Source organism: Daucus carota, chromosome 2 (genome assembly GCF_001625215.2).
Source record: "Daucus carota subsp. sativus chromosome 2, DH1 v3.0, whole genome shotgun sequence".
Classification (NCBI taxonomy): domain Eukaryota; kingdom Viridiplantae; phylum Streptophyta; class Magnoliopsida; order Apiales; family Apiaceae; genus Daucus; species Daucus carota.
Genome location: NC_030382.2, coordinates 36873035 through 37014381, shown reverse-complemented (window position 1 = coordinate 37014381; position 141347 = coordinate 36873035). Strand labels below are relative to the sequence as shown.

The window sequence follows — 141347 nt, the reverse complement described above, 5'->3', positions numbered from 1 at the left end:
TATATCAGAACAATCTGAGCATCCGAAATTTAAAATGCAGTTTATCAAGTGGTTGACAGTGTGTATATTAAAAACTAACGGAACATGATATATTTGTCCAAGCAACAGCTCTTTACGTACATTGCAAAGCTATTCTAAACATACCAGGAGCAGTAATTCCAAGGAGATTGAAATCCCCCATCAGTTTCCACAAATTCACCTCCTGCCAACATACGAAAATGTGATCAAATAGCTTCTGTCAAATCAACTTTTTCCGGAAATAAGTACTTATCGTAAAAATGTACCTCTGGGAAACTATCCGTTCTGTCAATTTTGGCTGCGTAAGGCGCTATATTTTCCTGAGCAAATTGCGCAACGCTCTCCTTGAACTGTACATATAACAAATTATCCACTTAACTATGATCATGTGTAAACACGTATGCTTGCGACGAAGAAAGAAAGAGATCGATAAATATTTAATAAACCTGAATTTGTGTTTCATCGAAAAGCATGGAGGTTGCGAAAGTAGCGCGACGCTGCAATGCATAGTTTGAGGATGTTAATAATCTCTTCACTCCGGCCAGCCTCTGCATTTTTGTAGATCAACTCCGGTGGGCTAGTACACGATATCTTCAACGCGGAGTTAATCTACAACACAGATATATATATAAAATGGTAGCTGCTAGCTGGCCAGCTGATGTTCTGAATTACTGATGATATATTTTACTTATTTAATGTTCATGTTCCCTTTACACATGTCCAATCATCGGAATCGACTTATTTTAAAATTTTTAGATGAACTGATTATTTTTATACAAGGTATTATGCACATTAAATATTGTTAATTTTTTTTTGATAATACGAATTTCCAATAATCCGAGAAAATATATGATTAACTAATTTAATATGAAGTTTAACCTCCCTTCCCACTAGTAGTCTGCAGAGCAGGGGAGGCTACAAGTTCAAAAAGGAGCAACTCACAGAAGATAAAAGTGATCCCTTTCACTAATAGTATAATTCTCACCAATGCATAATTGTACTTTTGTGTGTTTTCCATACTTTCCACATTTCTCACACAAGTAAGAATGTCCATTATGCATGGTTTTCAAGCAGTTCGTGTATTTGCATCATTTAGAAAACTTGAACACATGCATTCGTGGAAATTCGTATACTACTAATTTTAACTTTAGCGGATGTTTAGAAATTTGTCGGCTAACACATTTTGTTCGTTTGTGGAGAATGAAATGAAATGAAATAAAATAAATAAAAATAAATAAAATATCAAAAATAGAAATGAAATTGAATTTTGACGAGGCTTAAGATAAAATAGAGTATAAAAGAGAATGAAATAATTTTTGTTTTTTTACATAATAAAGCGGTTTGTGGCTTAAAACCTAAGAAATCAAATATCAGAAGGAAAGAATGATATCTATGAAGGGTTTGTGTGTGGGCACATGCTAAGCGCGGAATTTGATATGCTGCGAGATTTTGATTGATGTGGTTATTGTATTTGCAGGAGGTCCCCTATTATTAAAATATGAGAGCCAATCGAAATCTCTCAAATTTATAAAATTTCGCGCTTAGCATGTGCACACACTAGAAAAACCGATTTATGAATAATCATCTTCGATATAGTATAACTTCCATTTTATTTCTTTACTCCAAATCTCAGATCAAACATGATCATAGTATTCATACAACCAAAATCTGGTCGATGAAATAGTATCTTTAAACTTAGCGCTTTTAATTGATAGATTAATTAAGTGATGAATACAGAGGTATGGTCGTTATATGAGTAGTAATTTTTTTTTTTTTTTGTCATAATCGTTATATGATAGTTTAATTAAATCCTTTCCCAGTATTTTTCCAGCTGGACCTTTTTGGGCTGAACTAAGAAACCAGAGACCAGCCTTATTTAGTTATTTTCTTGTATGGAGCACCCTAAATTTCAAAACAAAGCATAAGGGCAAAATCATTTATTGAGTACACAATGATGTTTGGTATTTTCAAGTTCAGAATCGGTATAGTTTAAGCCTATCCTAACAGCTAAATCACAAATCCGAGAAAATCACCTAATCTACCAATCTCTCTCAAATTTATTACTACTAAAATAATAACAGGGGAACAAATATAGGGAGTGTTATTGGAGTAATTGATACTAAAAATACATTATCTAAATCACTAAAACTCGCTAACATTCATTATTTTATATTACTAGCCTTTAACCCGTACGAAGCACGGGCGGGTATATAGTTCGTAACTTATTATTTATAATTTAAATTTTAACATTATTTTATTAGTATTATAGTATTAATAAATTGAATTTTAATTAATTATATTATTCAACTGACTATATTTTCTCCCGATTACTTAAAAATGGACAAACCCTAATACACACACACACACACACACACACATTTAATCCGAATTTAGTACACGCAGATTTAAAATAAAAAAATAGCCGATCGTGTAATACCTTTGAAAGATTCAGTAATCTAATCAATCGAATTTCAACGTAATTTTGTAATCTTGGTCTTTTGGCAACAATAACTTTTAAGATTAGAGTTAGAAAGGGTTATGTATAATGGTTATATTGAATTAGAACATGTTAAAGTTAAAAAAAGTTATATGAAGGTTCTTGTTAAAAAAAGATATTCAAAATTGTATATTTATAATTTTATTTATAACATCATTAAAATTTTTTAATGAAATATTATATGATAATGTATTGTTATGAGTGATTTTAGTATTTGAAACTGTTTGTAATACTAATCGACTCCACATTTGTAGATTTGTAATACCAAAAGAAGAGTACCAAACCAAAAAATATAACTAAAATCTTGAACTACAAATTATACTCATGTTGGCTTATTATAGTATAACTAGCCTTTAACCCGTGCGAAGCACGGGCGGGTATATAGTTCGTAATTTATTATTTATAATTTATATTTTAACATCATTTTATCAGTATTTTAGCATTAATGAATTGAATTTTAATTAAATTATATTATTCAACTGACTATATTTTCTCCCGTTTACTTGAAAATGGACAAACCCGAATAAATATATATATATAAATTAGGATTTTAGTACATTTAATTCGAATTTAGTACACGTAGATTTAAAAACAAAAAATTCAAATCTTTTCCAAACATAGCCGATCGTGTAATATCTTTGAAAGATTCACTAATCTAATCAATCGAATTTTAACGTAATTTTGTAATCTTGGTTTTTTTGACAACAGTAACTTTTAAGTTTAGAGTTGAAAAGAGTTATGTAATGGTTCGTGTTTATATTGAAATAGAACACGTTAAAGTTAAAAAAGTTATATGAAGGTTCTTGTTAAAAAAGATATTCAAAATTGTATATTTATAACATCATTATAATTTTTTTTAATGAAATATTATATGATAATGTATTGTTATGAGTATTTTTAGTATTTGAAACTGTTTAATAATGTAAGATTAATAGACTCCACATTTGTAGACTTGTAGCACCAGAAGAAGAGTACCAAACCAAAAAATATAACTAAAACCTTGGACTACAAATTATACCCATGTTGACTTATTATAGTATAGTATAGATATAGATTAATAGGTAATGAGACAAGAGCAAGTCCAAAAAATTACCTATCTCACCTTCAAAACGTGATACATTACCGATTGAATTGGTGGCGGTAAGTGGTCTGGTGAACAACAAGAAACACAGGTAGTAAATTATTTTATATTATTAAACGCCGCTCTGTCACTATCTTCTCAAGAAGGTAGGTAGTGATATTGAGAATTAGAGCTCCCAGTGGACCACAAAGCAAGAGTGGGAGGAACACACAAAGCAAAAATTCACCTGAAAAAACCTATGTTAAAAACAAGGTGGGGAATTGTCAAAGGGGCACAAGTCAAAGTCACAGATTTTGTGCTTAAGCCAATCTTTCTACCTCAAAAATGACTAGATTGTGTTAAAAACAAGGTGTTGACTCCAGCGAATGTATAAACTAATCTTTCTACCTCAAAAATGACTAGATTAGACGTCGAAATTACATTTTTACGAGTTTAACCGTAGTTGTGCTATCAGTGAGACATGTCTTATTGCAATTCTTTGATAAATCTTGATTCCTTCAAATTTGTTAGAGTGCCCATGATGTTGGAAAATTTTACCTTTTTATGGTATGTAGAGGGAACAACCTTCAAGTCATGTGTATCCAATATGTTGACAAGCAATCAAATACAAGAAATTTTCGTAACAAATTTTGTGCATAGGTTGGCAAATATATCTCTTCTGCCGTTTTCGTTGTTTCACTTCTTCTTCCGTTTTCGTTGTTTCACTACGGTTAAAGGTGGCAAAATGTGGTTTTGATTTGGTTTTGATTCTTATAAAATGAATTTAATTTAGAGAAATGAACCAAAACCATTTTCAAACTATATATTAATAAATGTGGTTATAGTTTTAGTTTAAATTATGGGCAACTAGTTTAGTAAGTAAAAATAAGTATTATATAATGAACAAAAATTGATACACTCAAGCGACAATATAATGAATACTAAATATAATAAAAGTGTGTGTGAGTGTATGAGTTGATGTAGTGGTTCAACCTCTTGGCTTCTCCAAGTAAGGTCATGAGTTTGAATCTTGAGATGTGCATGTCTGCTAACTAGCAAAAAGAGAGAAAGAAAAGAAAAAGAACATAATAGTGTGTGGGGAGAGTTATAAAAAATCTTAAAAGTGAGACCAAATGTGGTTAGATCCATATTTTGTGAGAAATGTGAAACTAGAAACCAAACCAAATCCATTTTTCTAAATGTGATTTTAAATGGATCCAAATCCACAATTTTGGTTTGGTTTGGACTGGTTTAGGGGTCGTTTGGTTGGAGATGAGGTATGAGGTTGGAATGAGGAATCGGGTTAAGCTGATATGGGTTTGAGATATCATTTCTCTTCTCACCAATTTCTCTTCGCCAATTTTTTTAGGTGCACTTCTCACCAATATCAATTTTTGATGCACATCTCATCAAAAACCACTATGGAGCACTTCTCTCCACAACCTTAGCGGCCAAGGCTTCAGCTTCTTTCTCTAATTTTAACTTCTTCTGAGCAGTGCAAACAGAATAGAATAGTAACCCCATATGCATCCCATACTGCACATGATGATACTCCCACTTGTCCACACTGCATCACATCTTTCTCGGAAGCCCCTCTACTGCAACCACCTTCTCAGCTGGAACTGCTTCTTGAAAAACATATTATTATGTCACAAAGAAACCTCGCTCTGATACCAAGTTGCAGCATCTACGTACTATTTCAAGATGTGATTGAAGTAGTTGTTTCAGCTCTATTTGGGGTATTTACAAGGATCGCACATTGCTCAAGTCAAAGTCACAGATTTTGTGCTTCAGCCTTCGCAAAGTCATCTTGGTGGTGACTCCAGTGAATGTATAAACCAATCTTTCTACCTCAAAAATTTCTAGATTAGACGGCGAAATTACATTTTTACGAGTTTAAGGCCTCATTTGTTAAATTTGGATCAAATATCTGAATGAGTAAAATTTCTGAACAAGTAAAATTTTTGGACGAATAAACTTTCTGAACAGTAAATTTATGTACAAATAGAATTTCTGAACGACTAAAATTTCTCTACATAGAAATGATATATTGAAAATATTTTTTAAGCATGTAAAATATGGACTATAAACAATATTTATATAAGTAAAAATATAAATTAAAAATTTTTAAATTAATAAAAATTAGCACAGACGTTTCACAAATTTATTATTAATTAATCTTCATAAATAATATAAACTTTTGATTCATTTTTATATTTTTTATGCTAATTATATATTGCACATAAATTTATATATAATAAAAATATTTAATTTAAAAATATATTATATAATTCAAAATAAATATATGTGTCAGGATTAAAAAAGGTATTAAAAACTATGCACACTTTTTGAACCATCCAGCAGACACAATCTGGAGGTTGGGTCGTTTGAATGCTGCATGATTTTCGTTCAGTTAATACAAGCTCGACAGCTCGTTGAATGGTTAACAAATGACCCCTAAGGGGTCATTTGTTAACCCCTGAACCATCCCAAATGAACTGGACCAGAAGGAAAAGTTTCGTTCAGATTGTTTGATGAATCTGAAGAATTTGAAAGTGCGCTGGACGACCCTGAAATTTAGCTGGACGACTCGTGTTGAAAAATGAAGCTGAACTGTTCAGATAAACCCCTCTGATATTTAGCATAATATAATACATGCAATTGTCACTTATTTCTAAACACGTATGCTTACGTTGTATATTTTAATACCAATTAATAATTTTTATTAGTAAGTCAAACCATATTTCACCGGAACAGTATCGAATATCAAAGTACCGAAATTTGATTAGGGTCATATAATTTTTTTTAAATAATCATAATTATTATTAGACAATTATGCAAAGAAGTTTATAATTATTATACTATTATGAAAAGACTTCCATATTAATTAAGATTTTTAATTAAAGACTTTAATATTGGTTAGGATTTCATAATTGATTAAAATTCTATAATTATCATTATTATACTATTATACTATTAATAAAGACTTACATATTAATTAGGATTTTATAGTTAGTAAAAAACTATTACGTTTATTAATTTGTCAAAATAACTATTAATATTAAAAATATTATACTTCTAGTAAATAAAAAAACTTATATAAAATCCCGTACTTGGCTACGGTTATAAGCTAATAAAATATTAAAGCATAATATAAATATCTCGTATATCATCCAGAAATTTCAAATTTTATTTTATCAAACAGCATTACCCATTCAGCATTCAGATTATCTCTCGTCCAGGAATTCCAATCATCCAGAAATTATGATTCAGAAATAACAAATGACCCCTAAGTGTAGTTGTGCTATCAATGAGAGACATGTCTTATAGCAATTCTTTAATAAATCTTGATTCCTTTCAGATAATTTGTTAGAGTACCCATGATATTGGAATTTGACCTTTCTATGGTATGTAGGGGGAACAACCTTCCAAGTCATTTGTATCCAAATATGTTGACAAGCAATCAATCACAAGAAATTTTTGTAACAAATTAACTCCTAATTATGCATATGTAACAGGTTGGCAAAGATATCTGTTACCTTACCAAAACGCGGACTCCTTTACCATGTTGTCTTCTTTGAAGCCCATTTGTTTTAACCTACGATTCATCTGGTATCATTATGTTCACCGCATCCTAATTGTATACTAAAACCATTTCACGAGACGATTCCTCAGTGTCATTGATATCATCAAGCTATCGTGCTGTGGTTTCATCTTGTAATCTCTGTCAGACTTGTTAGATTCAACTATGTACATCAACTTTGAATTCTACATTCATATTTTCGCTTTAATATTTTTATTGATAAAATTTGGGTTAAGTATAAATACTCTAAGAGCTTCTTTTTAGATTTAATATGATAATGTAAATTTTAATCTAGTTTCGTGTATATGATTTGACCCGTTAGTATATGTGCATAGTTCCGGTACTACCAATCTGGTGCGTACATGCTCAGCCATGACACCATATTGATTTTTATTTTTTAGTATTTACATACTTGTAGATAAGTTGTATCATAGATACAATAAAAGTGATTCTTTTCATCCAAGAAAGTTTATCATCTAAACGAAAGATACGTAAGTATCTCCAGACGTTTAGATAATAAGACTTTAAAGTCTGAATAAGAAATCCATAAAATCTCATTCCATGATCCTGAAAAACAAAACAAGCAAAGAGAAACATAAGAATGATAATTTAATTAAGTAGAAAATGTATATAGTAGGGAAAAAAATAAGAGTGATTGACACTTTGCACCCCTTATATTTAGGCGCTTTTTCGATTTGGTTTCAAACAATTTTTTTTGGCAGTATGCACCCTAAAGTTTGAAAAGTGCTTCGCTTTGCACCTCTTTGACCACTCTCCGTTTAATTGACCGTTAAAGTTAACAGATGTAGGGTTTTCATTTTGCACCCCACAATTTTAATTTTTTTTCATGAGTACTTTAAAATATTTTTGTTATTATATTAATATTTTTGCTAGTGTAATTTTTAAGAATGTATAATTATTGACTAGTTGTCGTATTAGGATTTGGTAACTTGTTGCTTTATGCATAAATCTGATGTTATATGCATTTTGTATGGGTAATTTTTTGTTAAAATTAAAAGCACAGTTAGTGCAATCCCAGAACAAAAGCGTATTATATGGGATAACCACTACATGCATTACTTATAGTGTATTATTATATAAGTTGTATTTCCACACCTGAATATATGCAGAGTTGCTATTGAGGCTTATTCAATGGAGTTAAAGAGCCTGGCCATGAAAATTTTGAACGTAATGGTAAAAGCTCTCAGAATGAAGCCCGAAGAAATGGAACTGCTATTTAATGAAGGCATGCAATCAATGAGGATGAACTACTATCCTCCATGCCCTCAACCAGATCAGGTTATCGTACTCACGCCTCATAGTGATGCTACTAGCTTCACCATTCTTTTTCAACAAACCGAAACCGAAGGCCTCCAGGTTAGGAAGGACGGCTTCTGGATTCCAGTTAAACCGTTTGCCTTCTGCTTTTGTTATAAACATTGGAGATATTTTGGAGGTACGTCTACTCCTCTACACTATCAATCTTGTTATATATATAATGCTTCTAAAGTTTTACGGTATTTAGACTTTGTTGGCTTGATCAATTGCTGCTCTGAATTTTTAGATTGTGACTAATGGAGCATACCCTAGCATTGAACATAGAGGCGTTGTTAACTCTGTGAAGGAAAGATTGTCCCTTTGCTACTTTTCTATCCCCTAACCTCTTAATGGAAAATTCGGTCCTGCGCATGGCCTTCTCTCATCCGAAACTCCTCCAAAGTTTCGAAGCACTGCTACTGACGATTTTTTGAAGGGATTTTTTGCTCGGAAACCTAATGGGAAATCTTTTTCAGACACTCTAAGAATATAAACATACTGTCCAGGGTACAAAATTTTTAAAGGCCATCAATCCGAGAGTGTTGCTATATTTGAAAATGTCTAGGGTACATTAGAAAGATCTAGTTAATATAAAAAATTTAATATTAATATAACAAAATTATATTAATATAACAGTAACAAAATTATATTAATGGCTCATGACAAAATATTAATATAATAAAAGAAATATGTCAACATACTCATGAAAAAAATTAAAGGGGTGCAAAATGAAAAACCCACATCTGTTAACAGTCAATTAAACGAAGAGTGGTCAAAGGGTGCAAAGCGAAGCGCTTTTCAAACTTTAGGATGCATACTGCCAAAAAAATTATTTGAAACCAAATTGAAAAAGCGCCTAAACATAAGTGATTCGAAGCGTCAATCACTCAAAAAATAAATGTACAATTATAACATATAAATCTTGACAAAAACATAACATATTATTTAACAAAATAATTTTGAACTTATCAAAAAAAGAGATAATTATAAAAAAAATTAAATGTCTAACCAAAGCGAGAACTTTGTTTAGACACACAAGTACTAAAATATTCATAAATCATCTAAGATTTTCTTGTGAGAACAATAATAACATAAACTAAAATTTTATATTTTTGTCAGGAATAAATTAATCATTCTTGTTCGGATAAAAAATTATAATATAAATATATATTACTAATATTTAACCTCTAAATTGCAAAATACTGACATTAAATTATAAATATATTACAAATATTCCATAAGTAATAGATATAAGCTCACTAGTAATGTATATATATGAAAGTATTTGATATTTAGATTTATATATACACAAAAATTAAGATAGAGCTAACAAACGATAAGTCCAATTTATTACAATGAATAATACTCTAAATAATTATCAAAAAAATAATATATTAATATATATATATACTAGTCATCAAATTTGACCCCAAAATACCTCTTAAAAGAACAATCATGCCATCAGTTATGGCCCCCAAAATTAATCTTACTGAAAATTTAGCCAAAAAACAAATTAATTTTTTTCCTGTACATTATCAAAGTTCAGAGGATCCTGAAAGCTACACTCATTATATGCTTGTATATGATAAGCGTAAAAGTGATAATTTGGTCGCAGTCTTCTGAAGCATATCATCTGTTGGATCATATACACAACAAATAAGTACCGTTAGATTAAAAAAAAAATATAATTGATATTTATTTATATATTTATGATTTCTTTTCCTAATCCAAAACAAATTCCATTTTTTACATGTTTATAATTTTTTTTTTAATCCAAATCAAGTATTACCAACCAATTTTAATTCTAGAAGTATATAAATCACACAATTACAAATTAAGTTTATCTAATATATTTTCTTAAAAAACATATTAAACAAATATAATATTATTCAAAATATTAAAATTAATAACGCGAACTTAATACTCACGTAATAAGTGGGAAAAAAATGTTTTAAAAGGAATTATTAATACAGGAAAAAGTTTAACTTGACTACATTAAAAAAAATAGAAAGATATGGGCCAAGAAAAAACTCCACAAAAGAAGAATATGTTCATAAGTGATTATAGATGGAAGTCCAGACCTAATAAATGTGGCGCCGGATGTTTTGTCTTTTGCTTGCATGTTTATTACTCCCTCCGTTTCAAATTAGATGTCCACTTTAAAAAATTCACACAGTTTAAGAAAAGTGGATGTTTACACATTCATTGCATTAAATGATCAAAATATGTGGAGTGAGGTTGATCTAGGAAATATAAATAAGAGATATGTGGAGTAGAATTGACTTTGGAAATATAATTTTACATTGAAAGTTGAAGTGGACAAGTAATTTGAAACAAAAAAATTTCTTGAAAGTGGACATGTAAATTGAAACGGAGGGAGTATCATTTTTCTTAATCCAAAATAAATTATAACTATAATTCTAGAACCATATAAATTTTTAGAAAAACAAACAAATTATATTAAATATCATTGTTCTAATATAAAACACATTTATAAATACAATATAATTGAAGTCTGTGTCACATATATAAAATCATGTCATACGGATATATATATTGAAAAAAAAATTAAGAGAAAGACGTAAAGAATAAAAGTAGATATTACATATAAACTCTCGTATACAAATATAAATCAACCTAAAATATCACACAGACCAGGATTTTCAACTTCCGCTACAACACCAAAATCTTCCAAATGTAAATGTGGTCAAGATTCTGAACATAAACGTAAATGTTACGATTTCATGAACAATATATCAACAAATGCACAAGAAGAACAAATAACTGACTGTTACGAACGTTATCACGAACAATACAACAATACTACTAAACAAAAAAAGTCAAAGTCCAAAAATAAGACGTGATCAAAGAACTAAACAAGAGTTTATTAGATCACCAGCATGCAGTTCTGACTTAAAATAAATATACTTTCATATTTTATTTTTATTTAATTAAAAATTATGAGTTATAATTGATAAATAATTTCTTTCAACATTTCAAATATATTAAAAATAAAAATTATTAAAAAATTACCGTGCATTGCACGGGTTATAAGCGAGTTATAAAAGATACCAGAGCAAGTTACATATCTCCCCTTTGTCAACAAGGTTAGGTTGGACTTGGAACATCAGTAATTAAATATGCAAGATTTGTTTACAGAATTGTTTTTTGTGATGTTCAGAGCCGTTGTGAATGTATAATTAAGGCTCCTGCCTATAACTATTTAACAGGTTAGATGGGATGAAAATTATTCCAGTAATCATCAAGATCGGGTTTCACCTTGGGAAATTGATCATTCTGGTTTACCATCAAGTTTGAGCATTCAGTCCTCTCCGAGGCTGAAGAAACCGCGGACAATTCTACAGGCGACTCAAACTGAGAACCCTATTAATGGTGCTAAACAATTTTAGTGAACTTATAATATTTCTAGCATTCTCCCCCTCTACTTTTGATATGGAAAAAGAAGCGAATCTCCTGAACATCTTCAAACTTATTGTGGCAGCAAGGGCTGGGTTCCTGGACTTTGAGGAGTCTGTAAGATCCTCCAAGGTCTTGCAAGGTCAAGAAAATGTAGGTTTAGCTAGCATCAGTTCTTAATGGATATGATACGAGAAACTGCTCGCACAAATTGTTGAGATGCCGTCAATAGTGAATCACAAATCAGAAGTGATGGGAAAAAACAATTTTACTGAATTTACAAGGACTAAGCCATTCACTACTTACACGGGCTTTTTGGAATCCAATAGGTTTCCAAGGGTCTTGCAAGGAAGTTTACAGTAGATAATGCATACTATGATTTTGTCAATCTGTGACTAATGTTAGATGTGTTGGTTGAAGGTTCACAAGAAAGGAAATCTAGTGGGCAGGGCTATAGATCTCGCCAAACTGCATGGTTATGATGATCTACTACTTGAGCTAGAGAGGCTCTTCAGTATGGAAAGCCTCCTCAGAGATCCTGTCAAAGGATGGCGTGTTTTGTTTACTGATGATGAAAATGATATGATGGTTGTTGGTGATGATCCTTGGAAGTAAGTGACTCTTGATTTTTGTTCTTTTTTGCTATATGACTTTAAATACCTTTTTTGTCTTTCTTAATTCTTCACGTTCTCCATCTTTTTAATCAGCACCAATAGTTATGGATGCTTCAAAATCTCCATCTGTTGGACAGGCAGGTCAGTCGTTGGCCATCAGTGTTTGAACCTCAAGACTACTTTGCTCATAGTATGTTGTATAAGTGTTGCTATTTTAAAATTTAGACATGATAATCTATATCGTGTGTGCTTCCTAATCTCTATGTAACCTTTACCATTACAGTGGAAAATAATGCCTTAATTGTGTGTTCATTTATATGAATATCTGATCCTATTATAAGCATGTCAATCCTAGTTGCCAGTATAATCTAATAAACAATTTCCAGAACAAATGTAAATGACACTAGAAAAATTTATAGTGCTCTGATGTTTTTAACATGCAATCTCTTTTGTACGTCAATGCTAGTTTTTATTCTAAACTTTAGGAAAAATAGTAGGACTTGGTCTTGTAGCATAGTTAGCACCAAGGGTCGGGGGTGTTCATATTTTTGATGGAAATAGCAGTAGAATTGGAATGAGGAAGCGTACGAATGAAACAGGACATGTAAGAATAATAAATTTTTCTTCCAAACAACAAGAAGAAAACTGATCTTTAAACCAGTAATTTGAAACTAAAAACAACTCCCAAGAGTAAATATTTACGGCAAGGTGGTCTAAGAAGAATCAATTGAAACGTAACATTATAATATATACTATATATATAACTGGGAATCTATTAACTTCATTCTGATTTATTATTACAAAACAAAATCACAGCTTTATTGGTGAAAAGTATTAGGTTAATAGATAATTATTTTGCAACAGATTTAGCTTGATTGCGCAACTTAACCTAACTAATATCTTTAAACAGTTCACGACCGATGATCATTCTTCTGATCTCACTAGTCCCTGCAGCAATCTCATAGAGTTTTGCATCTCTGAGAAGACGACCGGTGTCATACTCATTTATATATCCGTTACCGCCTAAACATTGAATTGCCTGTATTTTTTTTTTTTTTTACATAAATACAACTATTTTAGGATACCTATGTGTATATATAAATGCATACGGTTTGGATCAAATGAGAAGGATACCTGCAATGCAACCTGAGTTGCACTCTCAGCTGCTAAAAGTAATACACCAGCACAATCCTACAAACATATCAGTTCATATAATCTTATTTAGTTACAAATTTATACTTTTAGATCAATTCTAAGACTTCAGTAACAAAATACTCAAAGAAATAAGTTGTGCGTGCATATATAACCTTCGTATCAATTTTTCCATTATCACAGTCCTTTGCAACTGAATACACATACGCTCTGAAATCATTATGAAACAATTAATGTTATGACAATTTAATAGAAGTATTCAATCCTTACTGCCAATAAACAATATACATTTACTAATTTCTAAATAAGAATTAATCAAATCAGATCAGACTCACCTTGAAGACTGAAGTGCAGTATACATGTCTGCAATTTTCCCCTGAATTCAAGCGTATAATTGCCGGAACAAATGAGAAACATATACTCCCTCCGTCCCCCTGAGTTATATACATTGGGGGACGGGGACGCGGCACGGACTTTAATGCTCCTGTAAAGTATAGTTTCGTAACTTATTTTTAAGATTTTCTTTTTCCGAATAAAAACTTGAATGTTATATTTTTATTCAGAAAAAGAAAATTTTAAAAATAAGTTATAGAACTATATTTTATAGGAGCATTAAAGTACGTGTCGAGTAGTGAAAAAGAAACGTATAAAATTAAATGGGACAGAGCGAGTATATAATTACTTCCTTTTAATTTGATATGATTAGAAATGAATGCTGCACCGTTTACTGAGAAATCAGTCTTGTGTTGAATGCAAATTCGGTATGTTTTCCTTATTAGTGCGAATAGAAGAAAGAATCGAACCTGTATTAGTTGGAATTGACCAATTGGAGTGCCAAATTGTTCGCGTTGTCGAACATAAGGAATAGCTATATCAATACATGCTTGCATTATTCCAACAGGCGCCCCAGCAAGCACAACTCTCTCGAGATCTAGACCCGCCATTAAAACATAAACTCCTGAAAAGAGTTAACATTTACTACTGTTAGTCAGTAGTCTCTGTAATACAGATTACCAGTTTATAGTTTATAGTTATGGTATTGTTTTTGTAAGGTGTTAATGTATATAACTGTAGGTATACCTTTCCCTTCTTGTCCAAGAATATTTTCTTCAGGGACAAAACAGTTGTTGAATACAAGCTCGCACCTGCAAATTTTTAAAATTTTAAATACATATCACCGAAGAGGACACTAGACCTGCAAATTTTGCACAACAAATGCACAAAATGCAGATTTTGTGAATTGTGAATTAGATTGTCATTATTAGCGGTGTAACATACGTAGGACTTCCTCGCATTCCAAGTTTGTCCAACTTCTGCGCGGTGGAGAATCTGCATTATATTTGCAGGGAATTAACAAAACTGCTTATTTGGACCAAAAGTACATGTGTAGTATATGCCGCAATGTCTAGTTAAAATATTTCTTTGGTATGCTTGGAACTTGTTTTTCAGCCTGTTTTTCTCATTATTTATGTTAGTAATTATCAGATCTTATTGTGTAGCTTGTTTTTCCTATACGCGTACATATGAAAAACTAGGCATACCCAGGCATTCCTTTTTCGACGATGAAAGCAGTGATCCCTTTGGAGCGGGCAGCCATATCTGTTTTTGCGTATACAATCTTATAGATTATAGTTCCGCAGAGACATGAACTATATCAGACTTCATTCAGCTAAAAGCTGGGACCGCTTCATAGCAGCTGAGGTCTGCGACAATATATGAAATATATTACCAGTGTCTGAGCGATAGGGCCGTTAGTGATCCACATCTTGTTTCCGTTGAGGACGTAGCCTCCCTCGACTCGATCGGCTTTGCATTTCATACCCACGACATCGGAACCAGCTGTATGTTTGGCAACAAGGTATCAAAATTTTATCTCATTCAGATGTTCAGAAGCTCTGCTCTGAACTCTGTAACGTTTCCTTTGAACAAGTTATCAGTAATGTATAGCTAGCTAGTAGCAAGTCTTTATACTCCAAGGAGAAGGGATAATTAGTTACCGTTTGGTTCACTCATTGCCAGAGCTCCAACGTGCTCGCCGCTGATTAGCTTTAACAAGCCAAATGAGGATTCAATTTTTACACATAAATTGTCAATAGAATCATTTCAGCAATAGTATAAAATAATATCATTCGGAGTTGTCACTCAGGGAATTGTGATCGGAAGTCATTTGATTAAGTACGTTCATATATATATATATGAAAATTTTCTCAGCAGACGAGTGACGAATTTTAATTGTGTTTATGGAGGTATCATTATTATAATATAAATAGAACCGATCAAAAATTGTTAATTTAATTTTGTATTTTCTTTTGAGATTCTAATATTTCTCTTATGAAAATCTGTTATGATACTGAAACAGAACATCTCCTTAAAAAGAAAAATATTGGATATAGAACCCTCTTAAAGCCTCTGAACAATTTATATTTCACTAGTGACTTTGAAAAGGAAACCTATGTTACATACCTTTGGCAAGTACTTTTTCTTCTGGACAGGATTTCCAAACTTCACCTACATAGATAACAATGCCACGTATTAAATAACCCTCACCTTCCTGAATCCTGCTTACTCTTTTTTAAAATTTTTCATGGCTCGACATGCACTTTCATTCTTTTATAAAATATAATAATTCTATAATTTTCTTTTAAAATTTTTATTTTTTAAGTAAAATTTTTATTTTGTGTGTCGTATCCCCGTCCCTGGGTTCGTGCAAAGGTAATTTTAAATGATTTTTTCATGTAATTTTTAGTTATTATATTTTATATTTTTGAATAATTAAAAAATAAAGAGAATAATTACCAGGATTTTATATTTAGTTATATATTTTGAAATGTATAAAAATTAAAATTTAAATATATTATTCTGGGGAATGAATTTAAACATTTATATACATTTTCGATCATATCTAACAGTTTGCATGTCGAATATGATTTGAAGTGAGATGAGACGAGTATATCATACCAAAATACATATTATATTTATGCTCGATTTTTAAATTTTAGTACATATTAATTTATATTTTTGAAGAAAGAAACGAAATCAATCATCAATATACTTATATAAAGGAGAAGCGAGGGGCGTGTAGGTGGCGCCTCTCACATCGCTCCGTTCTATTTTTCTAATTTTCTGGAATTTTTGGATGAAAAATATCAAGGGGCGTGTAGGTGGCGCCTCTCACATCGCTCCGTTCTATTTTTCTAATTTTCTGGAATTTTTGGATGAAAAATATCAAAAATTAGAACTACCCTTTTTGGTTTTGGATATATTAGAAGTAAGTTTCAGAATCTGATTTTGTTTCATATTATTTATAGAATATAGCAGCTTGAAAGTTTTAATATGATTTTGTTTTAGATTATTTATCGAATATAGCAGCTTGAAAGTTTTAATCTGATTTTGTTCTATTTTTTTGGATGAAAAATATCAAAAATTAGAACTACTTTTTTTAATTTCGGATATATTAGAAGTAAGTTTCAGAATCTGATTTTGTTTCATATTATTTATGGAATATAGCAGCTTGAAAGTTTTAATCTGATTTTGTTTCAAATTATTTATGGAATATAGCAGTTTGAAAGTTTTAATCTGATTTTGTTTCAGATTAATTATGGGAAATAGTAGCACACAAGTCTCTCTGCACCTATAAATAGCCCTGTAAGTTGTAAGGTTTTGGATTATCTAAACACAACCTTCTCTCTCAATACCACAACCCTAAATCTCTCTGGTGATAGTTTTCTTACTCGATTTCTAACTCGGTGGTGCCGTTCTTATGCAATGATAAGTGAAGGCTGTTTATACCGTATTAAAAGAAAAATAAAAGTTGTTGCAAGCAAAGGTGGTTATAGACCGCTATGTGAGAGTCGACAAATCCAAACACGGGGGAGAAGAATATACTCTTGACATGATATTGATAGATGATATTAATAAATAAACTATTAGTGATATATGTTTGTAAGTTATTCTTTTATAATATTTGTTTTGTTCATCGGACATGTTTGTTGTTGTTAATCTTTATATGATTTACTTTGAACACAGGAAAAAATTATTCATGCATTATTTGTTTGCTCCGTTCAAGCAACTTTTAAGTGAAGACTATTCATACAGTATTAAAAAATAAAGGTTGTTACAAGTAAGGGTAGTTATGCACCGCTATCTCACGGATTTAAGTTAGATGTTCTTGTGCACAATCAATCTTAAAAAATTGGAAGAAGGTGACAATGTAAGAACATGATTACTTTTCAATAAAAAAACACAAATAAAATTAAGATTCATCGTGTTTTAAATTGTTAATTATGGGTAGAAATTTATTTTTATTTTTTCAATATGAATTATAGTCCAGTTTTGCAATTTTATATATAAGTATTGGTATATTACATCAAGATATTTATAATATATAATTTATTTTATCCTACAAATATTAATTTTTAATCATTAATATACTTTTTATAGACAGCCACTAAATTATTACATTCTACAAATATTAATATTGAATCATTAATATAATTTTTATAGGCCGCCGCAACGCGCGGTTTCTCAACTAGTATACTTATATAAAGGAGAAGCGAGGGGCGTGTAGGTGGCGCCTCTCACATCGCTTCGTTATATTTTTCTAATTTTCTGGAATTTTTCAATGAAAAATATTAAAAATTAGAATTACCTTTTTTAGTTTCGGATATATTGGAAGCAAGTTTTAGAATTTGATTTTGTTTCAAATTATTTATGGTATATAGTAGCCTGAAAGTTTTAATCTGATTTTGTTTCGCATTATTTAATCATGGGAAAGAGTAGCACACAAGTCTCTCTGCACCTATAAATAACCCTATAAGTTGTAAGATTTTGGATCATCTAAACACAACCTACTCTCTCTTAATACAACAACCCTACCTCTCTCTGCTGATAGTTTTTTTGCTCGATTTCTAACTCGGTGGTGCCATTCTTCTGCAATGATAAGTGAAGGCTGTTTATACGGTACTAAAAAAAATAAAGGTTGTTGCAAGTAAAGGTAGTTATAGACCACTATGTGGGAGTCGACAAATCCAAACAAGGGAGAAGAATATAGTCTTGACATGATATGGATGGATGATATCAATAAATTAACTATTAGTGATGTATGTTTGTTAGTTTTCTTTTATAATATTTGTTTTGTTCATCGGACATGTTTGCCGTTGTTAATTTTTATATGATTTATTTTGTATACAGGCAAATAGTATTCATTGTTTGCTCCGTTCAAGCAACTTTTAAGTGAAAGTTGTTTATACAGTATTAAAAAATAAAGGTTGTTACACGCGGGGGTAGTTATAGACCGCTATCTCACGGATTTAAGTTAGATGTTTTAATGCATAATCAATCCAAAAATATGGAGGAAGGTGACAATGTAAGAACATGATTACTTTTTAAAAAAACACAGATAAAATTAAGATTCGTCGTGCTTTGAATTGTTAATTACGTGTAGAAATTTATTTTTATTTTTTCACCATGAATTATGGTCCAATTTTGCAATTTTATATATTAGTATTGGTATTACATTTAGATTTTTATAATATAAAATTTATTTATCCTACAAATATTAATTTTTAAGCATTAATATACTTTTTATAGACAGACACAAAATTATTATACTCTATAAATATTAATATTAAATTATTAATATAATTTTTATAAGCCGCCGCAACGCGCGGCTTCTCAACTAGTTTATCTAATAAAGTCAATTTACTCTCGTTGTCTTCTTTTTGCGTTCTATCATAATAATATGGGCTCAACAACTTATTTTTACTCGCCTTTAACCCGTGCGAAGCACGGGCGGGTATATAGTTCGTAATTTATTATTTATAATCTAAATTTTGACATCATTTTATTAGTATATTAGTATTAACGGATTGAATTTGAATTAAATTATATTATTCAACTGATTATATTTTCACCCTATTACTTGCAAATGGACAAATCCTGATACACACACACACGATTTTAGTACATTTAATCCGAATTTAGTAATGTAGATTTAAAAATCAGAAAATTCAAATATTTTCCAAACATAACCGATCATGTAATACTTTTGAAAGATTTAGTAAATCAATCGAATTTTAACATAATTTTGGTTTTTTGGTTTTTTGACAAAAATAACTTTTAAGATTAGAGTTGGAAAGGGTTATATAATGGTTCGTGTTTATATTGAGATAGAACACGTTAAAGTTAAAAAGAGTTATATGAATGTTCTTGTTAAAAGAAGATATTCAAAATTGTATATTTATAATTTTATTTATAATATAATTATAATTTTTTTAATGAAATATTATATGATAAATGGATTGTTACGAGTGTTTTTAGGATTTGAAACTGTTTAATAATATAATACTAATAGACTCCACATTTGTAGACTTGTAGTACCAAAAGGAGAATATCAAATTAAAAAATATAACTAAAACCTTGGATTACAAATTATACCCATGTTACCTTATTATATTATAGTATAGATATAAAGCGCGTTTTACGTAAAACATATATAAATTGAGAACGTGAAGAAATACAAAATTATTAGTATGCTGATTCCAAATAAATAAAATTATTAGTATACTAAGTGTTGCTATTAATCTCGATTTCATCATCATCACATACACGTAAATATTACTAATGACTGTCAACGAAACACCAAACGACGCGATCTAACTGGCTATGTCCAGAAAGAATCACGCCACTCTGCTACTGAATCAAGACTCAAAGGAAAAGAAAAACTGGTGTGATCTTTTCAAAATATAAAACTACATAATTATGTGATTTTTCATTGATTTATTGTATATATGATTGTGACTTGATTCATATTTCATTTTTCATGATTCGGTATAATTGTGGGCTTAAATCTATTTTTGTATGGATTGGTTTGTATCCTACTTTATCTTTTCATCCGTTTTAGTCCGATTTTGAGGAGTTTTGGATATGTGTTCTTAATCTTGTATTATATGATCAGTTAATTTTATGTGTTCTATATTTTTTTGATTCTTTGTTTCGCTAGTGTTCATGATAAATGTTTGTCGTTCTTGGATGGTGGTGGCGGAGATGGCGACTTAATTAGTGGGCGTGATGTAATTAGATTAACTAATTTTATTGCTTGTTTTTAGTTTTAGTTTTGTAATTTTGAATATTGTTTGGTTTTAATAGATCATAATTTTAGTTATTTTTTGAATGGTAAGTTGACTTATTTAAATTCATTTATATGTGGAATTTGACTTTTCTATTAATAATATGATTTGAATTTTTGTTTCCTCGTTAAAGATTAATTGATAGCCTTTATGGTTAATTATTGTACCTGAATTTCATTATTCATGATGACCATAAAAGATGGTTTTATCTTGCCTTAATGAGGTATTATTGCGCCATTAATGGTTGTTTGTTTTATTGGTGTATACCAAATATATATTGTGCTGATAATGATTTTGAGCTAAAATCGTGTTTCATGACAAGATTTTGTCATTTATTTGAATAGATATATCTTAGCTATGTTTTAATTCAGTTTTATTTTTATTTATATTTTAAATATTAATTGTTATATCCATCAATTATTTTCTGATGGGATTTATATTTTAGATTATATTATTTTCTTAGGTATCTAACCAAAGAGATTTCATTGTCTCTTTGGTGGAGATTTTTGTTTTGTTTTACATATATTTTCATTTTATTTTTCCCTATTCTTTAAAGTTATATTATTTTCATATCCTTTTCTAAATTATGAGTTTGTTTATTTATGTATGAACTTATTATGTTCTTTTATTTTGTTGTAATTTTTCAGGTTATGCGAGTGGAAGAAAGGATGGTAGCGGAACCTTTATGAGGTGTTTTCTTATCGAACATTAAAGTTTTATTGTCTAAGTGTCCCCGATCATCTTTGCATGTTCGAGAGTTAGATGGTAAACTTTTTTGAACGAAAGGAACTCCTGCAGCTCTTGTATTCTGATACAATTCGTTATACGAGAAAGTATCTTGTGACAAAAAAAAAAAAGTGTTGCTATTAAAATACTAACCAGTTGATTAAGGCAGACATTAGAATGTACGCCGTAAGAAACGCCAACGGCGCCAGAAGCCCGACTTATTTCCTCCAAGGCGATGGTGTGATATAAATAACCTAAATTCATTCCCCCGTATTCCTCTGCAATATCGCTTCATTTCATTATTCAGACTATAACAATGACTCGATTTTCGATTTTCTGAGTTTGATTCTCCGTCATCCCGAAAATTATCTCAAAACATATACTGTAACTTCTATCCAAAAAATAGAAATAGAAAATACTCCCCAGATCCTTGATATACGGGCTATATCAGAACTATCTGAGCATCCGAAATTTAAAATACAATATTAAAAACTAACGGAACATGTTATATTTGTACAAGCAACAGCTCTTTACGAACATTGTTAAGCTGTTTTAAACATACCAGGAGCAGTAATTCCGAGGAGATTGAAATTCCCCATCAGTTTCCACAAATTCACCTCCTGCCAACATATGAAAAAATGTGATCAAGTAACTTTTTCCGGAAAATAAGTACTTGTCGAAAAAATGTACCTCTGGGAAACTATCAGTTCTGTCAATTTTGGCTGCATAAGGCGCTATATTTTCCTGAGCAAATTGCGCAACGCTCTCCTTGAACTACACATATAACACAGACACGTTAATCGTTATCCACCTAACTATGATCATGTGTAAACACGTATGCTTGCGAAAAAAGAGCGAGATCGATAGATATTTAATAAACCTGAATTTGGGTTTCATCGAAAAGCATGGAGGTTGCGAAAGTAGCGCGACGCTGCAATGCATAGTTTGAGGATGTTAATAATCTCTTCACTCCGGCCAGCCTCTGCATTTTTGTTGATCAACTCCGGTGGGATAGTACACGATATCTTCAACGCGGAGTTAATCTACAACACAGATATATAAAATGGTACGTAGCTGCTAGCTGGCCAGCTGATTTTCTCAATGATATATAGTACTCCCATCATAATGGAGCCGTTTGGCCAACCTTAAAAAAAGTGACGTTTGATGTAAAATGGAAAGAAGTGAAGTAGAAGTTAGAAGTAAATAAGTTAATAAAGTGTTTGGAAAAGAAGCAGAAACTGTGAAAGAGAAACTAGCATCTCAGTTTCTTAAAAGTGCTTCTACTTTTTTACACAAATGGATCAAGAAAAGCAAAAGTTGCTTCTGGTTCCCAAACAGGCCTAATATATTCTACTTATTTAATGTTCACGTTCCCTTCGCACATGTCCAATCATCATAACCAACTTATTTTTAAAATTTTAGATAAACTGGTTATTTATATACAAGGTATTATATATGCGCATTCGATATTGTTAATTTTTTTAAAAAATAATACACTTTTTCGATGATCCTCGAAGTATATGATTAACTAATTTAATATGAATTTTAACCTCCCTTCTCACTAGTAGTCTGCAGAGCAGAGTAGGCTATAAGTTCAGAAAGGAGCAACTTATAGAAGATAAAAGTTATATCCCTTTCACTAATAATTCTCACCAATGCATAATTGTACTTTTGTGTGTTTTCCATACTTTCCCCATTTCTCACACAAGTAGGAATGTCCATTATGCATGGTTTTCAAGCAGTTCGTGTATTTGCATCATTTAGAAAACTTGAACACATGCATTCGTGGAAATTCGTATACTACTAATTTTAACTTTAGCGGATGTTTAGAAATTTGTCGGCTAACACGTTTTGTTCGTTTGTGGACAATGAAATGAAATGAAATAATATAAATAAAAATAAATAAAATATCAAAAATAGAAATGGAATTGAATTTTGACGAGGTTCAAGATAAAATTGAGTACAAAAGATAATGAAATAATTTTATTTTTTTTTACAAAATAAAGCGGTTTGTGGCTTAAAACCTAAGAAATCAAATATCGGAAAGAATGATATTACCTCCGTCCTTTTTTACTTGTCACTTTGACTTTTTGCACGTAACTTAAGGTGATTAAAAAACATAATTTTGCTCATTTTTTAAATTTTTTTTTATGAATAAAAATATAAACTATAAACTTTAATTCAGAAAAAGAAAATTTTAAAAATAATAAGTAGAAGTATGTTTTTTAATCATCTTAAATAATGTGCAAAAAGTCAAAGTGACAAGTAAAAAAAGACGGAGGTATTATCTATGAAGGGTTTGTCCAGTGTGTGGGCATAGGCTAAGCGCGGAATTTGATATGCTGGGAGATTTTGATTGATATGGTTATTGTATTTGCAGGGGGTCCACCAGATATGAGAGCCAATCAAAATCTTCCAAATTTTTAAAATTTCGCGTTTAGTATATGCACACAAGAAAACCGATTTATGAATAATCATCTTCGATATAGTTCAACTTCCATTTTATTTCTTTACTCCAACTTACAAGAACCTTCGACTTGAGGGAACCAAAACTTATAGATGGTACGATTGCAGCATCCACGTACTATTTCTGGATGTGATTAATGAAGTATTTGTTCCAGCTCTAGCTATTTGGGGTACCTACAGATCGAATACATTATGAGTAATAAAAAATACAAACAAGTTTAACAATGAAAAGAAAAACTTCATCATTAAAATAACACAGATCAATATACCCATCAATGTTTTAGAAGTTGCCTATGCATTATCAATATAACCTTTATAATATCGTTCTCAACCTGCTACTTCTTTACCTTCAACTTTCAAGTGCATCGATGGGGGCTGAAGTTATTGTCCCAAAGCCCCCTATCCTAACAGCTAAATCACAAATCCGAGAAAATCACCTCATCTGCCTGTCCCTCTCTCAAATCCAAATCTCTCTCTCAAATTTATTATTATAAATAATAATAGGGGAACAAATATAGAGAGTGCTATTGGAGTAGTTGATACTAAAAATACATTATCTAAATCATTAATACTCACTAACATTCATTATTAAATATTATTAATAGGTAATGAGATAAGAGCAAGTCCAAAAAATACCTATCTCACCTTCTAAACGTGATACATTACCGATTGAATTGGTGGCGGTAAGTGGTCTGGTGAACAACAAGAAACATAGGTAGTAAATTATTTTATATTATTAAACGCCGCTCTGTCACTATCTTCTCAAGAAGGTAGGTAGTGATATTGAGAATTAGAGCTCCCAGTGGACCACAAAGCAAGAGTGGGAGGAACACACAAGGCAAAAATTCATCTGAAAAAACCTATGTTAAAACAAGGTGGGGTTTAGGGCTGTTTAACGAACCGAGCTGTTCGCGAACAAGCTCGAGCTCGGCTCGTTAAGAGCTCGTTCGGCTCGGCTCGTTAAGTTAACGAGCTCGAGCTCGAACACAAAAAATTGTTCGTTAAGTAAACGAGCTCGAGCCGAGCTTTTAGTATGTTCGGCTCGAGCTCGGCTCGAGCTCGGCTCGTTAAAGCTCGAAAAAATGTAATATTTTCGGGGGTTTTTTATAATTTATATATGTTATTGGACTCAGAATTCAACATAATATATATATATATATATATATATTAGTGATGTAAACAAAATTTTAGGAAATAATAATTTTATTTGGTTTTTAACAGGCAAGTAGAAGTTTGACTAGTACCGCTAACTAGTGTTTAATCTACCGATCCAACTGTATGGATGTTAACATATATACATTTTAGTGATATAAACAAAGTTTCAAAAAAAATTGAAATTATTAGGTTAGCTATTTTAAGAGTCAACTAGCGGTTTGTCCTTATTTTTTTCTGGCTCGGCTCGACTCGACTCGACTCGGCTCGGCTCGTATTTGTTCGCGAACAAGCTCGTGTTCGGCTCGTTAGTTAACGAGCCGAGCTTGAACACAATTTTTGTTCGATTAAAAAGCTCGGCTCGGCTCGGCTCGTCAGAAAAAAAATTAAAGCTCGGCTCGGCTCGGTTCGTGAACAGCTCTAGTGGGGTTTGTCAAAGGGGCACAAGTCAAAGTCACAGATTTAGTGCTTAAGCGGCCTTCACAAAGTCATATATCTTGGTGTTGACTCCAGCGAATGTATAAACCAATCTTGCGTAACAAATTTTGTGCATAGGTTGGCAGATACAGTATATCTCTTCTGCCGTTTTTGTTGTTTCACCACTGTTAGACCAGGGAGAATAACTATGTTGGGTTAAGAGGGGTTTAATATTCGTTATCTGATAGAAAATATAAAGATTTATTTCAAAAAAAACAAAATTTTATTTAACTTTTTCAGAAATAAGGTTTCAAAAATAAATTCTTATATCTAAAACTTAAATTTACACAAGCAACCCCTGTATACTGGATCCCACTCTGTGTAAGCCTGAACATGAAGAGACCCTTCATGTGGGGTGGGGCTTTCATATGCTATTTAGAGCAAGTCCAACAATGTCCTAAATCAGTGTCTTAAATTAAAATTTAAAGTATTTGGATTAAATGTGTGTTCCAACATTATTGTCTTAGTGGTGCCTGTCAGTTTTGTATATGCATACTCATGAGATGGAGAAGAAGATGTAGCAGAATGTAAAATTGTATTAACTTGTCTTTGACACACTACATTACTGATATATATACACAGAGCTTGACTTGCTCAGTAAGCTAAAGCTATGCCAGGCTGTCCACTATGCCAGCCTGTCTATGTAACTAACTAGTAACTAATTTGTCCACTTGCACCACTTGCATCACGAGGACCATGCTGCTCACACCCATGTTGTTCACACTGTTGGTCCTCCAGTTCATCAATAGTAGCAGTAGCTGTAACATCCCCCCTCAAGTTAGGTGGTTTGAATAGATTGCAAACACCTAACTTGGACAAGAACTCATGAATCTGTGCAGAAGATAATGCTTTAGTAAGTAAGTCAGCTGGTTGAAGCAGAGTAGATATATGAGTAGGAGCTATCATGCCAAGTTGCAGCTTCTCACGAACGATGTGGCAATCTAACTCAATGTGTTTTGTACGTTCATGAAACACAGAGTTGGAAGCAATATAAATTGCAGACTTATTGTCACAGTAAAGGGTAATGGGAGTTAAGTGATAAATGCCAAACGCCTTGAACAGATTAAGTAGCCAAGTAAGTTCACAGCAGGTATCAGCCATGCTGCGATACTCTGCTTCAGCAGAAGAACGGGAAATAGTGTGTTGTTTCTTGCACTTCCAAGAAATTAGAGAAGAGCCAAACTTTACACAGTAACCAGTGAGGGAGTGCCTTGTTTCTTTGTCCCCAGCCCAATCAGAGTCACAATAGGCAGTTAAAGTAAGAGCGGAAGATGAAGACATCAGTAGTCCTTGACCTGTGGATCCCTTTAAGTATCTAAGTACTTTGTGAGCTGCCTGTAGATGATCACTACGAGGAGTGGCCAAGAACTGAGACAACACTTGTACAGAGTAGGCTATATCAGGTCGTGTCACTGTCAAATACAGTAAACGGCCAACAATCCTCCTGTAGGTGGAGGCAGTATCAACAGGTAACAAGGGACTGGAATTGTCCGGTAGGTTATGGTTTTGTTCCATTGGTATCTTAGATGGTTTTGCACCTAGAAGACCTGTGTCTGTGAGAATATCCACCGTGTACTTCTTTTGATGCATGTATATGCCTTTATCTGACCTGGCAACCTCAATTCCCAGAAAATACTTGAGGGAACCTAAATCTTTGACTTTAAATCGTGTTGCTAGAAACTGAATGACTGTTTGTATGAGCTGTTTATCTGAGCCAGTTACCAAAATGTCATCCACATAGACAAGCACAGCCACAAATTTTGAGTCAGATGTAAAAGTAAACAGACTATTGTCTGAATGAGATTGTAGAAATCCATACTCCTTAAGTGCAGTAGAAAACTTGGTAAACCAGCATCTTGGTGCTTGCTTAAGTCCATATATAGACTTGACCAGTCTGTAGACATATTCAGCACTGTTTGATATATCAGCAACACTGAAACATGTTGTCAGGTGCAAATAACCAGGTGGTAACTTCATGTATACTGTCTCAGGTAAATCTCCATGCAAAAATGCATTTGTGATGTCTAACTGAGTGATAGGCCAATCTTGAGCAGCTGCTATAGCAATTAAAAGTCTTACAGTGGTCATCTTGGCTACAGGAGCATAGGTTTCAAAATAATCCAATCCATAGGTTTGTGTGAACCCTTTTGCTACCAATCTAGTCTTATGCCTTTCAATACTTCCATCTGGCTTGTATTTTATTTTGAATATCCACTTGCAATCCACAATGTGCTGTCCAGGAGGTTTAGGAACTATGTCCCATGTGTGATTGGATTCCAAAGCATTCAGTTCAAGTTTCATGGCTTGCAACCAGTTGGAATCAGTTGCAGCTTGACTATAGGTATAGGGAATGAAAGTCTGAGCAGTATTACTGAGATATGTAGTATATCCAGTAGAAAAGGCATTGTAGGCCATATACTTGTGCAATGGATATAAGGATGAAGAAGGGATACCTGCAATCAGACTCTGTCCATGTACAGTATTGGTATTCAGATGAGAAGGCAGACCAGTGTAGTCTTTTAATCTGGCAGGCAAATTTTTCTGTCTAAGAGGTCTGGTCAGAATTTGAGGCTGACTTCCAGTAGTTTGAGTATTATCTGTAGTGTCATCAGCAGCAGTACTGTGTGGAATACTGTCTACAGGACTAGTTATCTGAACATCAGGTGCATCTGCATATTCATGTAGAGGAGACTCTGGAAACATGACAGAGGAATCAGTAGCAAGAAATGGAGTTGTAGTTGTGGAGTGAAATGGATATTTGTCCTCCATAAACTCAACATCTCTGGAAACATAGCATTTCTTTGTGGCTAGGTCAATCACCCTGTACCCTTTTGTGTTGAAGGGATATCCAACAAATACACACTTAATGGCCTTTGGTGCAAATTTGTCACCATTGGTGTGTGTGTTGGATATATAGCATAAACAACCAAAATTCCTCAAATATGCATATTTTGCTGGTTTATTGAATAGTATCTCATAAGGTGACTTATGATTGAGGTTTGGTGATGGCAAGATGTTAATTAGATGTGTGGCAGTCAACACACAGTCTCCCCATAATCTGATGGGAAGCTTGGACTGAAACAGTAGAGATCTGGCTACATTGAGCAGATGTCTGTGCTTTCGTTCAGCTACACCATTCTGCTGTGGTGTGTATGGACAACTAGTTTGATGTAAAATTCCCAATTCACGTAGATATGTGGCAAGATTAGAGTTGATGAACTCTGTGCCATTATCAGACCTGAGTGTTTTAATTGTTTTGTGAAACTGAGTCTGAACATATGCTATAAAATTCTTGATAAGTTGTGGAACATGAGACTTATCAGCAAACAGGTAAATCCATGTGCATTTAGAATAGTCATCTACAATGGTAAGAAAGGCATTACACTTGCCATGTGTGACAAATCTATATGGTCCCCAAATGTCACAATGCACAAGCTGAAAACACTCAGTAGTATATGACTCCCTATCTGGAAAAGAAAGTCTAGCCTGCTTAGAGAAATGACACACATCACAGTCTTTAGTAAATTTATCAGAATGGAGAGAAACAACTTTGATATCTTTCATCACAGATGGAGATGGATGACCAAGTCTTGTATGCCAATGCTGAGCTGATATGACAGAGCAAGAAATTGAACTAGTATGTTGTAATTGCAGTTTGTACAGTCCTTCATTCAGTTCACCAATCTCTATCTTCCTCTGAGTGACTTGGTCCTGCAGATAACATTTAGTGGCAGAAAATATAGCAGCACAACAATTATCTGTGGTTAGCTGAGGTATAGACAGTAAATTACATTGAAAATTAGGTACATAAAGTACATGTTTTAATGTAATTTCAGTTGTCAGTGGAATGTTGCCCACATGAGTGACTGCCGTTTGCTGACCATTAGGTAATAGCAACTCAGATTGAGTTTCTTGAATATTCTCCAACAAATGAGCATGTGGTGTAATATGATGAGCAGCTCCAGAGTCAATTATCCAAGTATGTAGAGAATCAGCAATTGACACATTATTTACAATAGGATAGTTGCTAATCATACCTGCACATTGTGCACTGTTGTAGACACTTGCAAAGTTGATCCAAGCAGCATTAGAACTTGCTGTATGAGTGTTGTTGCCCTGATTTTGTTGCAACAGACTCATCAGCTGCTGGTATTGATTCTCAGATAGCACATGAGGAGGATCTTTGTATACAGAAGCCTCTCTGCTTTCAGTCTCAGTATGTATCATCACATTTGCACCAGCACCAGAGTTAGCACCAGAATTGATTTTTCTGGCATTTCTAGGTTTTGGTTTAGGCTGTCCATACAACCTGTGCCACTCAGGATATCCATGTAGTGCAAAGCACTTATCCTTTGTATGACCAGCAAGTTGACAGTAATCACAAGTCACATTTGAATCTGTGGATTTCTTAACACTCTTATTCTTAGAGTTGTTGTTTACCTTGACATTCATAGCTATATTCTTAGATGTGACTGAATTTTGACAAGAAAACTCTCTTTGACTCTCTTCCTGAAGTAACATAGAGTAGGCATGAGTGATATCTGGAAGAGGATTCATGAGCAGAATCTGTCCTCTCACAGTAGTGAATTGATCATTCAGTCACATAAGGAACTGACTCAACTTGTCTATCTTTTCATATCTCTCAAGTTTCTGACTATTACCACAAGCACAGTTGCTATTCAAGCATATACACTTTGGAATCGGATTCAAGTTATCAAGTTCATCAAACAGGCTTCGAAACATAGTGAAATATGTAGTGATGGATTTTGTACCTTGAGTTAGGGATACTAGATCCGTTTTCAGTTGAAACAGACGAGGCACATTATTCTGTTGAAATCGCTTCTCCAGATCATCCCACATCTTCTTTGCAGTGCTCATATAGACTATACTTGTGCGAATTTCTGCTGATACCGAGTTGAGGATCCAAGAGATGACTAAATCGTTGCTTCTCATCCATAGAGGCAGTAGAGGAGAGTTTTCTGCAGGTTTCACTTGTGTTCCGTCTATGAACCCTAACTTGAGCTTAGTAGAGAGTGCGATTTTTATCGATCGACTCCATTGATGATAATTCTGGTTTGTGAGAGTTTCTGAGACTAATGCGAGTCCAGGATGATCTGCAGAGCTCAAGTAGTAGGGATGATTGATGTCGATTACTGTATTATTCGCCATTGCTGATGAATTGTTTGTACGATCTTTGTTGTGTGGATTTGTATTTTCCAGTATTGATGAGTATGATCTCATGAGCAAGCTTTAACAAACTATGTATATATGTATCAAGAGAAACCTCGCTCTGATACCATGTCAGTTTTGTATATGCATACTCATGAGATGGAGAAGAAGATGTAGTAGAATGTAAAATTGTATTAACTTGTCTTTGCACACTACATTACTGATATATATATACTACATTACTGATATATATACATAGAGCTTGACTTGCTCAGTAAGCTAAAGCTATGCCAGGCTGTCCACTATGCCAGCATGTCTATGTAACTAACTAGTAACTGATTTGTCCACTTGCACCACTTGCATCACGAGGACCATGCTGCTCACACCCATGCTGTTCACACTGTTGGTCCTCCAGTTCATCAATAGTAGTAGTAGCTGTAACAGTGCCTTAAACCACTAGGACATCCAACGAGTGACTCATTTTTGAAGCACTACTAAACATATCCTAAACCAATTTTCACAATAAAATATTAACTTCCCACCATTTCAACGAATCTCTCTCCTCTTACTTTTTCACTTCCCTCCAATACTAATTCTAATAAATTATTGGTCTAATAATAAAGCACAATTATAGGGCATATTGTTGGAGTTCATGTATCAAAAATATGTCCTAAAGAGTTCACGTGCTTGGCTCGTGTTCTTCTTCCTGAGCTTTGTGGAGATGGGCTTTTAGCCACTTGGGTTGGAGGCCCAACAACCACTAAACCCCGACCAAAATCGCAGACTCCTTTACCATCTTGTCTTCTATGAAGCCCACTTGCTTTAATTCATCTGGTATCATTATGTTCACTGCATTCCCATCGTAAACTAAAGCCATTTCAGAGACGATTCCTCAGTGTCACTGATATCCTCAAGCTATCGTGCTGTGGTTTCATCTTGTAATCTCTGTCGGACTTGTTAGATTCAACTATGTACATCAACTTTTGCTATATTAGGATGACTGGATGAGTTAGTTTAAATTTTACATAATATTTTCGCTTTATTTTTATTGATTAAATTTGGGTTAAGTGTAAATATTCTAAGATCTTTTTTCAGATTTAATATGAAACCGTAAATTTTAATCCAGTTTTGTGTATGATTTGATCCGTTAGTATCCAACTATCCATGCATAGTTCCGTACTACTTATCGGGTGCGTACATGCTCAGTCAGGACACCATATTGATTTATCTGGAATCCATTCCCGCAGTGCCCACCTTCAGAGTTCAGTTTCCCAATATGCCCACCTTCTTGTTCATCTTCCCATTCTACCCACCTTTTTCATTCTCTCACCTTATTCCATTCTCTTTCTTACTTTTTTCTCTCTCCACCCTTTCTATCACTTCTTTTCTCTTTTTAATTAAACCAATTTATATTTACTTATTTTAACTTTCACCTTGAGTAAAATAAATGATCATCTTCCCATTTTACTTATTAAAATGAGTAAATATAAATTAGTTTAGTTAAAAAGAGAAAAGAAGTGATAGAATAGGTGTGGAGAGAGAGAGAAAAGAATGGAATAAGGTGAGAGAGTTAAAAGGTGGGTAGATTGGGAAGTTAAACGGAATGTTGGGTAATCTGGGAAAGTAAACAGCAACGTTGGGCACTACAGGAAACGATTCGATTTATCCGGTCCGTAATTTGAGATGTGGATTTGAAGGATTTAGACTTGTCCAACTTCTCTTATGTCGCTCGCAAGGGTTGGTTCAGCTGGTTAAAAGAGGGGACATTTATCCTTTTGATTACGGGTTTGACTCCCGAGTGATTATGCCTCCTGGATCAGAATCTGTCGCTTAAGTGCGGTTTACCTTGGGTTCCTACGTTAAAAGTTAATAAAAAAAAATTCTCTTATGTCTATCATATTTGTTTATTTTTGAAAATTCTGATTTATTAAATGGCTCCTCATCTTAATAAATTTTATTTGGGATTATGATTAGAAAAACGTTTAGCAAAGGTTATTATCATATAAAGTTCAGCAACTCATTATTCAATTTTTCAGGATCTTGAGGTTCATAAGAGTTGTTGATTTGTTATTCATTTGACGTCGCGTTTTTAGTTTTGTACTCCCTCTGTCTTAGTCTTAGTATACACCGGGGACGGGGGCGCGGATTTTAATGCTTCAATATCCTCTTTCTGTTTTCAAATATTTGACGTTTGATTTTTTGGAACACGATTCTTAGAGTTTTGACTACATACTTAAAATTATTATTTTTTAAATTTTCTTTTTCTGAATAAAAATATTAATCTTATACTTTAATTCACAAAAAGAAAATTTTAAAAATATTAATTTTAGCTATGTGGTCAATGCACCTAAAGATGTGTGCACAGAAGTCAAACGTCAAATATTTGTAAACAGAGGGAATAGTATAGTTTTGTAAATTATTTTAAAATTTTCTTTTTCTGTATAAAAGTATAACATTTATACTTTTATAAAAAAAAGAAAATTTTAAAAATAAGTTGTAGAACTATATTTTATAAGTGCCTTAAAAAGCGTGTCGAGCAGTGAAAAAGAAAATATACAATTGACTGGGACTGAGGTATAGGAAATTTGTCATATTCAAGTACGTTATGTTTTTGTGACAAAAAAAAAAAAAAAGCACGTTATGTTTTGGTGAGTTTTCCATTTTACATTTACGTTTTATTTAAATAATTTGAGAGTCGTGTCTCTATTGTTTGAACCTCTTTTTATTTTGAATTTTGAAAATAGAAAAGTTAATGTTATGAAACATAAATAATTAAATAAGGAATCGAAGTATCTATATTCTTAAAATATAAATAATAAAATGCTAGAATTATACATTACATGAGATATCTAATTAACCAAATTTTAATAATTAATTTCCGCTTGGTAAATATAAAAATATAGACTGTTATGTAAATGAAAATGATCGTAAGTAGATAGAGTAAAATACAAAGTGTGTACCTGAAGTATGCTTGTTGTGCACTTTGTGTACCTCAACTATCTATTTAACATTTTGTGTACCTAAACTATGTGAATGGGTGCAATCTGTGTACAGGTGCTAACTTCTGTTAGCTCCGTTAGTAATAACTTAAAGGACATTGGGTTTTCTCGTCTTTTACGTTGCATTTTGGACATCAAGGTATATATGATCTTGTTTGGAAATCTTTCGGGACGCCTTTTAGTTCGTGCCTGGATGTACTTGTTAATCAAAATATTTTAAAATATAATTATATTATGAAGATTAGATTATGTTATACTAACACTATTACTTTCTCTCTGTCTCATTTAATTCTATATGCTCGACACGCACTTCAATACCCTTATTAAATATAATTCTATAACTTATTTTTAAAATTTTCTTTTTCTGAATAAAAATATAACATTCAAACTTTTATTTAAAAAAGAAAATTCTTAAAAATAAGTTAAAGAACTATATTTTAGAGGAGTATTAAAGTTCGTGCCGCATCATCATTCCCCAATGTATATAACTTAGGGGACGGAGGGAGTAGTAATAAAAATAATATTTTAAATAACTAATAAACGTGTTTAAATTGATATATTGTTCATAAGTGTGTTCAATAAATTTTTTATTTAACATGTTTGAACAAATTCTTAATAATTGAGTCTGTTAAAATACAATAGCTTTTATGTAATTTTTAATAGCCTTTTTTAATTCTTAATAGTAATTTTTTAGTTTAAGATTTTCTTCATAATTTAAATAATAATTATTTATATTATTACCATTTATAAATTTTATGTGTGTTAGACGTCTTAAACAATACGAGATAATAAATGAGATTCAGAATTATAACATTTTTTTAGTTAATTGCATATGTATATAAATCTAAGTTAAGAATATTAAACAATAATTAAAGTGTATAAAGGGTTATAAGAATTATTTTCTAAATTTGATTATTTTTAAAATATATGAACTAATTAAATTTTCAACCAAATAATTAATATTATTTTTCATCATTAGGGAAATATAAAATTAAATAAAATTTTAATGTAAAATTGATTCTAAAAGTTGTTTATTAATTTATTATAAGATTAACAAATTTTAACACCAGAAATAGTATATGTATAATAAACAATAAACAATATACATGAATGAGTATGAGACTATGAATATGAGTAACTATGGTCTGGTACTCTGGTCTCTGGTTAGCATAGTCTATGCAAATTTATAAACGTGTTGTCCAGGGGCCACCCAGATGAGAAAACATAAATGTCGAGTACTATTTTAACGGAGCTCACGGACGTTATGCTCTAGTACACACATTGCTTCAAATCATTTAGTTCAGGTACACAATATGTTGAATTGATAGTTGAGGTACACGTTATGCACAAAGCAGATAGTTTAGGTACACATTGTGTAGTTAACTCTAAGTAGATATGCCATATTTTATTGTTCGAGCTGACGCCTGAAGGCATGTTAAATGACCCTACCTTATATATAAATAAAAAAATAATAAAGGGAGTAAAATAAAAAGAAGGGGCGATATGGTAAATAAAAACATAAGCTGAAACAAAAAATTCGGGTGGCCCAACAAGCAATCAGCACACTCCCATTTGGACTCTATCCCTATTAAAATATAGCGCTTTATTCGTGACCGTCTGATCATTTAATCCAACGGCTGACAGAAAAACCCTAAGGCGTGGCCACCACTTCTCAGTTTTTTATCTATAAAGCCTCTCCAGCAGCTCCTCTCTCCTTCACTCTCCTCTCGATCTCTCTCGATTTCTCTCTCGTTCTTCATTTTCGAGCGAGAGATTTCTCTGTGATTCTGCACTATCTCTCCAATTAGGTCAGTACTTCTTATCTCTCTCTTCAATTATACATGTATATGTCATTTACATTTGTTGGCTTATCACATGTTATTGTGTTTGATCTTTTTTGTCTCCGTACAACGCATGTATGCTCTTGATTATACTTGTTTATCGTAATGTTTGATTGATTTGTAACTGTTTGATATACGTTGTTGATCATTTTACATGTTTTAATTTTTTTAGTAGAGTAAATTATTTTTGGATTATGTTGATCAATATGAGTTATCTTTGTATTTAGGAGTATTCTTTTTCTAGTTTTTTAGATGATTAATTCTTGATTAATCTTGTTTAAATGTGCTTATACTATTGGTTTTGACGATTAACTGTTTATCATTTAATCAAGATCTGGATCGTTTGTTATGTGTTCTGTTTGTTTTAGTTTTATCGATCGAGTCTTTATGATTATAGTGTTTTTAAATTATTTTTTGAATCTGTGCAAAGAATAGTTATGTTGTGCTTGTGTTATTGAGTTCCAGGCTTGGTTATGGATTCTGTTATTACTATGTGTGTGTAGCCTCTGCCTTCTCGTCACGTGTTTTTGTTTTAGTTTTTTATTTGGCAGGTATATTCTATTGGCTTATAGAATTATTAAATAGTAGGGTTGCAATCATTGTGATTTAAACTATTTAAACTATATGGTTGCTAAATGTTGTGATATGAATACTATTATGTGTTTAACAGTCTTGTGTATATGAATGTGTTATAAGCTAGTACTGTATTCTAACATTTATTGCTTAACTGGCTTTCAGATTTTTGTGTTGAGCTATGGGTAAGGAAAAGGTTCACATCAACATTGTGGTCATTGGCCATGTCGACTCTGGAAAATCGACCACCACCGGACATTTGATCTACAAGCTTGGTGGTATTGACAAGCGTGTTATTGAAAGATTCGAGAAGGAAGCTGCTGAGATGAACAAGAGGTCTTTCAAGTATGCTTGGGTGCTTGACAAGTTGAAGGCTGAGCGAGAGCGTGGTATCACCATTGATATTGCCTTGTGGAAGTTCGAAACCAACAAGTACTACTGCACTGTCATTGATGCTCCTGGACATCGTGACTTTATCAAGAATATGATTACTGGAACTTCTCAAGCTGATTGTGCTGTTCTCATCATTGACTCCACTACTGGTGGTTTCGAAGCTGGTATTTCCAAGGATGGGCAGACCCGTGAACATGCTTTGCTTGCCTTCACCCTTGGTGTCAAGCAAATGATTTGTTGCTGTAACAAGGTGAAGATTTACTCTGTTACTACATGTTTGATCTTTATGTTTCTGTTTCTTGACTAATATTTTGTGTTTATGGTTTACCAGATGGATGCCACCACCCCAAAATACTCTAAAGCGAGGTATGATGAAATTGTGAAGGAAGTTTCTTCCTACTTGAAGAAGGTCGGGTACAACCCTGATAAAATTGCTTTTGTCCCCATTTCTGGATTTGAGGGTGACAACATGATTGAGAGGTCCACAAACTTGGACTGGTACAAGGGCCCAACCCTTCTTGATGCCCTTGACCAGATCAATGAGCCAAAAAGACCCTCAGACAAGCCCCTTCGTCTCCCACTTCAGGATGTGTACAAGATTGGTGGTATTGGAACTGTGCCCGTGGGACGAGTTGAGACTGGTACTCTGAAGCCTGGAATGGTTGTCACTTTTGGCCCCTCTGGTCTGACCACTGAAGTCAAGTCTGTTGAGATGCATCACGAGTCTCTTCAAGAGGCACTTCCTGGTGATAATGTTGGCTTCAATGTCAAGAATGTTTCTGTGAAGGATCTCAAGCGTGGTTATGTGGCCTCAAACTCTAAGGATGATCCTGCCAAGGGAGCTGCCAGCTTCACATCTCAGGTCATCATCATGAACCACCCTGGACAGATTGGTAATGGATATGCTCCAGTCCTCGACTGCCATACATCTCACATTGCTGTCAAGTTTGCCGAGCTATTGACCAAGATTGACAGACGGTCTGGAAAGGAGCTTGAGAAGGAGCCTAAGTTCTTGAAGAATGGTGATGCTGGGATGGTGAAGATGCTTCCAACCAAGCCCATGGTTGTGGAGACTTTTGCTGAGTACCCTCCTCTTGGAAGGTTTGCTGTTCGTGACATGAGACAGACTGTTGCAGTGGGTGTCATCAAGGCTGTTGACAAGAAGGAACCAACTGGTGCTAAGGTAACCAAGGCAGCAGTAAAGAAAGGTGCCAAATGAGTTGCAATTTTCCGGGACTTCAATGCGGAATATATATCTATCCTGTGTCTTTTTCATTTTCTCAAAAACTTATTAGCAGTTTTGGTAATGTTTGCATATGGTCTTCTATTGCTGTACTCTAGCCTCACTTGTGAGGATAGTGGAGGTGTTGAGCAACCGAGTTGTAACAAACTTGATTGCTTGACAGACAGTGGTGGAAGGCATTTGTATTACATTGCATGTTATGGCGTTAAGTTGTTATCGTGAGGTTTAGTCGGTCGTTGGTACCCTTTTTATATTGTTATGAGAGTTTTGCTAGTTTAATTGACAGTCGGTTTTTTTATTATGTTATGAAATTTTGTGGCTATTGTTACATGCTGTTTGTTTACATGTCCTCTACCTGCACCTAATCCCTTTAAGATTGATTAAAATTGTAGATGTGTACTGCTTCCCTTTGTTTTATGAGGCAGTTGCAATATGGTTATGGGTTATGCTCATTTTTGTTGGTGATTAAATGTTTCAAGAATGTTTGTGGTTATCATAGGGGACTTGGGTAACCAGATCAAGTGTTTCCTGGGAGAAGCTTTGTAGATTGTTTTTATACTACTAGTCTCTCAAATTGTCAATGTCGTATTTGAAGAAAGATTATTCTCTCCTTTGCAGATGGTCAATGCTGGGTTATGAATGAGACTTTGCTGTATTGAGAACAATTTCAAATACTTCTCCATATTTTTGTGTCTGTCCAACTAACTTGATAGCTGATCTTTCATATATTTCATTTAAGTAATTCCAGTCTTCCTTATATTTTGTAAGAAAATAAATCTTTCAATTTCCATTTTTTCCATCGATATCTGTGTTTTCTAGCAAAGGCATTCCCAAATTCGATTTCTCATTATCATAAAGTCAGGTGCCAATGAGATTGGTTGAATGGACTAACGGAGTGTAATTTGAAGGAGAATCAATAGAAGGTATATTCACTGTCGTAATGTGGTTATCTGTAAAGATGATAATGGCATGGGAAGTCCAGAAGACCGGAGAAGACGAAAATTGTTGGGAAGTCCTCCACCCATTAATTATTTCCCTTCACTTTGGCATGTTAGTTGTTCCAAAATATGTGACTTTTTCTTGTTTTCATGCACTATTTGGTAGGTGAATTTCTATTTTACTCCTCATTAATGTAACTTATATTTTCCATGCTATACAAATACTCCCTCTGTTTTTTTTTATATGACACTTTTGACTTGGGCACGTAACTTTAAGTGGGTTGACCGGATAGTAAAAAACATTATTTTTGATTGATTTTTTTTGTGAATTAAAATTTTGATTGTATATTTTTATTCAGAAAAAGAAAAATTCAAAAATAATATTTTTAACTATCCGGTCAAAGCACTTAAAAGTGTGTGTCAAAAAGTCAAACGTCATATATTAAAAAACAGAGGGAGTAGTAGTTTAGTTTGACTTTATCAGGGGTAGCTATGTAAAAGTATTCAAATAAACATCTCAATAAATGTAAAAATTGGTTTGTGTGCTTCTTTCTAAAAAAGCAGTTAAAATGGGACGGAGGGAGTACATACATACCGTAACTATATATTACTCCGTCTTTTTTCCGAAATATATGGTCATTATGTTTTTTCTAACACTTACTTCTAAAGTGTTTGATCATATAATTTATATCGTTATTTTTTCTTAAAATTATAAATAAAAATATATGATTAATATTACATTTCAGAAAAAAAAAATTATGAAATAATGATTTAAGTTATGGTCAAAACATTTAAAAATTAGTGTCAAAAAATCGGAGTAACAAGTAGTATAAGTTTGTGGTAATAAAAAGTCTGTCAAACCCCAGATAAGTAAAATAATCAAGTACTCCACTACTCCCTCCGCCCCGGTAAATTGTTTACGCCATTGTTTGCACGCATTTCGAAACTCTTATAAAATATAGTTTCATAACTTTTTTTAAAATAAAAGTTTAAACATCAAACTTTTATTTAGGGAAAAAAATTAAAAAATATATTATGAAACTATACTTTAAATAAGTTTTAAAAAACGTACCAAAAAATAATATAAAAATGTGCAAAGAAATCAACTATAATAAGGGGGAGCCTGGACTAGAAGAGAATGCACAAGCACAACGAAAAGAAAGCAAGTCCTGTAAACTTTAAAGTGAAGTCGCGGATCTATACTGGCTGCTCTTCTGTGCAGTCCTCCTATAGTCTCGCTGAAGCTGATTCAGTGTCCACTTTTAATTAAAAGAAACTGCAATATTTCACTAGAAATTTTGACGATGAGTAATAATGAAACAGAACTATATATATTATCAACTTATTTAGCAAAATATATCAAACAACGTAGGAACATGATAAACAAAAGGAACATAAAGTAGCCCATACAAGTTTTCGTTTATCAATTCCTCGGAAAAATCTTAAATCGTTCTAGCATTCTTAAGAACATTACTTGCGACGTCGGTCCTGATCTTACCCCGCTGGCCACTGGACAATCAACCTGGCTGTTTCTACAGCCGTAAATCGAGCTTTTTAGAAGGCTTTGGAGATGTGATACTTGCAAGTGATAAATTTCAAGACATGCGTGTTCTTCTCATGAATGAACATGGGTTTAATATAACTACCAAGCTGTTTATTTATGCTTGATTAAGTACAAGGATGTAGCAATTAGAACATAATTACTCTGATTTCACCTCAACAACACCGACTACAAAACTGCTTAATTAATTTATCCGTGACCACCTAGCTAGGGCCGAAACCAAGCTGAGTAAATAGAAGACCGATAGTTCACCATAAAGAGCACCAGCAGCAACACGAACGCCACACCCCACGGAGAGCTTCCTTCTTCATGCAACGTCTCGTACACCACCTGCGACGTGTCTCGGACATCCGACCACTTCACCGTCAGATGCGTGGCTAATATCACAAGCAAAGGCAACAAGATGACAAGAAACAGCCTCAGCTCCATCTTCGTTTCTTTCACCTTCTCCTCGTACTCAGATCGAATCGAATAGTACATAACCAGCATAAGCAATCCAAAAAACATGAGCAAGTGAGCTGGAGGTGCCGAAACAGAGTCTTGGCTTTCATCCATCCAGCTCATCCCTCTCCTTTCTCTTGTAAACCACCCCATATATATTATTTCTTTCTTTCTTTCTTTCTTTTTTACGTGTTTTAGCATTGACATGTATGTGTATTTATAGAGTTACAATTATATATGTGCTTATGCATGATATGTAGATGCTTCTGAGTAAAGTTAGCTGATTGGGGATCAAGAGGACGTTAGCGTTATCTGGAACCGACTCTGTTTTGTATTCATGCGCAGTCCAAGAAAGATTGAATCATAAAATAGGGAGAGTCAAAGAAAAGGGTGTGATAAAAAAGAGCTTAGGCATATATTCTTCGTCTTTTTAATCATCTTTCGGTCTGAACGAGAGCAAGTTGAGAAGATACCATGTATATCATGCGTCATGCTGTAACTGTCTGTGTATATGGTCCCTATTTTTTGCTAATTTGTTTTGGGGTTACAGAGCGTTACGCACCAAAGAAATTAGCCCAAATTCGTATGAGTGTAGTAGATTAACATTAACTTAGTGAAGGCAGTGGCTTAGCCAAGATTGGGCTTGGTATCGATTGGCCGGTTTAATTTGATGTGAGCCTTAACTCTCACATCAGAGCAATATGCTTGATCTGGTAAGGTGAATGCTTCCCAGGTTGTTAACATGAATGCGGTCATGAACCAAGACGAGGATCACAAAGGTTGTCCAAGAAGTTTTTCCTGTGGAGGTGTAGTCTTATGTGAATATAATGTGTGTGCAGGTGATGTCCCTGACGATGGCATGGCCTAAAAGTTTCATGCATCAGCTGGTAACAGAGTTGCAGGTGTCTTATTTACGGGTCTGCTGCTACTTGCGGTTTTAAGTTGTATAAAATTTGATACAAATATTTTACAAATACGATGTGATAAATAAGAGAGATGTGTTAATTGGTACTATTTATGTGAATAGAGAACTCATTTCGATCAAAACTTAACACATGTCATTTTTCAAAAAAATTTGTAGCCAAATATGTACGTTAAAGCATTTTTCATTGTTTCTATGGACACTGAATAAAAATCTAAGATTGATACGAGTGAATGTTATTAGAGCAAGCCCAAATCATATCTTATATAATATCCTAAGTTAAAATTTAGTACATTTGATAAATTAAATTGCTTGAACAATGTCTTAGGGGTTATTTGTTAAATCTGAATCAATTTTCTGGATGTGTAAAAAATCTGAATGAGTAAAATTTCTTAATGCAACTATCAAGGATAGATAAGAAAATTAAATACACAACTAACATTTTCTTAATATGCGTAATTTATTTAAAATGAACACATAAATTGGGACATAGGGAGTAATAGTTACATATGTAATAAGATTATTGTCGATAAATAATATAACATTCTTAAATGATTATCTCACCTTGGCTTAACACCCTCCCTCAAATTAAATGATCAATAATCTTTGTGTCTGATTGCTGAATTTAATTGAACATTAAGTCATAATAATGTGATTGTCTGATATGGTGATTATAATATCATCGACATATATAAGGACATAAATGCTAGCACCTGAATGACGAATGGAAACATAATGGAGTGTTTGACTTAAAATAATAAAAAAATTTAAGAAAATTATAAAATAAGAATATTGTTTGTGAGCATATGTAATGTTATGTATATCAAATGTTTTTTCCAAATGACATGGCAAATAAATGTCTAATTTTAATTGAGTGATTTATGTGCATACAAAGAGTCCTTTTATTATTTATATGAATAGAATTTATCAAACAATATCAACTAGAATTTTGGGAATAATTTTTGGGATACCTAGCATTTTTCTACTGATATTGACGCAGTCCAAAGATCATCTTGTTAGTTTACGCTCATTTGCATTATAAAAATCTTTTCATCTTATATTCTTCAAAAAAATAATTTTTTTTAAAATCTAATTGTAATTATCACATTGGCTAGTTATACATAAAAGCAAACAGTAAAAGTAATTCCAGTTGTGCAAAGATTTACAGTAATATTGAGTTGAACATCTCCTTTGAACAATGTCTTCTTATTGACTAAAACCATTAACAATGAGACACACATTGTGACGATTTATGGAACTATCACATTTTTCTAGCTTAAAAACTCATTTGCAACCGAAAATATTCATGTTACTGCTTTCATGGCACATTTCCAAATGCGTAAAACATGAATGTAGATTTTGTATTGTCAATCCATAAGGGATATTAGGAGGTAGTTAAACTCATCTTTTTGATCACTTGTGTTCGAGTAACTAAATAATGTTGATGTGGGTTAGGACATGTTGATGTGAGTTAGGACTACGGGCAGGTGAAGATGATTTTGAAAAAGATATAGATGATATTGTCAAGGGTGATGACGTTCTACTATATTATTTTGTTGTGATGTGTAGGAACATGTGAATCAATAAAAAAAAATTGCTATTAAGATATGATGTATACTTTTTGATTCTCCATAATTACCACATTGAATTTGTTCTGATTGTATGTCCAATCTGATTTCCAATCTTAGATGTAAATATGATAAAGATGGGTAAGGTATCAGATTTGTTTGTATCCGAATAAATCCAAATGTAATGAGTTTGAACATTTATAAGAAGCAAATAGCGACTAAAACTATCTCTTAATAAAATTGAAAAAATATATATAAATCAATAAGAACTAGAAGACTCATAATAGACGTTTGAACTTATTGGAAATGACTAACTTTTGACTCTTATTAACATAATAAGAATAACAGTATTGAAATAACTTGTTAGATGTTGATGACAAATTAAAAACGAAAGAGACGAATAAATTGAAGATGGAGAGATCGACTTGTATAATTCGCAAGCATTGTTGAGGTAATAAATGTCATCTTTACGCCGCTCATGTAAAACGACTATTTTGTGCGACAGTCATGGGCAACAAAGTAAGTTGCATGGAATACTAATAAAATATTATTATTTTTTAAAAATTGAGAAACTGATAAAAGATTTGTTATTATATTCGGGATATGATACAATTTATTTAAAATAAATGTTAATTATTTCTGATAAAGTCATTAATACAAATGAGATACATAGAGAGGTCGTCACAATTACCAACTCAAATTTGATTTTGCTACCTAACTCTTGCATCTAAATTATTCAAACTGGGTGTACAGTGATAAATTGAGTGTACAACGATTGTAAATTAGTTTTACTTAGTAGACAACATAAATAAATATTCTTTTTTTTAAAAATAAGTTGATTTTAGTATTATAAGTCTTTAATTACTGATGTCGTCTCGATTTACATGTCCTGTTTTAAAAATATGTTGTAAAATAATTTTTCATTTCAAATTTTGATATTAATTATATTACATATATTTTATTTATATTTTGATAAATTATTATAATTCATATATTATATTTAGTCAATATAATAAACATGATCGTGAATGAAAGTATTTTATGAAAACTTTAACTTCCCTTAATATACGTATTTCTCAAAAAAAAAACTTCCCTTAATATACGTAATTATTTTAAAAAAACGTGGGATTGAAACGGAGAAATGACATATTTCAAGTTGGATCATGTAACATGTGATATCTATTTGGGCCGGCCCTACTGGTCACCTCCCTTATGAAAGAGAGAAATAAAATAGACTCAACTAATCTGTTTAGACTTTAGAGGGGTAATAATGTAAATAGAAACATAAGCTGAAACAAAAGAATCGGTGACTCAACAAACAGAACGCACACTACCATTTGGACTCCACTTCTATTAAAAAATAGTACTCTATTCACAGCCGTCCGATCATATAATCCAACGGCTTACAGAAAAACCCTAAGGCGTGGCCAACACTTCTCAATTATTTTTATCTATAAAGCCTCTCGAGCAGCTCCTCTCTCCCTCAGTCTCTTTCGATAGTTCTCGATCTCTCTCGTTCTTCATATTCGAGCGAGAGATTTCTCTGCAATTCTTCTTTGTTTTCTCTGATCAGGTCAGTGCATCATATCTCTCTCTTCAATCTTACATATGTATTTGCTCTCTGATTTTTTTATTTTCTTTTGTAACATTTTTTTCTCTGTAATTCGACTTCGCGTATGTATATGTTGCATGTATGCCCTTGTTTTATTAGCTTTTGTTATTATTTTTTGTTGATTTGTTACTGTTTGATCGAAGTTGATGATCGTTTAATATTACTTTATTAGTTTTTATATTACGTTTTGATTATGTCGATCTTTTGAGATACAATTTTTACGTGTACGTGTTGAATTGTTTTTGATCTGGTGGTTTTTCGAAAGATTAATTGATGAATAATTTTGTTTAAATTTTGTTTATACTGATCTTCATGTTTAATCGCATAATCATACGGGTTAATGTATTGTTGAATTTCATATATGTGATTTATCTGTTAAATAGTTCAGCGTTACAGATCTGTACTGTTTGTGAGGTATTTTGTTTTTTAAGTTTTGTCGATTGATTTTTTGTTTTATTTTTGTGTTTTTAATTATTCGTAAAGTTGATAAAAAGTGATCTGTTATGGATATGGTTATGTATAATTATCTGGCGTGTACGAGAATGCTGATGCTTGTGTGTGGATCTTATTTGTTTTAGCATAATTGCCTCTGCCTTAAAATATTTTTATGCACGTGTTTGTATTTTCGAGTAATTTATTAAGCAGTTGTATTCTACTGGCTCTCGGAACATTAAATTATCATATACCAATCATTGTCCTTTGGATTTTATTTGCTGAATGCTGCCAATAAATTATACTATTTATCTGACAATAATTTGGTGTTCAGTTGTATTATAAGCTACTGGTATGTTGCATTTTGTTGTAGTTATGTTTGCTAATAGTATGTCTTTCAGATTTGTGTTGAGCTATGGGTAAGGAAAAGGTTCACATCAACATTGTTGTCATTGGCCATGTCGACTCTGGAAAATCGACCACCACTGGACATTTGATCTATAAGCTTGGTGGGATTGACAAGCGTGTTATTGAAAGATTCGAGAAGGAAGCTGCTGAGATGAACAAGAGGTCTTTCAAGTATGCTTGGGTGCTTGACAAGTTGAAGGCTGAGCGAGAACGTGGTATCACCATTGATATTGCCTTGTGGAAGTTCGAAACCAACAAGTATTACTGCACTGTCATTGATGCTCCTGGACATCGTGACTTTATCAAGAATATGATTACTGGAACGTCTCAAGCTGATTGCGCTGTTCTCATCATTGACTCCACTACTGGTGGTTTTGAAGCTGGTATTTCCAAGGATGGGCAGACCCGTGAACATGCTTTGCTTGCTTTCACCCTTGGTGTCAAGCAAATGATTTGTTGCTGTAACAAGGTGAAGATTTACTCTGTTACTGCATGGTTGGTCTTTATATTTCTGTTTTTTGACTAGTAAGTTGTGTTTATTGTTTACCAGATGGATGCCACCACCCCAAAATACTCTAAAGCGAGGTATGATGAAATTGTGAAGGAAGTTTCTTCTTACTTGAAGAAGGTCGGGTACAACCCTGATAAAATTGCTTTTGTCCCCATTTCTGGATTTGAGGGTGACAACATGATTGAGAGGTCCACAAACTTGGACTGGTACAAGGGCCCAACCCTTCTTGATGCCCTTGACCAGATCAATGAGCCAAAAAGACCCTCAGACAAGCCCCTTCGTCTCCCACTTCAGGATGTGTACAAGATTGGTGGTATTGGAACTGTGCCCGTGGGACGAGTTGAGACTGGTACTCTGAAGCCTGGAATGGTTGTAACTTTTGGCCCCTCTGGTCTGACGACTGAAGTCAAGTCTGTTGAGATGCATCACGAGTCTCTTCAAGAGGCGCTTCCTGGTGATAATGTTGGCTTTAATGTCAAGAATGTTTCTGTGAAGGATCTCAAGCGTGGTTATGTGGCCTCAAACTCCAAGGATGATCCTGCCAAGGGAGCTGCCAGCTTCACATCTCAGGTCATCATCATGAACCACCCTGGACAGATTGGTAATGGATATGCTCCAGTCCTCGACTGCCATACCTCTCACATTGCTGTCAAGTTTGCTGAGCTCTTGACCAAGATTGACAGACGGTCTGGAAAGGAGCTTGAGAAGGAGCCTAAGTTCCTGAAGAATGGTGATGCTGGGATGGTGAAGATGCTTCCAACCAAGCCCATGGTGGTGGAGACTTTTGCAGAGTACCCTCCTCTTGGAAGGTTTGCTGTCCGTGATATGAGACAGACTGTTGCAGTTGGTGTCATCAAGGCTGTTGACAAGAAGGAACCAACTGGTGCCAAGGTTACCAAGGCAGCAGTAAAGAAGGGTGCCAAGTGAATTGCTGTTTTTGCAGTTTTCATCTCCATGGTGAAAGTTATCTCTATTATGCGTCTTCTATGTTTGTTTCTGAACTTATTAGCAATTTTGGTAATGATTACATATAGTCTTTCATTTCCGTACTCTAGCCTCACTTGTGAGGATAATGGAGGTGTTGAGCAATTGAGTTGTAACAGACTTGATTGCTTGGCAAATGGATGTGGAAGGCTGTTGTATAACATTGCTTGTTATGGTTTTATAGTGAGGTGTAGTTGGTCGTCGGTGAACTTTTTTATATTGTTATGAGACTTATGCCAGTTTAATTTATAGTCTATTGTCTTATAACCCCTGTGTTTTGTGTCCTAATTTTCTTTGGTTTGCTTTTATTTATGTAAACTGTGAATGTGTACTCTGTACCTGATAATTGGCCACTAGTAATTATTCCTCGTTACTGGGCCTGTGTGATTGATGAGTGTTGATGAACACAAGGGGTAGGTGTCACAGGTATCAGTAAGTATTATGGACCAGGTGTATTTGCAGTACTAGTATATGTTGGTAGAGGTTATCCTGATTTAGCCGCGTTCATCTTCATTGGTTTTGTTGCAACCCAAATACTTGTTAATTGAGTTTTCATATTGTCTTTCTAGGTATAATCCAAGTTCTCTATTTTTTATCAGTAAATATATTGAATTATGATCACCTTCTTTGGCTTTCTGCCTCCATTTTTTCAGATCTTTTTTATTTTATTTCCCTTCATATGGTTTCAAAGTCTTTATCTTTTTCAGCAATCTTTGGTTAAATCTTTTTCGGTCAATCTTTGGTTAGATCAAATGTTCTTTTAAAATGATCAATTTCGATGATACTCGTGGAATGAAGGTCATGCGTATATATGTGTATGAGTTTTTTGAAATAAGTATCTATTTTTCTAAATATGTAATGTTAACACCTTTTAAAACTTCAATAACTAAAAAATATTGTTGAAAACTTTGAGTTCCTATTTACTGGACATAATTACCAGCAGGTGAAATTTGTTGAAAAGTTTGAGTTCCTATTGTTGAATTACTTTAGAATTTTCATCTTTTTTGGCAATATTTTAGCCAACTATGATATTCTCTCTTTATGGTCAATTATATTAATAAAACCTTCTTCTAATGACGAAGAGTATAATCTGCGGCATATGAAGTTAAAAACTATATATCGATGATGCCTCCATTCCGGGTTTGTGGAGTCTTTCTTTCTTTCGCTAAAAGGAGTCTCTACGTTACTTTTCCGGAAAACAAATACTTATTTTTGATAGATAACGAATATTAACCAGTTTTCAATATTTAGTTATAAAAAAATAAATATAAAATATTTGTCGGAAGTAAATCCTCATTTCAAGAAGGTTTTCTTAGCCAAAATCGAACCAAGAACCTCTTGGACATTCAAAATCTAACATTCGAAGAATACTAGAAAAAGGTACCCTGGTTGATAAATCTTCCGGTTGACAATTATTTGGACGAGGTGTATCGTGAAACAGAGACTTGAAGTCATTTTGAGTTGAAACATTAGACGATCCAGCGAGAAGATGATAGTCGATTAGTCTAAGATGTTATCTTTGTTTCCTTTCACTTATTAATGCTAACACACCGAATTTTACAAATGAGAAGAGTAAAACTTAACACACCGATTTTTACAAATGAAATATGTAAAATCTGAAATTTTTTTATCATAGGACTACACCCCAAAAGATTGTATAATTAAGTAACGAACATATTCAGCTTTGTAGTCTCCTGACAACGATATTACACAAGCACTTCAGAGGACATTTGGTTCATGATTAAATAAACCCCGTTAGCAGGAATCGAAACCTCGTATTCATATATTAGTTTAGCAATTTTGTTATTTGTAATGAGAACTTGATTCCCACTTGATGGTTAAATCATTCCTCCCACATTTTTGTGACAGCCATTCCAATACTTGTCATTCTCATCCCTGATTCTCATTCTCACTAACTATCCAAATGCTAATAATATGTCATATAACCGAAAGATCAATTTATGGTGCTCAAGAAGATAAGATCATTGAACTAATGTCAAATAATATGAAGGAAATAAATTACATGAAGGTAAGCTAGCTGTTTCTACTTTTAAGTACAACCCGAAATTGCTTTCAAAAAAAAGAAAAAAAGTACAACCCAAAATTATATCATAAGAAAAACTATTTAAAGGAACACCCACAAGATCTGTGAACTTTGAAGTTGTTGATCTACTGACTGCCCTTTTCTGCAGTCCTTCCGTCAAGACTACTATAATCTCACTGAAGTTGATTCCGTGTGCACTTTAAAGTAAAAAAACTGCATGTTTCCACCACAAAACTTGAAGATGAATAAGAAATAAAAAGAATTATATGGGTATTTATTACATCAAACAATAAGCTTTGAACTGTACTATGTTTCAGAACTGCAATCCTCATGTATAAAGATCTTAACGGAACCAGGGTTAGTAACTCCTTGTCCCACACGCACACACACTCTGTTCCCAACTACCAGTATTCAAGAGGTTCCTATAAGGACATATTTGTTGTACCTGAGAGATTTATAATTCTTTATCTTCCTCAAGATGAGCTTTTGCTGCTGCCTTTTCTGTTTCTTCCAAAACAAACGTCTTTAGTGCCTCTACATCCCTCGGTCCTGATCATTAGGCAAAATATATCAAAAAATGTAAGAACATAATATACAAAATATTCCAGACACATAAAGTAGCATATACAAGACCAACGAACTGTATAAACTAGACTGAAAAGTGTTCAGCGCAAGACATTTTAAAACAGAGTAGAAAAGAGAAAAGTTTTTTCAAATTCCATTTAGCTTTAGTGATGGTATTTTCTTATAAAAAGAGAATGCTGTACTATATTTCCCAACCTAATGTATTGAAAGTAAGCATAGAAACCTCAAATTCTATCAAAATGAAGTATTAAAACCAGCTTGTCAGAAATTCTTTTTCATAATCTGGTATTTGGACACCATCTTGCTTTAGACATGTGGAGTTGCTAGTTGTTAAAACGTGCAAGTTACTGACACAACTATTACTTCTAATCTCAAGACAAAACAACAAACAACCACGACCACATTAATAATTAATAATAGTAATTAATAATAGTAATAATAATAATAATAATATTATTATTATTATTATTATCATTATTATTAATATTATCATCATCATCATCATTAATATTATTATTATTATCAACAACATAGTTGATGATTCAAAAACCAATTTACTAACAATAACAATGCTTATGTGGTCAACATAGCTTGTACTTTTTTAACTCCCACATCTATGCTAAACTGCCATACAGATGCCGCACATCGACAGTGACAAATCTAAAAGAAAAAAAAATTATTTTGACCGTTGGAATGGTTTTCAGTTGCATCTATTGTTACTTATTTCTATATAATATACATTTAATTCCACAATTTTAGAACTACTAACTCCATATCCAGCAAAATATTTTTCTCTAAACATCACTATCATTTGTATCTAATATCTATACTTAATGCTCTTCGTATACATTTCATGTACATTTTCAAACAGAAGGGGGTTCATTCCAAATTAGAGAGGAGTTCTTAAAGTCATTTGTGAGTAAACTTGTATGTCAATCACTTGATGTAGATAGAAAATGAGGATGGAAACACCCTTCAAATCAAGGCCTTGCAATCTTGGTTATCTTTGGTGTTAAAATTTTAATATTTTAGAAACACCACACAGCAATATTGGTACAAGTACTAATTCAGTAAATAGTAAACCTTGATATCTTATGACTTCCTCTCCATTGTAAAAGAGCTTGAATGTAGGATATGAGTGAATGTCGACTTTAGAACAAACAGTCTTGGCTGTGCCACAGTCAACTTGGCCGATCTCTATCTCGTCTGCTCCTTCCATTTCTTTCCCCAGGTCCTCCCATAATGTGCCCAAGCTCTTGCTGAAATAATTTTAACAATTGCAATACAGACAACTCAAAGACAACACACAAAATTGAGATAAAACACAAAGAAATAATGGTATAATGGTATAAGACTAAAAGCACATGAAGTCATACCAATGCTTGCACCAAGGAACACAAAATTTTACAAACCACGCTGTATCTTTCTCGTTCACCTATGAAAAGAGGGACATTAAAGATTCAGGACACAAGATAATACCTTAACTTTTTTTTTTCTTACCGAAATATACCTAAACATTTACTCCCTCCGTCCCTCTCATTTCTTTACAGTTTTTTTCACTGTTCAACGCGCATTTTAAGGCCCTTCCTTATATAACATAGTTCCGTAACTTATTTTTGAGATTTTTTTTTTGTATATAAACATTCAAACGTCAAATTTTTATTCAAAAGAAAAAAAATTAAAAAATAAGTTACGGAACTATGTTTTCTAGGAGCATTATAATGTGTGTCAAACTCTCGTCCCCCAAGGTAAACTACCTAGGGGGATAGAGGGAAGTTACGGAACTATGTTTTCTAGGAGCATTATAATGCGTGTCAAACTCTCGTCCCCCAAGGTAAACTACCTAGGGGGATAGAGGGAGTAATAACTAGAAAGTAACGCCAAAACACTGGAAAATTAAAAACAAAAAACAAAAACTTTTCAGCATTTAAAACACCATAAACTGTTACAATCATACTTTACGAAGCGGATTCTCTAAACATATTACGCAACACACAATTCATGTAATCCTTCTATTCATGTAATCCTTCTCCATAGACTGGTCTAAAGTTACAAACTTTATTTTATCAACTATATATAAATTCTATACATCATTTCATTTCAGTCAGATACGATTATAAAAATCATGGTACAATCTCATTTATCATACTTGATCCTTTAATATAATCTCATGGTCCAAATACCATTAGTTTCTTAGTTCATCGGAAAAGTGACCAAATATACCAAACTTTTAATGTAAAATGAGATTCAATAATCTCCCAACTCAACAAACACATCTAAACCAAAAGGGCATCTTTGAAAAAATCAAAGCAAAGAAAAACCGAAATGAGCCAGATTGTGAAATCAAAAATAATCAGCACTGCAAAATTCAGTAACGCAATAGCAATAATCATCAGCAAGACTAATCCAAACACTTACAGATAAAATCACAACAACAACAACAACAAAAATAGTGCAGAAAAACAAATTCAACGAAACAACAGATCTGAGATTCCCAATTACACAGAAAACATAGAGATAGATACAAAGAACAAGTAAAGGTGTTACCTTGTCAGTAAAGGTTTCAGGGGTTAACTCAAGAACCTCAGCTTTGCTATTGGAGATGAAAATTAACGAAATAACAACAATTATCAGTATATTTGTAAGGTGGCTTCTCATCGCAAACATAGCCATTGGGGTTTATTACTTTTTGATAGTATAACTTAACAGAACTTGGAACTCCTTTGAGTTTTGGGCATAAAAAGTTCAATTAGGGCTCAAAAGTTCTTAGGATATACTATGAATTTAATTAATTAAATAGAATTGCGCACATAGATCCTGCGAAGCCTTTTCCTGTATAGCCTAGTTCTCTGTTCAGTTTCCCAAACTAACCTACTTTGTTCAATTCTTCCCAAAATGACCTACTTTTTTCAACTCTTCCCAAACTAACCTAGTTTTTTCATATTCTAATATTTGATTATAATTATAAATATACAATATTATTAATATATATATATTTACTGAATTAATATTTTAATATTATATTTTCAATAATAAATTAAAATATTAAAATTACAATAATTGATAAATACTTGCTTGAATATAATATACATTATATTTTTTTTTCTATTTTGTTTCGCATATTTATTGTTTGAGCAATTTAAAAAACTTATTTTTGAAGGCATATTGAGAGCTTTAAAAAACATGGTTTGAAATATATTTTTTTCATATTTTTTCTTCGGTATTCAAACATTAACGTTCTACTTTGGAACAAACTAAAAATCTCGAAAAAATATAATGTGTAGTTATAGTATTTTAAGGTCCGAAAATGACTAAAAATAAGCCCCAACACATTATATTTTTTGAAATAGACCCCACTACATTATTGATATCAGATATGATCAAACATAAAATCTAGACAGCCAATAGAAATGAAGATATTGAGATAATGTTTTATCTTTAAAATTTAAAAAAGTAGTGGTTGATATGCATGTAATCTTGACAACCAATCAAAACACTGAACAAAATAACCCTTATCCTATCTCTAAAATGCCTATATATACAAACCAATCTGCAGCAAACAAATCATAGAAAAACAAAACAAGTAAATTTGCAAATGGATAATGAGAGTTTTCTAGATTTGATGGCGAGAACAAATGCAGTGTTTAATTTAAGTGAAGCTGATCATTTAATCTCTCCACACGAGTCCGAGAGTGATGAAACTGATGGTGAAGATGGAGACAATCCCAATTCAGATTCAGCAAGTTCTGAAGGTGAAGAAGGAGACAATCCAAGCACAGCAGTCAGCACACATGTACCTACTGCCCCATGGTTTTCAACGGAGGCTTTTACCTACAACAATGTCACTGATAATTCAGGTGATTTTTCTAGTGCCTCTAGTGTTAATCCTGTTGGTAGTAGTATTTTTCAAGGTCAGTGTTTTGAAGATAAACAATCTGCTATCGATTCAATTAAGTCGGACCACATAAGGGAGTCTAGAAATTACCGTGTGGTAAAAAGTACTCCAACGTTATATGAAGGAAAATGTGTAGTAGATGACTGTCCATGGAGAATTCGTGTTACTCTAAGAGGTATGGAATGCTCGTACCTAATGAGGATTTGAGGAAGAAGAGGAAGAAAAGGCACAACAAAGGTCAAAGTCAAAGAATTCGCACGGAAATGGATAACTCACAGACTGGTAAAACGTGTGGAAAATGTGGACAACAAGGTCACACGAGACGCAGTGCATGATTAGTCCATATTTTTGCATATTTAAGTGCCTATTTTTTGTTTATTTTCGTAGTATTAATCGCTTATTTATTTTATTTCAGGAAATTGTAGATAAATAAAGAAAGAAGAGAAAATGCAAGAAAAAGAAGAAAAAGAAAAAGGGTTGGCAAGTAAAGGACACATGGATGGCCACAATTCTCCCAACACTCAAGGCACATGGATGGTCAAGATGGAGCCACCCTACCCCTAAACCCTAATTCTTTAGTTATAAATACCCCTCTTCTTTTACTTGTAATCACCAACCTAGCAACCCTAGCCACCTACCCACCTTTTCTACCTAGTCATTTCTATAGTTAGTATCTTAGATAGATTTACATTTTGCTAGCCCCAATTTCCTTTCCAAGCTTGTATACACTCTTTAATTTCTATGCAAATCTCTTTTATCTTAATCTTGTATTGTCTTTTTAATTTATGTTCTCCAAGTTGAATGACTCTTCTAAAGTACCACCCCATGCTTTTAAGCTTTTGGGAAATGAAGAATCATTGAGTTTGTGATTAGTGTAGATTTGTGATCTTTTGAAGTAGTAAACTAAATCCTAGCACAAAATTAATTTGTGTTAGGGTTTAGACTTAAAACTCCTACATTATTACATTTATAGTTTTAAAGTGCGAATAGTAAGTTATTATTTGCTCTGATTTCGTTATTAAAATAATCCAACCCAGTTCTTTTCGACTAGATCTGCTTTTGCTTAAGTTAAATTACTTGTTTTATATACAAACCCACTTCTCCCCTGTTTCGTTTAAAACATAAAACCCCAAACCCTTCCTCTGTTTTCATTAAAATGAACTCCCAAACCCCTGTTCCATTTTAAACTTACGACGCCATGCCCTGTTTTAGTACTGTTGATTTACCAAGTTGTTGTTCTGTTTGGTATGACTGAGTCGCCGCCGAGTTTGCACCGAGTTGTCTAATTACTGTTTATTAAAAGCTGAGTTGGGTTCTGATTTCGCTTTTGTATGATGCTGAGTTCGCGATATTCTGAGTTTTCGAGTCACTAGGTTCAGTAGCTGAGTTTTAATTCGTTAGTTTAGTTCGAGTCGCGAGTTCATGCTTTCTGTTTTTTCTGTTTTTGAATCGCTGCGTTTCTGTAGTTTTTGTCGAGTTCTGCGTTTGTTTGTAGAGTTTTTGATGGCTGTTCTTGCAGCGATTTGTTTGAGTGGCTGAGTCTTGTTCTTTCAATACCAGGGTCGAGTTCCGAGTTTTAAGTTTGCGTTGTTGCTGTGCTGAGTTCCCAGTTTAGTGTAGGCTTTGTTTTGTTTGATTTGGAATTTTGAGTCTTCTCTGCTTGGGTTCTGATTAGCTGAGTTGTAGTTGTGTTTGTTCGATTATTCCGAGTCAGTTGAGTCATCTTCCGAGTCCTTTTCGTTGTGGCTGCGTTGTTCTGTGTTAGAGTTGTTTATCGCCGAGTTCTGGGTTTTGTATTGAGTAGTTTCTTTCATTCTGCGAGTTGTTGCTGTGTTTCTTTGTTTTAGACTTTTTAGTAATTGAGTCCAGTATTGAGTCTTGCTGCTGGGTTTCCATTCGAGTCTGTTTTCGAGTCCATGTTCTTTTACCGAGTTGTTTTGATTAGTTCATGTTTTTCGAGTTGTTGGCTTGCTTCGTTTCTTTTATTTTTAAGTCTAGCAGTGGAGTATAACTTTCTGTAGTTTTCTTTTATTTCCTTTGTAGCGTCATGTTAGTTTACTAGGTTCAGTGACCCCGCGTTTAGCCTGGTGTAGGAATTGTTTTTGTGAGTGTATTTAGTACATGTGCCTAGTTTATTTCCTTTTATATTTCTTTTAGATTAACTAAATGGCTGGGTAGTCAACGTGGTTATCTTCTGTTGATAATAATATGTTATAGGCTAGCTTAGCTTTTAGAGATATCATGCAGAAACTTTCTTAATTATTTGTAACTTTTAAGTCTTGTATTTGCGAGTTTAATTTTAGTTAATTTCTAGTTTAATTGGTTGTATTCGAATTAGTAGTCAATTTCTCCTGCTCATTAATTAGCTAATAAACCCGAAATTCTAAAAATATGGTTCTCATCCGCCTAGGTTAATAATAATAGGTTGCGAAAATAATTTTAATCTCTGTGGACGAATCTTAAATATTAAAACGGTGATCGTGCGCTTGCGATTTAAAAGTTTTATTTCTAGCACATCAAGTTTTTGGCGCCGCTGCCGGGGATTAAAATTAATTTTTCGCACCTTTATTTTTAATCTTTCGGATTAGCTTGTTTTCTCACTATTTTTTTTTGTTCTTTATTTCGAGAAGGAATAGTCGGGATTCATGGAGTAAAGTGAACAAATTTTGCTCGGATTTGGAAGCTTGCTTTGGTATCCCGTATCTCTCCACTCTTATTTTTCGTTTTTATTTAGAAAATCACAAAAAATTGAAAATTGAAAATCACAAAAAAATTAAAAATAATAAAATCCAAAAATATTAGTTAGAACTACATATGTGTTGCATCATGCATTTTTTACACTTAGGGCACATCATTTAGATTTTAATTTTTGTTTTTAAATTTTCGTACCTTTAATTGTGGTGATCGCTGGAGGACCCAAAGGTACGTTAATTTCTTTCTTTCTCTAGATTAGGACACGTAGTTTAAGCATCCATAGTTGTTTATCGCTTTAATTATCTCGTTGTGTGGTGCATCATTTTAAATAAATCTTAAGGGCAAAACCACTCATAAGATAAGGGAAGGGATTTCATCACTCTTTCCTTGGCCCACAACGACTTAATTCTTCATTTTGCATTCCTTAGCCTTTTAATAAAATTGAATTAGACGTTAGCCCCTAGGATTTCGCGCTCAACTAGGAAGGTACCTAAAAGATAAGGTAATCTTTAATTATTCCGACTTTTCGGTGTCTAGGACAAGCGAAAGCTTACCTGGCCGATTAAGGTTTGGTGTCTAAGCGCGGAGATTGGCCTCTTGGCAATGCCTGCTCCAAACTGGCCAGACCGGTCCGAATAATTTTGGATTTATCGAGTTTTTGGTGGTCCTTAACGTTAGGAGCAAGGTCTAGTTCACTTTTATTAGGGAACCCTAGAATTAAGTTTTTCTTTCACTTTTACACCCTTTCTTTTGTTTGTTTTATTTCTTCGCACTTATTTGCTACGTGTTTACTATCTAGTTTATGCGAACTACTTGGGTTAGGAGCGAATCGTCTAGATTAGTTAGACCGATCATCGAAATTCCTTCTTCATCCTCTTCGGACTCCGAACCCATAGAAGCTAGCGAACCGATAGTAAACATGGCGTTGTCTCTTAAAGACCGCTGTTACCCGTCCCGTTCCGCTCAACCTTCATGCATCACCCTTCCTCCCGTTAATGGGAATAATTTCGAGATTAAGGCACATCACATTAGCATGTTGCCTAAATTTTTAGGGAGTGAAGGTGAGGATCCCTATCTTTTCATTCAAGAATTTGAGGAGGTTTGCGGTTTGCAAAAACTCCAACAATTGAGCGAAGATTCCATTCGGCTTAGACTAATCAACTTTGCTTTAAAAGAAAATGCTAAAAAATGGTTGTATAGTCTACCCGTCAATTCTATTTCCACTTGGGAGGGGTTTGTGGTAATGTTTCTTAAAAAGTATTTTCCAAACCATAAAACGACTCGAATTACAAATGAGATAAATCAATTCCATCAAAGGGAAAATGAGTCATTTTGAAAATTCTTTGATCGTTTCAAAAATCTTTTATCACAATGCCCCCATCATGGAATAGAGAAATGGAGACTTTGTAAGATTGTTTACGAGGCCTTAGATAGTCAAACAACCGCTTTGTTAGAATCTATGTGCCAAGGCAAATTCATGGAAAAAGATGAGGATCAAGGGTGGGAATTTTTCGAGGACTTAGCCGAGAAAACAATGTTATGGGAGTCTACTAGGGAACCTAAAAAGTCGATCGAGGCGTCTAGTTCTAGGGGTTTGCACTCGATAGGAAACAATGTGGCAACCGATGCCAAATTAGCAACCCTAACTAAGAGACTCGAGGCTTTGGAGTCTCATAGTGGCCCCTCATCTATGCCTATGTTCTCGAACTATAATGCTCCCCATCCCGAGATCCAACAATCTCATGATTTTGAGCAAGTGAACGCAATGTTCCAACCCAAGCCTAGAAATGATCCGTTTGCACCAACTTACAACCCCGGGTGGAAGAATCACCCGAATTTCTCGTGGAACCAAGGTCAAAACTTTCAAACTCCACAACCTAATTTCCCTAGGCCCAACCCCAATTCTTTTCCGAATTATCAAAACCCGAGTCAAGCTCCGTTAAATCCTCCCGGTTTTAATGATTCTGATAAGAGACTCAATTCCTTAGAGAAGAGCATAGAGGCCTTAGTGAAATCGCAAACTAATTTGACCCAATCCCAGCAAACTTTCATGCAAACTTTAACCCAAGATAGGCAACTTTTGCATTCTAATGTGCAAGCCGTCTCTAAGTTAGAGTCCCAATTGAGTCAATTAGCGAGCACGTTGTGTGAACGAGAAAAGAACAAGTTCCCAAGCCAACCGGAGCCGAACCCAAAATTTCCACTTAATCAAAGACCCCCGGATAATGTGCATTCGGTCATTTCTCTTAGGTCGGGTAAGCAAGTTGATACCCAAGTTGGTGAGAACCTCGGTAAGAAAGGGGATTCGACTTCTAATCCAAGTCCACCCTTCACTACCATTATTCATGACAAACCCGAGAGTTCAAAAACCCGTGAGGAGTCGAGCGACCCAAACCCGGAACCCGAGTTGCAAAGTGAAGTAGTCTACAAACCAAGAGTCCCTTACCCACAAAGACTTATTTCACCTAAGCAATCGGCTCAAATGGAGAAGATTTTGGAAGTGTTTAAGCAAGTCAAGGTCAACATACCCCTTTTAGATGCAATTCAACAAATTCCTTCATATGCTAAGTGTCTTAAGGAGTTATGTACCCATAAAAGAACCAACCATGTCCCTAAGAAAGCTTTCCTTACCTCTCACATTAGTTCGATTCTCTCAAACCAAATTCCCGTGAAATACAAGGACCCCGGTTGTCCTACAATTTCATGTGTCATAGGAGAAACTTTTGTGGATAAGGCGTTACTTGATTTAGGGGCTAGTGTTAATCTCCTTCCATATTCTGTCTACCAAGCTTTAGGTTTAGGGGAGCTCCGCCAAACCAATGTCACACTTCAATTAGCCGATCGGTCCGTGAAAATTCCTAAGGGAATGATCGAGGATGTGCTAATTAAAGTAGGTGACTTTGTGTTTCCCGTAGATTTTGTCGTCCTAGAGACCGAGCCGGTTAGGAACCCAAAGAATCAAATTCCCATTATCCTAGGACGACCCTTTTTAGCTACATCCAACGCTTTGATTAATTGTAGGAACGGCTAAATGAAGTTAACATTTGGTAACATGACAATCGACCTCAACATCTTTCATGTAGGGAAACAATCCGATGATTTCTATGATCAACCTATGGACGTTAATCTAATTGATGAAATAGTTGATCAAGATCTCATGAATCCTAAAGATGCCCTTGAATTTTGCTTAAAACATTTTGGAGAGGATTGGGATGTTTCCGACTACACACATGAGGTCAACCAAATGTTAGAATCCACCATTCCTACAACGAGTCAAGAGCGTGATGTTGAACCCGAGCATTTGCCTTTACCAAAGAAAACCGTTGAGTCACAACCGCCGGAAGTAGAACTCAAACCTCTTCCCGACACTCTTAAGTATGCTTTTCTAGGCCCTAACGAGTCTTATCCCGTTATCATTGCCTCTAATTTGACTACGTCACAAGAGGAAGAACTTTTAGGAATCCTTAGAAAGCATAAGGGAGCGATAGGGTGGAGCATTTCGGACATTAAAGGAATTAGCCCGGCGATTGTCCAACATAGGATTCATTTGGTAGAAGATGCAAAGCCCGTGAGAGAACCTCAAAGGAGGTTGAATCCTCCCATGATGGAGGTAGTTAAGAAAGAAATTCTTAAATGCTTAGACAATGGGATCATTTATCCCATTTCCGATAGTAAGTGGGTGAGTCCCGTTCATGTAGTGCCTAAGAAGTCGGGCATTACTTTAGTGACGAATGAGAACAATGAGCAAGTTCCAACACGTGTCCAATCCGGTTGGAGAATGTGTATAGACTTTAGGAAGCTTAATGCCGTCACTAGGAAAGATCATTTTCCTTTGCCTTTCATCGATCAAATGCTAGAGAGGTTAGTGGGTCATGCGTTTTATTGCTTCTTAGATGGTTACTCGGGATATTTTCAAATCCCGATTGCACCCGAAGACCAAGAAAAGACCACTTTCACTTGCCCTTTTGGAACCTTCGCTTATAGACGTCTAGCTTTCGGCCTAACCACGGGCCCGTCCACGTTCCAAAGGTGCATGACTAGCATCTTCTCGGAAATGATAGGTGACTTTCTAGAAGTCTTCATAGATGATTTTTCCATCTTTGGACCATCTTTTCACCAATGCCTTAACAATCTAGATCGAGTGTTGAAAAGATGTGAGGAAACAGATTTAGTGTTAAATTGGGAGAAATGTCATTTCATGGTTAAAGAGGGAATCGTTTTAGGACACAAAATTTCTGAAAAAGGGATCGAAGTAGACAAGGCTAAGGTTGACCTAATAGCTAATCTCCCTTCTCCCAAGTCCGTTAAGGAAATTCGTTCTTTCCTTGGACATGCGGGATTTTATCGTAGATTCATTCAAGATTTTAGCAAAAAGGCCCGACCTTTGACCAACCTTCTAGCTAAGGATGTCAAATTCGAATTCACAAGAGAGTGTTTTCATTCCTTCGAAGACCTTAAGAGAGAATTGACTTCGGCCCCAATCATGAAGTCTCCCGATTGGAGTCAACCTTTTGAGCTTATGTGTGACGCATCCGATTATGCGATAGGAGCGGTTTTAGGACAACGAATAGATAAGAGACCTCACGTCATTTACTACGCTAGTAAGACCTTGAATGATGCCCAACTCAATTACTCTACCACCGAGAAGGAGCTTCTAGCCGTGGTCTTTGCCTTAGAAAAATTTCGCTCTTATCTTATCGGGTCCAAAATCATTGTTTACACCGACCATGCCGCTCTTAAGTACCTTTTCTCTAAAAAAGACTCAAAAGCCCGCTTAATTAGATGGGTATTGTTACTCCAAGAGTTTGATTTAGAGATTAGGGATAAGAAAGGTTGTGAGAATGTCGTCGCCGATCATCTCTCTCGATTAGTGGTTGAGTCCACTAACGACTTGCCCTTAAGCGAGTCCTTTCCCGACGATCACCTTCTCTCGATTTCCACTCTCCCTTGGTTCGCCGACATAGTCAATTACTTAGCAACCGGTGACATTCCCTCGACATGGTCCAAAAATGATAAAGCCAAGTTCTTTTCTCAAGTGAAACATTTCTTTTGGGACGACCCGTATCTCTTTAAGCATTGTCCCGACCAAATCATTAGGAGGTGTGTCCCAAATAGTGAGTTTCATAGCATCCTCTCATTTTGTCACGATCAAGCATGTGGAGGTCATTTTAGTGCAAAAAAGACCGCCGCTAAAATCCTCCAATGCGGTTTTTATTGGCCTAGTTTGTTTAAGGATGCCGCCGAGTATTGTTCCGCTTGTAGTAGGTGTCAACATCTAGGAAGAATCACTAGGAGGAACATGATGCCTATGAGCCCAATCCTTGTTATAGAGCTCTTTGATGTATGGGGCATAGATTTCATGGGCCCATTTCCTAGTTCGTTTGGCCACCTTTACATCCTTCTCGCGGTAGATTACGTTTCTAAGTGGGTAGAAGCCATCCCGACTCGGTCCAATGACAACAAAGTTGTCCTTAGATTCCTTAAAGAGAATATCTTTTCTCGATTTGGAACACCTAGGGCTATCATTAGTGACCAAGGGACGCATTTTAAAAACCGTCAATTCGAGTCACTTCTTAAGAAGTACTCCATCACTCATAGGCTTGCTACCCCTTATCATCCTCAAACTAGTGGCCAAGTAGAGGTTTCGAACCGGCAAATTAAGCAAATCTTAGAAAAGACGGTCAACTCGAATAGGAAAGATTGGTCCACCAAGTTGATAGATGCCTTATGGGCCTATCGGACCGCCTTTAAGACCGTCTTAGGAATGTCTCCTTATAGACTCGTGTATGGTAAAGCTTGCCATTTGCCGGTTGAGTTAGAGCATAGGGCCATGTGGGCCATTAGAGAATTGAACTTCGATTTACCCACCGCCGGTAGTCATCGGAAGTTACAATTGACCGAGTTGGACGAACTTAGGAATGATGCCTACGAAAATGCTAAAATTTACAAAGAAAGAACCAAGGCCTTTCATGATAAAACCATTTTGAGAAAATCCTTTTCTCCCGGCCAAAAAGTTCTTCTCTACAATTCTAGGCTTCATTTGTTTCCCGGTAAGTTGCGTTCTAGATGGGACGGTCCTTACATTGTTCAAGTTGTGTTTCCTCATGGTGCTATTGAAATTCAGGATCCTAAAAATGGTAATGTTTTTAAAGTTAATGGTCAACGCCTTAAACCATTTTTAGAATTGCCTGTTGATTCGGAGGAAGAGGTCATCCACCTCATCGACCCTTGATCATGTAAGTTGCTTCAGTAGTTAATAAAAATCCCTTCATCTCCTATTCAGGTATTTTTCCTCTTTACTCTCTCATTTCAATTCTTTCTTTTGCATACATTGAGGACAATGCATGGTTTAGGTATGGGGAGGGCTTTAGTGTAATTCTTAAAAAAATGAAAAACCCTAAAAAAATGAAAAATTAGAAAATTCCAAAAATAGAGATGTTTTAGCTAAGTTGTCTTTCCCTCACTCGAACTTTAGGAGTAGTTGGTGTTTAGCATGTTTTCGAAAAGTATATATAGTGTCTTGTCTTTTAGATAATTTGAACGTAGTTGAGTAATGTTGTCTTTTTGAAACTTGTATCGACCGATTTGTACTCGTAATTCCAAGATGGCACACACATTTGCACAAGACCTTTGATGGAGAGATTGTCTAGTGATATTATTCGATACCTGAGAGAGAACCCACATGTTGAAACAATGTCGAATCGAACCTTTGCGAATAAAAAAAAGGGAAAAGAATAGAAAAAAAGAAAAAGAAAAAAAGAAAAGGAATAACTACTTCAATACCCATTGTTCTTTATAGATAAAATCTTTTGATAAATGGGCAAAAGTAGATTGGCTAGTCTCGTTTTGTGGCCTTTGTTACTCGAGCAATTAAGTCCGTAGGGGGATTTCAAAACCTAGTGCCCTAAGACCGTTTGGTTTGGGAGTCACTGACCCAAAGCTCGCTACATGGGTAACATTGTTTGCCTAAGAAAACGGACAAAATAAAGTCAATGCAAAAAAGAAAAAAAAAAGAAAAAAAAAAGAATAAGAGTTTGTGAAGTTTGGCTAGATATTTGTTTCGATAGAGATTGGGTCAGTTCAAAATTGGTTGAAAAAGAGAAAATGCTATTAGACGATTAGGATCCATCAAAGGCCTTAAATTCATTACACTCCTTGGATTTCTAGTAAATTTTTGTGTCGATTCAAGTAGATTAGAGACAACTGTATCTTGATTATTAGTAGATGAGTCTTTAAGTCGTATTTTCCTTAAAAACACTTTTTGTTAACACCAACGAAATTAGAGTAGAGTCGAGTAGACACTTGCTAGAATGTCTCGAAGATTTTATGGGTATATCTTCTGTAAACCCTTAGGAGACAAAACTCCTCTTGTAGAGATCGTCTACGAGTTTAACGGGTTGGTGAACCTAAAATCACCCGTCACGCCTACGAAAAGGAGCCTAGGAATCGCATCTAGTTTTCTTAGTTTATTTTCTTTTCTTTTGATTTTTACTCGAGGACGAGCAAAAGATAGGTATGAGGAAGTTTGATTAGTCCATATTTTTGCATATTTAAGTGCCTATTTTTTGTTTATTTTCGTAGTATTAATCGCTTATTTATTTTATTTCAGGAAATTGTAGATAAATAAAGAAAGAAGAGAAAATGCAAGAAAAAGAAGAAAATGAAAAGAAAAGAAGAAAAAGAAAAAGGGTTGGCAAGTAAAGGACACATGGATGGCCACAATTCTCCCAACACTCAAGGCACATGGATGGTCAAGATGGAGCCACCCTACCCCTAAATCCTAATTCTTTAGTTATAAATACCCCTCTTCTTTTACTTGTAATCACCAACCTAGCAACCCTAGCCACCTACCCACCTTTTCTACCTAGTCATTTCTATAGTTAGTATCTTAGATAGATTTACATTTTGCTAGCCCCAATTTCCTTTCCAAGCTTGTATACACTCTTTAATTTCTATGCAAATCTCTTTTATCTTAATCTTGTATTGTCTTTTTAATTTATGTTCTCCAAGTTGAATGACTCTTCTAAAGTACCACCCCATGCTTTTAAGCTTTTGGGAAATGAAGAATCATTGAGTTTGTGATTAGTGTAGATTTGTGATCTTTTGAAGTAGTAAACTAAATCCTAGCACAAAATTAATTTGTGTTAGGGTTTAGACTTAAAACTCCTACATTATTACATTTATAGTTTTAAAGTGCGAATAGTAAGTTATTATTTGCTCTGATTTCGTTATTAAAATAATCCAACCCAGTTCTTTTCGACTAGATCTGCTTTTGCTTAAGTTAAATTACTTGTTTTATATACAAACCCACTTCTCCCCTGTTTCGTTTAAAACATAAAACCCCAAACCCTTCCTCTGTTTTCATTAAAATGAACTCCCAAACCCCTGTTCCATTTTAAACTTACGACGCCATGCCCTGTTTTAGTACTGTTGATTTACCAAGTTGTTGTTCTGTTTGGTATGACTGAGTCGCCGCCGAGTTTGCACCGAGTTGTCTAATTACTGTTTATTAAAAGCTGAGTTGGGTTCTGATTTCGCTTTTGTATGATGCTGAGTTCGCGATATTCTGAGTTTTCGAGTCACTAGGTTCAGTAGCTGAGTTTTAATTCGTTAGTTTAGTTCGAGTCGCGAGTTCATGCTTTCTGTTTTTTCTGTTTTTGAATCGCTGCGTTTCTGTAGTTTTTGTCGAGTTCTGCGTTTGTTTGTAGAGTTTTTGATGGCTGTTCTTGCAGCGATTTGTTTGAGTGGCTGAGTCTTGTTCTTTCAATACCAGGGTCGAGTTCCGAGTTTTAAGTTTGCGTTGTTGCTGTGCTGAGTTCCCAGTTTAGTGTAGGCTTTGTTTTGTTTGATTTGGAATTTTGAGTCTTCTCTGCTTGGGTTCTGATTAGCTGAGTTGTAGTTGTGTTTGTTCGATTATTCCGAGTCAGTTGAGTCATCTTCCGAGTCCTTTTCGTTGTGGCTGCGTTGTTCTGTGTTAGAGTTGTTTATCGCCGAGTTCTGGGTTTTGTATTGAGTAGTTTCTTTCATTCTGCGAGTTGTTGCTGTGTTTCTTTGTTTTAGACTTTTTAGTAATTGAGTCCAGTATTGAGTCTTGCTGCTGGGTTTCCATTCGAGTCTGTTTTCGAGTCCATGTTCTTTTACCGAGTTGTTTTGATTAGTTCATGTTTTTCGAGTTGTTGGCTTGCTTCGTTTCTTTTATTTTTAAGTCTAGCAGTGGAGTATAACTTTCTGTAGTTTTCTTTTATTTCCTTTGTAGCGTCATGTTAGTTTACTAGGTTCAGTGACCCCGCGTTTAGCCTGGTGTAGGAATTGTTTTTGTGAGTGTATTTAGTACATGTGCCTAGTTTATTTCCTTTTATATTTCTTTTAGATTAACTAAATGGCTGGGTAGTCAACGTGGTTATCTTCTGTTGATAATAATATGTTATAGGCTAGCTTAGCTTTTAGAGATATCATGCAGAAACTTTCTTAATTATTTGTAACTTTTAAGTCTTGTATTTGCGAGTTTAATTTTAGTTAATTTCTAGTTTAATTGGTTGTATTCGAATTAGTAGTCAATTTCTCCTGCTCATTAATTAGCTAATAAACCCGAAATTCTAAAAATATGGTTCTAATCCGCCTAGGTTAATAATAATAGGTTGCGAAAATAATTTTAATCTCTGTGGACGAATCTTAAATATTAAAACGGTGATCGTGCGCTTGCGATTTAAAAGTTTTATTTCTAGCACATCAGTGCGCGTTGTCCTCAAAAAGATCTTTAATGTAATATTTTTAGTATTCTATGTATTGTCAAAAAAATTGTGTATTATATTATTTTTATGGTATTGTAGTGTATTATCAAAGAAGTTGTGTATTAGTACTAGAATTATTGTAATTTTAATATTTTAATTTATTATTGAAAATATAATATTCAAAAAATTAATTCAATAAATAAATATATATATATTAATAATATTGTATATTTATAATTATAACCAAATATTAGAATATGAAAAAACTAGGTTAGTTTGGGAAGAGTTGAAAAAAGTAGGTCATTTTGAGAAGAATTGAACAAAATAGGTTAGTTTGGGAAAGTGAACGGAGAACTAGGTTAAACACGGAAAGGCTGCTCCTTCCCTTTCGTATATTTTACGTTACCTTTTAATACGCATTGAGGGGTGTATTGGATTGGGATTTTAAAGCATTTTTTTGCATTTATGAAATCCGAGGATATTCTTTTGGGATTGTTTGAAATCCATTAAAATCTTGGGGTATTCAATTGGGATTTCAAATTATACTACAAAATCTGGTGGTATTCAATTGGGATTTTAAATTATGCTTTAAAATCCGATGGTATTCAATTGAGATTGTTTAAAATCCATTAAAATCTGATGGTATTCAAATGCTGATGGATTTTTTTGCATTTCATAAAATGGTGGATTTTGTGGCATTCTTCAGTGTATTTTAAGTTTTTTGAAATCCCATCAAAATCAATGGGATTTTGAAGCATTGTGCTTAAATCATATCAACTCTGCGACATTTTATCAAAAATCCGCACAAAATCAAAATCAGACACAACCATTAAAATCCATAGACTAAAAACAATCCATTAAAATCCCAATCGAATACACCCCTCTTAGACTCTTACTCCCTCCGTCCCTCCCATTGATTTTGAAATATGAATAAAGTAGTTGAAAAGAGAAAGAAAAGTGGGTGAAATGGTGGGACCCACTGATTTTTAATGTATAAAAGAAAGATAGTGAAGTAAAAGTAGTGTGAAAAGGAAAGAAAAGTGAAGAAGTGGTGGGACCCATTGACTATATTTGGTAAATTTTGAAATGTAAATAATTGGATGGGACACCCAAAAAGGAAAGTGTAAAGAATTGGAAGGGACGGAGGGAGTATATTATAGTATACTAGTTGAGAAGCCGCGCGTTGCGGCAACCTATAAAATTATATTAATGATTCGATATTAGAATTAGTAAAATAAAATAAAATTATGATGACCTATAAAAATTATATTAATGATTAGAATAAAATAAATTTTATATTATAAACATCTCGATGCAATACCAATATTAAAATATATAAAATTGAAAAATTAGACTACAATTCATTAGTGAAAAAATAAAAATAAATTTATACAAACATCAATATCCATGAGACGACGGTCTATAACTACCCTTGTTTGTCTTGTTTGCAACAACTTTTATTTTTTTAATTCTGTATAAACAGTATTCACTTAGAAGGTGCTTAAACCAAGCAAATTGATATTCTGAAAGTGTTGCATGAATACTATTTTCCTGTATACAAAGTAAACCATATAAAAATTAACAACAACAAACATGCCCAATGCACAAACCAAATATTATAAAAGAATAACCAATAAACATATATCACTAACAGTTAATTTATTGGTCTTTCCGTTCATCAATATCATGCCAAGACTAAATTTTTCTTCCGTGTTTAGATTTGTCGACTCCCACACTCGACAAACTCTTAATCCTATCAGCCAATTATCTTTATCGCTATTCGAAGCATATGGCATAGTGTAACAGTGTTACTCATTATTGTATTAGATATAGAAGATAAATAGGCACAAAAACATTGTTTATGTTAAATTTTATGATGCCTGGCCTCAATTTATAGGGGTTGATTTGAGAAAATATCGGCTTATCAGAAATATTTTCTATTTTTGATATACGTCTTTTCCAAAAATATGGTCAACTTGGAATAGAAGTAAACCTTTTTTGGTATCAAAATAATTGAAAAGAAATTTCAAATTCTGATTTGATATTTATTAAGGGGGGGTAGTTTTTATTTTTGATATATTGCGAAAGGTAATTTTGAAACTTTCTTCTAATATATCTGAAACTAAAAAAGGTAATTTTTATCTTTGATACTGAAAAAGGTAGGTAAATTTGATTGTTGATATTTTGAAAAAGATAGTTCTGAAATTTGCTTTCAATATATCCGAAACTTGAAAAGGTAGTTTTAATTTATGACTTTTTCATCAAAAATTCCAGAAAATTAGAAAAATAGAACGGAGCTATCTGAAAAGAGCCACCTACACGTCCCATGCTTCTCCTTTATAAAAGTATATTGATTTACATTATATATATTTTTTAAAAAAATTTTGAAAGAAAGTTTGAAGTTTAAATTTTTATACGAAAAAAAAGAAAAGATTAAAAATACGTTATGAAACTATATTTTATGAGAGTCTCAAATTACATACAAACAATGTACGTAAACTTCCTGCCGGGACGGAAGGAGTATAAACTCAAGCTTCCGAGTTTTTTTTAGAAGAGAAATCAAGTGAATTTAAGTGAAACCAAATGAACTTTCACTTTCATCTCACTTTTGGAGTGAAAGTATGTTATATTTGCGCCTATTTTCATTTGTTTTCCTCCCTTAAAAAAACTTAGGAGCACAAATAAGAGTGAAAGTTACATAAATTTACTCCTCTTCACTTGCTTTACTCTCTATTTACAACTCGGGAGTGGGACCTTATTAATTTTCAGATGTACACAAAAACATGTTACTAGTGTTCTAGAAATCGTTGGAAAAATTGTTCGAGAAAAGATAATAAAGATGAAATGATTGAAAACAAATATGCCAAATTACTTGTTGATTAAGAAAGAATATGCAAGTTATGGAATGTTTTATTTTTAAAAAAAATTTATAAAAATGTAAAACTAACAAGTCTTTGTAGCATCCCCAATCGAGAAGTCAAACCCCTCGTCCGATTTGAGTTCCGAATAATCGAGTTCAAAACTAATTTATTAAAAAAATCGGTCAAAACTCGGGTTGACTCCGATTACTCGAGGTCCCGAGTTTGACTTCTCAATTTTTTTATTTTTATTTGAAAATTATTTCAAAAGAGACTAAACGTAAATTTATATATGTTTTAGTCTTTTTTTTTTTTTTTTTGCAAAGTATTGACATTAATTAGAAAGTATAAGTGTCTTATCACTAAAACTTGTGAATGATTATTTTGTTAAAAAATATCAAACAAGTAACTTTTGTTTGAGCTTCATTATTTCAAGTGTGTTATTAAAATATTAATATTATTAAATAGTTTTATTATTAATCGGCATATAACTATATATGAGAGGAAAAATCAATTAAAAAATACCGATAACTCATTCCGAGTACTCATTTTCCTGAAACCAAACCGAGTTGAACCGAGTTTCGATTTTTACAACCTTGCATGGTACTCGTGTCGTAAAAATTCATGATTAAGCCAATTAATCTCTACAATATTGTTGATCGATTTGATTTTTGAAATTCGATTAATGTTTATTAAATAAAATTTATATAATAATTTATGAAAATTAAAATAATATATCATTTAAATATGAACAACCGCAAAACTTATATAATATAATAAAGATATATCAACCAATATAATAATAACTAATTATTAAATAATATTTTAATATTAATATATTCGATTTTCATTATAATTAATCTTCCGATTAATTTCTGATTTTTTAATTAATTCCAGATCGATAGCTCGATTTCCGATTTATGTGGTGTTTATTATGTATATCGAGATTTTTATCTAATATGATCACTCAGAAAATAACAATGATTCTTGCAAAAATAAATAAATTTCCGACCAATAAATTAAAATACTGCAATTGCTTCCTTTGTACTCCAAGTAAACAAAAAAGAAAATACAAAAGCGGTTAACATCTCCCCCGACCCGAAAGCACCTCCACCTCCGATGGAAACGCAACGGTCAAAAACGAACGTGGAATCGCCCGAGTCACCAACTCACTCCCCCACCTCCCCTGTTTCAACCCCACCCATCTCTTCTCCACCTCCTCCTCACATCCCCATCGAAATCGTGAGCGAAGAAGAAATGGCTCTCATCGAATCCGCCTTGGCTTTTGCAACAACTCGCTTCTCGACTCAGTTGCATAAGAACGCAAGGTCTATCCACTCCATCTCCGTTTTATCCAAAAGAAACGTGTTGGCTTCTGATATTGAAGATTGTGGGGGGCAAAATAAGCAGCAGAAGAAGAAGTTTAGAGTGAACGAGTCGTTGTTGTATCGGTTTCGGAGGAAGAGAGGCTTGTCTGTTACTGATATTACAGCTTCGGTAAGATATTTTTAATGTGATTTTGTTTGACATTTGAAATTTCGAGGGACCCCTTTTTTGATCTGCCTTTGTTTTGTTAGATTTTGGATTATGGAGAGGAATTTATTTGGTTTAGTGGATTATCTGAGCTAATGTTGCGTTGTGTTTGTGATTTTGATTGTTATACTATTTTGCTTATTAAAATTTTACTCTGGCACTTATATATGTTTTATTTTTTAAGTTAGAAGTCCATCTTGTCATTTTTAATAAATTTCAGTAAGATTTATGAGAACATGAAATTCAGATGACACAAATACTCGATTTGGAATCAGAAATTCCGACTGCTGGATAAAGTTTGGCAATATGGAGTTGCAAAAATAAGTAAAATAAGTGTTATTGTACAGAAAATGGTCCAACATAGAAGATTAGTTTTCGTTTAAACTAGGTGCTCATATGATAGTTATCCTGGCTATGTCCACTAAATTTATTCATCGTATCCAATTGCTATTTATATAAACTAGTAGATTGCTATACCAGAGCCTGTTTTAGAATGGAAGAGGGGATCGATACGAGTATATTTGGGGTTATAATTCAACCATAATGTCCAAATTAAATACTTTGTGAATATCGAGGTTCCCAAGATAACTCGAGACCAAGCTCTGATATCATATTAATTTGCTTGCTGACCTGTCTTGCACCTTAAGTTGTTAGGAGGACGTGATGTGTACATCAGGGTTCATGTTAATAATTTGTCTTTATTGATTCAAGAGAGGAACACTTTAGCTTACCATTGTAGAATGGAGGATTTTAGGTTTACAACGTTTATGAATCCAAAGTTATTAATGCCTCTCTGATTGTAAATTGTTCATTTATCTTAAGAATTATTTACATCCTTTAACCCTTGCTAGAATCTTATTTTCTCATTCAGGCAACCCCTATTTTCTAGACTATATCCTTTAATCTGATTTTCTTTGCTATCTTTATCAACTAGTAATTGATAAAAACAATGATAAGTACTCTATGTCTCATCTTAATATGTGATTTATAGTTACTGTTTAGAGGTGTAAGTTGAGTAGTTGCATGACATATATAATTTCTTTATTTCATCTGGTGTTCCTCCCTTATACTTACCGAAGGAGTTGTTACCTAAAAAATTGTATACCTGACTGGTTATAAAATAATCTTGATTCAATATGTTAGCCAAACTCCCCTGCATCATCTTGTAACTTCCTGATACTGATTTTGGACTTTTAATATATTATGCTTTCCTGTAGAATACTGCATATATCTATATATATTGATACTGTATTAACTGATATTAGGAGTTGCTGCCACAAACACAACCTTCTGTCTCCTAGTATTATATACTGGAGCTATTATTTTTTTTCGTTGGGTACTGGAGCTCGTATTATATACTCTTCGCCTGTAATCTTTTTTTCCTATATGTCATCTCTTTGTGGTAAAAGTATTTGTTTTAGCCTTGCACTTACGTATGAACTAGTATGTAAGTTGTTTGTCACTTTATACTCTTCTAACTCACAAAACATATCACATATCTTGTTAATATCAGGAATGGTGTGAAAAACAAACAGAATTATCTTTTCATCATGGCAAACCAAAGGCCAGTAAAGCTATGGAAGCTGGTAAAGCTCGCCATGAAGTTCTTGAAAAAGAGGTAATTTTAAAATACATAAGTTCATTTGCCCTTCTTCTTTTTTTTTTTTTCTTTTTTTTTTGTGGACAATGCCCATTCAGTAGGACTGTAGCATTCATATTATATCACTTTTGTTTTGGAATTTAAACCTCATGCATCAGCATTACCTTGAAGATGCCAATTTTTGTTTCTGCCCTTTGGATTGGAGTTTTATGGTAAGAAAGGAGTTAGATCTTGGAAGAGATTGATTCAGGAAAATTTTTATGATATGTAAACAGACACAAATACTAGAGAACTCTAATAAAATGCAATTCATAGTTCTCTTCGATCCTGAAGGTATCGAAATTCATTGTTGATTATCTTTTAAAGCTTCAAGACCATACCAATTCGGTGAACTAAAATATTGAGATCACATTTCTTCTATAAAACCCTTTAAGCAATCCTTAAAAAAATATTGTTGCCATTGTTGTATATTCTTACTTCATATGTTCTGTATAAGAGATTGATTGGTGCTGTACATGTGTAGGTTATAAGGAGAGTAAAAGTTCAGATTGAAACAGCTGAAGACGTATGGGCCTTAAAAGTCTTGAATTTCATTCGCGGTATAAACCAGTTACAATTTGATGGATTGACACGGGAGGTGCCCATGTAAGACTATTACATTGTTAATCACTGTTGTATGCATGTATTTTACTTTTTTGATATTGTGCTGGTCTGTCCTATGAAATGTTAATCTCAAGAGCTAAAAAATGACAAAAATTCCACTTTTTTTAATTTAAGTCCGAAGAACACCCATTATTAATTTTTTTTTGCCAAGTTTACCGTCTATATACCCATTTCTCATTTGGGTATCCAAAAAATTTATTTTCCTGTCTTCTTGGTGGAACTTTTCTTAACAAAAAAAAAAAAAAATGTTTGATAACTAGACCTGAAATGGGTATTAGACCTGATAACCAATCTTGAAAAGTGAATCAGCTCATACCAATAACAATTCCTGAAGTGTATCACGACTTTAAGAATTAAAAATTATTTTGCTTGATACTTATTATTGGAAAGCGTATCTGACTGGTATAGTTGGCCGTTATTTTCAAAATGTGTAATTCTACCTGACATTTCTAAAAAATGGGTATGTTTATAGCCCCCAATTATTGTGATTTTCTTAGATCTAATAAAAGCTCCTATAATAAAACATATATGTTATTTCAGAATAGGCTTTGCACATGGTGTATGGATGGTGGGAGTGATTGATGAAATCCGAATGCCTCTGACAGGAACTGAGAGGAATTTAACTTTGGTGGAAACTAAAACTAGGTCACATGCTGGATTCCCTAGAGATCCTCAAAGGAGAAATGGAAGGTGTGGATATTACTGATTTGTCCGAATATCCCTTTGTCTGAGTTTTGGTTAAAATTTTAACTCTAAGCATGTATATTCATCTGCAGGCTTCAATTAATGTGCTACAAATATCTGTGGGACAATTTAATTACTAATAAATTTCCCTACAAACAGTTTCTGAATTTCTTTTCTCTAAATCCCAATCACATTCTATGTGAGGATATAAGGGAGAATACTGCAAAGTCAGGTTTCCCTGCCCAGGTAATAAATCAGTGCTTTTGGTGCTTACATTAGAAGGCCAGAAAATATTTACACAAAAATTGCCTTTACACATGCTTTGTGGTTTTGGTGTCTTTCTTATAAACGTTTTTCTAATGACTTCGGATGCAGACTCTTAATGAATTATTGCGGTATCATCAAACTACCTGTTCCATGTTGCCTCTGGCCCATGAACAGATGCTTCTGAGGTGAGTGCAAAACTGATTTTTGGATTTCTATATGTTTATGTAACACGTGTATCAGATAGTTATGCAATATTTTGAGATGAATGAATATAAGATGATATCTGCAAATCTGTAATGCACAGTACACACGCATACACATATATGGTGTTGAACCTAAGGTGGTGTGTATGCAAGGGCAGTAGGCACAATTAGGATGTGTTTCATCTTTTTGTACCACAATAGTGTTTGACACTGCCCCTCCCGCTACCCCCTTTTCTTCTGGCAGATATGAGTCTCAGAAAGATCATTCATTGATCGGTGAAGACCAATTTGAATTTGATTCTGACTGGGTCAGAAGTCAAATTAAGTGCTCTCTTGAGTTCTGGCAGGGTGAAAGGGATGCCACTTACATTCCAGATGATGAACGCTGGAAATGTAATTATTGCCCGCATTCTTCTAAATGCCCTATAAATACGAAGTCCGAGGATGATACACAGTCAATAGAAAAGATATAACTTATTCATGATATTTTTTCAATAATGTCAACAGCATTGGGCTTGACAATAGCAATTTTATATGAAGCTTCTCATTGGCTGCCAACGAGCACCTTGCCCGGCAGTAGAAAGTAGATTTTTGTCATCATCAGCAACTCGGCATTTCTTGACAGCACAGACAAAATTGATTGAGGTTTACTTCCGGAAAGTCTGAATGTTGCGTGGATCTGTTGTAAGGCCTAAGGCGTAATGTTTCTTTCTGAGTGAAGATTTCAGGCTGATCTCATATACAAACATTTGCATTAGATGTATAGTTGTATCGTTTATTATTCATTGTATTTATAAATGTTTGTATCTGTTGCATAAAATGTATAAAATAAAAATTATAATTGTGTACCTCATTACATGTGTTTCAATTTCGTCTTCAAAAAAGATTTAATTTACTTGAGAGAAAATTAATCACATGTGAGAAAAAAATTGTGGAGAAGCGAGGATTCGAACCTCGAACCTTGTTTCGCATGAAACATTAATATCCTGAGATAATGGATAATTCGTATTTGCTCTACCATTGAGCTACTTCCCCGATATACAAGTCATTTTTGTTTTTATCTATAAACTAACTAAATAAAGATATAACTGAAACTTTCATTTATTACTTAGACCATTAGCTTAAGAACCCTTATAATTCTTAGCATTTTTTCTAGTAATAATTAAGGAGAACTGCACATGTAAAAAATGTCGTATTTATATATTATATTTTGAAATTCTTTTTGAATAAAAACAACGATGCAAAAAACATGTAAAATTATTTTAAACACAAACAACTTTGCAAAATACATGTATTTAGATTTAGATCCTGAAAATCTATTTGAGATTTAAGGTTCTGATAGCATCTTACTTAAATATATAATAAACTATGCATTTTTTAAGGGATTTCTACATTTTATTGAATGTGAACTCCAAAAGTATTCCCTATTTATATCCTCTATTATTATTATAACATTATATCCAACTTGTAAGGAGAGGGAAAGAGTGGGAAAAAGAAGAGAACTGAATATTTTATTCTTCAAAATAGTATGAGGAATGGTTCTACAATCCTTAAAAATGAGAAATGAAGTTGGCATCCTAACTTTTTAAGGAATTGCTAGGACTTTACTGAAATTGTGTTTTGTGTCATATTCCGTATTATAATAGCTTAGGACACCATGTAGCTAAACTCTCGGAAATGCTAGAGTAAGTCCAGTATGTTACTTAAATGAGCTCCTAAACTCATATTTAAGTAATGTATCACAAAAGAGGCATTCGAACACTATCCCAGTGATTATCTAGCACATCCTAATATCTCCCAGGCATTGCCCATTTTTAAGTAACCTCTAGCCATTATCCAATTTAATATTTATTAATAAAAAATTCACATCTCTCCTTCTTTCTTTGTCTTTTCCCTCCTTTTCCCCTTCTTTCCCTCAAATTTATTATTAAAATAATAATAGGGGAACAAATATAGGAATTGCTATAAGACTTGACATTATAAGTAGATTACCGTCCACAAGGGTCGGTTTAGCTGGTTAAAGAGAGAATTTGTATCCTCTTGGTTAAAAAATAAGAAAAATAGATTACCTAAATCACCAAGTTTTAGTAGGATTTAATATTTTATATTATTAATAGATAATTTATTGAATTTCTATATTAATTATTAAGGATCGGTTCTCTAAAGCGCGATTGTTGATAAAAAAAAAAATCCAAAAAGCAAAGGAATATGGGACAGTATAAAATTCGGGTCAAACCCGGGTTACTGCACTACTACTGTAACTAATTAGGGATTCAATCAGAATCAAACCAAAGCATCATAGATTGACAAAGATAAGTTAGGGTTTAAGCTAGGGGCTCAAAATGGCGGCAGCAGCAGCAGCAGCAAGAAGCAGACCTAACATCCTCGTCACCGGAACTCCTGGTACCGGAAAGACCACTTTCTCGACGGCGCTGTCGGAAGCCACTAATTTCCGGCACATCAACATCGGAGACCTGGTCAAGGAGAAGAATCTTCATGATGGTTGGGACGATAAGTTCGATTGTTATATCATCAATGAAGACCTTGTGAGCCCCTTTTCTATTTCTTCTTTCAATACCCATTTTCTCTTACTTTAAAGATTTCAACTTTGCAATGATTCCAAGTCGTTCTTGTAATCTTTCGAATTTTTTGTTGTGACCATTTTTCAGATTTGCTACATAACTAGAAAAAAAGAGTTGTAATATTATAGTCCAATTTAATTTGTTATTGATAAAATAATGAAGTTCATCAGTAAAAGTATCAATTTGTTTTTTTTTTTTAAAAGATAGGGATAACTTTTGAGTCTGTGGCTTTATAGTTGAATATATTTTGAGAAGTAATGGCTGTGCAATTAGGCCTGTGTGTGTTTATAGGCTTTTAGTATATATGCTCCAGGTATGTTGATATTCTTTTAGTTGGGTTATAACTTTATTCTGGAATTAAAGTGGTACATGTGCGAATTAAGTTCTATTTGAGTAAATTTTTTTCCTGTGTACATTACATCATATGCTGAGTTATGAAGCCCATTATGAATATCATATTGGGATGGCAGAAGTAGTGAAGTCTAGGTAAATTTACAAGCCAAGTTTGTTTGATGTAAGATCATTCAAGAAGCCTCTGAAGCTTTTTAAGCCCTATAAATTCGCATGTAATCCATCCTACTGTGGAAGCTTAGACTTCTTCCCAGAATATGGCCTTAATCATGTAAAGGGTTGCAGGAGAAACTTCGAATACAGATTTTTGTATTTTTGTTATACTTTAATCAAAACTTATATATAATTCTAATATGTATTTCGGAAAAGAAATTGTTGAGTCCGAAAGCCAGGGACTCAGCTCCCCTTGGACCAAATTCCTGGCTCCGCCACTGTTTGTGGTGCGCACAGATAAACGTAGTCTGTTTATAATATTTCTTTGTGAATTTTAAACAAGGATGGTAAATATGTTAGGAATTTTTTTCTAATGAGAATGCCTGAACAAAACTTAATTTTGTGCGAAATAAAGTCGCAGTGTGCAATTTACTGTAGTAGAAAGTGCTGATTTTCATGAAATCACTATCTACAGAGGCCTCTTTATGACTTTTCACACCTGTAAGCCAGTATCCAGCCCCTTCGACGCCTTGGACAGTATGAATGTACACCTTTGTTTACCTGTATGATGTAGCTATTGCTTACATACATTTTCATGTTTGACATTTCTAGGTTTGTGATGAGCTTGAGAATATGATGGAAGAGGGTGGAAACATTGTGGATTATCATGGCTGCGACTTCTTCCCCGAGCGTTGGTTTGATCGTGTTGTGGTACTTCAAACAGAAAACTCGGTGTTGTTTGACCGGTTGAGTAGGAGGTATGCTTATATTATTTGAGCAAGTTCTTATAATCTGATAGTTCCTTGTTACACATGACATTACATGTCTTTTTAACAGAGGGTACACGGGTTCGAAGCTCTCAAACAACATAGAGTGTGAAATTTTTCAAGTGCTATTAGAGGAAGCAAGAGAAAGTTACCCCGAGGATATTGTGGTTGCACTGAAGAATGACACTGTTGATGAGATGAACGCAAATATTGCAACTTTATCAGACTGGATTAGCAGCTGGAGCCCTATGCTCTCATGATTTATGGTGTTGCTGTCAACTTTCATTGTATCATAATAGATTAAAACTTTTGTGTGAGATGATACTTCTGCTTAGAGAGAAGGTTCAAGGGCGTGTTGCATGCAACAGCCAGTTTCCTTGTTTTCTTTTGTTTTGCAGTAAGAAAGTAGCAATTTATGCAAAAACAACAGCCGCATGGTATTATGGAAATGATAGCATTTGTTTGACGGACTAGCTGGCAGTTCAGAACCACCCCCCCCCCCCCCCCCCCCCCCCCCCACAAAAAAAAAAAAAAAATTTCTGTACCAAATTGCTTTAGCACAAGAATTTTATTTCTGACTGGGGAGATGATATAGGAATAAATTCACAATTTGATGCAAGTGAAGTAGTTATATTGTGGCTATGCAGATGTTCATTGAAGAGTTTGGATCCCTAATGAAGCACTGATGAAGCATATGTACTTTGATCCCTGTGTTCCATTTGAAGTCCAGTTGAGAGTTGCTTAAATTTGTTGTTTAAGTTTTAAAAAACAATACATTATGGCTCAAGCATTGAATGTGATTTTTCATCAAGGAGTATTTAGTAGTTGAAGTATTGTTTACATTTATTATTTTTATTTTCGTTTTAGTATTGCTAATATTTCTTTTTTCTATTTTGTCTTAAATAATTAGATATACTCATGTATCCTCTTAATTTGAGATTTTGATAAAATTTGGATCTTGACATCATGTTAAAAGAATAGAAATACTTTCAATTACAGTTTGATATTTTGATAAGGTTCGGATCTTGATGTCATGTTAAAAAAAATAAAAACATTATTGATTATAATTGTTTATTTTCTTTTATCAAGACGCACCAAAAATATATGTGATTTTAATTATATAATCAAGAAGCACGAATTTATAAAATCAACGGGTTTTATATCATTTAAACCACCCGCTTCGACCGAAAATATCAAGTAGGCCACCGGTTCTAACGGCGTCTCATTTAAAACACCCAAAGTCGAATATATATCTCTCCATTAACTCCAGTTCAAAACCCTAACAGAAAACGTTAAAAATTTGAAACTTCTGTTAGTTTAAAAGAAAACGGCTCTATTTGCTGAGGTGGAAGTGCCACATGGTGTCTCGTCATAATCCCAGTGGCAATTGACTATCCGCACTTAAAATAAAATCTAAAAGAAGTCAAGTCAAACACTTAGATTATTACAATAATAAAAAGAAAAACAAGTGAATTAAACATCGTATTAGAGTCGATTGATAATCAGAGTCGATAAACACCGAGTACTTATATTGGGGGTAAAATCCCTAAGCGCGATCAAGTAGCAAATCGAGCAATCAAGCAGTGCAAGGAGCAGCCTTGAGGGATTCTCACCTAAGGACGATCTCATCAAGGTAAATCTCATCATTCATAATACTAGGGTTTATGCGATGTTAATGATATCAGGGTTTATGCACTGTTCACAATATTAGGGTTTATGTTTGTTGCTTTTTTGATCGGGTTTGTTGTTGTTTGTGTCTTTGTGTTATGATGTTAATATGTATGTATGATGTTTTACGATTATTGCATGTGACAGTATGACGATTACTGTCGAGATCAACCACCATGGTTCTTTCCACAATGATGCTAGAAACCCTCGCTATATAGGAGGTTATGTTGATGTTATTAAGGAGTTTGATGCAGACACACTGTCGTTTAGGGATTTAGGAGAGTTTGCTGAGAAGTTTAATTATAATCCCGAGTCTTTAGCTCATTTTAAGCGTGATGGGAAAAATATGTCCAGTGGAATGAGGCTATTATATGATGATGAATCAATAAGAGATTGTATAGAAGTATCTAAGCCATATGGGAAGATTGAATTGTATATTGATCATTGGCTAGATGAAGGTGAAAATGTAGATAATGACAGAGGTAAGGATTTTGTAGAGGAAGATGATGGAGATGATGTGAATGGGGATGGGGATGATGGGGAAGGGGGAGAGTATGATGATAGTGAAGATGAGGATTATCAGTACAAAGGTACAGAGAGTGAAGAAAGTGAGAGTGATGGGTCTTTTGTTGGTGAGAGTGATGAAGAGCTTCAGAAGAATAAGAAAAATTGTAGGGACTTTAGGGAAGATCTGAGGAAGGCAATGGCCACCCCTGCAGATGCAGAATTTGAGGAAGATGAGGTCTGTGGACTCTTCTAGTGAGGATGAAAACCAGAAAATTGGGTACATTGGGCCAGTAACAATAAAAAGAAAAGTGAGGAGAAAGGTACATGGTTGTTCAACTAGGGAGGGGGTAAAATCAAATGGAGTGCAGGCATGGCTTTTCTGAACATGGAGGAGTTTAAGAGTGCTGTGAGATTGTATGGATTGGAAGAGAGGAGAGCTGTGAGGTTCACCTGCAATGAACCACATAGGTGTCATGTCAAGTGTGAGGATGGGTGTCCTTTCAGGATTTGGGCAAGGAAGCAGAAAGACAGTGATGTTGTTGAGATAAAAACACTAGTCAATGAGCATCAGTGCACAAAACCATACAAAAATAGGCTTGCAAGTGTGAGATATTTGACTGAGATATATGGTGACAGGATTAGAAAAAATCCACAGTGGAGAGTGAAGGAAATGATTGAAACCATAGGGAATGAAATGGAAATTGAAGTGCCTTGGATTAAAATCATGAGACTGAGAAAAGCTGCACTAGATGGTGTTGAGGACCAACTGAAGCTGCATTACTCTAGAGTTAGAGATTTTGGTTATGAAGTGCTGAAGAACAATCCACACAACACTGTCAAGATAATAGGTACAAGGCTGAATGAAGGTGATGTCAACAGATTTAAAAGAATCTACATTTGTTATGGGGCATTGAAGAGTGGGTGGAAGGCTGGGTGCAGACCAATTCTAGGACTAGATGGATGTTTTCTGAAAACTGTTTGTGGGGGTCAATTGTTAAGTGCAGTTGGTAGAGATGGGAATAATTGCATGTACCCAGTTTGCATTGCTGTGGTGGAGAGTGAAAACACTGACTCCTGGAGGTGGTTTATAAAATTGATGTTGGATGACTTGGACCTAGGGGATGGCAATGGATTGACTCTGATTAGTGATCAACAAAAGGTAATAAAAATACTTTTACTATTTCTGCCTATGTACCATTTGTAGTGTACTTTTTAATCCTATGACTGACTACTCTATGTAGGGACTTGAAAATGCTGTCAAGGAGTTATTGCCCAGATCTGAACATAGATTTTGTACAAGACATATATATAGCAATCTGAGGAAAAAGTGAGTTTACTATTCAACTCTTTTTTGTACAACTACAGCTGTTTATTTAGTGTGCATTGCAATAATACATTGTAAACAATTGCAGATTTCCATCAAGTATTATTAAAAGAGCTTTTTGGAATGCTGCTTGTGCAACACACCCCTCTGCACATAAGAACTTCATGAAGCAGATTGAAAATAATTCAAAGCTTGCATTTGCACACTTAAATAGATTTGATGTCAAATCTTGGTCAAAAGCATTTATATCTTCACTTCCAAAGGCTGATAATATTGAGAATAATATGTCAGAGTGCTTTAATGCTTGGATAATGCCTGAAAGGTAATATTATGGTCATTAGTTATATTTATCTCTGCACCTATATTAAACACACTAACATATACTTTTACAGGTACATGCCACTTCTTGACATGCTTCAAGAAATTCACTTCAAGTTACTTAAAAGGGTCACTGAGAAGAGAGATGAAATGATGACCAAAGAGTTGCAGCTTTGTCCCAAAATTAAGAAAATTCTTGATGAAAGGATCACACAGTCAAGGAAGTGGAGAGCTGTTTGGGATGGTGCTACAAGGTATCAAGTCAAATACAACACCAGATTTGTAACAGTTGACTTGGAGCAAAGATCTTGTGACTGCAGAGTTTTTGATTTATCTGGGATTCCATGTGCCCATGCCCTAGCTGCTATATTTGACAGAAGGCACAAGCCAATTGACTATGTCTCAGATTACTTCAAAAGGGACAAGTACTTGAACAGCTATGCATTCCCTCTTCAAGCACTTAAGGGGATTGATTTTTGGGATTATCATGAAGAGGTTGAAGTCTTGCTCCCACCTGAGAATCCTAAGAAGCTAAGGGGAAGGCCAAAAAGACCGAGAAGGAGGGAAGAATGGGAGGGTGGCACTCAAGGAAAGAAAGACAGCACAGTTGAGCAAGTTCAAAGGTGGAGTGGGAAGAGGGTACATCACTGCAGCAATTGTAGAAAAACAGGACATAGAAGGCCTAGTTGCCCTCAACTCACCACTGAAAGCCAGGGTGGTAATACTGAAGGCCAGACTCAATAAGGTGGACAAAATGCAGCTCCAACTCCTCAAGGTCATGGTCAAAATCCTCCTGCAAATCAAACTAGTAATGAGGGCCAAGGTTGCAGTACTGAAACTCATGTCTTCAAAAGAACAAGATTGGGTTTGGGAAGGCCTAAGTTGCCTATTAGAAGAAACATTAGTTCACAGGCTTCCATCTGCAATCAAGTTCCAGATGCAGGAAAGTTCCAGACCAAGCAAGATTCCCAAGCACAGCCTTCAACAAACACTAGAGTTGAAGATGATTTCTCAACTTCAGAAGAAGAAGTACTGGAAGAGCCTAGGAGGAGCAGCAGGATAAGGAAGGTTCTGTGGAGGAAAGCTTGTCAAAACCCTGCAAACTCTACTCCAGATGATCCAATCAATTTAGCAGATTAAAACTTATGCTATTTTTTTACTTACCACTTCTTTTGTTTGGAACTTGTTCAAGCACTTAGTCTGCTTTGTTTGGTACTTGCTTTTGCTAGCTGTTTTTGGTACTTATTTTGTGTGAACCTTTGTTAAACTCATGGTATTGAAATGATTTGAACTATCACTTTTCTGCAAACATCTGTCCATGGAATTAATGATCTCTTCCATTAATGTAAATCGATTACAACCAATTGTTCAGTACAAATAGTTCCTTCTAATGCTACTCATCTCCCTGTTAACATAAATCATTACAATAATTGCAATCAAGCTTACAATTAAGGCCATAATGATATTAAATTGCACACTATTTTGTATCTTCAACATCTTCATTTTCTCTCTTTTTTTGGCCAATCTCTCCTCTGTTTTTAGCTGCTTCTCCTCAAGACAACTGATTTTCTTTTTCAACTCCTCAATAACATCTTTTGCTCTCCCACCGAACTCATCATCCATCCATAGGAAGAAGTTGCAGCCTCCAGCTTCCTGCAAAAACCATTGTTATCAAGCTGCTCGAAATTAACTAACAAAAATTGACCAACGTACCTTCGATTTACAACAACTCCAGAAACGCCTCCCTGGATTCTTTATAGTCCATGAGGTACGTAATCGAGCATAAGAAGCACAGTGACAAAGCACCATGCTATTTCCCCACCTTAGAGATGATGTATTTGACGTGGAAGACATGGAGCTCTCCCCTCTCAAACTAATTAAAATCAAGGATAGAACCCTAATTTACTTACAGTGGCTGTATATATAGACGGGTCAGGCAAGAGAAGAGAGAAATCGGGTCAAACTAGCCGTTACCTGCCACCTAATCGAAGCGCGACACGTCAGCTGCCACATCAGCTTCTCCGTTAGGGTTTTGAACTGGAGTTAACGGAGAGATATATATTCGACTTTGGGTGTTTTAAATGAGACGCCGTTAGAACCGGTGGCCTACTTGATATTTTCGGTCGAAACGGGTGGTTTAAATGATATAAAACCCTAAAATCAACTATAAATTATGATTATATTCAATAGATAAGAATAAAATTGTAACACAAATGAGTATACTCCTTTTGAACATAATAATAAAAATACGGTCCTTCTAATGTGTGCCCAAGGGCACACAATAAGCACCAACTCTCATGGAAATGGTGTCTTCTGATTGGTGGAATTGATGTAAATGCAGGGGGCCATCATCATTTATTATCCACCCACCAATCAAAAGCTAGTATTATCATGGGAGTTGGTGACTATTGTGTGCCCATGGGCACACCATAGAAAATTCGATAAAAATAATTGGGCACACTTATAATTTTCCTTCTCATTTAAAAAAATAAAAGACAATATGATCACTTGGATTTTAATTTAGGGCTCCTCATACTTGAAACCACAGAGGTTTTAGCAGCACAAAATCTTTTATTATTACACTTTACAGTTTACACACACACACACATGTATCTAAACTCTTGTAAACACGCCCATTATTACCCAATTTTGTAATCATGAATCGCAAGATTTTGAGTGGCACCATGTCTTTATGTTCGAGATTTACTTCATCTTCAGCCCCTCCTCATCTACTAAGAGTCGGAGACAAATTAAGGGAAACAAGGGTTTTTTCAGATAAAGATGTTGCTGAATATTCTAGAGTGAGTGGTGATTCAAATCCTCTGCATTTTGATTCTGAGTCTGCAAAAGCTGCTGGCTTTCAAGATAGGCTTGTTCATGGCTTGCTTGTTGCTTCTTTGTTTCCCACTATCATCTCTTCTCAATTTGTAAGTTATCATCTTAGTTGTAATTTATATTTACTCCTTTCTCTTTTCCTAAGCATTTGGAAATTTAAATTATTGTTTTTTTTTTTTAATTTAGTTTTAGGTGGGTATGTATGTTGAATGAGGTTTATGATTTGTGTGGATGGAAATGAGGAAATGGGGGTAGTTAATGCATTATTTAACATATATCCCGAGGGAAAAAAGAGACAAATTCTGAATGATAGTTGTGATATTTGCGAGTTTTTTGAGGTTCTACTACATAGTGCAGTGTCTCGAATTGAATTTCTTAATACTTATGCGCCGTTTGGTATGAGAGAATGGAGCGAATGAATGGAATGAAAAATCATGATAGATGTTGAAGTATGAAGAAGGGATGTAAGAGGGGGAGAGCGAAAAAGAAAGGAGTGCAAATTCTTAGGAAGTAGAATCACATTCTCTTAAGTTTTAACTCGATTATCACATAGTTAATCAATACTCATTGCACAGTTATGTTTTTGGCAAAGCTTTGGGCATGGCTGATAGTGTAAATGTTTGAACTTTGCAGCCTCGGGCTATTTATGTTTCTCAAAACATTCACTTCAGGTTACCTGTATATGTTGGAGAAGAGATTGTTGGTGACGTAACTGCAATTAGCATAAGAGAGGTCAAAAATAGATTCATGTAAGCTCAATTACTGTAGGACTTAAAGACCACTCATAGATATGCTCTCCACTGAAGCGGATTAATTACCTTTTACTGACTTTGTTGCTTGGTCAATTTGTGCAGCACAAAGTTTTCAACCAAGTGCTTCAAAGATAATGGAGAACTTCTTGTTATTGATGGAGAGGCTACAGCAGTACTGCCTACTCTGAGCTACAGTACAAGTTGAGGTGCTGTATAGAAGGGCGGGCGCTGTATTTAGGAATCTTTTGGGGATGTTGATGTTATGGTTAGCCGACATTGTTTCAAGTAATGTCTATAATCCTCAAGGGGAAGGTGCCTGGATGAGCTGCCCCCTTTTTGCCAAGTCCTCAAGCTACTCCTGATACCTCGAGATGTCACGCTTACGGAGGGCTCACACATTTGATAGTTATTGTTTTGGTTTAGAAGTTGCTAATTTGCCTTTTGGATTTTTTTAATCAGGTTTCATCTTTTGTGGGTAGGGTATGTTTTGTAAGATGAGTTATTTGAGTAGAACATGACTGAATTTGCAACTTAAAAGGATTATATGGTAATTATTTTCATTTTAGTACTATATAGTATATACCCACTGTTTAAGAGTGAAAAGGTCGAGCACTGGGTGTCAATTATTAAAAAGAATATGTAATATTCTATATATTTTCAAAAAAAGAAGAAGTTAAATATATAACTTTCAAAAACACATATGTTGTGTTTGGTTGGGGTGAATAGAATGGAAAGGAATGGAATGAGTAAAAATAAAAGAAAATAATAAAGTGTAGAAGGAAAGACTTTGAAAAAAATGAATGAGAACAAATTTTTTATGATAAGATTTGGGTAGAAAATAGGTATGATAAGGAATGGATCATTCATTCACAAAATGGAGAGTTTGAGTTTAGTTAAGGGTTATAAGAATGGAATGGTGAAAAGAATGAAATTACATTCAACTAAATTATAGTTCAAATCTCATTCCATTCTTTTCATTTTCATTCACTTCAACCAAACACAACAATAGTATTCTTTTACACTTTGTGAACATAGAATATTTTGTAATACTGACTGGAAGGTTTTTTCTTGTTTTTAGAATTAATCTGACAGTTTCTTTTTTTAAAATTTACTCTCACATCACGTATTTTCTGTGCAGACGTAAAGTACCTTTAATTCATCATTGTGATATCTTCTTATGTTATATTTTGACAATTTCATTAGTCTAAGAGATGTTCTCGACTTTGTGTTATTTTAACTTTACTACTTAAAAATTCAAAAAATAAATTTATATAATATTTATTAATTATAATAATTTCATTAAAAAAAAAATCAGAATCTTCATTTATGAAATAACCTTTTAAAGTGATACGATAAATTTCTCTAGTACGAATATCACTTCAGAGAGATTATACTTTAACAGCATATACGGTGAGGCTGATGGAAATGAAATGCAATGCAGCAACTTTGAAATAGAATATGCAAGGGAGGACTGCTCCATTCGCACGTGAGCGAGAACAATAAACATCTACGCCAATGGAAAAATGCTTGCCGGAGAGGATAAAACAGTTGATCCACTTGAGTTCTGTTTTTCCTTTATATTGCTTTCATAATATATACCCAAGTAAACATCTCTCATTTTCTTTTCCTACAAAATTTCTTACACGAGCAAAGGAAGGTTAGCTAATACTAATGAAAGTCGTCTTAGTAAAATTCGACAGTGCCTGTTACTGTAATGGGTGGATCAATCTCGATTCTAGTAGCCTTCCCTTCAGAAAATAGCTGTGGCAAATTATTAGCTTCCTTGGCAGCAATCCCTTCGGCAGTCCACAACGTGACATGGGGCCATGCGTTCTTTGATATTACCTCCTCACCATCAGAAGAACCAGGACGTCCTTCCAAAGCAGCCAAATTATCCGAGAAAAATAGGGCAGTCATTTCAACTGGGACATTCTGATGGAGAACTGAACCATAGTTGGCTACAGCTATTACTCCATGACTTCTCTTATGAGCAAGAGTCAAATGGGCCTTCTTAAGGCTAATAGCCATATTTTTGTCTTTGAAGAAAGCATCAACATTTGAATTCTTCTCAGCTAACTGTAGAAATAGCAAGGGTTGATCCCAGAGTTATAGATAGAAAAAAGATATAGAGCTGCGAAAACAGAAGGGAAACTAGGACACAATTTCTTTGCGCATCAATTTTTATCTATTTGCTTGGTGATTCAAGTGTAACCAAAAGATACCTCCTCACCCATTGAGTAAACAAGGGAAGGATAAAACAGTCTACATATGAGCCTACCATTTTAATCGATTTCATAGGCAGAAAATGCAATGTATATTTATGTCAACTGCAAACTACTAATAAAGGATGTAGGTGAAAAAGGGCAAAAATGTAGATGCACACTCTTGATTACTTGAAATCTTCAACTAATATGAGCATTTGAGTGAACCTTCAATTACAGACGTTATGTCTCTTAACATGCAAGATGTTGACAAAAGTTGCATTCAGCATATGGTGGAGGGAGAATTCAGTATTGTCTATATACCACACAGATGTACACCACATGCACGCAAAAAACTAAAGATAAATATAATTCCACAACCTTAACAGAGACCATACAATGAACAATTGAGTACTTAAGAAACAATTCATCACTAAAACAAACAAAGCAAACACTTACATTGTGAAGAAGACTTTGTATTTCCGTAACAGGGATATTAATAGCTGCAAATACAATGTTCCCCAGCTTCCTTTTCTCAGTGTTCGGTGTTGTAGTCGGTGCTGTGTAATCTCCCTTCGCAATGTTTTTTAACTGTTGCAACACTTGTTTAACTGTGGACTCAAATGGAACCTGTTTAACACAGAAGACATGCTCAATGTACAAATTTCAATAAGCCATAAACGCACACAATTACCAAAGTATTAGCACACCACTACTGCATGTACTTCTTCCTAATAACTTCTAGCATATAAGTTTTACATTTTATCCCAATATATATTTGTATCTTGGCTGCGCAAGGTCCATATTTATTGACACACTATTCTGGGTTGTTCAGTAGGGAAATGACATGTAGACAATGTCGTAGCAATCCTGGTTGCAGTAAGAGTGGTGTTCTGAACCATAGTATCTCTAATAATAAGCAAAATTCGGACCTGAATAGAATTAAGATACTCTGCATTTCCAAATAATATATCTCGTAATTGCTTCTCCCATTTAGTCCATTCTTGTGCGTACGTTCCTTTGGTGGAGTCCAGTCTGAGGGAGAAGCAAAATCATTAGAGAAGAAGCTCCAAAATATGGGTTTTTCATTACAAATAATATGGGAACAAAAATTATTTTTGCACTCATTGCAAGGGCATCAATTCTTTTAATTAAAAACTTAAAACTAAAAGATATAATTTGACCAAAAATCAACTTAAAAATAGATATAAATCAGCAATATACATAAAACAAAATTTGAAAAACTGAATGTCCCAATTAGAATATATGGCATCTTATACATCACACATTAGCGAAAAAGACAAGATAACCGCGGTACTGGGATAGGTTGATTTTGAAGTTGGTCAGTAGTAGCAATATTAGCTTAAATCCCGCGAAGAACATGAACTGTTTATAAAGTACCAGATATATAACATCTATACAAAGAAGTAGAAACAGTACTATCCCTAAGACCCTAACATATATTCTTATTAAACCCTCACTATAATCAATCTACACATATCATTTTATCTAAGACGGTCAAAAGTACAACACGTGTATGACAAGATCTAATGAAGTAATACCAATCAAGTAAGAATTCTGAATCTTTATTTGCCTAAAAGTGGAACAGACGTGATAATAAAAACTTGACTGAGAAAAATAACAATGGCACCAACCTCCCATGTCTGTTAGAGTGAAGCCTGTACAGGTTTAATCCCTCCTCCAAAGTGGACTTTATTGATTCAGGTAACGGACTCCTTCAAATGGTAGAAAAAAGAGGAAGTAAACTGTAAGGGCAACAAATTAGAGTATAATAAAGGCCGATTCAGGTAACGGACTCCTTCAAATGGTAGAAAAAAGAGGAAGAGGGCAACAAATTAGAGTATAATAAAGGCCGTACCAATCAGAATTTAAGTGCTGAAAAATAAAGATCTTCCATCAATCAGAATTCAGAATGCATGCACTAGTTACCAGTTGGTTAATCACCTAAAGGTATATAATCAAGGAGAAGACAATTCGGATATGCAGTAGCAAAAGAAGGTTAGGGAATGTCTGAACTACGCATCGAGTAAGATTTGACTGTATTCTCGGTATGATTTAAACCTCCAAACCTAAACATAAAACCTGGGCCCCTTTTTCTCGACAAACTACAAAAAAATAACTAGACTAACAAATCATAAACAGATCGGTGCAACATCAATGATAAGATCTACATTAAATCATTCTAACCTATCAGGCTTCAGAAGAGGCATCTTTACAAGTGAACCAAAACGTTCTATGAGCTCAGCCTCAAACTCTCGTCGATTCTGATGAACATGAACTGGAAGTTAGGATATAAATCACACAATATAAACATAGCAGGTATTATGAAGTATCAAACCTTTCCATCATAAAGGTTGTAAAAAACTAGCAAAACATAACAAGCATTTGGAGATGCCTTGTCAAGATTCCCCTGTGAACCAGAAAGAAAACAAAAGGTTAGTATATAAGAGTTAAAGAGCAACTTGACGACTTATCAAGCTAGAACAAACCGGATGATTAACACGGTTGAGCACACGAAATGTAAAGACTGCCAAAGCGTCAAGGGAGAACGGATTAGTTTCTGTTCCTGCAATGAAAAAGCATTATATTTCAGATTACAGCCCAATATAAAATTATAACAAAACATAATAGAAGATAAAATCAACTGAAATACAGAGTACAATATAACTGGATAAATAACACTATATTTAACTGTAATAAGCTTGTGCGCGCATTAGTAAGCACTTTTTTACATACAATATGATAATACACACGCAAGAGCTAAAATATAGAAATGTAAAAGAAACACGTACAAGTTAGCATCCAGTATAAGAAGAGTTAAACTATTCATGTATGACAAACACATAAAGGACAGAAGAAAAAGTATAAACTTTTTTGGTACGATTTACTATTTCATGGCACCTTTATTAAAAAGTTAGTCCCATGTAGAATTAAACCTAAACATTAGTATACCAAATAGCACATATACACAGAACCAGATATGAAGCATCCTTTGCAAGAGATAACAACAGGATAACCAGCAATTATGGGACTGGTCCCATGAAAGACAAAAGTCTTTTTTAAGCTTAAAATGGATGAAATTATGGAGCATTTGAAAAAACGATAAAACCGGATCCAAGGGCGTCAATTAGCCCCAGAAGCCAAGATCCACAAATCAGTGATCCGTCAAAATTAAGAAGGACAGCACACTAGTTTCAGAAATAAACAAATACAGCAATTAGTTAGATTAACCAAAAAATTGCACAATACAACCTTCAGAGTCGGGGACAACTGGAACAGCAGATGCTTTAGTGCTTCGGCACATGCTTTCGATCTGTCAAGACATAACCACGGCCAATGTTTTGAAACTGTATCAATCATCTCTTTCATATATAAAACTAGATATACATGGGCCTTGCATATAAAAAAATTTAGTAGTTAAACTAACTAACACCCTGCTCCCGAAATAGAGAGGAAAGCAAATGAAGAGTAACTAAAGTACTCTCATCCCAATTTTGGAGTGGAAGTATGCTGAATTTGCATAAATTTCCACTTGCTTCCATCCTTACTAAAAACCCAGGAGTACAGATATGAGTGAAAATGAAACTAATTTATGGCCTGTTTGGGAGCTTGAATTTCATTTGAAATTTTGGATTTGATGAAATGACATGTTTGGATACACTAAAAAGGTTGGATTTGAAATCCAGGACATTCAAATACTAGTATAAAGCTCAGAATTTGAAATGATACCTTAAATAATGTCATTTGAAATGAAATACATGTTCCCAAACACAATCTTACTTTTCACTTGCTTTCCACCCCTTTTAAAACTCGGGAAAAAGAACAGAGATAAAACAAATTAAGGCAATGAGCTGAAGTAGCCCACATATGACAATGTCTGATGTGGAGCATAAAACTAATAAAATTGAAAAAAAATAGTATGTATATATTTATGTTATTATGTAGGAATAAATTTAATTGCTACATATTAGAGTTTAGTTATATTATTTAAGAAAAATGAACTATGTATTATAATGGTAAACTACGACACGGATTCGTTTAATTAGTTTTCTTATTATCAGGAATTGACTAGTTCAACAAGTTTTAGGCTTTTACTCCTACATAAGGAGTGCTAGTTAAAATTCTAATGATTTTAGCTTTTAAAATTTACTCCATAAAGTTTTAGCGTTAGATATTCTGACCAGTGACCAGTTTGTCAAAAATCATTAAATAATCGACAATTCAACTCATTAGAATGTCGAAAGCGCCACACTCAACCGCAAAGCATGTGTGATACTGTGATCTGCTGTGGAAATCGTCTTTAACCAGTCCCAAATGTAAACATTGACTTCGATTCATCTCAAATCTATCAACGCCGCATTTGTAAAATAAAATTTTGAGATGCAACAGTTTACCAGCAGTCTCATTTGAATGTCGACAGCTCCACACTCAACTGAAGCATGTGTGATCTGCTGTGGAATCGTCTTTGACTAATCTCAAATCTATCAACACCGCTTTTTAAATTTTAAAATTTTGAGATGCAACAGTTCACCTGGCACTGCGTGAAACTCAGGTTTAATTCAATTTATTTATTTTTTTAAAAAAAATTCCTATACTGTGGTTCAGATTTAAGCTGGCTCAATTATTGTTCACTTTTTCTGTAATTGGCTTTTCTCGATGAACATGTGACCCAAAAATTGATAAGCACAAAGTTTAGAGAAAATAGGAGTACCACAGTTGGATAGGATTTCAACCTAACTCATTTCCTTGCACCATATCAAACTAAATAACCACAAATTAAAGTTATTCTCACTGTAAAAGAACTAGAGGGAAGAAAGTGGGGAACAATATCTGACCTGTCTCCAAACCTCTTCATTTGGTGCATTCTTATCAGCAAGCATGATAGAATAAGGTTTTTTCCTGCGTTGTTCAGCAACCTTCTGCCAATACTTTCCTATTTTAATTCATAATATTGAAAGGAAGGAAAAACATTAATCAGATAGAAAGTGGAACAGAAGTACCAAAAAAGCTATATGCTGATACAACTAAACCATAAACTCCTGTGAAATTCATTTGACTGAGCAGTTGTTGAAATGAAAGTACACTTCATTTGATGGGTAAAGAGTTCAAATTAAAATCATTTCACAAATAGGCGGAATAATTCAAGTTTTTGAAGGGTCCATAGTTTAAACTTCTACTTGCTTTTTTGAGTTCTTCCAGAAAAGATCGTATCACATATACTAATACGCTTAACCTCATTTAGGAAAGAGAACTTAGAACTTGATACCATCCAACTTGTCCGTCTGTATAATTTAAAATTAATAATGTGTTTCATCTACCTGCAGAACAAGCAATTTTTCAAGGAAGTAAATATAAATCAAGGGTAATTTCCAATTTATTTCCTGGCTTCCTATTAATAATATTACCTATAAACATTGTGATGTTTCACCAATTTTGAACAGCCTGATAACTATGCATATAGATTATAGGTTGGTGCTTGTACATATCTATCAACTCCATGTGCAGAGCCTTGGAAAGTTTCCTTACCTCCTAAATCTTTGTCCTAATTCAACAAAGTTTACTTTAAAAGTTTCATATCTAATCACTAGCCCCGAGTCCCTCATAGGCAACATTTAAGTCCCAAACTGGAAAAATGGGAATACTGTCTTGATGTGAAAATCCAGCTTACATCCTCGTGAAGTACGCTTGAATATTGCACAGATATAAACCATATGCAAGTAGTATGAGGGAAATTTTTACCATGTAATGAGAATATATTTGAAATATTTATACGTGTTTCTTGTACCAAGACACTAGACAATGAGTACATCAAATTTTATCCAAGTTGCAGTGCTAAAAAGTTTCAATATGACCCTGTATGTTGCTAAATAAAGTAACAAATAAAGTAAACATTATATATCATATTTGAGAAAACTGTGCCCGAGGGTGTCTCAGGGAGTTCTCCTGAGGTTAAACCATTTACAATATAAAACGGGAATGGCAGATTTGAAGATATATATATAACATATGATAATGTAAAACATATAAATAGGGGCCAGGATCAAAAGAGCTTACAATATGAGCCTTTAATGTTTATTTAATCAACAACACACATTTGATTGTTCTGTTGCCGTACACAATGTCTTTGTGCAGCTGCACTACATAGTGCATTTCTGATTTTTGCAAGTTATAAAAATGGTGTTAATTTGCAGTTCACGTATACTATATTCTAAAGAATAAATTGTTATTCTACACAATACAATATGTTTCCCAGTCTTATAAAATGTTTAAAAGAACAATTATACACTAAAAGGATATTTTAATGATTAAATTATATAATTTACAAAACGATTTTATCTTCAGCAAAAGAACAATTTTAGTTCTAGGGTTTTAAGGTTAAGTTGTTCTAAGAGAAACTTCACGTTATATACTACCCGGCACAGGTTATAAGCCCAATACCTTATCATAGGTATCATAACCCAACCATATAGATACACATATATTACCTTATCGATGGTGTGTGTGTGTGTGTGTATCAATTCTGTTAATAACATACACAATTAAAATTAAACTTTTAATCATTTAGACTTTATACCAAGTACTATGCATTCATTGTCCAATACCAGCAACATGTTTAATACTTCAACTGATGCTCTTTATTTGGTATACAACTATACAAGAGGTTCGTTTTATATAGAGATATGCACACACTCCGATACTCTTCTTCCTCTCATTTCTAACAGTTTATCATACTGATTAATAGCATATATGGAAGCAAATGTAAGCAGCATGAGTTCGAATGATGACATCAACCTTAAGTCATGTCACTGTAGAATTCTGGGGGGCTACTTTAATTCCTATATAACATACTCACCTTCCTCTCACTATATCTATATAGATTATCACACTAATTAGTAAATATATAAATAATGTAGCATCCAAGAACGGCTGAAGAGTGAATCTGAGAAGTGAGAACTACACAAGCCCATTTTAGTATATAGAAATTTAGGAGATAGATATGACACATAAATTATCTACTGGGTAGAGGGTGCAGTCGTGGTATGCATTCTCTGGATTCTATAGAATTGTAAGTGTATTACTCAATTACTGATACATAAAATTAAAATTCAGTCTCCACTAATCTAAAACAACAGCAAACAATAATTCCCTCAACATGCCATCAATACCAATTAAAATATGAGTAAAAGTCTGCTTCCTCTGTTACAACTCTCACACCAATCAAACCTTAGCCACTTAATGAGGCTTAAGACCACGCCCTTTTAATGCAATGAGTGATGACAATTGTTACAGAGTAGATTTCAATTTAAGAATCCAACAGCATTCAAACCAGTTATGCATGAAGTTTCATGTAAAGATATGCTAATGCAAGCTAAATAACTTTCTTAGACATCATTTAAAAAGTGTCAAATTATTGATATTCCTGAGCAGTTAAACGCACCTTTAACAAGATCACCCATCAAACTATGAACTGGACGATCATCCTCTAGTCCCACTGAGGAACTTAATATTTCCTTACACAGAGCAGATTTGGCACAGCCAGGTATTCCTAAAAATGAAATAGTAAGACTTGTTACAAGAATGCACCAGGCTAGGTACAAGTCAAAACAGTAAGCTAGTATTGAACACAAAACATGCATCTTTAAATTTCACTTGCAACATAATTTTGGAATAATTATTAGCTACAAGATTATAAAGGGGCTGGATTATTATTGTTCCTGTCTACTTCAAATAGCATCAATATTCTAGGCTGTCTATAATTATTATTTCCACCACTTAAAAATCAAAATTGAATGGGTGGTGGTCCTGGTGGCAACTGGTCCCTAAGAATTCAATGGCTTTCTTACTCAATAACAAAGAAGTGGAATCAGGAAGTTCATTTTGGCTAATCTGCTCTGTGGTAAAAACTCCTTTGGAGTTCTAGTGTTCGCAATCAAGCAAGTTGACAAGTTCAATAATACCAACAACTTCTGAAAATATGGCAAAGGCATGCGTAAATTCTCTCAGCTTTCAGATACACAAAAAGTAAGAACCTAACAGCAGGTGGCTAACCATAATAATCAGCCACAAAGTTTATAATTTGGACAAATGTATGTTGCCCTTTTATAAGGTTTGCCAGTACGTGCCGTATTTCACACTTTTTTTGCCAAGATTTCAGAAAAGCTCATTGTAATTTAGCTGCACAACTAAACTATTCAAGGAATTAAATAGCAAGGTCAGAGATATCCAAATACATTGCATTACACAACTAAAACAGAAATATATAATAATCAGTGAATGGGGTTTGCAGCTAAAAGCAGTTAAAGATGCTATACAACTCCTTGGATGTACACAAAGGATGCGTTCACTTGGATGGAATGGAAAGGGGGGGGACTGGAATGAAATTTGTATTCTAAATTGGGGGTGACTAAAGAAGATGTATATAATTTTCATTCCTTCAATCATTCCATTTCAAACTATTTGAACTAGAAATCTAACCCACATGTTTTGGAAGGAATGCTCATTCCACTTCTTCATCATGTTTCCTTACAATCTTCATCATAAAAATTAAAACTCACTCATATTAAGTAACTATTTTCTCATACATTCTTCTTTCTCCATAAAACTTCTTTATAGTTATTCATTCCATTCTCCCCTCATTCCATTCCATCCAAGTGAACACAACCTAAATGTCCGTGCGTATATTAATATGTTATGTATAAAGAAGTGAAATAACTCTGCTTACAAAAGCTAGACTGACAAGTAATAGATTGGCCAATTCAGGCTGGCTAGAATGTGCTACCTGGAAAGAACACTATCAGACCCTCATTTTTTCTAACAGCGTCCTTTACTACAGAGGGACTGGGGCTTGATGGTGCTACTTCCTTCTCTTTCTCAAGGTCTCCCTCTTCGTCTCTGCCTCCATCAATTATGGCCATGAAATCTTCAGATCTGACCACGTTCCCCGCAGCTCCTATTAAAGTTTGATTCTGTGGACTGCGTTTGGCATAGTTTTCGAGAAAAGGTTCCACCTCAGTAAGGTATATGGACGATGACAGCTGCTTGTGTCCATGCTTCCTCCTTATGTAGAGCGCCCTAAATTATAGCAGCTAGTCATCAGTCCATAAAGAACAGAACTAAAGATAAATAAGGAAGAGATGATATAAGACGCTAAGATACCATTCATCAAGCATCTTGCTTAGTTCCTTCTGCTTAACTGCCGAAGTATTCCATATCTTCATTTGCCTAAATTGATAATAACGTCGTCATCATGAGGGTAACGTCAACATTTAATTACACATTTTTTTCTAGAGAAAGTTTAAAATTATTCTTGCAAACAAATTCATAAAGATAGTTGAACCACAACTTTTCTCTTGGTCTCTTAACGAGTCTAATTATGTAACAGAAGTACATACCACGGAGGTCCAATGTAAGGAAATCTAACAGATTTCTGAAAGTCCATAACATACAAGATAAATATCGAGTCAAGTTCAAGCCAACTACAAATACTACAGAATAAGCACATCCAAGAGAACACAAACATTAAAATTAAACACAATCGCACTCCAAGATGATTTCCAGATTTTTTGAGGATAGATATGTAAACTCAAATGATATAAGCTCTTGTAATAAGAGAACAACAAATAATTCATATTATCATTTACTGAAGTCAGCCTTCAAGCAAACAACAAAAAAACAAGTCACTTCATATGAAATAGCTCTTGTTCTTCCTTGGCAATATAGAAATTTACCGCATGTAGTAAGTCTTGTAAGCAGCTGGACCTTCCTTGAACAGAATTGACAAACCATTTCGAATAAGAAAGGTTCGCAACTGAAGATCAAAAATAAACAATGCAGAATTAGTATGTGCATCATAACAAGAAAAATATGAATACAAAATTTTAATGACAAACGTGGCAAAACTTTAAGCTATTTTTTTGTGGATAAAAAGTTAATAAACAGCAACACATTGATGGATAACATTAGCCTCGTCATCATGTAAGGGAGGAACCAACTACGCAAGCAAATGCACCTTGTATGTGAGAAATTTCATCTTAATCATAAGATTTGCATCTTCATCTGCTAAACCACCTTTTTCGGATTCATTGCTATCATTGACATGGTTAGTCAGGTCAACACAGTCCTTGTCGAATTTTGGACCTCCATCCTCCTTTGCCTTGAACAAATTCAAGTCAACAAAAAATCCTGAAAACCATAATAAAATCATAAATCAGACACCGTATCAAGATCACTGATTCTGTCTTGTCAGCATTATTGCATGTTGCATGTGATTTTAATAGCACATATATCAGGCATCAAGTGCAAGTAGTTGGATATAGACACTTCAATCTAATCTTACGAATATTTAGGTTTACTCATACATGACAACCTAATCTGATCAACTGTAAGTAGCAAGCTATCCTCCCCACATTTTTTCCAATTTATCTCATATTCTACTTTCCATGTTTACGAGGATCATCCATCAACACTTGTCATATTCTGTGTTTTTTTCCTCCAATATCATCAGAATACTTTCACAACAATGCCAACACCATCCCAGATAATGAAACATATTAGTCAGTCAATAATTAATTCTGTAGTGTTAAATTATGACTGCACACTCACTTGCTTTTTGTAGTGTTAAATTATGACTGCAAACTCACTTGCTTTCTGTAGTGTTAAACTCTGACTGCAAACTTACTTGCTCCCTATTATTTGGAAGTGGATTAAAAAAACAAAAATCCATGAAAGGTACTAGAACTACTGAAAGAGGAAACAGGCATATTGTTCACAACCTTGACACATATTGAAAGATGTATCTCGGTACTTTGCCTACACATAAATAGGTATATATCTGTTGTACGCCTTTCCTCTACTATTCTTTCCCACTACAGTTCTTGCTCACCTAACCATCAAAGATATGAGAACTCCAAGGTCACACATGAAGCTATTAAAGTCAACCAGCCTAAACATAACTACTAATAAGGAATTATTTGATGTCATGTCATTAGACCCCATACCTAGGTGATCAGTATCTCTCTCTGTCCATTGGACACTTTTTTGGTTCAAACAGAAAAACACGTCTTTGCTGAGAATGCCAGGAGAATAGATAAAATCATGTTCACCACCCAAAAGCCCATCAAATTATATGCAGACTCTGGCATGCACAACCTCTGATTATGCAATAATCAGCTAGATAAATTTCTAGCAGCATCATTGGAACTATTAATATTAATGCACTATTTTTATCGATGGTGACAGCTTTCTGTAAGTGAATGATGCCACGCTAATGGTTCATTCTCAGACATGTGCAAGGTGCAAGGCTCAGTCCAATATCAACTTTAATTTTGCATTACTTTATGTTTGGATGTAAAATTGTGATTCCGTTGCTCAAGAGGAGAGATGAAATTCACTTAATACAACATTAAAATTCCATAATAAAATCCAGCTAGAACCAAAGTAGCTTAAATATCAGCACTTTTTTTTTACAATGTTAGTGTCCATCTTCAATAACTTTCTGTAGCAAAAAACAGAAATAAGATCCACCTATCATTTATCAGTAGCAGTATCAAACTTAAATGCCTGATATACCAGACTAAATATATGCTTGATCACTTTCAGTTAGAACTCATTTGACTTGCATAGAAACAAGCTTAAACAATACAGATGAAAGCGATATGAACATTTTAGAAAATTACCTCGATATAGTGGCCACAGTCCTGGGTTGTGCCTGAGTAAATTTAGTAAGGTTTGACAGCTCAGCATGACATACATGAAAAGTTACACTTATAACCATATTTTAGTTGTTTTTTCTGATAAGACACTTCGACAGCAAATCGAAACTTAGATTGATGGAATAAAAAAAATGTACCCGACCTCATCTCTTTCTGATAGCGTCGAAAAGCTGAGTCACTATGCACATGAATCACCATCTTAAATTGAAGGTTGTCGCGGGAGACTGAATTGATTTTATGAAAGTTATAGTAGCACTTGAAAGCAGCAGGAAAACGCTTCTCTCTCATTAGACGAATCATTTCCTGGTACAAGTACACAAGTAGTTAAGATACGGAGGATGCACCTTACAGGTAAAGCGGATATGGGAACTTCAGTTTTATAGTGAGTCAACATATAACAATTAGAGGAATGCATGCAAAAATTTTATATAATTCATGGCCCTACAGTCATCAAGATAATAGTCGGACCTGAAACTTGGTTGTTGAAAAGTCGGATGGATTGGATTGTAGAAACTTTGCAAGAATCGACCGATCAGCAATTCTGGAGTGTGAATTTGTTCCTTCCCTTCCAAACCAATCGACAAAATTGGGGCAAAAGGAGGTACCGACATGCTGAAGGAGCGCTCTGATTTGCTGCAGTATTATGCAATTAAGAATAAGTTTTGAGGTTTGTACCTTCAGTCTACCTTGTACATGTATATTAGGCTTATATTCCTTTATAAATAATATATATTTCGCAAAATAAATAATATATTTTTCACAAAGAACTTTACCTGCTTTTCATCTGATCTGTTTGCAGCACATATCTCCCGCAAGCTAGGACCCATATCAAGGTCAACTACAATACAATACCATATCATGATAGAGATAGAAATTACAAAACCATAACAGTAAATTTCTGTTTTTACGTAACAATACATTAGCCAAAAAAAAAAGGATAAGACCAATTAACCAGACAATGAAGCAATTCATCATTCACGCAGATGAAAAGGTGAGAAAATTTAAGGGGCCTCATCATCGGAAAATAAATTTTGAAATTCTTCAGAACTATTCAAAAAGAAAAGGACAATCTTTAACTTTGTGACTTCACTATACTAGATTACCTACCAACAATTTTCTAATAAGTTTCTTATGATTGTTCTTTAGCAGGCGTAGCCACAAACTATGTAATACAACTTTTGCAATAAAAACAGAACTAAATAAAACATTAAACCCTACAACTGGAATTTTATGTCATTATGCATAATAATGCTCTTAAAGGATTTGTGCAGAAAATCAAAAAACACCCACTTCCTAAATTGCTTACATGTAGTGGACACTAGCATTCCATTCAAATTATACAACAGGCTTTTAAGAGATGGCTTAACGAACTATCTAGCTACTTCTGTAATCTCTCATCTGCATCATGCACTTGATTACCTCTAACTAGAACGTTTTGCAACTACATGAAGTAAAATCATCCAAAATAAGAAAACAATTTTAAATACCATCGAAGGAGGGGACCCAGGGGGAGGGGGCATATGTGAGTTACTGAGGAATTGATCTACAATAAATCAATTCACCCTCAAACTAGCTTTACCTCCCTCTAGTTGATATGGAGGTGAATCTCTCAAAACTTGCTCCATGTATTTTGAACTTTCATAGCTCACAATACGGCCGACCAGCCCTTCCAAAATTTCACCTTGAACCTTTATATGGTTTTTAGAGCCTGCATGAAATTTTTGCTAGTTCAGTATTCTCATACCTTTACTCATGATATAAGCGATAAAACATCCTGTCACCAGGATTGAGGAAATAACATAACAATCAATATTAAACAGCAATTGATATTTTCTATTTACACATATGATAGAAAAGAAAGTTATGAAAATCTATCATGTGCTACTTGCTACTCCAATTGTTAGGTGAATCCTGTTGTAGCTTAACTATATCACGATCAGAAAGAAAAAAGTTAACTCCCTATATATGCCATGGTGGCTACTTTTTTTGTTTTCACTTGCAACTTTCTTTATTTTATTTTATTTTATTTTTGCTAAATCACTTGCAACTTTGAGATTCTGGGTAAGTGCATTGATTTTGCTTTCTGAGCTTTTACGTAATTCAATAAACCTTATATCTGGTGTTAGTGTGTTACTGTTTTTATATTCTGGTATTTGAACAGAGATAACTAGCAACACATTCATAAATTGTACAGTAATCATTAATCAATGACCAAAATTGTAGCAGTTCTAGCTATTGCCAGATCTTGACCCTTTTAAATATGCCAACTTCTTAAATATAACTACATATATACAATGCAACAAAATGTAGCGATTTTCCTTACTGCGTCTTATTTTTATATGATACAAAATAGTTAATCCGATCAAATCAACAGCCGTGGGATTTATAAGATAATTTTCCGGAGTAATTTAGCTTTGCTTATATACTATTCTATATCAAACTATAATATAGTATCGCTAACATTCTTGCAAAATATTTATATTTAATTATTACCTAAATATTTTTAACATGGGTATAATGCAAGTTTACATTAAGGAATTCCCTATGGTAAACTATATGCAACTATACAATATAATGAAAGTAGTTAGGTACATTTTACTTTAGGAGATTACTTGGAATTAGAGACAATTTTAAGAAATCTGTGACGCACCATACTGAGATTTTGACATGTCCAATGAGATTAGAGCACAAATTTGGGGTTCCCAGGGAGGCACGTTTGAAAAGCATCGATTGATAGGCATTTATTCATGGAAATAGAGTATCCATATATAGACCTCATGAATAAGAGAGTGAAGAGAAACCAATGCATGTTAGACCTGACAAGCGGAATGTTTTTTATGATTAATCGCGATTTTCACAACACTGGGTATGTGGGTATTCAATACTTCAATTACAAGAAACAGAGCAAGCAGGTGACCCAAAACCATGTAACCAGAGGAAACAGTTGCTACACTTCTCGAAATAGACTATAGATTAAGACAACTGCAGTTGAATATAAAATCTTACCAGGTATAGATATATCTGCAACTTCATCTAGAGCATGGCAAACAGGTGTTGCAGTTCCTTCTTCACACAGTGCATCATACACAGCAAAGAATGAGGTTACTGATTTCCTTTTAAAACAACAGAACTGCATATCAGGAATTCGTAACTTTCATTTGTGTTAAGATGCTTAAGTTATCAGTCCAACTGGCAACATATGAACTAAATAAATTGCAGTTCAGATGTTAGTAAACTAATAATGGCTTGTTAGTAAGAAAATTGTCAGTAAGTCACACTTTAAAATATACACAAACCGCTAAAAAAAATACAATAAATGCGCGTGCGCGCACACACAGAGACATCATAAGAGAGAGTATCTAAAAATTAGGAATCAAGCATATAGCAATTTTGAAGCTTCAAACATGTAAAATATAGTTGTAGCAGCGTACGTATTTTTCACTTAGCAATTTGAAGCTTCAAACATATAAAATATAGTTGAAAGTTGTAACAGCGTACTATTTTTTTACTTACTGCATAGTATTACTTTCAGAGCCATATTAGGATAAGTTTATCCTGTCGCTCTCTAGTTTACATCAGATAAAACATATAGTGAATAATTAAAGTAGCTTATTGCTTAGTAATATCTTAACAGCAATGAATATCCTACATAACCAATTTTGTTTAACATAAATAGTAAATGATAACTACAAGATAATCAACTAACCAATTTTTTACATTTCATGATTAGAGTAAGGAGTGAATATACTCCGCCATAACTTTAATTAGTTGGCCATAACTTTATCCATAACTTTAATCAAAACTGATTACTTTACAACTAGCTGTTTACTTTTTGAATACAAAAATGGTGGTCACGGTAAGCTTTCAAGCACTCGAGTTAGAGATGTACACAAAGACTGGTCTAAGAAAATACTCTTTGAAATGGATAATAAATTAAAATTTTAGAGATTAATCTTATTTAAAAATTGGGGTGGTCCACTATGTATCCCAAGTCTTCAAGCCATTTAATTTTGAAGTGACAAATCTATACAACCTAAGCAATGGAAGATAAAATTGTGGCCGAATTGTATGGAAGTTTCAATTCAAATTGGACGTAATTTTTAATTGGAAGGTCCTCATACATGACCAGAAACATATTTACACTTGAATATGAAAATCAACAACATATATAACAATCATTATCTGCACTTCATAACAGAATCATTGCCCCTCACCTTGTCGAGAACAGCCAAACATGATTTGTAGGTAGACGCCATTTCCTGCAAAAAGCAATTACATCTGGTGTTGAGTAGAATCGTGGTCTACCCTTGCCCAAATCCGTCACTGCAGTCACTACAACTGTTCATAGGAACAAACGACTTAAAATTAAGAAACCATAAGATCATTGGAACGTAAAACTTTCAACAAAATTAGGGGCAAGAGCGAAAAATTTTGAAGAGGGAAAGTGATTAAAATTGGCAAGCCATAATAGAGTTTGTAAGGAAATTGAACAAGTAAAAGTTAAGCATTATCTACAAGTTCCATTTCAAATTTGTATACATATAAAGTATGAAAATAATGAAAAAAAAAAAATTTCTTTTGCTGAATGAAAATTTATGGAATTTTTGCCAGTGGTACACACTTTCATTCAATACCACCTAAATTCATTCCCTCCAACTTGAAAAAAACACAAGATAGCAAACTGCAAGCTATGCACATTAAGTCTCCAATTTGTTCATTTTGCGTACATGAAGTTTAATATCTAGAAAAAAGCATGTTAGGTTCATGAAAAAAATTGATAAGAGTGACCAAGTCTTTTAACACTATGGTAACATGTAGTCATGTACAACCTGTTACTGCATTCTATTTTTATATCTTTTGATATTGATACTAAAATGTTGTTAAACATTATAGTTTAGACTTTAAATTAATTTGTTTTGTAATGGACAAAACTTGCCAAGTTGGTTTTATAAAGCACAATTAAATTAGAAAACAACAAATATGTAATATGGATCAAATATGAAAATTGATGGAAAAAACAAGACACAAAATATAAAATACATATAAAACATTTAATATATAATATGTACTTAAAACAGTAATCCATTTTCTAACTAGCGAAATATAACATATATTTTGTGTTACATATAAGAAGTTCAACTTATAGCCCATAAAATTAAATCCCATATTAAAGCCCAGAAAAAAAAACTTTCACATACTGACAAGTAAAGAGGCAAAAAGAAACACAGATAGGTAGAGAGGTAATTTCAAAAAAATCAAGGTGGGCTTTAATTTGTTTAAAAAAAGATGAGGTTTGTGACAAAAAAAAAAGAAAAAAGATGAGGTTGTGTTATGTGCGTAATGAATGCAAATTTACTAGAATTGAAGACTTAAGTTTTTGCTAAATTAAATTTTACTCATACATAATAAGGGACCCGGCATGTTATGTAAAAAAATATATAAACATCTCATCTCATATTCTAATATTCACTCAATTTCAAAGAACTTTACAGCTCCTGGCCCACCCAACCTTACCGTAATCTTCAAGAGGACGTTGTCCATGATCTCCTAGAACGGCAGTCACCAGTTCCATAGATATGCACATGCGATTCCTCTGAAATTCCAACAGGTATACTGTTTCCAAGTTAAAATCCAGAAGAGGAAGGGAACAGAGAATATGTATATATAGAACTGGCATACTTGAACACAAGCCAATGTTATGCCAACAAGTCAAAATGACATAAATCCATATATATATTATGGCCAACAAATAAAAGATATATTAAAAAAGGGCAGCAACAAATCCGTCGCACTTCAGATAACTACACTGAATATGTGTACCATATGACACTTGTGATAACTATATTGAGTATGCGCACCAAATGACTTATTAATATTAACTCAAGTCTTAAACATATTAAAGATATATTGAAATGTGAACCAACGGAAAAGTCCCACTAGTGATAACCACGACTAATGTCAACGATGACCAAACACACAATGTAATCAATTAGTAGAGAATTCAAAGCAACCATGAATATTTATGGAAGTTAGATACTCTTATCATTTATCCTAAGCATGCCGTAAACTGAAGAAAACCAGCTGAGTATGCTAGAACTGCCCAAACTAGTCAAGCTAACCAGTAAGTCAGCGGAAGACTTCATTATAGCTTTAATACATTTGAGGTGGCCATACTGCCATGTGAAGATATTGCATTAAATTTCTATAGTTATGTTTATGGTTACATTAGTTTTGAAATTATTCTTGTCAAAATACAAGGTTAATAAGGAAACAAAGGATAAACATGATAGAAGAAATCAATTTTTTTCTTTATACAGAATTACTTAATAAGAGAAGATAAAATGCACTTCGTAGGTTTACACATGAAAGGGAATTCTGGATATCAATAATGGTAGATTTATAATAGCATTATTTAGTTACAGAATTTTATAATTTGATATATCTAATTGCCAAAAGAGAAGTTAAAGGATCTGCTGTCAACGAAAATGTGTATTTCCACCCATTAAAAAAAAATGCTAACAATTGGTTATCACCGTGGATGAGGAACATGCAATTGTTTAACCCTAGATTAGGATTTAGATTAGGATTTATTAATACCTTACGATACAAACATATTCACTCTCAGTGTCTGTCTACATATTATCATATTAAGGGAGATCCTTACAAATAACGCATGGATCAAGTTGGAAACATAACTAAAGTTATGTTCTGTTCAATCTTTTTTAACTGCAAGGATGAGTTAAAGTTCTTTCCCTACAATAGAGATGTAATAAATGGTTTAGTGGCCTATATTAAGTAACAAGAGAAGGGTAATTATGTATCTCCATTTTGGCAAGCCTGTGAGATAGTCGACAAGTTTCTCATGATATACAATACCCCTTCCTCATTCACAGCAATTATATTTTCAACCTCTAAAAAATTTGTTTTGCTTAGACACACATGTGTGTGTGTGTGTGTGAATGCATGTGTGTGTGTAGGCCAACATTCCATGGAGGTCCTTAGATGGAGTTCCGTAGTACACCATAATAAATCATAAATTTTATTAGAAATTCTATTATTCAATAGTTATAAAATGTGATTCTAATATTTCTACGACATATATATTATAAATACTTTAATACCTAAAAAATTGAACGAAAAAGTTGATTTTCGAAACTGGTTCTATAGTGGAATAATTTAGGATAATTATAATTCTGTTGTAGAATCATGTCGGAATATTGCATAATTTTCAATAAGTTTATAATTAAAAAAAACTATATAATTTCCTTTTCGATTTACTAATCATTATTTTCAATTATATTTCATAAAAAAATTTAATAGATATATGTATTATGTATATATATATAGTGGTGTCTACGAAACTCATACAAGAGGGTATGCTATGGATTGCTACCCTATATATGTATATGTATATATGTGTGTGTGTGTGTGTGTGTAATTATTAATGAGAAAACACAAATATGTGCATTGAAGTCGAGAAAAATATTAGTTATATTAATTGGCTAAACATGTTTTGCGATCTCCTATCGACAGCCAATTTTTGTTCTAATAAAGTATACAATTATTTTAAATGTTCAATCACACCTCAACCACTATCCATATAATTGCAAAATGAAAAGCATGAGTAAGAGCGAACATATAATTCTGGATTGTAGTGAAGTCTATCTACAAGAAAACTACCTCAAGGTAATCACTGAATTCTGATTGCTTTTTGCTTGCATGGCTGCCCCATGCCTCTTGAAATGTTCGCCCAAGAACAAAAAGACCGACGGCAGTGTAACTACAATATAAGAGTGAAGATTCAGCATGCTGCAAAGAAAATCCAAATAATAATACATCCAAGCGAAACAGCCCAAAAAGACATGTCTTTCCATCTACTTGAACCAAAAGGTTGAAGAAGGCTAAAATATACTTGTCTTGCGTCCAGATCTGTTGTGTGCTTTTAAAAGATCAATAAAGGTAAACCAAGCACAAGAGTAACTGGGAGAATACCACGAGCAGGTAAACTAAACTTATTTTATGAAAAAAAAATTAATATATTTCATGTAGAATAGTAGCATGAGTCTAAAAACTGTCCCCAAATATACATGGCGATATGTATGCTCTCTGCAAGCCTACATACTGATATCATGTGTCGCTCAAGACATACTTGATGGACTTTACTCATACATGAGCATTAATTGTATTTTCTACTTCCATCAGTTACATGGCTACAAAAAGTAATATTTACTTGGCAGTTACTCCAATTAAGCACAACATGAACGTAATACGTAACTGATAAATTAATAGTTATAGCAATGTAAATCATCCGAGTAAGCTTAAGGTATAGCTAATTGTCATGCATTGATGTGAACTAAATCAATAATTAATTAATTATATTAGATAAAAGTTAATTGTATCAAAATAGTAAGACAGAGAAAAACATACATGTTCCCATAACTATTTTTGGCATATGCGCCACCTTCATGACCAGCATACATAAAAAGCGATCCAGAGTGTTTTAGAGAAACCTGGGTACAAGATAATCAATGAACAGATAGGATTTAAGGACACTGTATACTTAGGGTAATAAATAGATAAACAAAGAGTTATATTTTGAATAATGAAGAGCACTATATATCATAATAAAATAGATACTGTTAACCCATACTTCTAGAGTACCCAGCCCTTTGGTGACCAATTCAATCATCCTCGTCCTAACCTGACAGTCAAAGAGGAAAGTAAATCAATGCGATAATCATTCCGAAAACAAACCATCAAGCATATGAGCACTATTCACTAAGAGAGTGTATAGCAGAGTAAAACTCCAAAATGTAAAAAATTGAGACAATTGCTACTGTTGTATAAAGATTGACTCTTGCATGAAAATTAATAAATTTTAGGATGCATGTCAAGTTGCAAGTACTTTCAGGCTACAGATTAGAGAGATCAAAAATATTAACTATAAATATAGATATACAACCTTTCTGCTTCTTTTTGTTTAATACCGATATGGGTATGAAGGGGTAAGAAACCACCCTATAAACAATTTTAAACATATTACTGATTTTCAAGCCAATGATATGGACAGGCTTGTATAGAGTATGAGCCGCTATAAGGTAAATTTGGGACAAATCTCAGCATTAATCTCACAGAGAACTAGCAATTTCCACAATCCAAAAAAACTTAGCTACCAACTCCTTGATACAACACCTTCTCCCCGGCTACAAAATAAATACTCGTGACAATTCTCAACAATAGTCTCATACTAAAGAACACTTCCAATAATCTGAAACTCTTTACCCTGCTTATATGTGATATCTACATATATTAGATCATGTTACACAGTGACCTTCAGATGTAAAATCTCACAGAAGAACTTGCTTAAAAATAGAATACTGGACTATAAATATATCTATATCCTGGAAAGCTACACATAACAATTTCTTTAAGGTTAATGGAAGAAAATCATGAAAACCCTTCCACGTTGTGGCCACCAACTATCTATGAGACAAGTTTCTTTAATGAATTCAACAGACCCACTAACCTAGTAAAACTGAACTACAGAACTAATATTAGCGAATATAATCTATTGGATATCTAAGAATCTTTTCCAGGACTTCTTTCTTTCTATGACAGGGAGGACACTTCAGCCTACCTAAATAATACTTTTTCTCCTCAAAAAGATAATTACACGGGAAACTCTTCAAATATAACAAAATAAGATATACGCTGAAAATGCTGTAAAGAAACTGGGCAGTGAAACATGACGATTGACAGCATTGCTTCAAAGGGTAAGTAACATGAAGTAATATAGTAACTTTAATTTCTCTTATGCTTCACATTTTGATACAAAAACAAAAGAAATAACATGCAGTAAAGTATTTAATTTAACTTCAAATTTCTTCGCAGAGAGGTAGTAGAAACATTACCTCTTGATCAGACTTTTCGTTTTCAAATTTGGGATAAAAGGTTGCTCTTATTTGGGCACGCGAGTATGTAGATTTGTCCACTGTAAAATCCTCCAACAACTTGCCATCAAACTTACTCGCAGCAGTATCACTTTTCTCAGCTGTTGCTGTTTTAGATCCACCTTCATCTTTAGCAACTATTGTCGGTGTTCCACTAACAGTTCCATAAGATTTTGGCTTCCAAATGGACTTGACACCCTGTGCAGGGACATGCTTTATTGCACCAACAGTTCCAAACTGCGAAGATGAGACTGAAGCATGCGACTCCCCACTGTTTTCAGCAACACTCATCTCACGAAGTCTGTTGCTGACATCCTCAGTCTCTGCTGTTGTGGATGAACTCATTCTAGCTTGTGGCTTCTTTTTCCACCGTTTCTCCATGTGAACAGCTTTTCTCTTATGAAAGAAAATATAACATTGTAGAAAATATTAATAGGTGAACAAACTCCAGAGACATAAATTTTGCTGTTTATAGTTAAGAAAAACAATTGAAGGACCAGCAGATGTAGAGATAGTAAAGTTTTTCATCCAGAGAACAAGGTAACAGGTAAAAAACATGAAAGCATCATATCTCCGAAAAAAAATAGCATCACAAATAAATAAACAAATCAACATGAATGATCATCGTTCCTAATCTCTTATAGTACTCGATTATAGTTCAGTGCTGCATATTTCTACAAATATGTTTTGACTCCACTAATACTTGGACTCATAAGCCAATTTTTTCAAGAAGGAGCGCCTTGGCTATTTTTCCTAATTTTTTTCTACGGAGAGAGAGGTGAATTGAGTTGATATGGCAACACAGTCTCGACTTATGACTTTTGACACAGTATGTTTTCTTTGAGAGAGCACAAGTTTGGTAAATAAAACAATGGAGGTTGATTGGAGACGCGATCCACTGAGTTGGCTCAGTTTCCAGAAGTTGAAAGGATTTTAGGTTGGTAACTGATTTGAGTGAGAAGTCAGGTTTGAGATGATAGCCATTGAACATGACAAGTGTGTGGAGAAAGGGGAGTGGATGAGAGGCTAGAGAGGTATATATTTGGTAGGGATGGTAGGCTAGAGAGACTAGAGAAGTTGGGTGGAGCTACTAAATTGGCTACTAAAAAAACATTTAGCCATCACGTTGGCAACTGGGCATGAATAAAAATTAAGCCATTTCCGTTCAAAACAATTATACTTCAAGTATGAACAGTGCAATTTAGTCTAACATAAATATTTAAAATTAGAAAACGAGTCATTACTACAAAATGCATATGGAAGATATACTAGACCAAGGTAAACCGGCCCAAATTTAATAGTAATCCGGTTATCATAATTTCATCAAAAGCAGAGCCCCCCATCCAATTAACTAGCCAGCAAAATCTCAAAAAAGAAGCATTGGGCAGATTGCATATTTGAATGCGAGTTTACACAGATGATCAACCAGGCTCTATCATTGCATGAAAATACAAGGGGCTGTTTGTTTTGGGTTGAGAATCATATCTAATCAATGGAGAAAACCAGCTTAAAGTTCTATTGCAACATTAACAGCACAACAGTAATTGGGAGCTCACACAGGCATTATATCACACACTTTATCAGCATAACCACTATAGATACAAAACCTCTCAGAACATAAATAGTGTGTGTACATAAAAATTCAGAGTGTGTGCTTCAAATAATGTACCAAGCCCTTGACACGTTCACAGCAGCTTAAACATTATTTTCAGTCTGAAGTGTGCGATACGATTACTAAAACACTCCGGCAAGCTAGCTTAAACGTTCACAACAGCTTAAACGTAATTTTCAGACTGAAGGTTGGTTTCCAAATACGACCTCGAGAAACAGTTTCATTAAATGGTTAATTCCAAGTCTAAATCACAATAACTTGAGCTTATTACTGTCGAAACAATCAACGATAACCGAAAAATTCGCAGGGAAGCAAAAAGTAGATAACAAAGCTGAAAAACCTAACAAATTGCTCAAAACATGAAATAAAAACAACACAGAATCCACATAAACGCTAATTGTAGCAAGAATCAACGAAACGACAAGAAGAGTGTGTGTAATGTACCTGATGGAGTAGAGGACAAGGTATGAAGGTTCCGAATTTGAGAGACGAGAATAAACGAGAAACAGACATACAGAGTGTATATGTATAGATGATTATTATGTATATATATACATAGGGGAAGAGAGGTCTAGAGAGTAGCCAGTTTCACCGCCCTGGAAATAGGGTTTTATTTTGACAGTGGAGTGAGAATGAGATGCTCATGGGGTTTTAGCAATTAACGGTTTGTTTCGACTGTTGATTTCGGTTTGATCGGACCGTTGTAACCGGAGAATGTTCTACGTTTCTAGATTTTTCATCTTTAATTGATTCTATACGTATTAATTATCTGTGCCAGGTTATTTAATCAAGATTTTTACCCGTGGTAATAAACAAGCCTGTAAGGATATTTACTGTTACACATACCGACTTAAATTTATATATCGGAATATACTCCTTCCATTCCTTTATATTAGTTTTACACGTATTTTGATGTGTAAAAAAATGTATTTCTACATATTATTTTTCAAATTTTTTTTCCTGAATAAAAATATAGATGCTAAACTTTTATTCAGAAAAAGAAAATTTGAAAAATGATACATGAAAGTATGTTTTTTATACATCTTAAATTACGTGCACAAAGTCAAAACTGACTAATAATAAAAAAGTACAGAAGGAGTTTCATTTTTGAAGACAATATAGTAAGGATAATTTATTTATTTTTTGAAAGGATATAGTAAGGATAATTGTGATCCATTCATGCTGGTTAGATTTATAATCTGGTGCTCAGGTATTGCAGCTGAAATTGAAAATACAAGAAAATAGAGAGCATTGTCCCAGAATGGACACTAACGATACAGTTTCAAAAAGAAGAGGAGGACACCAGGTAAACAAGCCACGCTAGGAAGGTTGATAGTAAAGTTATCTTTAATGGCATCCTTCCTTTATCCCTTCTCAATAACATGGCTTCATAGATAGGCCAGCAATTAAGCACTCCAAAGCCAGCTAAAAACATCTGCACAAATATATCTTCAAAGCTTTCGTTCCTCGTAATCACTTGTTTTATCCCATGTAAAAACGCCCACAAGTTGATTATCGCGGCCATATCTAATGGAACAAAAAGTGGAGAAGGCATTCCAAATTCAAAGATACATTCTGCGTTACGTTTGCTTTGTTCACTATCAACAACCTTGCTAGTCACATTGAACCCGAACGATGATAGTCCACAGCGTTCTAGTATATATTCAATCAATGCGAATGGAAAGCTTGAGAGTGATCTCATCATCCACACTCTCTGATTGTTCCACCACTTTTTGGCTGTTGATCCAAATGTTACATATTGGAGAAGATCTTGTGTGTATGACCCAAGGAAAAGAAAGACGTACAACAGAAACGACCAATGATCTGTCACCTGACATTATAATAAGCGCAAATAAAATTAAACCACTATTACAAAATTTGAAGTTGATCGAGCCTAGTAGTCATGGAATTTTAGCATACCTTTGGGAAAATAGCATGTGAAGAATTGATAAGAGCGAGCTGAGGCAAGAAGGAGTAGATGATAAGCGGAATTGACCATATGGGCCAGAATGTGTAGTGTCCAAAGCAGAAGGCTTGGAGAGGGTTCAAGAACCGCACACCAAAGAAAAGAGGGTTATATCTGGAAAAAGTGATATCAAGAAGACCCATGGACCACCTTTTGGTTTGATTGAGCATGTCATGGAGTGTTATTGGTGAACTCCCTAAGAATGCTGGTCTTGTTGGATTGCAGAAAACAGATCTCCATCCTTGGCATTGCATTCTGTAGCCCGTGTTGAGATCCTCCACCAAAGAGCCATATCTAAATCCCATCTGCGCCAATGAGTAAAAAAATTAATATTTTGCTTGGAAGTTATATGTAAGTGGGAGATAGAGGATGAGGCAGTGAATATTATTAATGGAAGTACCAAACTGTCTAACCTCTGATCCCCACTTGGTTTGAGCCTCAAAGTTACAGCCTCCAACATGGTGTGCCAGAGCCAAAATCTCCGCGGAGTGCATTGACTTACTAACAACATGACGAGGACTAATTTCTGAAGGCTGGGGAGGTATATGTGATACTGGAGTTCCAAAGAAAGCTTGTCGACGAAAAAATGCCCCAGAACCCATGTAAAAAGCTCCTAATAAACCATCCATTCCCAAAGTATTATGGACGAGTATTTCTCTAATTTCAGCACTGTATATATCATCCTTGTTAATCCCATGGAAAGCTTGAGGGAACTGGACCAGCGACAAGTTTGGGTCCATTCCAGGGTCCATAAAGTAGCAGAGTGCACGGAGTGGTGTCTTGGGATCATTTGAAAACATGTCACAGTCTTGTGTTAACACCAGTGGAGCATTTGTCATGGTTGCTGATACTCGAAGCTTTATTATGCATTAATATGTAAAACATGTGAATTTAACAAGAAATGAAGATTAACTTTCAGTTTACCTATATATGTGTGTGATCAAAAACAATTATAAACATTATTACCAGAACGTTGAGCGCACCAGCCTTGTAATTGTGGGGTGTAGTCTTCTTCTTTTCTCTGGATACATACACAAGATTAGGCATTCTGTTACCAGACTCGTCCTTTTCACTGGCGCTCTCCATGATTATCTGCAAGATCCTCATCCCGATTAATACTCAAGTTATTAATACTCTTCCTGATTTACTACAGATCACCGTTGGGATCAAACTATACTATAGGCCTATTCAGCTCGGAGAATTTGAATAATATGATACTTGCCTCTTTCAGGAAACTACTCGAAAAGATAGATCTGTTATAGCCTAGTAATGTCCGAGTATTTTAAGTAGATAGAAGTTAACTAGACTCGACTGTAATCTAGTTTTGACTTGAGAAATATCTTACTCTCATGTCGAGCACCATGTGTAATGCATTTGTATTCTTTTTCCCCGTCTTAAAATGAAATATTCAACATGTTAATTAGAAAAATAACAGATAATCGGAAAGAATGAACCTGAACAATGGCAGGATGATCTTGTCGAGTGAAACCAGGTGTCTTATGCCATATGTCAAAAGTTCGAAGTGCTTCTTCATCTGTCACATATCCATCGATGCTCCTTCTTTCGACAACTTCATTTATCCTCGATTCCATCTTTTCGTACAAAACCTTCAACAATTCGCAAGTCATCATAGCTCCTCCAAATAATTGATTTATGTATACAAATTATTACACAGAGACATTCAATTGTAGTCTGAGAAGTACCTTAATTTGATTATGTTTTGTAGCAGCAGGACCGGTCTCTGGGAAACCAAAATTAGTCCTTGATGTAAAATATGCTTCGGGTGACCTATCGAGTATGTTCTGTTTCTTACAGTACGGGAGCCAATGTTTAGCAAACTCAGCAGCTTCCATCAGAGCAAACAGTGTGAGCTCTGATCCTCCATCATCCGATACATAGACTGACAATTTCTCCCTCGGGTAATCATAAGCCATCAGGGACAAGACGGTGTTCATCACGCCTATAGGCGGCTCCTTGAACGGATCAGCAGTGCATACAAACACGTCCAGAGCTGGATATTCACTCTCATCCGCTGTCAGGTTCTCAGGAAATACCTGGCGACGGATAGGCGAGATGTGAAATGCCTGCCGAGTTATCCACATAAATGCCAGAATGGAATCAGCTATCAAAAAAATTACAGCGTTTCTCTTGGTAACTTGATCAGTACTAGTAATAATGTTATGGCAGTGATGATACATCAGTGCACATATCGGTATGAGGTATATGACTGCAAATATACGGTTGATCCAAGTGCGACGCAAGGGTGACTTTGTATGCAGAACACCAGCACTGGACCGCGCCTTCTCCATGGAAACGCCTTGTTTGCTCAATTGATTTCACTGGCTCACTTTGAGTTAGACCAAGTGTGTATAGTTCCAAAACATGTTAGTTGTGATCCAGCTTATAATCATATCAGCTACGTAAGCAAGAAGAGATTTACAATCTAATCTTGAGTACTGACATATATGGTTGGGATATCCTATTTATTGCTTTCAACGATATTTGGATTTTCAGGACCAAGAGAAATAAATAGTAGTACGTGATATTAGATCACATAACAGCAAGGGACCCGGTGGACCCACTCGACGTGAGGCTGATGTGCCAAGCTTAGAAATGACTGATTTAGGTGAACATAATTGTCGATATCAAGTTCTTAGGTTTTACTGGTATGACAAAATTGATGTTTGAGTTTCGGTTGTTCTCCAATTATTGTAGGGGCAGAGGAAGGATATGATTCTGTTGGATTGAACCATCACCGACTGAGGGCTAAGGCAAGTATTTAAACCAGAAAAACGAAGTTAGAGCGGTTTCAGAAAGCAACAAGTAACAGATAATAATGATGCAGCACAACTGAAAATGAATTACCAAACCTGGCAGGGAAATTATTGTATGTAAAGTAAAGACTCGAGAGGGCCGCTCTTGCAAATGCACCGGTGCATATAAATTTGAAGTCGCGAGAACTGATCTTCTGCTGGTGCTTTACTTAAAGGAAGAGATGCAGAAGGCTTCTCTAATTTCTTGTAATCAAATATAATCAGAGAAACAGATGAAGTCCACCTCATTGCCGGACACATATTTAGAAAAGGCTTCTGATAAGTAAAAATGTCCTAAGCTAAACGTACAGCAGAGCCAAGCATTGATCGGAACCAGTAGAATGTTCTTGCTTTTGATAAGAGCAAAGACATAAAAATCAACAAAAATCATGAGTTAGCCCTTTAAAATAATAGAATTTACGTACAATGCAACTTAAGCAAAAGAAACCTGCAAAAAATTCGCTACTTTTAACAAAGGGTGGGGGTAACCCAGTGGCGCGGATGCAGCAAAGCCTTACTTGAAGATAGACTACAGTTAACTCATGGATTAAATGATAGCGCTCACAGTCAAATCAATAGACTTTATTTCCTTCAGCAAAATGTCACTTTGTTACAGCAGATGCCAACAACTTGCAGCTAGACCCGGCAATTTTTCATACGACGCAAAAACACGACACGAAAACGACACGAAAATTTGGTGTTTGTATTTTCATTTTGAGTACACGACACGAAAAATACATGAACACGAAGTACACGACAAGAAAAATACACGAACACGAAGTACACGAGTGAGATGTAGTGTAGGTTTTATGTTTACCCTTTGAATACTGGACACAAGGTACACAAATAAATATAATTTTATAATAAAATATTAAAATTTAATCATAAATATGTGTATTTATAATAAGTATATGTATATTTTCTCTTAAAACAATGCATTGTTTATAATACTGTAAGTATAAATGAATTAAATGTATATATATATATAATTTTGTAAAATTTTTATTTAGAAATCTAATTTTACATTAATTTATATATGTATATTTATATTTATATTTATATTTAATTTTTATACACAGACACGAGAACGATATGATATAACAAGAAAGTACACAAACTCTAAATGGGTCAGTTTTGTGTTTGGTCTTTGAGCACACGACACGAAATTATACGATACGAACAAATTCACATGTCTAATTGCAGCAACTGTGATTGCAGGAAATCCGCATACCTCCTGCCTGTCGGGAAAATGTCTGTGCTCAAACTTTACACGGATTTTAGAGGGATTTCTATAGCAACACCCACATAACCCGTTACACTAAGAAAATGACTTAGATCCAAATATGAAAGTTTAAGTCCTCATAACAAGGAACAACCTCCAACAATTAGTTTTCGGTAATTCCATCAAGAACACATCCAAAAAGGGACTTCAACTTACCATTTTCTCACAGTGTCACATTATTGTTGACAGAAGCGACGTGCTTGTCATCTCTTCCCCTGATTACTTTAAACACCATTTTTTATGTTCATTCCCCTGCTTAAAGATGTTTTTGATTCTGAAACATGAATGGATCAATTTCGGTGATCACCTTAAGTTTACATAAAAGCGTGTTTGACCTGGCTTTAATTTAGAACTAAGAAGGTTCATAGCTATTCAGAATTTTAATTTCTTATATTCCAAATTTACAATCTCTTGCGTATTTTTTAGTATACTACAGAAACTTCTTAATTAAATACTTCTTGTGATGCATGTTGAGTTCATTCTTTACTCTCTAAGATTTAATGCACAAGTTATTCAACACCTGTTACTGGAATTATTTCTTTGTTTGTAGCTTTTCTATGAAGGTTTGCACTTCTGACTCTGTAGAAGACTGCCTTGCAATCTTAAAGACTGGATTAAAGTGTCCAGAGAAGCAAATGAGGGGGTCTGAAAAGGAAGTCAGTCGAAGAGGTGTTAAAAGAGGCAGAGATGCATGATATCATCTCCAACCCAACACCAAAACTCTAAAATGGTGTAAACACTACTAAAAGGAATGGCCACGTCTTTCTGCCCTGTGACTTGATAGTAATTGGAGTCCGAGACTGAACGCAGCTGACATAGTTAATAGCATGCTCGCTGCTTCTATGAATACACGTAGATTGCTTTCAGAAAGGTTGCATTGTAACGCTCCTATGGTACGTTTCAAAATTCAATCAAATCAAATATGAACATCTATTTATCCATAATAACATCCAACAGAACATAAGAAAAAAAATATAATGACCCTAATTTATTTAAAATGTAAATATAGAAGAGACGATACTCAAGTATTGTAGTATGATCTTGAAGATACAATACAAGAATCGCACAAAACGATACTATCTCCACCCGGAGACCATTGTCCCAGAATCAAGATACAAAACAATACAAGTTTTCAAAAGGCTGAAGAGGATATCAGATAAACAAGCCATGCGAGGAAGGTTGACACAAAAGTCATCTTCAGTGGCATCTTCCCTTTATCTGTTCTCAGTAACATAGCTTCATAGATGGGCCAGCAATTAAGCACTCCAAAGCCAGCTAAAAACATCTGCACAAATACATCTCCAAAGATTTCATTCCCCGTAATCACTTGTTTTATCCCATGTAGAAACGCCCACAAGTTGATTATAGCTGCCACATTTATTGGAACAAAAAGTGGAGAAGGCACTCCGAATTCAAAGATACATTCTGCGTTCCGTTTGCTTTGTTCACTATCAAGTACCTTGCTAGTCACATTGAACCCAAACGATGATAGTCCCCAGCGTTCTAGTATATATTCAATCAATGCAAATGGAAAGCTTGAAAGTGATCTCATCATCCACACTCTCTGACTGTTCCACCACCTTTTGGCTGTTGATCCAAAGGTAACATATTCGAGAAGATGTTGTGCATATGAACCAAGGAAAAGAAACACATACAAGAAAAACAACCAAGGATCCGTCGCCTGACATCATAATTAGCGCAAACAAAATTAAATTACTATGAATACCTATATATATTGTGTACCTACTCTTCACGTTACAAAATTTGAACTTGATCGACCCTGTAGTAATGTAGTTTTTAGCATACCTTTGGGAAAATAGCACGTGAAGGATCGATAAGAGCGAGCTGAGGCAAGGAGGAGTAGATAATAAGAGGAATCGACAAAATGGGCCAAAGCGCATAGTGTCCAAAGCAGAAGGCTTGGAGAGGGTTCATAAACCGCACACCAAAGAAAAGAGGGTTATATCTCGAAAAAATGATATCAAGAAGACCCATGGACCACCTTTTGCTTTGATTGAGCACATCATGGAGTGTTATTGGTGAACTTCCTAAGAATGCTGGTCTCATTGGATTGCAGAAAACAGATCTCCATCCTTGGCATTGCATTCTGTAGCCTGTGTTAAAATCCTCCACCAGAGAGCCATACCTAAATCCCATCTGCGACAATGAGAGGATAAAAATTTATTATTTTGGTTTGATGTAATACGTGAATTTTATTAATGAAAGTACCAAAGTGTCTAACCTCTGATCCCCACTCGGTTTGAACCTCAAAGTTACAGCCTCCAACATGGTGTGCCAGAGCCAAAATCTCTGCAGAGTGCATTGACTTATTAATAACATGACGAGGACTAATTTCTGAAGGCTGGGGAGGTATGTGTGATACTGGAGTTCCAAACAAAGCTTGTCGACGAAAAAACCCCCCAGAACCCATATAAGGTGGTCCTAATAAACCATCCATTCCCAAAATATTATTGACAAGCATTTCTCTAAGTTCAGCGTTATATATATCATCCTTGTTAATCCCATGGAAAATTTGAGGGAACTGGACCAACGCCAAGTTCGGGTCCATTCCAGGGTCCATAAAGTAGCAGAGTGCACGAAGTGGAGTCTTGGGATCATTTGAAAACATGTCACAGTCTTGCGTCAACACCAGCGGTGCATTTGTCATAGTTGCTGATACTCGAAGCTTTATATGCATAAATATGTATAACATGTGAATTTAACAAGAAATGAAGATTAACTTTCTGTTTACCATATATGTGTTTGATCAACAACAATTATAAACATTAATACCAGAACGTTGAGCGCACCAGCCTTGTAGTTATGGGGTGTAGACTTCTTCTTTTCTCTGGAAACATATACAAGATTAGGCATTCTGTCACCGGACTCATCCTTTTCACTGGCGCTCTCCATGATTATCTGCAAGATCCTCTTCATTAGTTCTATTTTGTTATTAGTTCCTATAGTTATAAATACGCTAGTATTTTATACTCTTCCTGTTTTCTATAATGATCAAACTTTGCTACAGGTTTATTCAGCACGGAGTAAGTACTAATAACAATAACTATGAAAGATAAGAGATTCAAGTTGAATAATTTGATAGCCTTCAGGAAACTACTCAGAAAAGTTAGATTCGTTATAGCCTAGTGAAATCCGAGTATTTGAAGTAGATAAAAGTGAACATTCGTCGACAATACTCTTGTAACATCCCATATCGACTAGTTAAAGAGTATTTGGGCCCTTTATATGCACAAGCAAATAACTAATGTATACCAATTTGCTAGCATTTTTGGGCCAACCGAGCTCTACCCGGCCGGAGGGGCAGTTTGTCCGGGACATCGATATCGATTAGTTAAAATGTATATGGTGCTGTCCTCGACAAGATGAGAGGGGGTGTTTGTAACATCACACATCGATTAGTTAAAATGTATGGTGGTGTCCTCGACAAGATAAGGGGGGGTGTTTGTAACATCACACATCGATGAGTTAAAATGTATGGTGGTGTCCTCGACAAGATAAGGGGGGGTGTTTGTAACTTCACACATCGATTAGTTAAAATGTATGGTGGTGTCCTCGACAAGATAAGAGGGGGTGTTTGTAACATCACATAGATTAGTTAAAATGTATTTGGACCACAAGCAAATAACTAGTATACCAATTTGCTAGCACTTTTGGGCCGACATGTGGTGGATTGTTGGGTCCGGTATGCATTCAGTTATGAGCTTGGGATGTTATAAATCTAAATCTAGTTTTGGCTTCAGAAATATCTTTCTCACGTGAAGTATTGCATTTGTATTCTTTTTTCCTTTCTTTAATTGAAAAAGTCTAGCTCAGTTATTAGATGATTCTGTACAAACTTAAAATTCAACTTATTTATTAGGAAACAGATTATCTGAAAAAATGAACCTGAATAACAGTAGGATGATTTTTTGGAGTGAAACCAGGTGTATTATGCCATATGGCAAAAGTTCTGAGCACTTCTTCATCTGTCACATATCCATGGATGCTCCCTCTGTCGACAACTTCATTTATCCTCAATTTCATCCTTTCGTACATAACCTTCAACAATCCATGAGTCAGCATTGATAAATTTCCAAAAAAAAAAAAGTTTAGATGGTTGGCTTAGAAGTACCTTAATTTGATCATATTTTGCAGCAGCACCGGTCTCTGGGAAACCAAAATTAGTCTGTAATGTAAAATAGGCCTCGGGTGACCTGTCAAGTATGTCGTGTTTCTTGCAGTACGGGAGCCAATGTTTAGCAAACTCAGCAGCTTCCATCAGAGCAAACAGTGTGAGCTGTGATCCTCCATCATCCGATACATAGACAGACAATTTCTCCCTCGGATAATCATAAGCCATCAGGGACAACACGGTGTTCACCACGCCTATTGGTGGCTCCTTGTACGGATCAGCAGTGCATACAAACACGTCCAGAGCTGGATATTCTCTCTCATCCTCTGTCAGGTTCTCGGGAAATACCTGGCGACGGATGGGCGAGATGCGAAATGCCTGCCGAGTTATCCACATAAAGGCCAGAATGGAATCAGCTACCAAAAAAATTATAGTGTTTCTCTTGGTAAGTTGATCAGTACTAGTAATAATGTTATGGCAGTGATGATACATCAGTGCACATATCGGTATGAGGTATGTGACTGCAAACACACGGTTGAACCAAGTGCGACGCAAGGGTGACTTCGTATGCAGAAGCCCAGCACTGGACCGCACCTTCTCCATGGAAATGCCTTGTTTGCTCATCTGAGTTTAGTGGCTCGCTTTGAGCTGCAGACTTGCAGCTAGTAATGGTTCTAAACAAGGATTAGAGGTCGTGTTCAACTGGTATTTTAATGAATTTATATAGTCTATGAATTTTTGTGGGTTGTATCTGATGCGGATTTTTGATAAAATGTTGTCGAATCTTTAAGATTTAAGCACAATGCTTTAATATCTCGTGGATTTTGGTGGGATATCAAATAATTAAAATACACTGAACAATCTCACAAAATCCATCATTCGATGAAATCCAAAAAAATCATTTAATATTCATCAGATTTTAATGAAGTTTAAATAATCACAATCGAATACTATTGGATTTTTAAGCATAATTTAAAATCTTTATTGAATATCACCAGATTTTATAGTATATTTTAAAATCTTAATTGAATACCTCAAGATTCTGTTACAATTTTTTAAAATCAAAGTTGAATATCCAAGATTTCACAAATGAAAAAAAAAATATCTTTTAAAATCTCAATTCAATTCACCACAGTTTAATCAAGCTTATTAGTTATGTACAATGGTACGCAAGAGCAAAACCTATAATCTGATCTCCAGTACTGAGAAATTGTTCATATCCAATTTATTGCTTTCAACTATATTTGGATTTGCAGGACCAAATGAAGTAAATAGCTAGAAGGTGGTACTACGTTAGCAAGGGATCCAATAGGCCCACTCGACATGAGGCTGAGGCGCGGAGTTTAGATATAACTGATTTAGGTGAACATAATTGTCGATATCAAGTTCTTAGGGCGTTTGGATTGAGGTTGGGAATAGGAATCGGGAATGGGAATGGTATGGTAACCCCAAGGGGTGGGAAGGGTATGATTTAACCACCTTAAAAGATTGAGGTTCTCATTCCATAGCATCAAATAACTAATCCAAACACTTGTTATGGGATTAAGGTTCCGATTCCCGTTAACCGGGCTCATTAACCATGAACCAAACACCTCCCTAGTTGTTACTGATACGACAAAATAAAATTTGAATTCTGGATCTCTCTGATTAAGTTTGACTTTTTATGTTGGCGGAAATAGTCTGCCTATAGGGAATGTAAGGACCTCGGCCTACTTCAATTTAACACAATTGTAGTTGCTATTGCTACTGGTGTTCAACTATTACATTGTGATATTGCAGCAGTCTGTTTTGATTGTGTTAGTGATAATAAAAACGATTTATATGATTTGGAAAAGAAGGAAAACAAAGAAAAGAAAAAGAGGATTTATTATTTCCAAGTGCTGTCCCTGTACAGACAAAGATCACAAATGGTTGATTGCAACAGTCATTAATATGATATGGTCATATATGGTTGAGCTTCAGGTGCACTGAGCTCTAGCAATTGATGACAGGGAAAAAAAACGTGGTGGGCGATCATATTATACTGGCTTTCTTCTGAGTTCTGAGTAGGGGTGTAATCAAGCCGAGACAAGTAGAACACTGTCAGGCTCGGCTCGAACTCAATTGAAAAGTTCGGGGCTCGAGCTCGAGTTCGAGTTCGACCGAGGCTTTAATTTCAAGTTCGAAACTCGGCTCGTAAACAGTTTGATAGGCTCGAGTTCAGCTCGGAATCTCGAATCGAGACACTAAATATTGACAAAAACTCGAAATATGATCGGTTTGGCTCGAGTTCGATTCGATTAAATATATGATTTATAAATAAAATATTAAATATATTTGTAAAAATATATTTATAATAAAAAAGATTAAATAATAGTAGAGGCTCGATAAGGCTCGCGAACCTTAGGAGCCGAGTAATTTGAAGCTCGAGCTCAGCTCGGTAAAACATCCAAATAGCTCGATCTCGAGCTCGGCTTGATTACTACCGAATCAAATCCGAATATTTTACGAGCCGAGCTCGAGTAGCTCACCAACAGTTTGGTTTGTTTACACCCCTAGTTTTAAGCCTGATGTCAACTGAGGACGTGTCCCTGTCCCATCTGACCGACCCGATCCAGTCTGTCCCGCTCGATTCCAGAAAAGACCACCTATTTTTTCGTTTATCAGGTTCGGGCCGTTCGGCACGAAATCATAAATAAGAGATTCTCTCGAGTACGGGATAGAGATTGGAAAAAAATTATATACCAGAATTCGGAGATCGGGACGGATTCAAAAATTAATATTTTCTGGTCGCGAACCGTCTTGAAATTTCCCGATTTTCATATATAATATGAATATATTTATGTATATTATATTATACAAAATATTAATGATAAATATATATATATATATATATATATATATATATATATGAAAATTTAAATAATCTCTTTCATCACATTGATTAAATCATTTCATATTATAATACAAACAAATTATATTAAATCTACTCTTTTATTTTTATTATAAATGAGTATTATTCGAATTGGTACTCAAAATATAACTAAAAACATTGTATATTATGACAACTTACTAAAATAATTTTAATCAAAGATCATATATTATAATATAATTTTTTTTAGAAAAGACAAATTTCTCGAATCTCCGCAGAGATCTCTAGTCCTCATTCGGGACGGCTTGTATCCGTTTGGAGATTGGAGCGGGTATAACATTTCCAAATCTTGAAGTGATCGTCGATTCCTAATTCCAACAAATCATAGACTGTAATTATAAGAGGATCTGCAATTGTGTTGGTTAAAAAATACTTGGTAAACAGGACTTTAGCATCTAGAATACTATTGATTATAACTAATTAATTAAATAGCATCTACAATAGTATAATAGTATTGACTATAAGTCTGTAACTGATTAGTTAAATTTGATCGCAAGATATTATATAAAATTTGTGGAACCTGTAAAATATTGTGTTTTAATGGTACTAACTATTTTGATCGGCTATATTTTAAAAAAGTGTATAATTATTATTTCAAGTTGTGTAAATATAATATAATGTTTTAATATAGTAATAAATGATGTAAAATCTTGCTACATCAATAAAGGTTGGCTATAATTATATATAAGGGGAAGGTCTCATTGGAGTTGAATTGTTTTGTACATAGCCTCTATTTTTATTTATGGTATGTATTAGTGAATTTTAACCAAGATTTCTTGGAGAGACGTTCTAAGAGATTATTGGGCCGTTTGGGTTAACTTAAAAGAAGTCACTTCTTGATTAAATTAAAGAAGTGGAGTAGACGTTAGAAATAAATAAGTTAATAAAGTGTTTGGAAAAGAATCAGAAGTTGTGAGAGACAAGTTAGCATTCTCAGCTTTTTTAAAGTGCTTCTACTTCTTGTGATGCATTTTGAGAGTTCATTCTTTACTCTCTAAGATTTAATTCACAAGTTATTGAACACCTGTTACTGGAATTAGTTCTTTGTTTGTAGCTTCTCTATGAAGGTTTGCACTTCTGACTCTGTAGAAGACTGCCTTGCAATCTTAAAGACTGAATTAAAGAGTCCAGAGAAGCAAATGAGGGGGTCTGAGAAGGAAATCAGTCGAAGAGGTGTTAAAAGAGGCAGAGATGCATGATATCATCTCCAACCCAACACCAAAACTCTAAAATGGTGTAAACACTGCTAAAAGGAATGGCCACGTCTTTCTGCCCGGTGACTTGATAGTAATTGGAGTCTGAAACTGAACGCAGCTGACATAGTTAATAGCATGCTCGCTGCTTATATGAATACAAATAGATTGCTTTGAGAAAGGTTGAATTGAAACGCTCCTATGGTACGTTTCAAAATTCAATCAAATCAAATATGAACATCTATTTATCCATAACATCCAACAGAACATAAGAAAAAAAATATAATGACCCTAATTTATTTAAAATGTATATATAAAAGAGACGATACTCAAGTATTGTAGTATGATCTTGAAGATACAATACAAGAATTGCACAAAACGATACTATCTCCACCCGGAGAGCATTGTCCTAGAATCAAGATACAAAACAATACTAGTTTTCAAAAGGCTGAAGAGGATATCAGATAAACAAGCCATGCTAGGAAGGTTGATAATAAAGTTATCTTTAATGGCATCCTTCCTTTATCCCTTCTCAATAACATGGCTTCATAGATGGGCCAGCAATTAAGCACTCCAAAGCCAGCTAAAAACATCTGCACAAATATATCTTCAAAGCTTTCATTCCTCTTAATCACTTGTTTTATCCCATGTAAAAACGCCCACAAGTTGATCATTGCCGCCATATTTATTGGAACAAAAAGTGGAGAAGGCACTCCGAATTCAAACATACATTCTGCGTTACGTTTGCTTTGTTCACTATCAAGTACCTTGCTAGTCACATTGAACCCAAACGATGATACTCCCCAGCATTCTAGTATATATTCAATCAATGCAAATGGAAAGCTTGAAAGTGCTCTCATCATCCACACTCTCTGACTGTTCCACCACCTTTTGGCTGGAGATCCAAATGTAACATATTCGAGAAGATGTTGCACATATGAACCAAGGAAAAGAAACACATACAAGAAAAACAGCCAAGGATCTGTCACCTGACATCATAATTAGAGCAAAAATAATTAAACTACTATGAATACCTATTTATACTGTGTACCAACTCTTCACGTTACAAAATTTGAACTTGATCGACCCTGTAGTAGTGCAGTTTTTAGCTTACCTTTGGGAAAATAGCATGTGAAGAATTGATTAGAGCGAGCTGAGGCAAGAAGGAATAGATAATAAGAGGAATCGACCAAATGGGCCAAATCGCATAGTGTCCAAAGCAGAAGGCTTGGAGAGGGTTCATGAACCGCACACCAAAGAAAAGAGGGTTATATCTGGAAAAAGTGATATCAAGAAGACCCATGGACCACCTTTTGCATTGATTGAGCATGTCATGGAGTGTTATTGGTGAACTTCCTAAGAATGCTGGTCTTATTGGATTGCAGAGAACAGATCTCCATCCTTGGCATTGCATTCTGTAGCCTGTGTTAAAATCCTCCACTAAAGAGCCATACCTAAATCCCATCTGCGACAATTAGAGAATAAATATTTAATATTTTGGTTCGAAGTAATATGTGAATTTTATTAATAAATGTACCAAAGTGTCTGACCTCTGATCCCCACTCGGTTTGAACCTCAAAGTTACAGCCTCCAACATGGTGTGCCAGAGCCAAAATCTCTGCGGACTGCATTGACTTGTTAACAACATGATGAGGACTAATTTCTGAAGGCTGGGGAGGTATATGTGATACTGGAGTTCCAAACAAAGCTTGTCGACGAAAAAACCCCCCAGAACCTATATAAGGTGGTCCTAATAAACCATCCATTCCCAAATTATTATTGACAAGCATTTCTTTAAGTTCAGCATTATATATATCATCCTTGTTAATCCCATGGAAAATTTGAGGGAACTGGACCAACGCCAAGTTCGGGTCCATTCCAGGGTCCATAAAGTAGCAGAGTGCACGGAGTGGTGTCTTAGGATCATTTGAAAACATGTCACAGTCTTGCGTCAACACCAGCGGTGCATTTGTCATGGTTGCTGATACTCGAAGCTTTATTATGCATTAATATGTTAAATATGTGAAATAAACAAGAAATGAAAATTAACTTTCTGTTTACCTATATATGTGTATGATCAACACAATTATAAACATTATTACCAGAACGTTGAGCGCACCAGCCTTGTAGTTGTGGGGTGTAGTCTTCTTCTTTTCTCTGGACACATACACAAGATTGGGCATTCTGTTACCGGACTCATCCTTTTCAGTGGCGCTCTCCATGATTATCTGCAAGATCCTCATCATTAGTTCTATAATTGGTACTAATTTTTATAGTTATAAATATGCTAGTATCTATTACTCATCCTGTTTTCCATATTGAAGCAATATATTCTGATTTACTACGGATCGGGGTTGGGATCAAACTTTGCTACAGGTTTATTCAGCACGGAGTAAGTACTAATAACAATAACTATGAAAGATAAGAGATTCAAGTTCAATAATTTGATAGCCTTCAGGAAACTACTCAGAAAAGCTAGATTCGTTGTAGCCTAGTAAATCCGATTATTCTTTTTTCCTGTCTTTAATTGAAAAATTCTAGCTCAGTTATTAGATGATTCTGTACAAATTTAAAATTCAAATTATTAATTAGAAAACAGACTAAGAATGAACCTGAATAATAGTAGGATGATTTTTGGGAGTGAAACCAGGTGTATTATGCCATACAGCAAAAGTTCCGCGCACTTCTTCATCTGTCACATATCCATGGATGCTCCCTCTTTCGACAACTTCATTTATCCTCAATTTCATCCTTTCGTACATAACCTTCAACAATCCGTGAGTCATCATAAATAAATTTCAAAAAAAGTTAAAAATTGTTGAGATGGGTAGCTGAGAAGTACCTTAATTTGATCATGTTTTGTAGCAGCAGGACCGGTCTCTGGGAAACCAAAATTAGTCTGTGATGTAAAATATGCTTCGGGCGACCTATCAAGTATGTTCTCTTTCTTGCAGTACGGAAGCCAATGTTTAGCAAACTCAGCAGCTTCCCTCAGAGCAAACAGTGTGAGCTGTGATCCTCCATCATCCGATACATAAACTGACAATTTCTCCTTCGGATAATCGTAAGCCATCAGGGACAAGACGGTGTTCACCACACCTATTGGTGGCTCCCTGAATGGATCAGCAGTGCATACAAACACGTCCAGAGCTGGATATTCACTCTCATCCGCTGTCAGGTTCTCGGGAAATACCTGGCGACGGATGGGCGAGATGCGAAATGCTTGCCGTGTTGTCCACATAAATGCCAGAATGGAATCAGCTACCAAAAAAATGATAGCGTCTCTCTTGGTAAGTTGATCAGTACTAGTAATAATGTTATGGCAGTGATGATACATCAGTGCACATATCGGTATGAGGTATGTGACTGCAAATATACGGTTGAACCAAGTGCGACGCAAGGGTGACTTTGTATGCAGAACACCAGTACTGGACCGCGCCTTCTCCATGGAAATGCCTTGTTTGCTCAACTTATTTCACTGGCTCACTTTTGCTCTGTTTGGTTGGCCTGAATGGAATGAGTTTCGGAGAGAATGGAATGGTCCATTCAGCCCATCAAAAAATTTTGTTGTTTGGTTGGGCCAAAAGAATGGAATGGTCCATTCTTTAAATCATTCCATTCTGGACCGGCAGTATACAACCTATTCTCGAACAAAACAAAGGGACAGCTCCATTCCATTCTCTTCTCTGCTCCCGCACAAAATCAACATATACAAAAACTGTCCATTGTATCCATGTCCGGCGATTCTCAGCGAGCTTCGAACTCTACCGAATCTGCAATCATCAACGAATATGTCTCGTTTTCATTGATCTACCATTCTTAACATTTTCAAACCTCAATTTATCTAAATAAACAGGTTTGATTTCCATCCATTTAAATTTCTTCATTATTCTTGCTAATTTATGTGTTTTTATGTCGATTGATTTCGATAAATCATTTGTCAATCTAGCTAATTTATGCGATTTCGGTGTATGGATGTGCCTAGGGCAGTTGCTCATTTCGGATTAGATGCTTGTGTTTCACCATGTGTATTACGTGTTTGATGAAATGCCTCTTAGAACAATGAGAATTGCCTGTGCTTGATTTATTCTCTGATGGAGTATGTGTCAGTAGGCCGATACAGAGAATGTGTTAAGCTAGATAATTTGTGTTATACAGTGAATCTACAGGAGGTCCACAGGGGCTCTTATAATCAAGGATTCTATTTTTAACTATATGATTGCTTATATTCACAAGTATATTTGTGTTATGTTTTAGACAAGGCTGATGCCATGTTTGGCTGTGGGTTTGGTCCTGATTTTCATAGGTTTCTTGACTCTAATTTTTAAATTTTGGTGGTACTAAATTGTATGGAAGTCCATTCATTTATATTGTCCTAACTGATATGCCAGAGAAATTGTAATGGGGGTCTAATCCGGATTCATTACCTTTTAAAACTGATTTTTTTAATCCAACATTTCTGTTATGCTAGCTCAGATGGTTTATTATAATGGTTTCTGTGAATTGCCTAGCTGATTTCTGTTATGCAAAATTTGAGCTTTATTATAATGGTTTGCTGGAGCTTCATCTTGTTAACATAAGGGAAACATAAGAATAATTAGGCCTAAATCTTTCTTAGCAGTTGCTGTGTCGACTCAACTTCGGATGTAATCTGAACCTTATTTTACGGATTTTACTCTATTAGATGATCTAATTTGGCGGGTTTGTGCTTATGGCAGAGAAACCTGAGCCTGTTGAGGAAAAGGATGCTGAAGGTGGTTCTGTTAACAGAGGTAAGACACCGGAACTGATTAAGAAAATTGTGATTAATTGCACAGGAGATAGCTTTGTTGGGTGGCTTTTTATCTTGGTTAATTCATATAAATCTGCGTTGCTGAGTTCATATGATTTATCATTATGTGTCCTGAGTTCATATGATTTTATGTTGTTGAGGTGCTGCAGATTTTATAAAATTATAGTTTTATCTGATATTCTGTTCTTTGCCAAGTAGAATCTTCATCTGTTGCTAGTTTAGTCATCAGGAGCACACACTTTTTGACGAACTTCTCATCCTGGTTTTCTACAATCTCTCTTGTGTTATTTAGATCATGTTGTGACACTCTAAATTATTTACTCTGCTATTTTGTTCGTTGATTGCTGTCACAAGGTTCTACATTATAGAAAATTAATGTTTACTTTTGAATATGTCTTAATTTATATATATGATGACCAAACTGTTGGACTGATAATCTCACTCTCAACTGGCTAGTTAAAGTTAAACCAAACTCTTGTCATTTCCTTGTACTCCTGTATTCTTTATAAGTTTCTGGTGTGTACAAATATATATTTTACAAAGCATTTGCACTTGGTTTATTTTTGACCATTATTGTCGTATCATCTAGTGTTGCACATACACACTTACCTTTCATCTTTTACATGGGGCTGTATTGTAATGACTCACTTTTTGTCACTGTAGATGCCATTTCATGCACTAAAACGTGATACCTGGTCTATTTGAGCACTCGAAAAATGCATCTTAGACTCTGCAGTTTTGTCAATGTGGACTAACAAAGTTTCCTGTCAAGTTCTTTACTCTGCAGTTCATTCAATTTTCTGAATTTTGGCTAAACTACTAAATTTGTTCGCAGCCAGATCTGAACCTGCATCTTAGACTGAATGCGGCTTCATCTTAAATTTCTGATATTGTTCAGAGTGCTTTATTCCCTGATGCTGGCTTGGAAAGTGGACTTGGTCATGCTGGAGAAGTGGGAGGGCTAGTAATAGTTCGGAATCTTGACCTCTTCTTGGAGAATTTTTGTATTTTATTTGTAAATTATGAAGGAGAATTAGTAGTGGCCAAAGTTTGGATTTTTTTTGTAAATTTTTAATATATATTATAGTTGATTAAGTTGCTACTAATTTGTGTAATGAAATGTGAAGTATGCTATTGACATGAAATTAATCCATTTGTCTATTTGATTTATAAATTCTGGAAGTTAAAATTTTATATGAAAAAAATTTGATAAAAAAATAATTAATTACCATTCCATTCCTTTGAGTAACCAAACAACTCAAATGAATGGAATGGTTCATTCCATTCCAATCATAAAAAAAATGAACCAAACAAGAGTTTTGAATTGATCATTCCATTCAACCTTCTTTCCATTCTCTCACCATTCCATTCCTAATCTCATTCCATTCTTAACAAATTTCATTCCTCCCAACCAAACACAACATTTGGGTTGCAGCAAGTCTGAATGGTTCTAAACAATGTATTCAACTGGTATTTTAATAGATTTATATAATCAGTGGATTTTAGTAGATCGTATCTGATTTTGATTTTATGCGGATTTTTGTAAAATCTTTAGAATTTAAGTACAATACTTCAATATCTTATGGATTTTGGTGGGATATCAAATATTTTAAAATACACTCAACAATCCCAAAATAATTTTAATCAAAGATTATATATTACAATAGATATTATAATATAACTTTTTGGAAAAGATAAATTTCCCGAATTTCCGCAGGAATTCCCATTCCGCATTCGAGGCGGGAGATAGGAGAAGAGATATCCTCATTCAGGATGGGGACGGGGTAGCACTCCCCAGTCTCGAAATGACTCGCCCGTCCTTAATTCAAACAAATCATAGATTGCAACCATAAAATTTTTTTAAACAATTTTGGCTAAAAATGATTAGGTAAATTAAAATTGAGCATCTCCTACGGTGTTTGACTATATATTATTAGTTAAATTGGACATGCAAACCATAATCATTGGACTAGTAAGACATAATCGTTGGACTAGTAAGACATTGTACTTCAATGCTACTGCCTATGTTGATCAGCTATATTTTAAATATAGTATACAATTATTATTTCAAATTGTTATAAATAAACTTTATTATTTTAATATAATAATATGCGTGGAATCTTACTACATGTCTAGGAATTAACTACAATTATTGACAAGGGGATGTCTCATCGGAGTTGGATTTTTTTTTCATAATTTTTGTATTTTGTATTTATATTATGTATTAATGACTAAATAAGATTTTATAGGGTTGGAGACACTTTAAAAGATTATAAAATTCGTTGAATTTATAAGACATTGAACACAATTTTGTTGAATTTATAAGACATCAAACACATTGAACATATGAGACGCTCTAAAAATTTGTTTAATATGCACGACATTGAACACATTGAACATATGAGACGTTCTGAAAAATTATAAAATTCGTTGAAACATGTAAGACATTGAACACGTGTATTGTATTGAAAACAGAGCATGAACACCTTGGTCAGTTCTTATTCACTGATTCACTGGTATCATTGAGCTAATGGATTATAAACATTTTGTTTTTGTATTCCATAGATATATAACATGCTCAGGTAGTCATTAGTCATCACAATTTTTCTATATCAACTAAAGCAGTCCATTCTGCATCTTACTCCAGCTCCCTTGTTTCTAGTTCTCTTCCACAATGCATACCCCCACGGAGGCAATTGATATCAACCAACAGCAGCTGCTGGTTAAGAATTGAGTTGTGCTCGCACTGTTTTGATGACTGTAAAATCTATTTAAAGATGGAAGAAAAGGCAAAATGACGCTAACAATATCTTTATGTGATGGCAGCCTATAGTATATGATCAAATCTGATATTAAACTATAGATCGGTCTCCACCTGTGGTGAATCGCCAAGAGTTACATCTTCAGTATCTTCATTATCTCTTTCTATGAGTGTGTGATCATTATTAGCCACAGGACCTTGAGGGTTTCCGAACAATGTAGTGAATATCTGTCTATGGCATTCATTGCAGAAATAAAAATAGGTGAAATGGCCATGGTTTAGGAGTTTGTGCACCATAACCCCAGGCAGAACACGCTGAGTAAAGTCAGTCATTGATGGAGGAACTACCCTATCTTCCATCCCCTGTTCAAAATAGTAACTAAAGATAAGAGAACCAGACTGGTAGCATAAGATATAGCCAACATATAGGATGAACTGACATCACAACTACTTTCCTTCGAGAATATGTAGTTCAATTTGCAACCAAGATGGTGCATTTACCCTGGCTACAAGGCTACAACTTGAAGGTTAAAATTCCCACGGTGGAATCAAAATTTCTAGTTCTCTTTAATATTGTGTTTCCTTAATGTAAGGTGAGGTGCCAAACCAGGGCACCAACCATTTATTTTTTTATACTGTTACATGAGGAATATATTTTAATTTTTTTGGTTTTTGCAGAGAACTTGCAAAGATTGAAACGTCCCTGTATGAAATTGACCACTGTGTCCAGCACACTTAATTCTTCTCATCTAGCTTTCCACTTTGCTGGTTTGGTTTTAAATTTATGTACATGTATATTTTCACACAAACTTATGTCATCACTAGAAGATATTAATCTCATGCAAAATTTTGAAGTGCATAATAGTGTTAAAGACCGACTCATAACGGTCAATGCAAGAACTACACTCATTAAAAGTTTAATTCAAGTAAATACTGCACTGACCTGCCATATATGTATCGGGCCAAGAAAGCCAATCAATTCTTCTTCAACTCGACTGTACTTCGACGTAATCCAAAAGATGATGCCTCTTCCCTTTCGCTTCTTCTGTACTTTGAGCTCTGAGAGGCGGAAACCCCAACTTGAAACCTGCAAGACAGCTTCCTCCACAAATGGTTTTACATTTCCCTGCCGAACTGATTCTGCCACGTCCCTCAACCAGAACTCTGCAAACCTTTCATCCTCTATAAAATCCCTATCCTAGACAAATTCAGCAGTTAAACAGTAGAAGTCGCCACTAAAGTTAAAACAGCATTCACAGGCCTATAAGAAAACTTCAGTTTATATATTATTGATTTTTTCTGTAAAACTATCATTGGTCTACTTCATAAAATCTTATTCACTCCATAAAAAAGAAAAAAAAAACTGAAAAAGAAATATAAATCGGGATGCCCACCCTCTTTCCAAGTGACAATGACAGCCACTTATTAATTTGGCCAACACTTCCAGAAAGAAAGCCATGATGATAGAAGTATGGGAGAAATCTAGGAAATCTTCGAGCAAGGAAGTACATAAATTTCTTTTGCAGAGTCCATCTGCTCCAGGTTCTTTTTTTCTCTTCTTTGGACATGCTTGGCTCGTATGGATTAATCATTGGGGAAACCATGAATGCGCCTGCATAGTCAAAGATTAATTATAGAGGAAAGGCTTAAAGAAGTGATCAGGTCTCCCTTACATATTAAAGCAGATGAATAAAGGCATCGTGATTTTTTTTGTTTGTTTGTTTTAAATCATTGGGGAACCTTGTTCCTCTTCAGTAGTTAAATCACTAGCAGAGCCATTATATACTTAGCAGCCCAATATGATGGCCCTGATGAATATCTCAGTACACATAACCCACTGTGTACAGTATTAATGACTTGCTCAAATTTAGAGGTATTTAATTTCAAAAGCATAAAAAACTATCACATTCAAAAGCTACATTAGTTTCTAACTATAAGCACGCAGTTATTCTTTGGTTCTTCAACTAACAATAGCAGCGTGCTAAAACAATGTTGCATTACAGCCATAATAACTATCTTTGCAGATATTTCACAATATCCAGTATTTTAAAAGAATTATATACAACCACAGTGAATAAAAAAGTTAAAGTACCTGCCACTCTATCAGGAATATATCTAAGCGTAGCCCAAGCATGCAAGCTTCCACCAGAATATCCCAACACCCAGAACTTGTCAGTAACGCCCACAGCATATGATAAGTATAACACATCATCTGCTGATGACTTGAGGTCCCTGTTAGGATGAGGATCACTCTCGCCAAACCCCGGAAGATCATATGTTATTAGACGCACACCAAACTCTTGCAGTAGTGATATCTTAATACCAGGTATTCCTATTTGCACGAAGAATAGACATATGTGCCAATTATTATAAGACTCTGTTCAAAATTAAACCCTACATAAGTCACTTCGCACAAACTATATTAAGTAACATATTTGTACCTGCAAGCCGGGATGAGAGAAAAGAATGCGGGGCAATTATGGAAAATCTAGAGCTGGCAGCTGGAACACCTTGCTCCTGATAAGCCAAGTGTCGACCATCCGGTAACAGTATACGAGTAGCATTAGCTGGTTGTATATACAGTTTCTTTACCAAAGGACTGGTTGCGTCACATTCAGTATTTACATAGAGTGCTGCATATTAGCAAGTCAAGTAAAATGATTGATAGTGAAAAAGTAAACCTTTGTGCAGGTATTTATTTAGGACTATCATTAAAATATTTCAACATGTGTGGTACCTCTACTACAAATCCACTATAAGCATTTATCCCATACTAACAACAGATTCTATGTATCAAAATTTAATTCCCGGCTGCTTGCATGTTTCACACTAACTGCTTTGTATTAGGTTGGTTGTAGATGGGAAAGATCCCTCTCACTTTCAATTCCTTGATCTGATTGAACCTATACAAGCTCCTAATATATATTAATGTAACTGAGAGGCATTCCAGAATTTCAGTAAGGTCGTGATTATGCATGATGAATTAGGATCCACATTCTAGACTGGAAAACATTCAATATGAAAGAAATAAAATTGTCACTTTCTAGTTATTCTTAACAACCAATTCGCAATGGCATCAGAAATTCTATTATGAAACCTAGTTCCAGCCAATTCAAATATAACAATCAGAGTAAGCTTCATTAAGACGTCAAAACATAAAACCAACACACACTCATCTCGGAAGCGGAGAGGGTAATTTCAAGTACTTGAATCTAGAGTCTGAAACTACCTATGGATGACATTTCTACAATTTATTCCACATTGATATGTTCATCCAACATTTCCGCCATATGACAATCAATAATTGTTTCAATTAAGCATAAGAATGACAAATTTTGACAACTTGCCAAACATAATTTAAAGTTTGATAACCAAAACGCACAGAGAATTTGACATATCTAAAAAAACTAATATGTTGCCATTGCTCAAAGTATTCAATTAACACAAACACATATAAACACACACATAAAGCTTCGAAAACAGAATCTAGCAAATTCAAACCAAATCAACGCATAGACGAAATTCAAACCTGCAATAACGAAGAACAAAACAACGAAAATCACACTCCATGAATGAACAGGATCGCGATCTTCGGGTAAATACTCATTCAAAAACTTCAATTCCTTGCGAACTTTCCTCACAGGCGGTCCGAAATTCTTAACGAGAAACGAGTCATCTCTCATCACACTCTGTTTCATCACATCTCTAACACCTTTCCCAAACTCCACACTCATCTCCGCGAAGCCTCTCCAGAACTCCACCGCGTGGAACTTCCAGTTCCGGTCAACACCTCCACCGTACGGAACCGCCGGAGGGACTGTTGGCATCGCCGGCGGAGCGGCCGCAACGCCGATTCGGACGCCGTCGGTGACGAAGCTTGTCGGATCGTCTCTCCACGGCGTCGTTTGGGACATTATGAAGAGAATTGAGGAGTACAGAGATAGTGGAATTGAGTTAAGCAGTGGAGATAAGCATTGATTAGTAGCTTGAAAATGATACAAAGTGTAACTGTAAGTCTGTAACGCAAATGTGTACAAAACAGTGTACGTATGGGCAGCTGATACCGGGCTCATTCGGCAAATCCGAATGATTTATATATTAATATATCTGAATGATGGGAATAAATCTGAAATCTGACATCTGAATGAATAATATTATTTGATAACTAATTTTTCATAATTTCTGAATGAAATATTTTTCCAGTTTTTACTCATCTGATTAAATAAGACTGTTTGACACTTTTTTCCACATAATATCAGAATAAAAATTATTAACAAAAATATATATTATAAATTCTAGTAGTTCCATCGAGGTTATCACGTCATAGAATCAAATCTAATAAAATAACAAGTTTAGGAACTTTTCAAAAGCTTTAGAGCAATTTGATCACACAAATTATTCATAAATTGTGTTCCTTGATTCATTTTGTGGCCCTTCTGGCATGTCTTCATTTTCTTCTCCATCGCTGTCAACCGAGGCTCAAACAATTCATCTTCCAGTGTTTTCATTCTTATGAAGTTGTGAACCGCAAAACAAGCAATAACAATATCCCTTTGTGTTGAAAAAACATACGAAGCTATCTGATTCAATATAGGAAATCTTGCCTTTAATACATCATATGCACGCTATATGACATTTCTCAATTTTGCATGAGCATGGTTGAATTTTTCCTCCTTAATTAAAGCACGTTGTCCCCGAAAATCAGCTGGCCAATATCATGTGTTGCGGTATGGAGCTAAAAACCCACGAGTGTTTGCATATGCAGCATCACAAAGATAATATTTTTCTATAATTATTATAAAAAATAGTTCGTATTTTTGAACACTATATATATGTGTGTCGAGAATTTATTTTGAAAAGTTTATAAGAATTACATACTTCGAGGTGGAAGTGGAAAACCAGAATCAACATCGGAAACGATTTCGTTTAATATTCTTGAATCATGTGCTACTCCTTCCCATCCGGCCCAAACAAATGTGAATATCATATTAAAATCACAAATTCTCAAAACATTTTGATAGAGTTCACCGCGACTTCGCCCTCTATAGCGAGCTTGCTGACCAGCCGGAACAATTGCATGAACAAGCGTGCCATCTAATGCCCCAATTTCCCCCTGTAATATAATTATATATAGTAAAACTTTGAAAAATTAACATGATTAAGAGAAGCGTATTCGAAAAAATATCTAAAATACGATATTTCTTACTTACAGAAAATATTTTTAGTAGCTCTTTATATCTTCTTGATAAATGATTGTTTCGGTCATATGATATTCGTCCTATGACTTCATTAGCAAACTCCATCATGCCGTTCAACACTTCATGAAAATATCTGTGAAATGTCTCTGTAGAGTGCTGGAATCTGTTTTTCACCTTTATAAAACGATCATTATGACTGATAACAGGTAAAAATATAGCTATTTTTTCCTCAACAGTTGCATGACGACTATATTCAATCCAACGTTTTTGCTTAAAATGGTTACAAAGCTGGATATATGCAATGCGAGAGAGACACATCATATCTTGGCATTGTGTATTAGAACCATTTAACAACTCTAGTGTATACGCGTGTCCATCTAAAACAGAAGTATTGCCTCTTATTCTTGGTGTATTCCGTGAATGGGCTATTTTTTAAATAATAAGCGATAAACATCAAGCATAAAACTTGGCCTTGGATCTCCATAATCAATCTAGAGAAAATAAGATAAAAGAATTAAAATAAGATTAATTACAAAAAACTAAATAAATCAATTAACCACAAGAAACTTAAGACAAATAACTGCAAGAAACTTAACGCAAATAAGTTCCATAAAATAAACTAAACTTAAATCAAATCCAATTATCCAATCCATATGTTTTTTAAATTAAAATGAAAATTCTTATAATTCATAATAACCAACTCATTACAAAAATAAACTAAACATTAAATCCTAACTCAGAAGAAACCATCTTCACCCAAATTGCAATCTCATCTTCCTCAAGAAGCATCAATTGTGTCCTAAATGTCGCACTCTCACAAAGATACGGAGAGCCATTTGTCGCAAGGGGTTATCCGATCCCTAACCAAGTTTGTTCAACTTTTCTTTGCACTCTTGAAGAGATGGCCCGGTATTATTTTGAACCATAAGATCTAATGCATCAACCATTTTATCTTCAAGTTGTGATTTTTTTTTAAATATTGATAATGTTTTAGGTTTTTTCTTGGGTCTTTCTCCTTCATCATCCAAATTCGAATTATTTGAAGTTGTAGTTCCCGAATAAGATGATTGCAGAGGTGGTTGACTTGGAATATCCTCGATAGCAAGAAACTCTAAGTCATCACTTGGATCGATAGTCCTAGTTTTCTTAGAGCTAGGTCCCCATCCACTAACACCCGTAGCAGCAGCTCCATCATAAAGACTTGTGCAAAGATCAGGAAATATCAATGGTGAAATCCTTAGGGAGGCTACATGTTTATTCCCTTGCACATCATATACACTCGATTTAGAATAGGGGAAAATATCAAATTGGTGACTCGTTCTATACAAATATATCAAGTAAGTCACCACTTTCCAGTTTGACTCAAATTGGTCACTGAAGTACCTTTTTTGTTCAGCCCATTAGAGTCAAACAAACGGAATTGTCATTTTTAACGTTAAAAGTTAAAATAAACAATAAATCATTAGAAGAACGCCACGTGGAGATGAGTTGGCATGCTGACTAGATTAAGACAAAATAAAACCCGAAGAATCTCAAACAAATATACACATATACATACATGTGCGGGAACCGATGGACATTTACATATATACATGTATATGTGTATATCTGTCTGAGATTTTTTGGGTTTTATTTTGCCTTAATCTACTCAGCATGCCAACTCATCTCTAGTGGCGGTCTTCTGCTGATTTAACGTTTATTCTAACATTTAACGTTAAAATCGACCGTTCTGCTTGTTTGGATCTAATAGGCTAAACAAATAAGGTACTTCAGTGACCAATTTGAGTCAAACTGGAAGGTAGTGACTTACTTGATATATTTAAATGGAACGAGACACCATTTTGATATTTTTCCCGTTAATATTGACCAGTCCTTCTATGATAACTAACACAAAAGGTATATCTCCTTGGAATGGAAGCCATAATCAAAACATAAACTTCCAAACTCTTTCAAAACGAGCAAATTAGTATTTTAAAACGTGAATCCATGAAACCTCAGTGATACTTCTTGGAAGCATTTAACAATACTGCAAACTAAATTGCACATTCAGATACTATTATCTTTAAAGTATGTGTATCCTAATAGTCGGGTTTCTTAAAGATAATCCATGCAACCTCAATGATATTTCTTAAAAGCATTTTACGGTATTAGAAACTAAATTGAAGAATCAGTCATAAAACTGAAATGATTACCTTAAACTTAGAAAATTTTCAAATTAAGTCGATTCCGTCAATGAACCTTTTTGCTTTGCCCTTTACTTACTCTACACCTTCTTGTCCTTCTTTGAAGAACCGTCCCCTCTTTCTTCGAGATTAATCCTAAATTCCTACAAAAGTTTTTTGTGTCTACGAGAAATCTTAGGAGATTTAGGCATCAATACATGTGCATTTTTTGAATATTTACCCTAATCATTTGTAATTCTATTCATATATAACGACATTGTTCCACCAGAATCATCTCTCCAACAAAGGTATTAGTACCCTATCAATTCTAAACGATACTGGAAATATGTGAATGATTAAAATGCTTGAACTAGCAATTCTTTCAATATAATTAAGATGTTGAGCTTCTTTTGGGGAATAAATTTCTTCCAAAATTCGTAATAAGCTGTCATGAGGGCTTATCTACCTACATTAATTGATCTTTTGGATGCTCCTTTCTTCTCCAAACTTCCATATTCAAATCTAAATTCGCATTTCACAACGTTAGCAAGATCATAATCTACTGTAGAATTACTGATGTTCTACTTTTACAGCTTCTTTGTCCCTCGTTCTTAGATCTCTTGTCCACCATAGCCTCAAAATCCTTTGTGTGCTCTGTATTTACTACGAACTTGCCATGTTAATTATCAAATAATAATTTCATTGGGATTTGTCCCCCATGCGATGAGATATGTGTTATTCTGCTAGAAACTCACATGAACCGGCTGCCCTTCTTATGTCTTAACAATCTGAAAACTGTTTATACAATTATTTTTTACATTCGGGAGGACCCTAACATCAAAGTCATCATATAATTTCTCTCCCCATTCATTACGAATTCTTTGAACAAAAGACTTCAAACTTCTATGTTATGCAACGGTAAAAAAATGTTATGACCGGTAAAGAATTAAAAATTTTGAATATTCATAGAGCTCAGTCTTCAATATGCGCTCCCTTTTGGTCAGATTCTCAAAATTCCCTTTAACATAATCACAAAGGACCCTCCCAAGCATCGGATCTGACTTCATGATACGGGATATTCATCCGTAACATGGAACTCAGTCTTACCATAGGTGTCACGTCACCGAATCCACTAAACCTGAGGTTTGACTAATGGAGAAAATATAAGAGCTCACCTATATCATTCCATGTGCATCTGATATATAAAGCCATATATGTTTCCTTTGATATCACCTTTAGGCTATATATAAACTCAATCTCGCAAACTTTTGAAGTGTGGTCAAGTGGATTGCATCAAAAACAGACACTGCATCTTCCTAATCTTTTGGAAGTCCGCAGATTGTGATTCTGATATGGATTTTTTAGAAGGAAGGGTTGCAAAATTTTCGAACAAGAGAATGGATAAGGTGTGCGAAATTGGTGTATAT

At 34.3% G+C, this 141347-nt stretch overlaps 16 protein-coding genes, 4 long non-coding RNA genes and 1 pseudogene across 21 annotated transcripts in view; 12 read left to right on the top strand and 9 right to left on the bottom strand.

Annotated features, from left to right (window-relative positions):
* LOC108209336 (isovaleryl-CoA dehydrogenase, mitochondrial-like) overlaps positions 1 to 678 on the bottom strand; it is a 6688-nt gene extending 6010 nt beyond the window's left edge. Inside the window, exons 1-3 of the mRNA XM_017380181.2 lie at positions 465 to 678; positions 285 to 368; positions 145 to 202 (exon numbers count right to left, since the gene is read on the bottom strand). Coding sequence (XP_017235670.1) covers positions 145 to 202; positions 285 to 368; positions 465 to 572 — 250 coding nt within the window. The 5' untranslated portion in view covers positions 573 to 678. The remainder of the gene's footprint in view (positions 1 to 144; positions 203 to 284; positions 369 to 464) is intronic.
* A 7471-nt stretch (positions 679 to 8149) lies between these two features.
* Positions 8150 to 8968, top strand: LOC108207485 (oxoglutarate-dependent flavonoid 7-O-demethylase 1-like; annotated as a pseudogene).
* Positions 8969 to 13279: 4311 nt separating this feature from the next.
* LOC108209337 (2-methylacyl-CoA dehydrogenase, mitochondrial-like) lies at positions 13280 to 22597 on the bottom strand. The gene is made up of 15 exons (XM_017380182.2): positions 22392 to 22597; positions 22202 to 22285; positions 22074 to 22131; positions 21665 to 21789; positions 16122 to 16166; positions 15656 to 15704; positions 15388 to 15497; positions 15200 to 15276; positions 14937 to 14987; positions 14739 to 14803; positions 14462 to 14616; positions 13994 to 14034; positions 13814 to 13868; positions 13641 to 13697; positions 13280 to 13545 (listed from the first exon to the last, which is right to left on the bottom strand). The coding sequence occupies exons 1-15, from the start codon at positions 22497 to 22499 to the stop codon at positions 13396 to 13398; spliced, it is 1230 nt and encodes a 409-aa protein (XP_017235671.1). The 5' UTR covers positions 22500 to 22597; the 3' UTR covers positions 13280 to 13395.
* Positions 22598 to 35445: 12848 nt separating this feature from the next.
* On the top strand, positions 35446 to 38154 carry LOC108208917 (elongation factor 1-alpha). Its single transcript, XM_017379533.2, has 3 exons — positions 35446 to 35582; positions 36354 to 36831; positions 36913 to 38154. The coding sequence occupies exons 2-3, from the start codon at positions 36370 to 36372 to the stop codon at positions 37798 to 37800; spliced, it is 1350 nt and encodes a 449-aa protein (XP_017235022.1). The 5' UTR covers positions 35446 to 35582; positions 36354 to 36369; the 3' UTR covers positions 37801 to 38154.
* A 2240-nt stretch (positions 38155 to 40394) lies between these two features.
* Positions 40395 to 40963, bottom strand: LOC108207483 (uncharacterized). Its single transcript, XM_017377926.2, has one exon. The coding sequence runs from the start codon at positions 40915 to 40917 to the stop codon at positions 40531 to 40533; it is 387 nt and encodes a 128-aa protein (XP_017233415.1). The 5' UTR covers positions 40918 to 40963; the 3' UTR covers positions 40395 to 40530.
* Positions 40964 to 44579: 3616 nt separating this feature from the next.
* LOC108208916 (elongation factor 1-alpha) lies at positions 44580 to 47468 on the top strand. Its single transcript, XM_017379532.2, has 3 exons — positions 44580 to 44827; positions 45700 to 46175; positions 46257 to 47468. Exons 2-3 carry the CDS (start codon positions 45714 to 45716, stop codon positions 47142 to 47144), a joined length of 1350 nt encoding a protein of 449 aa, XP_017235021.1. The 5' UTR covers positions 44580 to 44827; positions 45700 to 45713; the 3' UTR covers positions 47145 to 47468.
* Positions 47469 to 49183: 1715 nt separating this feature from the next.
* On the bottom strand, positions 49184 to 52632 carry LOC108206669 (protein disulfide-isomerase 5-1). Its single transcript, XM_017377049.2, has 5 exons — positions 52378 to 52632; positions 51207 to 51265; positions 50914 to 51089; positions 49691 to 49794; positions 49184 to 49458 (listed from the first exon to the last, which is right to left on the bottom strand). The coding sequence occupies exons 1-4, from the start codon at positions 52501 to 52503 to the stop codon at positions 49700 to 49702; spliced, it is 456 nt and encodes a 151-aa protein (XP_017232538.1). The 5' UTR covers positions 52504 to 52632; the 3' UTR covers positions 49184 to 49458; positions 49691 to 49699.
* Positions 52633 to 53396: 764 nt separating this feature from the next.
* Positions 53397 to 54488, top strand: LOC135150640 (uncharacterized). The gene is made up of 2 exons (XR_010288850.1): positions 53397 to 53687; positions 54141 to 54488. It is a non-coding gene; the product is annotated as an uncharacterized LOC135150640 (long non-coding RNA).
* A 99-nt stretch (positions 54489 to 54587) lies between these two features.
* On the top strand, positions 54588 to 64395 carry LOC135150639 (uncharacterized). Its single transcript, XR_010288849.1, has 2 exons — positions 54588 to 56417; positions 64029 to 64395. It is a non-coding gene; the product is annotated as an uncharacterized LOC135150639 (long non-coding RNA).
* A 5550-nt stretch (positions 64396 to 69945) lies between these two features.
* On the top strand, positions 69946 to 74808 carry LOC108206229 (exonuclease V, chloroplastic). 2 transcript variants are annotated; one of them, XM_064087343.1, is made up of 7 exons: positions 69946 to 70505; positions 72055 to 72159; positions 72665 to 72786; positions 73345 to 73494; positions 73581 to 73734; positions 73864 to 73940; positions 74466 to 74808. In XM_064087343.1, exons 1-7 carry the CDS (start codon positions 70128 to 70130, stop codon positions 74494 to 74496), a joined length of 1017 nt encoding a protein of 338 aa, XP_063943413.1. In that variant the 5' UTR covers positions 69946 to 70127; the 3' UTR covers positions 74497 to 74808. The 2 variants fall into 2 exon arrangements, with proteins under 2 accessions (XP_063943413.1, XP_017231947.1); XM_017376458.2 differs by having other exon boundaries at positions 69952 to 70505; positions 74203 to 74808.
* A 1326-nt stretch (positions 74809 to 76134) lies between these two features.
* On the top strand, positions 76135 to 78284 carry LOC108206501 (adenylate kinase isoenzyme 6 homolog). Its single transcript, XM_017376825.2, has 3 exons — positions 76135 to 76504; positions 77657 to 77802; positions 77882 to 78284. The coding sequence occupies exons 1-3, from the start codon at positions 76301 to 76303 to the stop codon at positions 78069 to 78071; spliced, it is 540 nt and encodes a 179-aa protein (XP_017232314.1). The 5' UTR covers positions 76135 to 76300; the 3' UTR covers positions 78072 to 78284.
* Positions 78285 to 79627: 1343 nt separating this feature from the next.
* Positions 79628 to 80239, top strand: LOC135150530 (nonsense-mediated mRNA decay protein 2-like). The gene has a single exon (XM_064086873.1). The coding sequence runs from the start codon at positions 79628 to 79630 to the stop codon at positions 80237 to 80239; it is 612 nt and encodes a 203-aa protein (XP_063942943.1).
* Positions 80229 to 82768, top strand: LOC135150529 (uncharacterized). Its single transcript, XM_064086872.1, has 5 exons — positions 80229 to 81145; positions 81228 to 81313; positions 81399 to 81632; positions 81703 to 82346; positions 82389 to 82768. The coding sequence occupies exons 1-5, from the start codon at positions 80357 to 80359 to the stop codon at positions 82766 to 82768; spliced, it is 2133 nt and encodes a 710-aa protein (XP_063942942.1). The 5' UTR covers positions 80229 to 80356.
* A 1391-nt stretch (positions 82769 to 84159) lies between these two features.
* Positions 84160 to 85786, top strand: LOC108208946 (3-hydroxyacyl-[acyl-carrier-protein] dehydratase, mitochondrial). The gene is made up of 3 exons (XM_017379585.2): positions 84160 to 84555; positions 85097 to 85212; positions 85318 to 85786. The coding sequence occupies exons 1-3, from the start codon at positions 84286 to 84288 to the stop codon at positions 85418 to 85420; spliced, it is 489 nt and encodes a 162-aa protein (XP_017235074.1). The 5' UTR covers positions 84160 to 84285; the 3' UTR covers positions 85421 to 85786.
* Positions 85787 to 86672: 886 nt separating this feature from the next.
* Positions 86673 to 111343, bottom strand: LOC108208944 (tRNA ligase 1). The gene is made up of 27 exons (XM_017379583.2): positions 111155 to 111343; positions 109060 to 109494; positions 107799 to 107849; positions 107576 to 107658; positions 106829 to 106928; positions 104663 to 104741; positions 103363 to 103486; positions 102155 to 102261; positions 100728 to 100856; positions 99922 to 99986; positions 99617 to 99781; positions 99291 to 99451; positions 99113 to 99144; positions 97447 to 97619; positions 97166 to 97245; positions 96594 to 96659; positions 96217 to 96509; positions 94876 to 94983; positions 92273 to 92370; positions 90690 to 90750; positions 89927 to 90003; positions 89776 to 89847; positions 89625 to 89701; positions 89072 to 89152; positions 88349 to 88451; positions 87876 to 88046; positions 86673 to 87291 (listed from the first exon to the last, which is right to left on the bottom strand). Exons 1-27 carry the CDS (start codon positions 111221 to 111223, stop codon positions 86899 to 86901), a joined length of 3453 nt encoding a protein of 1150 aa, XP_017235072.1. The 5' UTR covers positions 111224 to 111343; the 3' UTR covers positions 86673 to 86898.
* A 483-nt stretch (positions 111344 to 111826) lies between these two features.
* Positions 111827 to 115176, bottom strand: LOC108208945 (cellulose synthase-like protein G2). Its single transcript, XM_017379584.2, has 6 exons — positions 114380 to 115176; positions 114131 to 114283; positions 113643 to 113768; positions 113090 to 113533; positions 112631 to 112981; positions 111827 to 112541 (listed from the first exon to the last, which is right to left on the bottom strand). The coding sequence occupies exons 1-6, from the start codon at positions 114983 to 114985 to the stop codon at positions 111993 to 111995; spliced, it is 2229 nt and encodes a 742-aa protein (XP_017235073.1). The 5' UTR covers positions 114986 to 115176; the 3' UTR covers positions 111827 to 111992.
* Positions 115177 to 117732: 2556 nt separating this feature from the next.
* Positions 117733 to 121613, bottom strand: LOC108209128 (cellulose synthase-like protein G2). Its single transcript, XM_017379877.2, has 6 exons — positions 120904 to 121613; positions 120678 to 120830; positions 119565 to 119690; positions 119014 to 119457; positions 118578 to 118928; positions 117733 to 118452 (listed from the first exon to the last, which is right to left on the bottom strand). Exons 1-6 carry the CDS (start codon positions 121525 to 121527, stop codon positions 117904 to 117906), a joined length of 2247 nt encoding a protein of 748 aa, XP_017235366.1. The 5' UTR covers positions 121528 to 121613; the 3' UTR covers positions 117733 to 117903.
* Positions 121614 to 125276: 3663 nt separating this feature from the next.
* LOC108209129 (cellulose synthase-like protein G2) lies at positions 125277 to 131320 on the bottom strand. The gene is made up of 7 exons (XM_017379881.2): positions 131222 to 131320; positions 127850 to 128493; positions 127620 to 127772; positions 127110 to 127235; positions 126558 to 127001; positions 126122 to 126472; positions 125277 to 125996 (listed from the first exon to the last, which is right to left on the bottom strand). The coding sequence occupies exons 2-7, from the start codon at positions 128453 to 128455 to the stop codon at positions 125448 to 125450; spliced, it is 2229 nt and encodes a 742-aa protein (XP_017235370.1). The 5' UTR covers positions 128456 to 128493; positions 131222 to 131320; the 3' UTR covers positions 125277 to 125447.
* On the top strand, positions 128526 to 130973 carry LOC135150637 (uncharacterized). Its single transcript, XR_010288848.1, has 3 exons — positions 128526 to 128863; positions 129726 to 129779; positions 130635 to 130973. It is a non-coding gene; the product is annotated as an uncharacterized LOC135150637 (long non-coding RNA).
* Positions 131321 to 132229: 909 nt separating the features above from the next.
* LOC108210079 (uncharacterized) lies at positions 132230 to 136593 on the bottom strand. The gene is made up of 6 exons (XM_017381336.2): positions 136090 to 136593; positions 135002 to 135193; positions 134653 to 134892; positions 133955 to 134172; positions 133504 to 133758; positions 132230 to 132923 (listed from the first exon to the last, which is right to left on the bottom strand). The coding sequence occupies exons 1-6, from the start codon at positions 136472 to 136474 to the stop codon at positions 132657 to 132659; spliced, it is 1557 nt and encodes a 518-aa protein (XP_017236825.1). The 5' UTR covers positions 136475 to 136593; the 3' UTR covers positions 132230 to 132656.
* Positions 132923 to 133294, top strand: LOC135150636 (uncharacterized). The gene is made up of 2 exons (XR_010288847.1): positions 132923 to 133087; positions 133239 to 133294. It is a non-coding gene; the product is annotated as an uncharacterized LOC135150636 (long non-coding RNA).
* Positions 136594 to 141347: the final 4754 nt, after the last annotated feature.

Coding starts and splice junctions, on each gene's coding strand:
- LOC108209337 (XM_017380182.2), bottom strand. CDS start 22,499: ATGCAGAGGCTGGCCGGAGTGAAGAGATTATTAACATCCTCAAACTAT. Junction 21,790..22,073: donor CCTCGGAATTACTGCTCCTG/GTATGTTTAAAA, acceptor GCGATATTGCAG/AGGAATACGGGGGAATGAAT. Junction 16,167..21,664: donor ATGTCTGCCTTAATCAACTG/GTTAGTATTTTA, acceptor TTATCTATGTAG/GTGAAGTTTGGAAATCCTGT.
- LOC108208917 (XM_017379533.2), top strand. CDS start 36,370: ATGGGTAAGGAAAAGGTTCACATCAACATTGTGGTCATTGGCCATGTC. Junction 36,832..36,912: donor TGATTTGTTGCTGTAACAAG/GTGAAGATTTAC, acceptor ATGGTTTACCAG/ATGGATGCCACCACCCCAAA.
- LOC108207483 (XM_017377926.2), bottom strand. CDS start 40,917: ATGGGGTGGTTTACAAGAGAAAGGAGAGGGATGAGCTGGATGGATGAA.
- LOC108208916 (XM_017379532.2), top strand. CDS start 45,714: ATGGGTAAGGAAAAGGTTCACATCAACATTGTTGTCATTGGCCATGTC. Junction 46,176..46,256: donor TGATTTGTTGCTGTAACAAG/GTGAAGATTTAC, acceptor ATTGTTTACCAG/ATGGATGCCACCACCCCAAA.
- LOC108206669 (XM_017377049.2), bottom strand. CDS start 52,503: ATGGCTATGTTTGCGATGAGAAGCCACCTTACAAATATACTGATAATT. Junction 51,090..51,206: donor GTTCCTTGGTGCAAGCATTG/GTATGACTTCAT, acceptor AAATTATTTCAG/CAAGAGCTTGGGCACATTAT. Junction 49,795..50,913: donor GGAAGTCATAAGATATCAAG/GTTTACTATTTA, acceptor CCTAATGATCAG/GACCGAGGGATGTAGAGGCA.
- LOC108206229 (XM_017376458.2), top strand. CDS start 70,128: ATGGAAACGCAACGGTCAAAAACGAACGTGGAATCGCCCGAGTCACCA. Junction 70,506..72,054: donor TTACTGATATTACAGCTTCG/GTAAGATATTTT, acceptor TGTTAATATCAG/GAATGGTGTGAAAAACAAAC. Junction 73,495..73,580: donor CCTCAAAGGAGAAATGGAAG/GTGTGGATATTA, acceptor ATTCATCTGCAG/GCTTCAATTAATGTGCTACA.
- LOC108206501 (XM_017376825.2), top strand. CDS start 76,301: ATGGCGGCAGCAGCAGCAGCAGCAAGAAGCAGACCTAACATCCTCGTC. Junction 76,505..77,656: donor ATATCATCAATGAAGACCTT/GTGAGCCCCTTT, acceptor TGACATTTCTAG/GTTTGTGATGAGCTTGAGAA. Junction 77,803..77,881: donor TTTGACCGGTTGAGTAGGAG/GTATGCTTATAT, acceptor TCTTTTTAACAG/AGGGTACACGGGTTCGAAGC.
- LOC135150530 (XM_064086873.1), top strand. CDS start 79,628: ATGACGATTACTGTCGAGATCAACCACCATGGTTCTTTCCACAATGAT.
- LOC135150529 (XM_064086872.1), top strand. CDS start 80,357: ATGGCTTTTCTGAACATGGAGGAGTTTAAGAGTGCTGTGAGATTGTAT. Junction 81,146..81,227: donor TGATTAGTGATCAACAAAAG/GTAATAAAAATA, acceptor TACTCTATGTAG/GGACTTGAAAATGCTGTCAA. Junction 81,314..81,398: donor TATAGCAATCTGAGGAAAAA/GTGAGTTTACTA, acceptor AAACAATTGCAG/ATTTCCATCAAGTATTATTA.
- LOC108208946 (XM_017379585.2), top strand. CDS start 84,286: ATGAATCGCAAGATTTTGAGTGGCACCATGTCTTTATGTTCGAGATTT. Junction 84,556..85,096: donor CTATCATCTCTTCTCAATTT/GTAAGTTATCAT, acceptor TGAACTTTGCAG/CCTCGGGCTATTTATGTTTC. Junction 85,213..85,317: donor GAGGTCAAAAATAGATTCAT/GTAAGCTCAATT, acceptor CAATTTGTGCAG/CACAAAGTTTTCAACCAAGT.
- LOC108208944 (XM_017379583.2), bottom strand. CDS start 111,223: ATGTCTGTTTCTCGTTTATTCTCGTCTCTCAAATTCGGAACCTTCATA. Junction 106,929..107,575: donor AAAAATAGTTATGGGAACAT/GTATGTTTTTCT, acceptor CTTATATTGTAG/TTACACTGCCGTCGGTCTTT. Junction 94,984..96,216: donor TCTGATAGTGTTCTTTCCAG/GTAGCACATTCT, acceptor TTTCATTTTTAG/GAATACCTGGCTGTGCCAAA.
- LOC108208945 (XM_017379584.2), bottom strand. CDS start 114,985: ATGGAGAAGGCGCGGTCCAGTGCTGGTGTTCTGCATACAAAGTCACCC. Junction 113,534..113,642: donor CTGGTGCGCTCAACGTTCTG/GTAATAATGTTT, acceptor TGCATAATAAAG/CTTCGAGTATCAGCAACCAT. Junction 112,542..112,630: donor CACATGCTATTTTCCCAAAG/GTATGCTAAAAT, acceptor TTATAATGTCAG/GTGACAGATCATTGGTCGTT.
- LOC108209128 (XM_017379877.2), bottom strand. CDS start 121,527: ATGAGCAAACAAGGCATTTCCATGGAGAAGGTGCGGTCCAGTGCTGGG. Junction 119,691..120,677: donor ATCATCCTACTGTTATTCAG/GTTCATTTTTTC, acceptor AGGATCTTGCAG/ATAATCATGGAGAGCGCCAG. Junction 118,929..119,013: donor AAACCGAGTGGGGATCAGAG/GTTAGACACTTT, acceptor TCATTGTCGCAG/ATGGGATTTAGGTATGGCTC.
- LOC108209129 (XM_017379881.2), bottom strand. CDS start 128,455: ATGGAGAAGGCGCGGTCCAGTACTGGTGTTCTGCATACAAAGTCACCC. Junction 127,773..127,849: donor CAAAACATGATCAAATTAAG/GTACTTCTCAGC, acceptor GGATTGTTGAAG/GTTATGTACGAAAGGATGAA. Junction 126,473..126,557: donor AAACCGAGTGGGGATCAGAG/GTCAGACACTTT, acceptor TAATTGTCGCAG/ATGGGATTTAGGTATGGCTC.
- LOC108210079 (XM_017381336.2), bottom strand. CDS start 136,474: ATGTCCCAAACGACGCCGTGGAGAGACGATCCGACAAGCTTCGTCACC. Junction 135,194..136,089: donor TTTGTTCTTCGTTATTGCAG/GTTTGAATTTCG, acceptor GCTAATATGCAG/CACTCTATGTAAATACTGAA. Junction 133,759..133,954: donor CATTGTCACTTGGAAAGAGG/GTGGGCATCCCG, acceptor GAATTTGTCTAG/GATAGGGATTTTATAGAGGA.